The 144,179-nt window shown below is 41.2% G+C and overlaps 1 protein-coding gene across 2 annotated transcripts; it reads left to right on the top strand.

Annotated features, from left to right (window-relative positions):
* The first annotated feature begins 66,037 nt into the window (after positions 1-66,037).
* LOC148038281 (FAD/NAD(P)-binding oxidoreductase family protein) lies at positions 66,038-102,843 on the top strand. 2 transcript variants are annotated; one of them, XM_087670320.1, is made up of 9 exons: positions 66,038-66,220; positions 74,700-74,799; positions 75,253-75,430; positions 75,577-75,649; positions 77,504-77,683; positions 77,769-77,866; positions 101,575-101,672; positions 101,782-101,952; positions 102,071-102,843. In XM_087670320.1, the coding sequence occupies exons 1-9, from the start codon at positions 66,157-66,159 to the stop codon at positions 102,249-102,251; spliced, it is 1,143 nt and encodes a 380-aa protein (XP_087526446.1). In that variant the 5' UTR covers positions 66,038-66,156; the 3' UTR covers positions 102,252-102,843. The 2 variants fall into 2 exon arrangements, with proteins under 2 accessions (XP_087526446.1, XP_087526456.1); XM_087670330.1 differs by lacking the exon at positions 66,038-66,220 and adding an exon at positions 68,636-74,512.
* The last annotated feature ends 41,336 nt before the right edge of the window (positions 102,844-144,179 follow it).

Genomic DNA, 144,179 nt, shown 5'->3' with positions numbered 1-144,179 from the left:
AACCCTCTGAGCTCAAATATTCCACTTATGACAAAGAACTATTAGCAGTTGTACAAGCATTAAAACAATGGAAGCACTATTTAATGGGTTCAGAATTCATGATAAAGACTGACCAGCAAAGCATTAGACATCTACTTAGCCAACCTCAAATTTCTGACCGTCATATCAAATGGGCTTCCTTCATTCAAAGTTTTCATCCTATCATTCAATACCAACCTGGAAAAGAAAATGTAGTTGCTGATGCATTGAGTAGAAGACCTGCAATTCATAATATTTCTGTCATATCTTTTGATTCTTTGATTGCTATGAAAGAATATACATATCACCAGGATATTACTTTTCATTCTGATTGGCAAAATTTAATTCAAAATAATTTCATTCCTGTTGATTCATTGTCATATAATGATGGATTTATGTTTTTTGAAAAGAGACTGTGTGTTACTATTCCATTCCGATCTTTTGTTTTGAATGAAATTCATTGTCCCCCATATCAAGGTCATAGAGGTATCATATCTACATTACGCATGTTAACTGAAGATTTTTATTGGCCGCGTATGGATGCAGATGTATCTAATTTCGTTTCTGAATGTTTGATTTGTCAAAGAATAAAGAGACATCATGGTAAACAGTATGGATTATTAATGCCTTTGTCTATTCCATCTAAACCTTGGGAACATATTTCTATGGATTTCATTACTGGTTTACCAAATACTAAATCTAACCATGACATGATTTGGACAATTGTAGATAGATTTAGTAAGCAAGCATATTTTATTCCATGTAAGAAAACTTTAACAGCATCACAAGCAACACAGTTATTTTTAAAAACTGTTTTTACTAACCATGGATTGCCAAAAGTGATTATTTCAGATCGAGATTCTAGATTTTGTAACAATTTTTGGATTACACTGTTTGCAAATTTAGGCACAAAGATTGATTTCTCATCTGCATTTCATCCAGAAACAAATGGACAAACAGAAGCCACCAATAGTACCATTCTAGATCTTTTACGTGCATATACTATCTCTAAACCTCAGATATGGGACACTCATTTGCATTTATTACAGTTTGCATACAACAATACACCGCACACATCTACAAAGAAAGCACCTTTTGAAGTCATTTATGGATATAGATTATCTACACCTGTTGCATCTTTGTCTAATAGAATTCAGAGTGCTGATGATATTGCTACTATGCATAACAGTATTTTTGATGAGGTTAAGGATATGATTGCTAAAGCCCAACAATCATATACCAAACAAGCCAACAAGAAAAGACAAGCCATGAATTTCAAAGTTGATGATTATGTTTGGCTTAGAATAGAAAAACGTAGACTGCAAAGTGTAGATAGACATCCAGTTGTCAAATTAGCTCCTAGATTCTATGGACCATTTAGAATCATTCATAAGATTAATGATAATGCATTCAAGTTAGAATTACCATCTCATTGGAAAATTCACAATACATTTCATATTAGTTTATTGAGACCATTTAGAGGCCAATTACCTATCCACCCTGTTTATGAAAACCCACCTTTATTAGAGGAAGAGACTGAAATACTTGAACCAGAAGCCATCATAGACACTGACTACATGATCACTAGAACTGGCCGAAGGTATTCTAGATATCTAGTAAAATTTAAGAACCATCCTGTAGAGGAAGCACAATGGATGCAAGCTAGAGACTTAAATGCTTTCCCCACTCTGTTAGCTCCACATTGAGCTAATAGCAATTGAGGTCAATTGCTATCCCACCCCAGGGGTATGATGCCAGGAGGCATATTCCACGGTGGATTCCGTGCCACGGTGGATTCCGTGAGGTTTTACGGTGGATTCCGTAAACTTAGATGACCGGGGCTCATACACAAAGAGGATTCTTTGTGCGAGAAGTTGATGGGGACGCCTGTCCTTTTCGGGCGTTTCATTAATTTAGTGTGTACGTGGGTGATTCCATAGCGGGTGATTCTGCAAAATGCATATTAAATTAATAAACGTTTATGAGTTTAGAGTGTGCACTCGTAATAAATTAAGGTTAGGATTTATTTCTAACCAGTTGATTTATTTATGTAGCTGAAGACTGCTAGGTATTCACTTTTGTCGGTTTAATTGTATTATTTTACTAACGATTGTGAATGCTTCAGTTGATGTGTAGAGATAGCAGCAGTGGCGGAGGAAAGCATTGGAGTCTAGCGAGTATTCGACCTTTGGATTATATTTTGATAGGCGCCACGCCTATATTTTATTATGTCTATTGAGACATTGATTATTGATTATTATTTTGTATGTGCCTATGTGCACGGATATGTTATTTCTATTTTGGACATTGAGATTGGGCGTGCCAGACTCTATGGGCACCGTCCATTAGCTTTATTTCCTATTTTTGTAGAAAGCAAACTCAAAAGCTAAAAGCTTGTCATATTTTTGTAAATTGGGCTATTATTGAGCATGAAGATGGAAATATACATAAAATACATGCTTTGTGAAGCGCTCACACAAGGCATGGGGGAGATTGAACCCAATTGGTCTCTTGCTTCTTGTCGTTCATGCTTTTACATTGTTTTTTGTGCAAAAAGGTAGAGTTCATTGTTCTTGGGGACCTTCCGGGATTCACTACGTGAGCATTCTGCGACCGATCTGCGCACCAGGGGGAGAGGGAGAGAAAGAGAAAGAGAGGGAAAGTGCATTCTCTCTCTCCCTCTCCCTTTTGCTCTTTTAATGTTTAAATCACTTTCTTTTTTGCTTGTTTAGGAGAGGAAACGAGAGAGTAAGAGAGAAAGAGAGGGAGAGGGAGAGGGAGAGGGAGAGAAAGAGAAAGAGAAAGAGAAAGAGAGGGAGAGGGAGGGGGAGGAAATGAGAGAGGGAGAGAAAGAGAAAGAGAAGGAGAAGGAGGGAGAGTGCATTCTCTCTCTCCCTCTCCCTTTTGCTTGTTTAATGTTTAAATCACTTTATTTTTTGCTTATTTAGGAGAGGAAATGAGAGAGAAAGAGTGCGAGAGGGAGAGGGAGGGGAAGGAAATGAGAGAGGGATAGAAAGAGAAAGAGAGGCAGAGTGCATTGTCTCTCTCCCTCTCCCTTTTGCTTGGAGGATGTTTAAATCACTTTATTTTTTGCTTGTTTAGGAAATGAGAGAGAAAGAGAGATAGAGAGGGAGAGGGAGAGGGAGAAAAAGAGAAAGAGAGGGAGAGGGAGAGGAAGGGGAAGGAAATGAGAGAGGGAGAGAAAGAGAACGAGAGAGAGAGGGCGAAGGTGAGAGAGAGAGAGTGCATTCTCTCTCTCATGACGGGTTTGGTTGTTTGTTGTTTGAATCACTTTCTTTTTTGCTTGTTTAGGAGAGGAAATGAGAGAGAAAGAGAGAAAGAGAGGGAGAGAGAGAGAGAGGGAGAGAAAGAGAGGGAGAGGGAGGGGAAGGAAATTTAAGATAATAGACTTATTGATAATGGTATGCAATGTGCTTTGCCATGGGCCACGTACATTGGTGACTCTTAAAGATGGCTTAAAAAAGGTCAATTCCTCCATAATGTCCAAGTAGGGGATCTAATTGTGATATGCATAATTCATTGTTTTTTTATTAACTTTATAGGCATGCCAAATTAGAAATCATGCCAACTAGTCAACAGAAGGACTAAAAGAAAATGATACCCTAGCTAATGGTCATTACGGTACTTCATCAAAATGAACCCAAAAGTATTGTTATAGAAGAAGAAACCCTTAAATTGAGTATAGGATAATTTCTCTCAGGTCTTATGACTATGAGTAGAATTGATTGAAATAAATTTTATTACTATAGTTATTAAATTTCATAGATGGCGCGCATTAATTTTAAAATGGATTACTTATACTCAAAGCCGAGATATAACAAATAATTATCTACCGGGACAAACAAATCCTTGAGCATGATACAGGCCAAGATATAACATCGGAAAATCTCTCAACTACTATATACAATGCAAGATTTATGGTCAACTTGCAACTTGACGTACATCTCCATAAAGCTATCCATTCAAGCCTCGTTTGCTGTAATGTAGATAAGATGGCAAACGAAGAAGGTCTTATTGTTCAAGACCGCGAGACGTATCTTAATCGGCGTGTCCCATGTCCTTGCTCTCAATGCAAGTTGGCAATTAGACGAAAACGCCGATTGTCTATAGAACACATACGACGATTTGGCGAGTTTCAATCTGAGATCATTGATCAGGCGATTGCGGATTTTCAGCAAACGGTAATTTGAAATTAATATTAATCATGCATTGTACTCTCAAGCTAATTGAAAACCATACACAATAAGATTGGGTCTTGTTGGCAAATTTTCTATCCAGGGGGGTGATGTCTCGACCCAAGGGGGAGTGCACCCTTTGCGGCCAATTAGAACAGTTCGTGGACGTGCGATGGATGGATTGCAGAAGCCAATCGACCATTCGCAAGGCCCATCTATACCGTCAATGCCAGAGGAGACAGACGACCTTCCCGACCTGCCTACAATCTTGGAGCCTGAGATGGAGGCAATGATCGATGCATTGATTCCCATGGATGTTGAGACATCTAACCCGCCTAGAGAGGAAGCATCCATACCATTATATGATGGGTGCCGAGTATCTCGGTTGAAGACATTGCTTGCACTCTTAAGTGTGCAAGCAAAATACGGTTGGAGCGATACGAGTGTGACTGAGTTATTCAGGTACCTTGCACATAGGCTTCATTGGTTTTTTTTTAAACAGTATTATTGCAAACATTTGTGTTTTTTCAAGGTGTTTTATGATTTTTTTCAGGTTATTGAAATATCATATATTGTCACCTGCAAATACCATGCCTGAGTCTCGTGATGATGCACGACATGTTTTACGGAAGCTTGGCATGGACTACAATAACATCCATGCATGTATCAACGACTGCATATTGTTTCGAGATGAATATGAGACTATGGAGACATGTTCAAAGTGTGGTGCTCACAGGTATCGACAGGACCAAGGGCAAACCATCCCTCAAAAATTTCCCAAACACTTTCCGCTCATCCCCCGCATAAACCACATGTTTCGCACGTCTACCATGGCAAGCTTGACAACGTGGCATGTGCAGAATAGGTCCACGGATGGAGTTCAACGAATATCAGGGGATTCGCGCGCATGGAGCCACATTGACTCTACCTTCCCAGGCTTTGCGCGAGAGCCAAGGAATCTTCGGCTCGGTCTCGCCATGGATGGTGTGAACCCATTCAGTCTGCGCTCGACTTCTTACAGTGTGTGGCCTATAGTGCTTGTCAACTACAACATCCCTCCATGGCTAGTGGATAGTAGGTCAGGAGCCATCATCATGAATGATGAGGGGAGGAGGGTGATGGCTCGCATGAGGGAGTTGTGCCAACAAGTTTTTCGGCACAACGTCCTGGATCATTGGAGGAACATACCGAAGGGGAGCAAGGACTACATAGTAGCATCCTTGCACGAGGAGTTCCCGGTGCCAGCCGCAGTAGATAGATTCTCTACGGGCTGGATGATGGATTGCATGCGTGCATACATGTCACATAGACGATCCGACGCACGCAAGGCAATCAAGAGTGGGGCTCCAAAGCTTGAGTGGTTAGATGCAGACGACTGGCGCCGACTGAGGGAGGAGGCTACAGATTCGCCAGGACGTTGGAGTCAGCAGCGGGAGGCGGCGAGGGCACGAATCGAGGCCGGATCGGTGCATCATCTTGGGAGTAGCGGCCACAGGACATATTTGGAGGACTTTGTAAGTTTCTCTTTTGTTTTGCTTATTTATTTTTATGAGATATTCTTTGTACTGATAATCATGTTTCTAACAGTTAGCATTTTGTTTTCTTTGCAGCATTCCATTACAAATCACGATCCGCAAGGCCTTGAGACTCGATATGCAGAGAGGCACGGTCTCAGGGCATTGATCGACCGATTGTATAGACACGGCGGCCCTGTAAGTCACTCATCTTTCTTGTCCGTAGTTACCATGAGATATTTGAATGCATTATTGTATGGTGGATTGATATGTTGTTTTTTTTTCTGCAGAATCCGTTTGATGCTCCTTTGCGGCGGGACGAGCTTTCGGGGGACGAGGATTTGTAGCTCGCCCTTGGATCCTTAGAGCTCACACACCTTTAGTTTTTAGTCGCCTGATCTATGTAGACATTTTCTATGTATTAGTGATATCGTTTCATGATTGTACCAATCGCATTTTATGCGATCATGTATTTATTTCATGTATCAGTTTTATGATTTCAGTATACATTCTTTTTGTTTGCAAGCGCTTTGTATGCAGCAGTGCAGAAACTATTTTGTATGGCTCTCATACAGCACACAGTGCTATATGTGGCAGGGCAGCTTGCTGCCCTGTCACAAAAAAAAAATTATCTGTTACTGTCGCTATTTGCGTCGCAAATTTACTGCTCGCGTCGCTATTACCGTCGCTATGGGCGTCGCAAATTCTCTGTAACCGTCGCTATATGCGTCGCAAATGCGACGCATATAGTGACGATTCTATGGCGTCGTCAATAACGACGCTTTTTGCGACGACGGGGGCAAATTTTGTTGTTTGTATTTTCGTCGTTTTAAACGTCGCTATAAGGTCTATATCTTGTAGTGGGCCACATTGCAAAAGACACTACAAGGGAATGGGGCAATAGCGACGGCAGATATCGGCGTCGCTATTGGCGTCGCAATTGGCGTCGCTATATACGTCGCTATTTACGTCGCATTTACGACGCAAATAGCGACGCCAATAGCGACGCTGCAGGGAAAAAAAGCGCAGCCGAAACCAGAGCGCCGTTTTCATTTTCTTTTCTTCGCCTTTTGAGACCGAGAGCGAGGGAGAGAGCCAAGGCTTTGTGAGAGAAGAGGAGGAAGAGACTTGCTGCCGCCGCCGCCGCCACCACCGCTATTGTTCGCGAAGGAGAGGAGGAGCCCTCGTTGCAAAGAGAAGCCGCCCACGCTCGCCATATCTCATTGGTGAGTCTCCCTCTCTCTTTCTTTTACTTGTTGAAGGTTTAAATCATTCTCTTTTGTTTGTTTAGGAGAGGAAATGAAAGAGAAGGAGAGGGAGAGGGAGAGAGAGGGAGAGAAAGAGAGGGAGAGGGAGAGGGAGAGGGAGAGGGAGAGGGAGAGGGAGAGGGAGAGGGAGAGAAAGAGAGAGAGAGTGCATTCTCTCTCTCTCTCTCCCTTTTGCTTGTTTAATGTTTAAATTACTTTCTTTTTTGCTTGTTTAGGAGAGGAAACGAGAGAGTAAGAGAGAAAGAGAGGGAGAGGGAGAGGGAGAGGGAAAGAAAGAGAAAGAGAAATAGAGGGAGAGGGAGAGGGAGGGGGAGGAAATAGGAGAGGGAGAGAAAGAGAAAGAGAGGGAGAAGGAGGGAGAGTGCATTCTCTCTCTCCCTCCCTCTCCCTTTTGCTTGTTTAATGTTTGAATCACTTTATTTTTTGCTTGTTTAGGAGAGGAAATGAGAGAGAAAGAGAGTGAGAGGGAGAGGAAGGGGAAGGAAATGAGAGAGGGATAGAAAGAAAAAGAGAGGGAGAGTGCATTGTATCTCTCCCTCTCCCTTTTGCTTGGAGGATGTTTAAATCACTTTATTTTTTGCTTGTTTAGGAAATGAGAGAGAAAGAGAGATAGAGAGGGAGAGGGAGAAAAAGAGAAAGAGAGGGAGAGGGAGAGGGAGGGGGAGGGGGAGGGGAAGGAAATGAGAGAGGGAGAGAAAGAGGGAGGGGGAGGGAGAGGGAGCGAGGGAGAGGGAGAGGGAGAGGGAGAGGGAGAGGGAGAAAGAGGGAGGGAGAGGGAGGGGGAGGGGGAGGGAGGAAATGAGAGAGGGAGAGAAAGAGAACGAGAGGGAGAGGGAGAGGGTGAGAGAAAGAGAGGAAGAGAGGGAGAGGGAGAGAAAGAGGGAAGGGAAGGAAATTTAAGATAATATACGTATTGATAATGGTATGCAATGTGCTTTGCATACGGCCACGTACTTCATCAAAATGAACCCAAAATTATTGTTATAGAAGAAGAAACCCTTAAATTGAGTATAGGATAATTTCTCTCAGGTCTTATGACTATGAGTAGAATTGATTGAAATAAATTTTATTACTATAGTTATAAAATTTCATAGATGGTGCGCATTAATTTTAAAATGGATTACTTATACTCAAAGCCGAGATATAACAAAAAATTATCTACCGGGACAAACAAATCGTTGAGCATGATACAAGGCCGAGATATAACATCGGAAAATCTCTCGACTACTATATAGAATGCAAGGTTTATGGTCAACTTGCAACTTGACGTACATCTCCATAAAGCTATCCATTTAAGCCTCGTTTGCTGTAATGTAGATAAGATGGCAAACGAAGAAGGTCCTATTGTTCAAGACCACGAGTCGTATCTTAATCAGCATGTCCCATGTCCTTGCTCTCAATGCAAGTTGGCAATTAGACGAAAACGCCGATTGTCTATAGAACACGTACGACGATTTGGCGAGTTTCAATCTGAGATCATTGATCAGGCGATTGCAGATTTTCAGCAAACGGTAATTTAAAGTTAGCATTTTTCATGCATTGTACTCTCAAGCTAATTGAAAACCATACACAATAAGATTGGGTCTTGTTGGCAAATTTTCTATCCAGGGGGGTGATGTCTCGACCCAAGGGGGAGTGCACCCTTTGCGGCCAATTAGAAGAGTTCGTGGACGTGCGATGGATGGATTGCAGAAGCCAATCGACCACTCGCAAGGCCCATCTATACCGTCAATGCCAGAGGAGACAGACAACCTTCCCGACTTGCCTACAATCTTGGAGCCTGAGATGGAGGCAATGATCGATGCATTGATTCCCATGGATGTTGAGACATCTGACCCGCTTAGAGAGGAAGCATCCATACCATTATATGATGCATGCCAAGTATCTCGGTTGAAGACATTGCTTGCACTCTTAAGTGTGCAAGCAAAATACGGTTGGAGCGATACGAGTGTGACTGAGTTATTCAGGTACCTTGCACACAGACTTCATTGTTTTTTTTTTTAACAGTATTATTGCAAACATGGATGGATTTTTCAAGGTGTTTTATGATTTTTTCAGGTTATTAAAATATCATATATTGCCACCTGCAAACACTATACCTGAGTCTCGTGATGATGCACGACATGTTTTACGGAAGCTTAGTATGGACTACAATAACATCCATGCATGTATCAACGACTGCATATTGTTTCGAGATGAATATGAGACTATGGAGACATGTCCAAAGTGTGGTGCTCACAGGTATCGACAGGACTTGCAAGGGCAGACCATCCCTCAAAAAGTCCTCAGACACTTTCCGCTCATCCCCCGCATAAACCACATGTTTTGCACGTCTGCCATGGCAAGCTTGACAACATGGCATGTGCAGAATAGGTCCACAGATGGAGTGCAACGAATATCAGCAAATTCGCGCGCATTGAGCCACATTGACTCTACCTTCCCAGGCTTTGTGCGAGAGCCAAGGAATCTTCGGCTCGGTCTCGCCATGGATGGTGTGAACCCATTCGGTCTGTGCTCGACTTCTTACAGTGTGTGGCCTATAGTGCTTGTCAACTACAACATTCCTCCATGGCTTTCTACGAAGAAAGGACATCTCATCCTTAGCTTGCTCGTCCCGGGCCGCTACAAAGTAAAAAATATGGACGTGTATCTTCGTCCATTAGTCGATGAGCTTAAGATTTTGTGGGAGGAGGGGGTCACGGTGCAAGATATGAGCAGGCGCGATGGTCGGCGGTCAGCCAACATTCGAGCCATTCTCATGTGGACGATGCATGACTTTTCGGGATTGGGAGAGTGCTCAGGTGAGCAGACCTTTGTTCTCGCCGGTAATATCTATATTTTATTTCATTCAATCAAGTATTCACTAGGTCGTGGATCGCCTTGCAAGTCTCGTTACCTCAGGTTATCATGCATGTCCATTGTGTGGGCCACAGTTAGACTCCCGAAGGTCACGAACCATGAAGAAGATGGTATATCAAGGACACGCCGCTTTCTTGCCGGAGGATCATGAACTCAGGGAAGGTTTTCTTGGACGACCTCCAGCACGTATGAACGCTGCAAGCTGGTACGAGCTGAAAATGGTAAACTCGGAATCACATCCAAATGGAATGCGACGGTTCTCAGTTTTCTACGAGTTGCCATATTGGACCCACTTACAGGTCAACCACTTGTTGGATCCCATGCATATTTTCAAAAATGTGGGCAGCCTGCTATGGGACCACATCACAGGAAAGAGAGACACTATAGGGGCACGAATGGATTTAAAGGAGGTAGGTAAGATGGAGGCGCTTTGGCCGCAGTCAAGTGCTGAAGGGGGAGTGCAGCTTCCTCGCGCTCCCTGGGTTTTGTCTACCAAAGAAGAGCGCATTGTGAAGCAAGTAATCAAGTCTATCCGCACTCTCACGGGTATGATGCGTTCTCTCAGGTCCGCATTTTCTAAAGATGACCAAATGTCTGGGCTAAAATCCCATGATTGGCATAAGATATGTCAGGTTTGTGAAAAGAATGGATTTTAATTAGCGTGGACATTTTGAAATTTGAAAAGTGACCATTATTCTTAATGCTTTCTCATTTGTGGCAATTTGTTCTACCGATCGCAATCGCAGGATGCCTAACTCCAGAAATTCGCGGGGCCATTTACAAGCTGTCGACTTTGGTGCAATGGATCTCACAGAAAGAGATTAAGACGTCCTCTATTGAATCCGCAAGGCGGGGAGCAGTTGAGACGGTCTGTCTCTTTGAGAAATACCTGCCCACTAGCATGCTCACGATACAAGTTCACCTTCTTGTGCATCTTGTGGATGAAGTGGAGATTGCTGGACCTGTCCATACGCGATGGATGTTCTTCCTGGAGCGCTTCATGAAAACCCTGAAAGGTTTTGTGCGACAACGAGCTCGTCTGGAAGGTAGCATGGCGGAAGGTTGGTTGGTGTCAGAGGCGTTAGTGCATATCTCACAATGGCTACCAATGGTGGAACCAGACAATGAAATGCTATGGATGCTGAAGGACGATGACAGGCTGACTGGAGATGTGGTGGTTGGAAATGGGGTAGAAAAAAGAATGGATGCCTCAATGGAAGAGAAGGTGAATCGCTTTTGTATGTTGCACCATGCCTCCATGGAGACGTGGCTCGCCAAGTACCAGATTGCAAGGCTAATTGTAATACGACATGGTTTATGTCACAATGGTTTGAAGACGGTTTGTAAGTATTTGTGAACAGGTAATCTTCTATCCAAATCCCCGACAACCTCGATAGTGGTATGTTATACCTTCAACTCCTCGATGTGCGAGAGTATACGATCAAAGCGATGTTCCAGGCATAGATGAAGAAAATATGCAAATAGAGGGATCGAAATTACAAGGGGTGGAGGCCACCGCAAGCTTGGAGCCCGCATCGGCTAACAATGATGGAAATACAGAAGTCGTAGAATTTTTTGAGAACGAGGCAGACTCGTTCTTTTGTGGTGACATGTCTATCGACCTTCCAGTGTATGGAGAGTTGTGTCAGGAGATTAACATGGGACCATAGAATACTTCATTCTTGGAGAATTGTATTACTCAATTCGTTGTTTAGATCTTCCATAAAGGTAGATAAGATATGCATTTTAAGAGGGATTTTTCAAAAATGATTTATATTAATGTGCTTTGTATAGTTTAAATTGATTATTCTAACATTATTTTTATCTGTGCAGGTATCGACATTTTCAGGATGAGTCGAGGGATGAGCGATGAGGAGTTTCAGGAGATGATGGCACGTATGTCTCCAGATCAGCTCAGAGATTCAGAGAGATGGCAGATCAGGAGCTGTCTCGTTCTTCGTCAGGGCGCTCTGCTAGATCAGCTTCAGCGCGATCAGATGCTTCAGCTTCAAGCAGACGATCTCGACGCTCGCGACTTGGGCCAGAGGGAGGGACTGCGACTACAGGAGGATCAGGGGGGTGCTGCTGTGGAGACACGGACGCGGTGTCTACATCTCGTCGTTCAGCTGGAGCTCGGTCACCTCCAGGATTTGTCACACCTATGGGGACGTCCATTCCAGTTACTCCGGCTTTTGCACAGCCGTCGGCAGATGTCACGCCTTTTGGTGACACTCCTTTTGGTGGCACCCCTTTGAGTGGCACTCCGGGAGAGGGTACCCCCGTCGGTACACCGGATGTTCAGGGGTCTCCTGGATATGCCCAGGAGCGTGGACGGAGATGGGAGAGGGCCCATACAAGGCACACTCCTAGGGATTATGGATACCTAGTGGATGGCAGGTCAGGAGCCATCATCATGAATGATGAGGGGAGGAGGGTGATGGCTCGCATGAGGGAGTTGTGCCAACAAGTTTTTCGGCACAACGTCCTGGATCATTGGAGGAACATACCGGAGGGAGCAAGGACTACATAGTAGCATCCTTGCACGAGGAGTTCCCGGTGCCAGCCGCAGTGCATAGATTCTCTACGGGCTGGATGATGGATTGCATGCGTGCATATATGTCACATAGACGATCCGACGCACGTAAGGCAATCAAGAGTGGGGCTCCAAAGCCCGAGTGGTTAGATGCAGACGACTGGCGCCGACTGAGGGAGGAGGCTACAAATTCACCAAGACGTTGGAGTCAGCAGCGGGAGGCGGCGAGGGCACGAATCGAGGCCGGATCGGTACATCATCTTGGGAGTGGCGGCCACAGGACATATTTGGAGGACTTTGTAAGTTGCTCTTTTGTTTTGCTTATTTGTTTTTTTGAGATATTCTTTGTACTGACAATCATGTTTCTAACAGTTAGCATTTTGTTTTCTTTGCAGCACTCCATTACAAATCGCGATCCGCAAGGCCTTGACACTCGATATGCAGAGAGGCACGGTCTCAGATCATTGATCGACCGATTGTATAGACGCGGCGGCCCAGTAAGTCACTCATCTTTCTTGTCCGTAGTTACCATGAGATATTTGAATGCATTCTTGTATGGTGGATTGATATGTTGTTTCTTTTTCTGCAGAATCCGTTTGATGCTCCTTTACAGCGGGAAGAGCTTTCGGGGGACGACGATTTGTAGCTTGCCCTTGGATCCTTAGAGCTCACATACCTTTAGTTTTTAGTCGCCCGATCTATGTAGACATTTTCTATGTATTAGTGATATTGTTTTATGATTCTACCAATCGCATTTTATGAGACATCATGTATTTATTTCATCTATCAGTTTTATGATTTCAGTATACATTCTTTTTGTTTGCAAACGCTTTGTATGCAGCAGTGCAGAAACTATTTTGTATGGCTCTCATACAGCACACAGTAAAAAAAAAAATTATCTGTTACCGTCGCTATTTGCGTCGCAAATTTACTGCACGCATCGCTATTGTCGTCGCTATCAGCGTCGCAAATTCTCTGTAACCGTCATATAGCGACACATATAGCGACGCATATAGTGACGATTCTATGGCGTCGTCAATAACGACGCTTTTTGCGATGACGGGGGCAAATTTTGTTGTTTGTATTTTCGTCGCTTTAAACATCGCTATAAGGTCTATATCTTGTAGTGAGACTGTCTAAGTCTAGCCCCTATAAAGGCCAATGTCACTGATAGCCAACAGAAGGTACAAGAGCTTGCCTCCAATTTAGTAGAGCTGGAAGTTGCTACTGTCACGTGCATCAAGAAGAAGGAACCAGTTGTTCAGAACGAAAATAACTCTCCTGCCAAGACTGTGAAGTTCAACCTGCCAATAGAGGGATAGAGCAGTACAAAACAGTGCAGTACAGAGCACTACAGTGCCATAGAGAGTCATAGAGACAGTCCCAGAAACAGGACTAGAGGCCCAAGAGATAGAAGAGCCAGAAGCACTTCCAAAAATAGAAGAAGTGCCGATGCTGCAATTATTAGAAGAAAAATGAAAAATGAAAATGGATGTAGCCCCATTCCCCAGCCAGCTGGAGAAGCATGTAGATCCTATCAAAGATTATGACTTGGTCAAAGACCTAGATACTTTTAAACTAAACTTAACATTCCAACAGTTACTGATGTTGTCTCCTAGCTGCCGAAAGAGATTCAAAAGCATCTTGACAAGAAGACGTGGATTAAGGATCTCTCCTTTAACAACGACCAAGACTAATAAGGCCCCGGAGCCTGTAAAGGAAGTAGATGTGGCTAATGCTTTCCTAGATCTTGGAACCCCCGATATTAGTGTATGGATAGAAGGATGCTTCATTTCAGATGCATTGATTGATGGAGGCTCATCAGTAAACATAATGACAAATGTGACAATGAAGGACTTAGGGTTGCAAGGAATTCAACCTACACAGTGGCTTATCAGATTGGCAGACTAAAGCAGAGTCAAACCGTTGGGCATCCTCCCGTACGTAAAAATAACCCTTGTAGGAAGAGATTATTGGCTGACATATCTGGTGGTCAAACCAAATTCTTATGGGACCTCATACCCTGTGCTATTGGGAAGACCTTGGCTTTTTGAAGCAAGAGCCAAGACGGCGGACTGGTTCAAAGGAACCCTAACCCTAGGCAGAGGACCCAACAAAGTGGTGTTAAAGCTGTATGGATAGCAAAAAGGCAATGGATCCACATCCATTGAAGTCATAACTGACTCCTCCAATGAGGTAACAGATGGTACATCAAGAGAGGAAGAGGCTGTTAAGCATATCTTTCCTAAGAAAACAGATGCACAGTCTCTAACAGTGGGTATTGTAAGCCAATTGCCAAGGGAAGTAAAATCCTTGTCCATAGGAGAATACCTCCTGTCTCAACTAGAATTAACTTCTGAAATCGAGGTGACAATGAAATAGAAGCATGGATGTACTGTTCTCCCTGTTACATGACAGTCGCAGAGACAGTACAGAGGCAAAACAGTTACAGAGCAGAGACAGTACAGAGGCAGAACAGATACAGAGCGGATACAGAACAGAGACAGAGCCGATACAGAGACAGTCACAGAGACAGTAACAGACACAGAGCTAGAGGCTGAAGCAGATTCAAAAGCTATGACAGAAGCAGAAGTAGATGCAGAGGCAGAATATCTGTTCTTCTCCTATAGAGCCTCTACAGAAGCAGAGACAGAGCCTCCAGAGGAAGAGGATGAAAATGATGAGAAAGAAAGTGAAGCAGGTTATGAGAGTGCAGATGAAGAATTTTCTGTGATAGAGGATGATCTTGTTGATGTCCCTACAGAGACCTCAGAGGCCGAAGATCTCAAGGTGCTGGATGGAATGACCATGGTTCCATTTGGGTTTATTAATGGACCACAAAGTATACAGAATCTGTATAAGCAATGAATTAGAGGCATAAAAATTAAGTTTACCAGTGGCTCTTGTCGCCCTAACTATTCAGTCCAGAGAAAAGATGATGATGATGCCCCCTGCAAACAGAAGCTAAAGTCCTCAGAGCCACGGCCTCTAGAAGGTCCGTGCTATGTGACATTCGTGGACGCATCCTCTGAAGATGAATCCCTAAGTCCAGAAGAAATCACCACTCAAACAGAAGTAGACAAAGCTCTGATACCCTTCCAACAATCTCAACAGACGAATGAGTCATCTGTTCAGAAGGACGACACTGGTTCTAGCGGAATATCAAACGAGGCTACTACTCTCTTGAAAGAGTCAGACCTCTATCTGGAAGCAATCCGTGGGACATTTATCCACGAAGTGGAAGGTGAAAGATAAGTAACATTCCTGGATACTGACTGTACTGAACATCACCTGAAAGTGGGTCTCAATCTTCGAGAAGAAGAACTAGTGGTCCTGCAAGACTTATTAAAAGAGAACTTAGATGTGTTTGCTTGGTCATATAAAGACCTAAAGGGGATTGATCCCATTATATGCCAACATCACATTGACCTAGAGCCTGATGCCAAACCTGTAAGGCAAAGACAAAGGCGTATGAATCCTAATTACTCTGCTCTGGTGAAGACTGAATTATTGAAACTTCTTGAAGCAGAGTTCATTTATCCCGTAGCTAACAGTGAATGGGTTTCGCCCATTGTGGTAGTACCTAAGAAGAACGGGAAACTTCGAATATGTGTCTACTTTCGGAAGCTGAATTCGAAGATGAAGAAGGATCATTTCCCTATCCCTTTTACAGACCATGAGCTATATTCCCTCTTAGATACAATGGCCGGCCATGAGCTGTATTCCCTCTTGGATGGATTCAGCAAATATAACCAAGTCCAAATTGCAAAAGAGGACCAATCCAAAACAACCTTCACCACAGAATGGGGGACCTATGCCTATAGAGTGATGCCATTTGGGCTCTGTAATGCTCCTGTCCCCTTTCAACGAGTAATGATGGCTGCCTTCCAGAATCATCTGCATGATTTCATTGAGGTGTATCTTGATGACTTCTATGTCTATAGCTTAATCTGCGAGCACTGGGGACACCTAGAGCAATGTTTTGACAGATGACGCGAGTATGGGATTTCTCTCAACCCCGACAAATGTGTCTTTGGCGTCTCCTCAGGAGTTCTTTTGGGCCATATTGTCTCAGCACAAGGGATTGCAACAGACCCGGCGAAGATTGAGAAGATTGCCGCCTTGACAGCACCAACAAACCTCAAGCAATTGAGAGGATTTCTTGGCCATGTGGGCTACTACATAAGATTTATTGCACATTTTGCAACCAAGGCAGCCCCTCTACACAAGCTCCTAAGGAAAAATGTGGATTTCCTTTGGACTAATGACTGTGAAGAAGCCTTTAATACCCTAAAATAGTGCCTTATCAAAGCACCTATCTTACAGCCTCCTGATTGGACAAAGGAGTTCCATGTGCACATAGATGCATCAGTTGAAGGGCTAGGTGTTGTCCTATGTCAAAAGGGCCCCTCTAAATTAGATCAACCAATTTATTATGCAAGTCAAAAGGTCACTAATAGAGGACGGAACTACACAGTGGCAGAGCTTGAATGCTTAGCAATAGTGTTTGCACTGGAGAAGTTTTGACACTATCTACTGTCAATGCATTTCAAGTTCTATGTGGATCATGAAGCCTTGTCCTTCCTAATGAACAAAGCAGATGTCAAAGGACGACTGATGAGATGGTTGCTCCTCTTCTAAGAGTTCGATTTTCAAGTGGTCACTAAGCCTGGCCATTTCCATGTCCTAACTAATCATCTATCACGGATCTCTCAACCAGAAGAAGAGGAACAGGATGATCTAGACCTTCCTAATGCTTCCCTATTTCTAGTTGAAATAGTTACTCCCTAGTATGCAGACATAGCCAATCTCCTAGCAACTCAATAGTATCCCCCTGGCATCTCAAGCCGTGAGAAGAAGAAGCTTCTGTTAGAATCAGCCCCCTACACCTTGCTAGGCGATGCATTGTACAAGAGAGGCAAAGATGAAGTATTGTGAAGATGTGTTGCAAGGGATGAAATTGGTATAGTATTGAAAGCACGCCATGACGAACCCTGTGGTTGACACTTCGCAAGAGAAGCGACAGCCAGGAAGGCTCTATTAGTAGCAGGATACCGGTGGCCGACCCTCCACAAGGATGCATACGATTACTACAAGAGATGTGTTGCTTGTCAGCGACGAATGGAAAAGCCCACCAAAATAAGTGCCATGCCACTGCAACCCGTTCTTTCCCTAAAGCCATTCCAGAAGTGGGGGATTGATTTTGTGGGTCCCATTGATCCACCCACCAGACGAAAGTAGAACAGATACATCCTAGTATGTACGGATTATGTCACAAAGTGGTGTGAAGCTAAAGCTCTGAAACGGGACGATGGTAACAGCATAGCCCTGTTCATGTACGAGAATATTATCACCCGTTTTGGCAATCCCCTTGAGCTGGTGAGTGACAGAGTTACTCATTTCCTTAACAAAATTATGGAGGAGCTGACGGAACTGTATAAGATCCGCCATCGCAAGTCCACTCCTTATTACCCCAGAGCCAATGGCCAAGTTGAAGTCACCAATCTCATCCTTTGCTCGATCCTAACAAGAACGATTGCCGCACATCGTCGCGACTAGGATGATCGACTTACAGAGGCACTCTGGGCATACAGAACCTCCCATAAGGCAGCTACAGAACAGACCCCTTTCCAACTAGTGTATGGTACAGAAGCCATCTTCCTTGTTGAGCTGGAATTGCCCTCTTTGCGAGTGGCAGTTAAAGAACGCTTGGGAGATAATAAGTCACTACAACGTCGTCTCCTACACTTGCAATGCTTGGATGAGATACGGCGGATGACCCTACAGTGCATGGAAACCACTCAAGCGCGACACAAGGCCTATCATGACAGTTTCATCAAGCACAAGGAGTTCAAAGAAGGTGATCTTGTTCTTGCCTATGATTCGAGATTTGGCAAGTTTTCTGGCAAGCTTCAACAACAGTGGATGGGTCCATACAAGGTACTTGCTGTCAATCCTAATGGCTCTGTTCAGGTACAAACCGTTGATGCCTTTGATGATCCTTTCTTGATCAATGGTTATCGTCTGAAGATGTACTTTCCTCCCTGGGGATCTTGACAATCACAGTCGACCTACCCTTTCCCTTTTGGGCATCGTACTATCCTTCTTGTTGTGCTTCTGATAGCCCTTATGATTCTCCTCATGAGGCGGTCTCGTTCTGCTACCCCCTCGCAGAAACATCTCAACCCAACATTGTTCTCTTCTCATCTAATCCAACAACGATGGCGAGGTTGGTCCTAACATATGGTATTTCTACCATTTTCTTTCTTAAACGGAAAAAAAAAAGGGGGAAAAAACAACAACAAAAACAAAAAGGAAAAAATAAACGAAACTGTTATGGGAGAAAAGGAAGAAATTCCCTGTAATAACAGGCCTCGTTCCAAGAAAAGGTGGAAACACCCTTGGGCGGGAAGCTAGCTGTGGAAAAGGTGGTAACACCCCGCAGTTCAGGTTAGCTGACTCACCAGCAGAACCTCTTTAGAAAGAAATTTGAAGCCACCTCCCTTGGTGTACTGTCTCTACAATATCAGTCCGTCTGTCCTTCTTAACGGACGACTCTTCTTACAAGTCATGAAAGTATGAGATTTGTTGGCTGCCTCTCTGGGTATGCCTCGTCTTCAAGATCCTCATGACAACAACAGCCGACATGATCTTCATCACCAACCCCTTGAGTGATGTGAGATTTCATCCTAACAGGATGGGGACGTGAGCATGGGTTGCCCTCTGTATCTATCAAAGAGCATGAGACAGAGGGTGGGCTGTGTGACCAGTCTTTTCCTTCAAATCAAATGAGAGGTGAGATGTGTGAATGGAGTGTTGCACGCATAGGATGGGCCTCTCAATGCACAATGCATGATTTAATCATGTACACTGCACCATAACGCTCCCTGGCCTTCGTTCTTGCACTGTATGCCGGCACAGGGCAGGATGCACAGTTACACCATCAATGCGCACAAGGCATACAACCTCTGCACAAGTGACAATGAGGATTACATCAATGGGTTTCAGGAAAGGGTTGCCCTCTGTATCTATCAACCGAGCGTGAGACAGAGGGTGGGCTGAGTGTGACTAGTGTTTTTCAATCAATTATTGAGAGGTGAGGATTGAGGGACGTTATGACCCTTGGAGTCATGTGCATTTCTGTTTCCCTCTGCACCCACGGGATGGGTTTCTGCCATCAGCACAAAACACGTCATTCTATTCTGTACACTGTACTGCAAGGCTCCCTGGCCTTCCTCCTTACACCTATGCCAGACGGGTTGAACGCACTAATGTACCATTAATTGTGCAACCTGGCATACTCCCTCTGCACCACTCCCTTGTCGATTTCTAAACCGGATGTGAGCTCTGGATTTTCATCATTATTTCCTCGAGTGATGTTAGTAATGGGGCGAGTGACTGCTCTTTCATTCCATTTGAGTGATCGTGAGTTGAGTGCAATATCCCTCGCCATCGCCGAATTTCCTGCGATTCCTTCATGTTACCTCCTGCAGTCGACAACGATACAAGATGCAACCTCGATCGTCGACATTCCTCCTCGGCAATATGGGCCAAGTTTTTCTAAACCTACACCTTCTGTTTCTCAGTACCGGTCATGTCATAAGTGTGGGGACGTTCGTGGTTGGTTTGATGTTGGGTGCTAGGTTCTTGATGTTCGGTTTGCCCTTCCTACTAAGGTTCTAAGTGTGGGGACGCGTCCCTGCGCATCTATGTTGTATACCCCCATGCATATACCATGTTCTGATCATGCATCTATGCCATGACTTCATTTTACCCTGATGAGGTCCCTTCCCCACTCCTCCATTCTATTTCACCCTATCCTCAGAGCTATTCCTTGACCATTTGCCTTTATTCTTTGTTTTGTGATTTTTCCATACGAACGTACCCTACGTTCAATGCGACTCACATCCAACCTTAGAGCCATGTTCGTCCCTTTGAACTGCTTATTTTTCCTTTTAACCAATCCCTATTCTGACACACGGTTCTAAAGTTATTAATTTTTGAAGCAATTCTTGTAAAATGGATCATTTTCCATGTGAACGTGTCTTCATTGCTTCGAAACCCTGGTCTAATGTGCCAGCCTTGTCCTACCCCTTCCCTCTGACATTTTTCCTTTTTACTCCGTGTCATTCTGAAGCATGGTTCATCCGTTATGAATTTTTGCGGGTTTTCGAGTCCTTTTTGTGTCTATTTTTTACATTTTTCCATGTGAACCTGCCCTATTTTCACCGGAATTCCAGTTTGATTTGACAGCCGTGTCTTGCCAGCTTTTTCCCACTTTTTTCTTTTTTCTCCCCCCTCTTCCGACTATCAGATTTTTAGTTATTAATTTTTCCAAGTGTTTTCGGATACATTTTTTATATTTTTTTCACATGAACCCCTCCTAATTTCCCCCAAAATGAGTTTTGATGTGGCAGCCCTATGAATCCCTTTCTTTTGGATATTTTTCATTTTTAATGTCCTCTATTCCGGCGCACGGTTCTTCCCATATTAATTTTCGAGTTCATTTTCAAACCCATTTTTGGGGTTTTTTCCATGAGAACGCATCCTATCTCAATCAGAACTGTGTTTTGCCATGATAGGGTTGTTGGCAACCTTGTTGTGCACAATATTTCTTCTTCTCGCACTTTGTTTCGATATGCGGATTTTTCGTTATTAATACCTATATGTGTTTTCGAACTTATTTTTTGCTTTTTTCCCCATGTGAACACCCTGATTTTGCCCCGGAACCCGTGTTGCATGTTTCTATCAATTTTCCCTCGTCTCCCAGTACATTAGGGTTTTTCGATCCGACGTATAGTTTGGATTTTATTAATTTTTATTGCTTTTTTTACCGTATGACCACATTTCTCGTATTGCGCGTGAACGCACCTGTTTCTGGTTTTACGCGCCTCGGGACGCCCCCGTGGCATATGTGGCTCGCGCATTGCCGTCCCTGCCCCGTTTGATCCTGTCACTACAAATTTGTTTCCTCCCGCCCCGCACATGCGCACGGAACGGGGATGCATTTTTTTTGCCCACCCATCTTCCATTTTTTATTTTATTTTTATTTTTCCCAAAAAAATGAAAAAGCATAAAAAAAAGAAAAAAACAAACAATAAGAACACAAAAAGAAAAAAAACAAATAATACTAATAATAATAAATCAAACAAAAAAGAAAAAAAAGAAAAAAAAAGAAAAAAGAAAAAAAACAAACAAAGAACGGCATTTTAATTATTTATATCCTCCTTCTCCTCCTCCTTCTCTCCCCCCTTGGCCATTGTCTCTAGCTGCCTTATGGAGTCGTTGCCACCCTCCCGTCCATCACCGCCGTACTCACCGTCGCCGCCCGCCACAGTCGCTGCAATCGACATCGTCGCTGCCCGCCGCAGTCGCCGCCTCCACCTCTTCTTTCGCCATGCTCCTCCTCCTCCACCTCTTCTTTCGCCATCATCCTCCTCCTCCTCCTCCTCCTCCTCCTCCTCCTCCTCCTCCTCCTCCTCCTCCTCCTCCTCCTCCTCCTCCTCCTCCTCCTCCTCCTCCTCCTCCTCCTCCTCCTCCTCCTCCTCCTCCTTCGCCATCCTAGTGGCCCACCCCCCTCCAACCACCCTAACCACTCTGGTTAGTTTATCTAACCCTAATTCAATTAATTAACTTTAGTTAGTTTGACTAACCCACAGTTAGATTCACTTAATCACAGTTAGATTCACTTAATCACAGTTAGATTAACTTAATCAAAGTTCGACAACCTTAACCTTGGTTAGATTCACCTAACTCTAGTTACCCAACTAACCCTAGTTAGATGATTCTAACCCTAATTAGACTAACTAACCCCTAGTTAATCTAAACTAACCTCTAGTTCAACTAACTCACCCTTAGTTAGATTGACTAACCATAGTTAGATTGACTAACCATAGTTACCTAAACTCACCCCTAGTTAGCCTAACTCACCTCTAGTTAGCCTACCCTCACCCCCAGTTCACTTAACTTACCCCCAATTAGACTAACCTAACCATTGTTAGAACTAACCCTAGTTAGACTTACTTAATCCTTAGTTAACCTGACTAACCCTAGCTTAGTTAACTTATATTACTTCCACTAACCAGACTAACCTAATTTACCAGACTTAACCTAACTAACTAGCCTAACCTAGTTAACTAGATTAACCAAATTTACCAGACTTAACCTAATTAACCAGACTGACCTAACTAACCTAACTTAACAAACTAAACTCACCTAACTAACCTAATTGATTTACCTCACTAAACTAACTTAATCAACTTCTCAGACTAAGCTCACTTAATTCACTTAACCTACTCAATTAGCCCCCGTTCCTGCCGTTTCTCCTCCATTGTTTTCCCGCTGTGTACGGGTCTGCTAGTGAGCATTCACGCGCGAGGACACGCTTTCGACTTGTCCGTGCAGTGGAGTATTGCGGTCAGCCGTTCACATGCAGTCATCCTTCGTTGTTCACATACAACCCGAGTACCGCCTTTTATTTTCCAATCCGCAAAATACATAAAAATTAGTAAAATTCATTAAAAATTAGTAAAAATTCAAAAATAAATCCAAAAAATTTTCCAAAAAATTCCACAAACCCCCTTGCCCTTTTTGTTAATAATTTTCCAATTAAAAATATTTTCATGAATGGCAAAATATTATTTGAAGCCAAAAATCCTAATTTTAATACTTTACTTTATAAAAACTCATTTTAAATTCCAAAAAATCAATTGGAAAATCATGGATGAATTAACACACATTTTTGACACTTACTAGATAGCTAAAAATTCACTCTTACACTTCATAACATATTCATGTGTCATATATCCTAATTTAATTATTTTAAAAAATAATAGAAAAAAATAAAAAATAACAAAACAAATAAACCAAACCAAACAATATACACAAAACAAATACACCTAAAATGCAAATGAAAAAAAACCATAAACAAACAAAATACAAAAAAATAAAAATGAGATAAAAATCAACAAAAACACTAAGATGCTGTATTTTTTTCAGTCCAGTGGTGTTTGTTTTTGTTTGACTGGATTCATTGCATTTGGAGGACAACCCCGTGCGCCTTCAGTCCATTGCATACACACTCCTACCAGGTATTTATTTTGTGAGCTTTATTCATTTTCATTATCCCTTAACCATATTTGATTGCTAAAATGAACTATATTCTCCCACCTTTCCACGCACATTTGTGCTAAACACACCATTTTTTTTAATTTAAAAATCAACCAGCCATTCAGTTTGCACGCGCTACGTGCGCTTAAGAGGCATCTTAATTTTTAATAAAAATTAACCAACCGTCATAAACAAGCATGTGCTGGCAAAAAAAACGCTCCACGTCACTATTACTTTTTAATTAATGAATTTGCATTTAGAGACCCAGTCTAGAAATCGTAGTTCGGGTTTCGTTTAAGCACCGTTTCACCCTAATAAATTGTAATTAAGATTTTAAGAACTAACCGCCATTTTCTTATTAAGGTTTATAACCTAATAAAACGTCACCCATTATTAATAATTTCTTAAAATGAATCCTTCATTAAAACCATTTCTCCTCGCTGCACTTTTTTTTCCTTTTTTAATAAACACACTTCGTGGGATGGGCGCATAAAGTCCTTTAAGTTGAACTTGTTATCAAAGTTATGGTCAGGTCTTGATTTATATTTTTATGATATTATGGTTTGTCTATTTGCTACGATTACAGGTACGGTTTGCAGTTTTTCTTTTCTTGCCTGATATGGGGTTTTGGGTGCCTGTTTGTTGCATCGCATGAAGTTTTCGATCGCATATGTGTAGAGATCATGCCAAATTTTTTTGTAAGATGTGTATTGTTTGGGGTGGTAAATTGGTTAGCTACGTTTGTGTGTGTGTCTCCTTCTTTTTAATTGACTTCTTTTTTATAGCCCTTTGGTTGTTTTGTAGGCATTCTTTGTGATTGTCTCTGTTGTGCTATGTGTATTTTCTATCTAAATGGCACCTCACGCTCCTCCTCCTATCGATTATGTCCCGCTGATCAGTAGGGATTATTCTTCCCTAATGGCTTTTGAGCCTATAGCGAAAGCAGGACTTGTGACTTTTGTGGCTGCTTCATTCCCACTGATTCCAGATGATCCATCCCTGTGTGATGAGCTCCTTGCATTATACAGCAAGAAGTCGGGCCTGGTCCATGGTGCTTCCATGATATTGACACCCCGAGGGTTAGGGAAGGCTTTGTCTCTTCCCTACAAAGGAGAGCCCTTTGTTACAGCTAGACAATTATTCTCCAATGATGAGATTTTCAAGTTGTTACAGAAGCAGACCAAGGAAATTATGGATGTCAAGAAAGTGATCAACACTTCAGGAGTATCTTTTTCCATGATCAATGATCCTCTTTAGAAGTTAGTCTACCAATTTCTCCAAGACAGGTTTATGCCTGCAAAACACCATCCCATTACTTGTCTTAAGAGCTCTTTACAACTTTCAAGATGGTATTAAAAGGGGTGGCTATTGATTGGAGTACTTACCTGCTTACAAAGATGGACCAACATTTTGTCAAAGTAACCAGAGGAAATGTCATAAATGTCACCTATGGTTCCTACATGTATGCTTTCTTGACGTACTCAGGCCTAAAGAAGGGTGTACTACCACCTCCTCCATCTGATCTAGTACCTCTCCCTCCACCTTCAAAAGAGTCAAAACCTATTGATATAGAGGATCTTGATTCCCCTCCTCCATTGGTCATTCAGCGGAAGCGCTTGAATCATGTGGCAGATAAAACTCCTTCAGTTCTTCCTTCAATCACAATTCCTGCTACATCTAGCAATGACCTCCCTGCTTACCTCACATGTAACAATTTGTTCAGGGCACATAGAGAGGGTTCTTTGGAGATATCAGTCCCTTCCCTGAACTGTTTAGTGTCGGGAGATGCCATTCCATTCCTCTGTAAAGACATCCAGAGTTCGATTGAACTTTCAATGACAGCCTGTGCTCAATAGCTATATGCTTCTTTCTATGAAGAACTGATGCAATCCAAAGACCAGTTGCATAAGGCAACCTCAGAGTTAGCCTCTGTTAAAGACACACTTGCAGATCTATTTAAGCAGATGGAGCAACAAACCCAAATGATTGAGACTCAAAGAGAAGAGATATCTTCTTTGAAGATTCAGTTAACAGAAGCTCAATCAGAGGTCACTAAAGTCTTAAAGGAGAAGGAGAGAATATCCAAAGAAGCTCAAGAGTTTCAGACTCTTTTAGATGCAAAACTGTCAGCCTTACAGACTGCTCATAACACAATGGAATCACAAGCTTCCCAAATTAAGTAGTTGCAAGACCAACTGACGTAGTCACGGTCTGTTCCTCCAAGCCCCAATGTTCCTATGATTCCTTCTATCTCTAAGCATGACTTGGAAGTTCTCCAGAGACATGCCATATTGTATCCTTTGTTCCAAGATAAAGTGGAAAGATTGTAGTCTAAGATGAATTTGTTATGGTCTACATTTGAGCACTTCCAAGATTATGTTCCTCTGAACCATTCTTTCTTTGTCCACTATCAGTTGCAGAAGTTGGCCTTCTATATGAAACTTTCAATGATGGATCTTCCTCTTCCAAAGGATGGTTGGAGTGGGGCTTGGTCTTCTGAGTTGTTGGCAGAAGTGGTCCGTATGGTGTTTGAAGATTCTGTGACAATGGATACCATGTTGCTGTCTTACATGGATCTACGGGGAGATATGTTGATTCCAAATGAAGTAGACATGGCCTGGTATGTGGGGGATGTGGTTTTGCAAGCTGTCTTGTATGTCAACTATTTGGACTTGCGGATAGATGACATGTTCCAGTCTTACTCCTCAAAAGTGGCTACTTTCCCTGACAATTCATGGCACTCAATGATTGATTCAGTGGTCCTAAATCAACGTCAGAACACAGCTTCTACTTATGTGCAGAGCACTAACCAATTGAGGGTGGATCTCCTAGCTCATCTTTCCAAAAACCATCCATTTGATTCAACCTTTTTTTATGCCTATCAGAGAAGATCTGTCTTAGGTCCCTCTGTTCCTAGCCTATTGTACTATCAACAAATGGCTCATCGCTATGATACCTATCTTTCCCTTTATCAAACCAATTCAGCAATTATCTTACCTCTTCTTTTTCAACCTCAATGCTTTCCTCAAATTCCTATATTTACCTATTGCTCTTTTATCGAAGATAGAGTATTTTTCCCTTCTCCACCGTGCCCTTCTCCATCTATCCATATACCTTCTACTTTTCCTGTTTATCAATTGACACCTTTCCTAACTGATTCCCTTAAATTTTCAGCCACTCCTTCTTTAAATTATTCCTCCTTTTATGATTTTGCCTACCCATCTCTTCATCCTCTTTTTCTTATTCCACTTCCATCTCCTGCCACTTCTATTTATTAACCCCCTCAGTTGGTTAGTGAATACGAAGGGTTTGATCAGCAGATTCCCAGAAGAAGAGGATGGAGCTCAACTGATTCTCTTACAGGACCACAGATAAATTGGCCAATAATTCTAGGAGATTGGACTACTTCCAGTCAAGCATACCAGAACTACCTTCATTTTGCTCACCAATATTCACAATCTCTAGATCCCTCGGTGAGATTGACAACTCATTTTGATTGGTATCTAGCATACATGCATAGGCATTCCCATAATGATGAAAAGGCCATTCCAAAGCTTTGTATGAATGTCAATGTGAACATTGATTCCCAATAGCTAGATGTCGTGTATTTTCATGCCCTATGTCTACCTACCAGATACCTTGTTTTGCTAGAAAGGATGTGCTACCTGCAGTTCTTTCAAAATCCTCCAAATACATTTGTAGATGAATCATTCTCCATGGATCATTTTCGAAACCACCAAGCCTTCAAAAGGGATCACCTTCATTGATGCCTTTGCAATGTATTTTGGATGATTCTTAATGATATATATCTCTCTTTTTGGAGGTGACATTCAGATGGTTGTGTTCGTATTTGTGTGTGTTATAATAATTGTATGTGATGAGTTCGTGCTGATTGAGAATAATTTGTTTGAGAGTTCTTTTCGAATTATTGATGGTGGATGGAATGCCTATGGTGAAAAGCTGAAGAAAAACCTCTTATATTCTTTACAAATTTGTTATGGCTTTTAAATGATTAATCAGATGAGTTAATGAATAACGAAGTTTTCCTTTAGTAGTATGTTTCTATCAGATACAAGTGATAAGTTGGGGTCGTGGTTTGGCGAGACTATTGAAGATACTATGGAAGACAAATTTCAGCTCTTTAATGAACTTATATTCTTCTTTTCCTTAGGTCGTGAGGACACTTCCTTTCTAAGTGTGGGGATATTTTGAGAGTGGAAAAATACTGAATTTTTAACTGATTTTTGTTGATTTTGAGGATTGAATGATTGATTTTTTATGGATTTAGAGTGATGTATGGTTATTAATGGAAGAATTTGAGAGTGATTTGGATGATATTGATTATGTTTTGGAAGTTCATGATGATTCTCAGTAGAGATATGAAGCTCTGTAATGTTCTGATAGGTTCTGTTGAGGTTCTGATTGGTTTTGTATACCTTCTGTTTTGTTCTGATTTTCTTCTGTATGAAGCATAGAATGATGATTGATGAAGATTGAGATATTTTGGAAGCTTATTGAATAGTTTTTGATAGTTTGGAATGGTTTGAGTATGAGTTATGAGGTTCTGATGACCTTTTGTAAACCTTCTGTAGAGCCTCTATCTCTGCTCTGTTTCTGCTCTGTAACTATACTGTAGCTGCTCTAGTACTATACTGTACTGTTCTGTAGACCTTCTGTAAATGTTATGTAGAAAGTATGTGTGACTTTGGGAAAGTTTTCTACCTTTTGGAAAGGATGAATTTAAGTTCAAAAGAGCTAAAACAAATGGAAAAAGCAGCTGTTGAAGACTGAAGAGAAGACTAAGTGATTGTGACAGTAGTGAGCTGTGAAGGGACACTGTAGTGGCTCTGGTGACTCTTCATATCAAACATAGCTCTTGGGAGGTGCATCCACGACCTAAGAAGGATTATTGAGAGTTATTATGAGATTATTGTAGTGAGGAGATGATGTACTATTGATAGATAGAGAGAGAGAGAGAGCCAGAGATAGTCAATTCTATCAAAACAGTGTAACTGTATATGAGAGATTGAGAGAGAGAACTATGAAGACATTGAAGATGAATATTATGTGATTGATTACCATTCAAATATGGTGTATTCTTCTATGTTCTTTGTTATATTTATGGATTCTATGAAGATGTTGAAGATTATGGTTGATTCTATCAAATCTGTGGGAGAAATCTACTATGATGCTGACTGAAGAATTGCTGTTTTCTTTGTTTTGATGATCAAAAGAATGAAATAAAAGCTTGTTGATGTTATAAGATAGATTTTCTTACAGTAGGATACCCTTTTCCTGGTGTTTCTCTTGGGGCTCCATGCTCCTCTATTCTCTGAGACCTCCTTGGTCCATCTACTTTTCCTCAATAGTTTAAAGATAGGATTATTGCAATCGTAGAGCTACTTCACCTATAGTAACAATGGCTCTTCTGATGGTGTGATTACGTATTAGTGATCTTTCTCCTCATCATCCAAAGATAATGATTCCTTCTCCTTGAGGGTAGGGATAGCTCTTAGGATAGGTTCATAATGGACTACTTCTTTGCTAGATGATAAAGTGAAAGAAGTTGCGTTCTCCTCCTTCACTATATGTGGCTACTCCTTGAATACGACATCATCACTCTCTATGATCCTTTGGATAGAACTTGTAAGCCTTTTTCTCATCACTATAACCCAAGAAGATACATTTTGTACTTTTTAGTTTTAATTTATTCATTTATCCTTTGGAACATGTATATAGCATTTCATATCCAAAAGTTTTAAAATACAAGATAAATGGTTTCTTACCAATGTAGGCCTCATGAGGAGTTTTTTCCTTAAGAGCCTTTGTGTAACTCTAATTGTGAATATAGATTGCATATTAGTGTCTTCGACATAAAACTAATTAAGCAATCCCTTTCCCTTAAGTATGCACCTTGCAATTTCCATAATGATGTGATTTTAGTACTCCACAATGTCATTCTACTGAGGCATATGAGGTGTTATCAATTGATGCTTAATCCCTTTGCTCTTGCAAAAGGCTATAAACTCCTTTGAGTTGAACTCACCACCATCATCTATTCTAAATTTCTTCGTACTTTGCATGTTTCATTCTCAATCAGTTTTAGCTATTCTTTGAACTTACTAAAAGCTTGAGCCTTATCATAAAGGAAGCACATGCACATCTTCCTTCAACATGAAATAAGAATATCTCCCCAAGGCTTGTTTAGGTGTTTTACCGTATAAGTCAGCATCTACCAACTCTAGAGGAGCCTTTGCTCTCTTCTAGCTTTCTTGTGAAAATGCGGCCTTTCTCTATTGCTTGCCCATCATATAAGCTAGTTGTTTCATTTCAGTTACTACGAGAGGTGAATATACCTTGCTTATACATCTCCTTTATTATTGTAAATCCAATGTGACCAAATCTTTTGTACCAAAGTTTACTTGTGCCTATACCAATAATGGTTGTAAGAGCACTTAGCTCGTATAGGTTGTTCCTTCTTTCTCCTTTGCCAACAACTTAACCAGCATTGTCAAGAATTTATGCACTTGTCTTAGTGAACCTCAGCTCATGGCCAAGATCAATTATAGAAGCAACTGATAAGAAATTTCTCTTAATCTCTAAAACATATGATATATTTAAAAGCTTTCTGAGTTCACCATTTGTAGCAACAAAGGAAATAGTACTTACGCCCTCAACAAGGCATTTTGTATCATTTCCAACAACCACCATACTGATGGATTCTTATAGAGGCTACATAGAAATATATAAAACTTTCTTGTTACTCATGTGATGGGAGGTGCCACTATCCAATACCCATGAGTTAGTGGTCAATACTTCTTGCAACGTTGAGGAACACACTTTCTCAATGGTTGCCATAAATAACTCTAACTCTGCTTCAGCTATACTGGTTGTCTCATTCACTTTAGTTTTCAAGATGCCATTCTTTTTATCTACCATAAATAACTCCAAATCTGCTTCAGCTGTAGTGGTTGTCTCATTCCCTTTAGTTTTCAAGATGCTATTCTTTTTATCTACCTTCTTGACACAAAAATCTATAATTGCACGTCCTTTCTCCTTATAGTAGAAGCACTCTCCTTGAAACTTTTTCTTACCACCCTTCTTTTTTTTGTCACCATTAAGTAGAGGAACCACCTTTGCCTTTCATATTGGCAGAAAGTGCAACATCTTCACTGCTACTATCTTCTCTTGCTTTAAGCCGTAACTCCTTCTCCATTAGTAGTACATAAAATTCCTCAAATGTAAAAGATTGGGTTCTTACCTAAGTGTTTAGGATTGTTACTAGTCCATCAAACTTTGATGGAAAAATCTAAAGACATCTCTAAGTTAGCTCCTCGCTAAATTTTTATATTATAGCGCCAACCATTTGGTCACATAGATTCTTGATCCGAGTGATGAATGCTTTAATTGTGTCTACTTTACCAGACTTCTCCTTATTGATTCTCCAAGTTTTAAATCCTTTTTTGGTTTCATGTTTCAAATTGACTCATTAGTATATTTCCAAGCCTCCGATGCCTTGGTTGTATGCTGAATCAAGGTCAAAATACTCTCAAAATAGCTTGTAACTAAGGCACACAATGCATTTGCATTCCTTCATTTCCAAGCCCATAGAAGATCTGCATTTGGAGAAATTATAACAATCAAATTTGATAAGTCAAGGGCGGCTTGTGATTTTGGGTCAATCCCCAACACAGTCTCTAGAAGCTCATTAGAATCAAGGATAGTTGTATTTTTAAACTTCCACAAAGTATAGTTTGTACCATCTAACTTACCTTCATTGAAGGTTAGTGGATGAATCCTCAGTGTTTGAATTGCCAGTATAGTAGCACCATTGACTAATATGCCAAATAACTTTGATTCTCTTTGCTATTGAAGCCCTTACCTCTCACGTACTCTTCATTACTTAGAGCTCTCTAGGCTCTAATACCATGTAGAAAATTATACAACATACTAAACGAAATTTGAGCAAGGAGTAGAGAATGCATGGCAAATATGAGAAGAATAAAAATTTCTTTAATTCCAAATAAAATAATATAAAGAGAGATATTTCCACTTGTCTGTTTCCATAGTGAAGCTTAGATTGTGATCGAGACACATTATAGGCAAAGAGATTAAGGCTAGCTAGAAAGACTCTGATTAAGTTAAAGATAGATTGATGATGCCTTAGGAGCGGTCGTCCTTATATAGCTCAGAAAAATAGTCCAATGGTAAAATAATATTCTCTTTATCGTCAAGCCGAGGGCACTGCCCTTGGACCCTCACTAGGGGTGCCAATGGCCCCCTTGAGGCTCCCTAACTAGGGGCCATGGAAGTGGCCCCTAGACCCCCAAAATAGGGGTCCTTAATAACTCCCACACCCCACAACTCAATACATTGTTTCTTGAGTCACTACCAATATAAGTATTCCATCCAATCCAAAGGCTACATCCATAAAAGGCCACCTTTCTACCATCTAATCACATAGATCTCATTTGACATACAAGTCAAGACCTAATAAATGGGTTCACACATGGCTTCTTCTTATAATGGGGGACTTAGAGCACCATGGATCATTGATGGCACCTTATGAGGGTGGATCATTGAGCATGTCTAACAAGTGAGACATGAATGAGCCATGACAAGTAAAGGAAGGACTAGTGTGTGAAGGGAGGATGTGGAAAGGGAGTATATATTACAAGTGTTTGTTTTTTAGGATAGTGTGGTAGGGTTTTCCCTACTAGCTAGAAAATATACTGCCTCGCACCAAGATAATATATAAATTAGCAATTTAGATTTGACTTAGACTCAAAGTCAAAAGTTTAATGACTAATAACTCAACCTTAGAGATATATGTATGATCACTAAGTTGGATTTCATAGCATAAAGATATAATTCACTTGCACATAAAATCTTGTGGTCATTTGTGAGATGAAACAAGGATGTTTAATGCTCAACTATCATTGAGTTAGGCTTAGTGTGTCATATTGGATGGCAATGCTTTGCTTTTGGAAAATGAGCTAAGACAATCATGTAAATGAGATTTTGATCTCGTGCCCATAAAGAGCATGTGAATCAAAGTGTATGCATACAATGTATTTGGAATACACTCTTATCATTTTAGGAGCTTTGATCACTTAGTTAGCGACTACCTCTCACATAGCCTCACAGAAACATGAGATCTGCTAGTAGTGAATGCCCAAAGGATACCCCCAATTATGAAGGGTACTCATAGCATACTTCACTATCCAAGACGTACCTCCTAGATCCTCAAACCCTCTATGGCCTTCATTATGCTAGAGGAGAGCATGTTAAGGCATGAGAGAGTACAAGAAAAGATAAAGGCCTCTCTCTCTCTCTCTCTCTCTCTCTCTCTCTCTCTCTCTCTCTCTCTCTCTCTCTCTCTCTCTCTCTCTCTCTCTCTCTCTCTCTCTCTCTCTCTCTCTCTCTCTCTCTCTCTCTCTCTCTCTCTCTCTCTCTCTCTCTCTCTCTCTCTCTCTCTCTCTCTCTCTCTCTCTCTCTCTCTCTCTCTCTCTCTCAAAATGCAAAAGAAGGAGAGCAAGAACCAAAAGTTAGCACACACATGAATAGCCTTTTCCATTCTTTTTTAACCCTTTTTATATATAAAAGTAGGGTTAGTGTTTCCCTAATACCCTTGGGTATCTTGCCCATCTTTTGGACCATAGATTGGTCTTCTCCCCTTGCATGCACTTGAGTCCATATTCCTATGCTGAGTCCTACCAATTTATCCATATTCCTATGTTGGTGGGTGCTACCAATTTTGATTACAATTTGCATAGGAGGGAGTTCGCTCTCATTTACAATAAATTATTTATTTTCTTAAAGCATAAAAATTCCCAAAAATTTTAAGGCTTCCATGTTCTTCTTCTTCTTTATGCCTTTGTGTCTTCAAACTAGTGAACATTTTGCCCCCTCCTAGTGGAGTGCTAGTCCCATGGCACTTATATTTAAGGAGCATGATGTGGTAGGTAAGAAGTGCTAGGTTAGTTGATGAAGAGATCCTGGAGGGCCAAGTTCTTGTCATAGTATAAGGGAAAGATACAATGTGTGGTGAAGAGGAAAAAGGCAATTATTGGAGGTGGAGGAAGTCCTAGGAAGTTGGAAGTATGGGCCATTGATGTTCACGGTTCTTCATGTGCTCTATGTACTTATCACGGTGCTCTCCCTAAAGGTGCGTCTACCTACCTTGCCGACATGAGGTGCTCGTGTAGTGTAACTAGGAGATGGATTGAGTTTCAAGGAATGTTGTCCCACACTTGAGGACCCAACTTGTGAAAGGTTAGTGTGTTGTGCCATCCCTAGGGTGACATGTCTACCAAGTAAGCTCAAGGCATCCTATCCTTGATGGGTCCTAAGGTTGTGATATGGGGGAATGGGCTAGGGTGGCCCCTAGGTGCTATGGGAGTATCATGTGCTTCTATCTTTTCCTTTTCATTTGCATTTTCTTTCTTTTTTTTTGAGTAGTTTTTACATGCATTTCAACTACTTGAGGATTGGCCTGAGGGCATGCTCGAGGCATCCTTTATTGAGTAAATACTCTTTTAGTGAGCTAGATAGTTATAAGTATAATTTAAGATAGAGCGGATATGTGTATAAAGCAAATATATTTTCTACCATATGTGTCCTCAAGAGAGCTCAGTACAATAGGTAGATAGTACTATGGCCCATAAGTAGAGCCCTATCATAGCCACTCACTTGATTCTAGCATTTACATTAAAGAAGAGTGGTGGTAGCCTTTCCCCATAGGGTGTGTTAGGCTATCAAAGTAAGATGATGAGAAGGTGGAGATAATTGCATGTCACGATAAAGGAAGGGTCAAGGTGGTCGTGAATTCTTCACAAAATATATGAAAGAGGGAATGAGGTCAAAGGGCTGAGATAGGTAGATCTTTTTCTTTTCAACTACCCTTGTGTTTAGAATTTTTAAAAAGTTGTACCTCTCATGCTCCTTTTGCCATATTCACAACCATGCTAGCAAGGATAGGGACTTAGAAGTGGATTTTCTTTTTTGATCTCATTGGAGTAGATAAATGCATTCCATGTTGCTTTGCCTACTCCAAGAGTGGATACTTCCATTCTGGATGTTTAGGCTAGGCTTCCCAAGGATTCATAGTGAGATATCTATTTGTGCCCCCCTTAATTTGATAGGATTCTCTAACCGCATCATTGTCCACTTGGTGGACCCAGTTCTTTGCTATGCTTTTGGCTACTCGGATAAGTACTCTAACTATTTGCAAGGATGAGGGCTCCTTGAACTTATCAACCTCATCGATCTTAAAATAAAAAATTGTTGCCTCACTTGACTCGAAGTTCTTAAACTCTTCATGTGTCTCTTCTACCTTCTTCTACAACTCTTACTTCTCTTTAAGCTCCTCAATTTTGCCTCTTTTAAGATCCTCACACATCTTCTTCAAGGCCTCTAGTCCATCCACTTTGTTGTGCTACTCTAGATGTTAGTGAGTGCTCTTGTGATGGGCTCAACTTGTTGCTGCTTTTCTTTTTCTGTGTCATTGATAGTCTCTTGTGAAGATTGGCACTTTGCAAGCTCAGAAACCTGAGCCTATAGCTGCTCCATTTGCTATATCTAAGCCTACATTTATAGCATATGCTTCTGTATGTCAAGGAGGAGAATTGGAGTAGCAGGCTCTTCCCTTGCTTTTTCCTTACCTTTCCTAGAGTTGCTCTCCCCTCTTTCATCCAAGATTGCACCTATTTGTTGATGCATCAAGGATTCAATAGACTCCATAATAGCCCTCACATAATCTTCTTTCTCTTGTCTTAAAAGTTGTTCTTTTTTAGCTTTCCACTTGTTAAATTCCAACTTATGGTGGGTGAGGTTCTATATTGGCTCGTGCTAACACCAAGATCAATTGTAGTGAGATAAGACAAGGCACTAGTAACTACCATAATTTATGATGGTATTCTTTACCTTCATGTGATTTAGTTTGGAGGTTTATCTTGCTCATAGACCTTGTGGATGTTGGATATGCTCAATGCCCCACCCTCATAAGGTGCCACCAATGATGCATGGTTCTCAAGGTTCTAAGGCCCCCATTATGAGAATAAGCCATGTGTGAGCACGGACATTGGGTAGGTCCTAACTTGTATGTCAGATGAAAGTCTACATGATCGGATGGCAAAAAGGTGATCTTTGTGGATCTAACCTTTGGGTTAGATAGAGTAGTTATGTTGATAGCAACTCAAGGCATAATGCATCAAGTTGTGAGATATGGGAGTTATCAGGGGCCCCTATTTTGGGATCTAGGGGATGCAAAAGCAACCCCCCAAGGGTTCGGGGGGAGTGCCCCTAGCCCAACAATAAAGGGAATATTTTGTGGAATATTTTGACTAAGGAAGGTTCATAATATGGTCGAACTTATAGACTAGACTACCTTTCCAAGCTATAAAAAGAATACCCCTCTAAAGCCATCATCAATCTATCTTTCACCCAATTAGAGTTCTTCTAGCTACCCTAAGATATTCACCTATCATCTATCTAGATTGCCATCTAAGCCTTATAGTGGAAGCACACAGGTGGATAGAGCCATCTTTATATCAGTTCGTTTGAAGTTAAAGCAGTCTCTATTCTTCTCATATTTGCTGTGTGTTCTCTACTCCTTACTCAAATTTTGTCCATTGTGCTATGTAATTTCTACAGCGGACTTTGGTGAGAGACTTAGTGATGCATTCCAATCATAATGTATTTAAGCCCTGATTTACTATATTCTCTGCCATGATATCTTCCACGAACCACTTGGGCATCCTGAGCTACTATTGTTATATGAGAAGAGGTGATGGAGGACATATGCTATGACTTTCACCTCCTCATCTCATACGTCAAGTAGGAGCATCCCATTTTGGATTACAACTTTGTCCTTCCATTGCTTGGGTACTACTATCAGCTTCTATGCCTTTACATATTTCCCTATTTTTCTCTTTATGCCCAAAGTTTTTTCTACTACTTCTTGGGTAAGTTCAATGATAGTTTCCCAAATCTTCCAACAGTCTTGGTTCATTATATTAGATTTCATCTTGAAGGCTTCCTTTTCTGGGCATAGTAGTAGATCATGGCTTCACAAGTGGTGAAATGAATGGGTTTGGATGATATAGGTGTTAATTCACATTTTACTATCATTTCTTGAAATAATTGGTGATGCATTATTAAATGGTCTAGAATACTCGTATTCTAGAATGGAATGCATCCCACTTTGTACATGTTCACTTTAATATATTCTTGTCTTATTAAGAGGGTCTTTGACAAGGATGGGCTTATTCCCAATTCTTGGCTATTTTAATTTCTACAAAGCCACAAAAAATATTCATGAGTTACTTTTTTCTCCTAAATTTTCAAAGAATGCTTCCATATTCATATGCCAAATAATTTTATATAAATACTCTATACATGTGTATTATTGCACAATTAAAAGTCACAACTTATCCACCTCTTACCATCTTATTACAATAATTGTTACTTGCTTGATGGCCTAAGTTGGTTGGTTTTGGTAAAATGCTTGTTGGTCATTGTCAACATGGTCATTGGCATCGATCATAAGTCTCCCTCCATCCTGCAAAAGTTAGTTAAGCTTCCTAGCTTGTGAGAGGCGGTCAACTATGTGCGGCAAGATTTTTTAAGTTTTTGATTATTGTAGTGTTATTATGATATAAAAAAGAATGGATGGTTTTATTTATGTACAGTATAAGAAGGATCCAAAAAACATTAGTTGTACTCTAGTTCAGCAAGAGAGTTTAGGTCGATAAGCCAGCAGACAAGTAGCTTGCTAAGGTATGATGTGAGGTCATCCAGGAGTGATGGTCCATTAAAATGGCTTGCGACATGGAGTTCTTCCTCGTTTATTAGCTTGTCAATGAGTAGGTGGTGAAGTAGCTCTTTTGGCATTAATCACCTAACCATTACATGCTCTTCCTTGCTAATCTACTCCTCCATCTCTCAACTTCAAAAGCATGAAAGATCGAACAATGACAAGTACACTAAACTCACCAACTCACCTTTTTGTTCTAGTCAATGCAAAGATGCATTGATGTGCACAATTTGAATGGGGATCTTCAAGCATGCTTTCCTTCCATCTCTTTGATCCAATCTATCCAATCTTCATGTATCAAAAGGAATGGAGAAGAAGAAGAAGAAGAAGATGATGATGATGATGATGATGATGAAGAAAAGAACTTAGAAGAGGAGAAGAGTTTCTCCAACTTCTCTCTCTTTTTTTCGTAAAAGGTAATTGTATTAATTACGAAAAAAATACAAGATTACTGGATTACAAGATACATGATGACACAAAGCCATCATGTGAAGAGGTTTTCTCTTTCTCTCTCTCTCTCTCTTTTTTCTGATTACAAGATACACGAGGGCCCTAGGCCAACGTGTGGGGAAGCCCCGTAGTAATGCACTGAAAAGGTTACACCAATCATGGCAACGACCCAAAGGCAATTGCCATATGCCACGGATGCAAATCCTCCCGAGGGAGCAAGTCGGAGTGTCGGATGATATCTAGCTGCCAATGCAAGAGCCCTTTAAGCCTGGCAATATGTCGGGGTACATTAGAGGCCGAATCAAAGAGAAAAGCATTGCGCGTGGTCCAAATGTGCCAGCATCCCCAATATCTGAAAAAGTGAAATAAGATCTTCACATGCAACTGTGGCGGTGCGGGATACTTCGAGCGCACAAAAACCCAGTCGAAAGGAGTTAGCGAGGATCCCACCACCGCGCCCCAAATGTGCGACAAGAGTGACCAGATATTCTTGGCGAGTGGGCAAGAGAGAAAATGATGTCGGGCCGATTCCGCCGGTGTGGTACAAAAGAAACAATTGCCATTCGAGATACGACGCTTGGCAAGGGCCGAGGCCAGAGGAAGACCACCAATCATCACCCGCCAAAGAAAAACCTTGCATTTGAAAGGTGTCTTATTTAGCCAGCCCTCCATCAGCGTTTTGTGCCACCATGACAGTGATTTCCGCAGTCCCCAAACAGTGTTAGCTTTCTCTCCCAGCCATTGGTGATCTTGAACAAGAAGATGATACACCTGATTAGTAGAGGCCTTTTCCAGACTCAGGTGGCCTGCAAGGTCCCAGTCCTGCCAAGGGCGATCCACAGTCAAGGCAAGAAAGGGTTGCCAACCCTGAAGCTTCGACGAAAGCTGCTCCCATAAATCACGGTATCCACGGGGGATCTTAAAGAGTCGCCGAGCAGTCCGAAATGATACGAGGACATTGCGAGTGGCAAGGGTAGCATCCGCAACCGACGTCACACCTAAACGGGCCATGCGATTAAATCTTGGTCTGAGTTGATGTTTATCTTCCCATGAAAGGAGTCTCGATACTGCCAACAATTCCAGCTGAAAGGAGTTAGTCTGCAAGCGGTCCCCTACTGGGTGCCAACGAGCCTTTTGGAGCACCACTTTCCAAGAGCCGTCCAAGTGCAGTAACAAAGAGGAAGAGGGACTGGAAACATGAGAGTCAGCATTAAGGACATGCCACCAGGAGGCCCGAAGCCGTGTGTTGCCATGGCGGAGCCCGCTGTCCTCAAGAAAATAACGGGCTATGATGGTCCATGGGTGATGATCCACACACATGGCACGAAAAAGGGACCAACGGAGAGCTAACATATGAGTGTGTGCATCCAAAATAGCTCCTCCACCCATGCGCTTAGGGGTACATGCGTGTGACCATGAAATCGAGGAAATGCCGGCCTGTAGTGAATCCTTCTTCCATAGCATGAAACGGATGGGATGAGTGAGGGCCTTCAAAGTAGTAGGCGTCCATGGCAACAAAGGCAGGAAATACGTTAGCATTGGAAGCATGATTGTCTGGGCCACTTTGAGGCGGACATGGAATGGCCACGCTTGCGACTTCCAATACATAAACTTCGCCGCCAATTTTTGTGAAATCCACTCCAGCAGGGCTTTTGGCCGTACATCCACCCCCAATGGGTATCCAAGATGCCTGACAATGGAGCCACGGGAAACCACCTGGCCTTGCCAGCCTAAGGACTGCAAATCAGGCTCCGTACAACTGAGAATGGCTGACTTAAGGGCATTGATGCGAAGCCCAGAGGCCTGACCAAAGAGTGTCCAAACATCTAATGCCCTTCGAATGTTGTCCCTGTCCGCCTGCAAAATCATAAAGGTATCATCAGCCAAAGATTGGCTAACGAAGTGCTGACCCAACGGAAGAGACAGCCCGGCCAGCTGAGCAGAGGCTGCCATGGAGGATAACATTGAAAGGACTGGGTGAGTCGCCAGGGCAAAGAAGAGAGGGCTCAAAGGACAACCCTGTCTGACCGAGCGTGCAAGGACAAATGGCTCTGTAACTCCACCATTAAGCATAACTCTGGAGGAAGCCTCAACACTAATGGTGTAGATCAATCGGGACATTCGGGTACCAAAGCCCATTGCCGACATGAGGTCTACAATGAAAGACCAGTCCACATAATCAAACGCCTTTTCCAAGTCCAATTGGATCAATACCACTTTCTGATCGGAGTGCCGCGCATAGTCAATAGCCATTTGCACATTTAAGATATTATGCAGAATGTTGCGGCCCTTAATGAAACCATATTGGAGAGGATGCACAATAGCTGGAAGGTGCTTGTGGAGCCAACTTCTCTCTCTCTCTCTCTCTCTCTCTCTCTCTCTCTCTCTCTCTCTCTCTCTCTCTCTCTCTCTCTCTCTCTCTCTCTCTCTCTCTCTCTCTCTCTCTCTCTCCCCCCATACAAGCAAGCAAGAAGCAAGAAGCAAAGGATGAAACTCTCTCAAGTTTGCATACACTAGAATGAGCTTAACCTTTCACTTTTTGACTTTTATGCATAGGGTTTTCCAAATGAGGGGTCCTTCCCAAATTTGGGCACTGCTCCTCTTTCTTGCTCAAGTCCTGACCTTTTTGCTTTTATGTGTATATCCTAGATTAACTAGACCATGTCGTTCTATAATGAACTGATATGCAATACTAAAATCCAACCATTCCTAGATCTTGTTTGGACTAAAATCTACAAATTTCATGAGATTGAGCTAAACTCTCATTGCTACATCAAAATAAAATTTTCAAAAGTTATAAGAGTTTGAAAAAAAATTTGTTGATATATTTTCACACTTATTATGCTCGTATCCACTTCCACTTGTTTATGCATTTGAGATTTTTTTCCTTCTTCTACCTGTAAGATTTGCATGGGACTAATACAATGGTTAACAATGTGCAAGTTCATCCATATAATAGGCACAAAATAGTATTCACCACCACTGAGTGGGAAGTGTCTAGCTACGTAGTCATGGCCTTCAGCTTGACTAATATTCCTACTACCTTTCAGCAACTCATGTATGTAATCTTCAAGGAAATGATTATAAAGTGGTTGGAGGTGCTCCTAGATGACCTCTCCATACACATAAACTAGGAACAACACCTCAAAAAACTTTTGGTAAATTTTGAAAATTGTAGGTAATATAATCACTTATTAAACCCCTTTAAGTGCCAATATTAGGTGAAACATGGTTATATCCTAGGGCAAATAGTTTCCAAGAATAGCATCCCCATCGACTTCTCAAAATTCAAGGTGATTTGTTGACATGCCACTATCAAAAAATTACAAGGGAGTTCAATGCTTGTATTATGACATGGTATGATCATGTCACCATCAACAAATTATGATTCATATTAAACTATGCCATGATTGCTTGATCATTATACAAGTTGATGATTATCTTTGAGTGGATCAAGGAATGCTAATGTGCTTACCAAATGCTCTAAAAATTTATTACAAAATCTCTTATTTTACGAGCCTAAAATTGGAAGATAACCTTCCATATGCACTTTGATGTATCGAAGTTGTTATGGAAGCAATATTGTGCCAGCATGGCAAGCATAACTTAGATTATTCTCTGAGCTTTGCTAGTCATCAACTCAAGGTTATGGAAATGAGCTACTCAACTATGGAGAGCAGGGTCTAGAAATGATATTTGATGTGAAAAAGTTTTACCACTATTTGTTATCAATGCCATTTAGATTTTTTGTTGATTGTCGTGCTTTTCTTGATCTAGTGAATTAATAAGGTCGACCATATATCACAAATACCTAATTAAGAGTTAATAGAAAATGGAACTATGCATCATATTCTTGATTCACATTTGTTTAAAATTTCTTGATAGAAGGATCTATATAAAGCAAACCTTACTCCATATTAGGCCAACTCTATCGTAGAAGTGATTACAAATATTTAATCAACCAATCAAGAAGGCACAACTTTAACGCTCCATCCTTAAAGTGCAACCCTATTAGTTGATCACTGGACAATTGTATTGGCTAGCTCAAGACAACTTGTTGGGAAGGTGCGGTTGCAAGCATGAGATGCACAACTCCTAATAGAAACACGTATAGAGTAGCAAGAGGACACTTTGATAAAGAGTTAACTACAAATAGAATCATTTAGTCTCAATAATGGTGGCCTACCATGTTCCATAATGAATGCCAAAAATTTTGTGAAGTATTGTAATGAATGCTAATGCATGAAGGCACCTATACATAATGGTAAAATGGAGGTCACACCGTATAGCCCGCCAATCCTTTGAGATGTGGGATATCAATTTTGTTGGACATATAAATCTTGAAACCTAGTACTCACAAGTAAAACATATCATTGTTGAACTGATATTTCACAAAGTGGGCATAGGTAAGGGCTATTCAGAAGAACAATGCTAGGATAATAGCCAAGTTCTTATGGGAGTAGGTAATCTTTAGATTCAACTATCCCCTTGAGATTGTGAGTGACCAAGGCACATACTTCATCAATGCAATGATATTCACCATAAATCATCTCCTTATTACCCTTAGGAAAATGGTCAAGATGAAGCCATAAACAAGTCCTTGATCAACATGCTAACCAAGATAGTCTTGACCTCTTGCAACAACTAGGACAACAAGCTAATGGCAGCCTTGTGGGCATAACAAACAACTTATAAGACAGTATTTGGACAAAATCCATTGAAACTAACATATGGAATTGATTACATTTTGCAAGTTGAATTCTTCATCCCGAGCTTGAGAATTGTGGTACAGGAACCATGAGATGGTAGAGAAGCTCTCCTAATGGAGCTTGAATGCTTATAAAAAAATGAGACTCTTAGCTACACGTGCTCTAATATGTGAGAAGGCTAGATAGAAAGTATGGTTTGACAAACACCTTAAAAAGAGAGACTTTGAGTAGGTTGGCCTAGTGTTGCTCTACTCCATTAAAGGCCAAAAGTAGAAGATGAAGTTCAAAGGCCTTGGCCCTTTCCATTATGCTAGATTAGTAGAATGAGCAATGTGGAGCTCAAGACTCTCAACAAAAAAGGCATTGGCTTTTTCAAGAAAAGCCACCTTGAAAAATACTATTTGCTTGCACACCTACTACACAAACCTCCCATGAATCATGATGCTAGCACTAATCAGTGTATGCATTGTAAAGGTCTCAAAGATTAACCCCAAAGATGATGAATCAATACCACCAGCCTATCTTAGGGTCAAGATTGTCACTAGGAGCATCCCATCGATAATCTAATAGATGAGGTAGCCAATTACAAGGTCATGAAACACAAAGGCCAAGACCAAAATTGGACAACCTCAATGGACACCAATCACTGCAAAAATCAATCCATATGGGGGCACACCTTACAACCTCCTAGGAATTTGCAAGGCTATGATTACCATCAAATCCTTCTATTCATATTCTATATAGTGCCTAATGTAGAAGGAGTTGTGAAAGAAACATTGCTAGGTCAAGCATTCAAATGACAAACCAAATGCACTGTTGATTATGATAGACAATGCACATACCTAGTAACTGCTGTTAAAAGAATATAAATTGTTTTTGGATGTGCTTGGAAAGGGGTCAGGTGGTACAAGAGTGTTCTATTGACACACTCTAAATCCCACTCTTAGTGCATATAGTGCAACATGGAATTTTTTGCCATCAAGATTAATTATGGGGCTTTGAGGTAGCAATGATTATCTCAATTTATGCTCTAAACCAGTTGTTATCAAGAGTCCAAGTGTGGGATAATTTATTTTAGATGGATTTTTGGTACTTTTGCAATCTTTGTCGATGATTGGAATATGATTCTAGCTTTAGTGACTAAAAGCTATGACGAGATCCTAGCTTGGGACAAGTTTTATTTAATGCACAACTTGATCGATGTTGTAGAGCTAGACCCTAAGGGAGACTTAATAAAACTTTCATGGAGGAACAAGTATTTTGATTGTTCCTAGAGGGCTACAAGGCTAGATAGAGTTTATGTGTCTAGTGATGCTTTGTGAATCCATCTTCCCTCTTAGTTTGGTATGCACATTACTATTAATCTTTCATATAATTTTCTATTTTGGGCATCTTTGGGTTTCCTATAAGATTCAATTGAAAGTGGTGGATAAAGTGGTGGATCTCCAACTTTCAAATTGCATTCCTTGTTTCTAAAAAACCTAAGGTTTCAAAAAGAAATTGAAGAGGTGTGGTCTAGCAACTCAGAACATTTAGACATGGTGGTTCACTTGGATACAACGATTAAAAGCACTATGGCAACTACCAAAGGAATCGGTAAAAAGAATGTAGATTATCATAGATCAACAAACGCTCATGTTGTGTAGCTAGGGATTCTATGTTTGTCACTCTTGAGGAGTATCCTAATGGTAAATTCTTAAGATTATTTTGGTTGAGATTGAGATTGAAGTGTTCCTACAAAGTCATGAAGAGGAGAATATTGAAACCTTTGTATTCAAGCTAGAAATTGGTGGGTATATGTTTTGGGAATGACAATGCAAATATTGTTGAAGAGAAAGGAGAGAGAAAGAAAGTATCCAAATGTTGTTTCTAGTGTATGATCAATTTAGTAGTGTATTTGGATTTAAAGTAACTAGGGAAAAGACAAATATCTCAGACTCTCCAACTTTGAAGACCTTGCAATTCTTCGAAGTCTCGGGTTGCTAGATATTGGGCTTAGCGCAATCATATGCTATCTTAATTGCCCTATTAGTTTGGGTGTTTCACTCAAACAAAGGCTTACATGGCTAAATCAAAAGATTATACAGAAGTTGGAGTATAAGGCAAAGCTCCCTCTCTTGTTTGTGAGTAAACTAGTGATTCTAAAACAAGTCTTTCAGTCTCAATTTGTCTTTATTGCTATGGTGCTACCCCCTTGCCAAGACAACTCAAGAGTAGCTTGAGAAGTAGTTTAGATAATTCATGTGGCATAATAACCCTTAACACTCTTGGCATATTGGCTTATGGGCTCAAGTGCAAACCAAGAATACCTTAGGAGGCTTGGGTTTAATGTTCTGCTTCGACAGGATTGTGAAATTCACCATGTAGTGGTGTAAAAGCTATCGACTTCTAGTTAACCTTGGGCCATGTTGCAAAAAATTAGATTGTTAATGCACAAATCAAAAAGGAAGTTTAGAGTGGTATTGAGTAGTTTCACATATTGCTATAGATTTTGATGTGGCACACCTATTTATCAATGCATGGTATTAAATTCTTCCTCATGTGCCTTGGAGCTCTCCTGCTCGGAAAGAGGAGATATTTCCCTTGGCCTATCAGTTTGGTTTACCCAATCCATTACTATTGATGGGAGAGCTCTTTATCAGTCAAGTCCAAAAAAATGCCTTAATATTTTTTGCAAATGTGTTTCTTCCTAGAATGATCTCAAGGATGTGCAACACCTTGATTGGTTGCCCATCAATGAAGTTCAAGCAAATTTTGCAATTATTCTAAAGAACTACAGTGGCTTACAAGCCTCTTTTCTAAATATTAAAGAGGATCAGCCCTTGTCTCCTATGTATCAATTCATTGCGCGAGATGTTTCAAAACTTAGAAGTGCAAAAAGATTTGTGGGGTAGTCAAAAGCCCTTGCCTTTGGTCTAAATAATGTTGGGGGTAAAGGCGCCTCCGCCGTGCCGCCCCGTGTATTACTACACTGACAGTACCCGCCACTGCACATTGCAGGTGGCGGGCGCCCGTCACGTCACTTTATTCTTTATTCTTTTAGTGACAGTTTGAATAAAGGAAGGCCCGGTCACACATTGTGACTGTTGGAGTTCCCATTTCTTGTCTCTCTCTTTCTTGCTCTTGCTCTCCCGCCATAGCTCGCGTGCAAGCTTCGATCCTTCTCACCTTTCAACTGGTATCAGAGCTTGGCATTCTCTTGCTCGAGCTCGACTCGGTGCTTCCCGACCTTCGCATCGACTCGCTTCACGCATTGGGTCTCCATCCCGGCAGCCATAGCCGACCTCTTGAGCTCCCGACTCTCCCCGGCTTCCCGAGCTCCATCCTGGCCTTCTTGAGCTTCATCAGGGCCTTGCCCTTGAGGTATTGCTTCAGCATTTGCAGGCATTTGAGTGTATTCTCACATTGAAACAGGGCAGGAACAAAGGGCAGCCACTCTTCTTGAGCTCCATAGCTCATATCTTCCCTCCCCTTTGCATTGGGCCTTCATGGCTTGGTATGTGCCTACCTTGGGCCATCATTGAGCCCCCCATTACCCCCTTTTCAGCCCATGTGGAGCAACAGCAAGTTCAGCACCAACAGGGCAGATTGCATCATTTTTTCCAGGCTGTGAGCACTCATCTACTTCAGCTCCACACTTGGCCATTGCTTCTTGCTCTCTACCTTGATCAAGAGGGCTATAGACTTCATGTTTGATGTCATTCAAGCTTTGGGTATTGGTCTTGATCTTTCGGGGCTGATTTCTTCAGATTTGGGACTGTCATAAACTGTCATAACAGGCTGAAAACAGGGCAGCACCATTGGCATTAGCATTTGTTGCTTATACTCCATTCCGGTTGTGCTATTTGATGCCCGTATGCGGTCTACATGATGCCTAGTGCCTTGGGAATGTATGCACATGATTATGCCATGATTTTGGCTTGAAATATTGGCTGATTTGGGACTGTTATTTACTGTTATACAGTGCTGGAAACAGGGCAGCCACACTTGGCATTGGCATTTAATGCTTATACTCTACTCCGGTTACCTTGTTTGATGCCCGTATGCGGTCTACTTCCTACCCGGATGTATTGGGGATGTATGCATTTGGTTTGACCATGATTTTGGCTTGAATTTGGGGCTGAAATCTACTGTTTAGAACAGTAAATACATGCTGGAATAACAGTGGGCTGAAGGTACTTTACATGCTTTGGCACTTACCTACCGATACCGGATGTATGCTTTGAGCTTTGGCATGATATCTCTGACATTTGGGGACGACTTGGAGCATATGTATGAGATTATGGGATGCTTTTGAGCTTCGCATTAGCTCCGTCTTCACTGGCATTTGGACCGACTCGGCATGCTCGTGGACCGCCTATGCCTCATGTCTCTGCTTGACAGTTAGGCTTTTGCATTACATGCTTTGGTTCGTGACATATGCTATTTGGTTCGTGTATGCCATACCGACATTTGGAGCTTGGATTTGGATGTATTTGAGCATTCCCGGCTTACTTGATCACTGATCTTGGTTGCTATTTGGATGTCATTGAGTTGACCGAGAGCTTATTTGGGCTTATGTATTGCTTCATGGTTAATACGACCGGTGCTTCATGTATGTCATGCTCTCTCGGATGCGCTTGATGCATTGACAGGGTCACTTATCACTGGTGCTTTCTCTTGGGTTGTTTGAGCTTCTGAGCTCGCTTTGTACGCCTTTTGTGCCAGTGGGAGCATTTTACATGCTTTCTTGACCTTTGACAGTTGCATGCTATTGGAGCACTTACATGTATTTGGAGCAGTTTATGTCTTAAGCAGCTACATACACATTGAGACTTTGGGATCATACTCCGATCTTTATGGATATGCATTGATGTACTCTTGGTTCACAGGATGCTTATGAGCTGAGTCTCATATTTGGATCTTTCTCTTTGAGCAGATACCTATTTGTGTCAGGTTTTGGCAGTTACAGGAACACTTTGCCTAGAGTGTCTAGGGGTGTGCCTTTCACTGGCAGATGTTATTTTGACATGCTTGGTGTTGAGCTCATGTTCTTTTCACTGTCATTGGCCTTGCTTATGTCCGTTTCATGCCGGCTTTGGACCTAGCATTGTTTGCTTGACATTGGATCCTATTTTGGGACAGTTTGCTCTCTAGACTGCATACCTGCAATTTATTACAGCAAGCAGTTATTGGTGGACTGAGGTGTACTTTTCATGCTGAAATATCCTGATTTGGTGTATCGCACCTAGTACTAAGTGGGCAGCAACTTTTGGCACACTTTGCTCACCCTTTGGACCCCGTTTTGGTCATTTTTGGGCAGTTTCTGCAGTAAAACAGCAAGCAGTTTTGGGCTGTTTGGGCATTTCCAGCCTGCATAATGGCGTCATCTTCGCATGATAGTGCCATCTTTAACATTACAAAGTTGGATGGTACCAACTACTCTTACTGGAAGAGTCAAATATGGCAGGTTTTGGTGCAGAAATCTCAGATTAAGCCACTTCGGTTGAGTGGGGAGCAGCTTGAAACTATGGACATTGACGACTGGCTTGAACTTGATGAGCTATGCAAGTCCACGATTGTATTGTCTCTCACTGAACAGGTACATTATAATGTATTTGAGGAAGCACAGAGTGCATGGGATCTATGGAATAAGATCAAGAATCTTTATGATAAGAAAAGTCCGGCGAGTCAGATGTACTGGTTGAAGCAGCTTATGGATCTGCGCATGAAGGATAATGCGACTATGTCTGCTCACTTGAGCCAGTTCCATGCTATACTGAAGAACCTGACTTCGCAGGATATCACCTTTGGAGAGGAAGTAACTCCTCTTTTCTTGCTTGGAACTCTGAATGAGTCATGGGATGTATTCTGCACTACCCTTTGTGCCTCTAGTGCTACTCTAAAATTGGCAGATGTTGAGAGTGCTCTTCTTCAGGAAGAGGTGAATCACAAAAACTTGGATGCCTCTCGTGGTAGTCATGCTTTGACAGTTAGAGGCAGGAATGACAGGTATGACCGTGGTAATGGCCGAGGCCGTGACTCGCAGAAGGGTCGGTCTAAATCTCGTGGTGGCAAGTCGCGTAGTAAGTCGCGTGGACGCAATGCAAATGTCACTTGTCATCATTGTGGGAAAAAGGGCCATATTAGACCACAGTGTCATGAGTTGCGCAATGAGAAGCGCAAGGATAAGGGGAAAGATAAAGTGCAGGAGAAGTCCTCTGATCGCAGCATAGTACCTGCGAAGTCCAACGTCAAGATTGAGGAAATTAATGTCACGCAGACTGAAGAGTCCGATGGTGGTGATGAGTTTATACTTGCAGCTAGTTCTTCTGATGCTTCACACTTGACTGAGACACCTAGTATGTATGCACAGTGCTGGTTATTGGATTCAGGTGCGTCCTTCCATGTGACGCCTTACCGTGAGTGGTTTCACTCTTACCGTACTGTGTCTGGATCAGTCAGACTTGGAGATGACAGGTCTCTTGATATTGTGGGCTGTGGAGATATTCAGTTGCAGTTTTCCACTGGCAGTTCCTTTTTGCTTAGGGATGTACGTCATGTACCTGCGCTTACGCGTAGTCTTATGTCTGCAGGACAGTTGGATGATGCAGGATTTCATGTCTGTTTTGGGGATTCTGCTTGGAAGATTACCAAAGGCAGACTTGTGCTTGCTAGAGGCGCCAAGGCTGGCAGCCTCTATCCTCTTGTTGTATCTGGGTCTTCTGTAGACCATGTTTTGGCAGTGGGCTCTATCCCACATGTATCACTTTGGCATGCCCGTTTGGGGCATATGTCTTTGAAAGGAATGAAAATGTTATCTGGTTTGCAGTATCTTCCGCCTTTGGATTATGCATGTTTTGACTCGTGTGATCATTGTCTTTATGGTAAGCAGAATAGGTCTACGCATAAGAAATCGGGTAGGCCATGCATGAGTGAGCCCTTGGCATTGGTGCATTCCGATGTTTGTGGGCCTATGCCTTGCATGTCTATGGGTGGCGCGAAGTACTTCGTTACCTTCATTGATGATTTTTCTAGGAAAGTGTGGGCTTATCCCATAAAGCAGAAGTCCGATGTCTTGGCAGTTTTTCAGAGATGGCTTGCTCTTGTTGAGAACCAGACTGGGTATAGGCTGAAATGCCTTAGGACAGATAATGGGGGAGAATATGTCTCGCATGCTTTTGAGCAGTTTTGTGATGACAGGGGTATTAAGCGTCAGTTGACCGCCCCTTACACCCCACCCCAGAATGGTTTGGCTGAGCGCATGAATAGGACTATTCAGGAGCGTGTGCGCTCTATGCTTAGCCATGCAGGCCTACCCCCGAGTTTTTGGGCTGAGGCAGTTAGTACGTCAGTGCATGTCATAAACCGATCGCCTTCCAGTGGATTGGATTTCCAGGTTGCAGAGGAAGTTTGGGCTGGTAAGCCACCCTCTTATGCGCATCTCCGTGTCTTTGGATGTGAGGCATTCTGCCATGTGCCCAAGGACAAGAGGAGTAAATTGGATCCAAAGAGCATTAAACGCATATTCCTTGGCTATGGTGAGTCAGGAGAGATGGGCTATCGCCTATGGGATCCGCAGGCGCGGAAAATAGTACGCAGCCATGATGTCGTCTTCCATGAAGACAAGATGCACAGGCAGCCTGAGAAGGTGGTTGAGATCCGCAGAGTGATCTTTTAGGAGGAGCCTAAAGCTCCAGCACAGCCAGTAGTACAGCCTGCAGCAGTTCCTCCACAGGGCCAGGATGTTGGACAGGTAGTTAGACAGGCAGCAGAGCCTGCGGTGAGACGGTCTGCTAGAGATAGACGTCCACCTGACAGATTTCAGCCCTCTATGCATTATGTTTTGGTTACAGATGCAGGAGAGCCTTTCACTTATGATGAGGCTATGCGCAGGGGTGACAGTCACTCCTGGGAGAGGGCTATGCAGTCTGAGATAGACTCTCTGCATAAGAATGAGACTTGGGATTTGGTTGCCTTGCCTAAGGGCAAGAAGGCTTTGCCATGCAAGTGGGTGTACAAGCTGAAAAGTACCCCTGGACACCCCAAGCCGGCATACAAGGCTAGATTGGTAGCAAAGGGTTTTAAGCAGGAACATGGTGTGGACTTTGATGAGGTCTTCTCTCCTGTGGTTAAGATGACCACCCTGCGCTTAGTCTTGGCTTTGGTTGCACAGCTTGACTTAGATCTATATCAGATGGATGTCAAGACGGCTTTTCTACATGGGGACTTGCATGATGAGATCTATATGGATCAGCCTAAGGGCTTTGCAGAACCTGGCAGGGAGCACCTAGTGTGCAAGTTGAAGAAGAGCTTGTATGGCTTGAAGCAGGCACCTAGGGAATGGTATCATAAGTTTGATGCCTTTATGCAGTCACAGGGCTACAGCAGGAGTGCTATGGATCCGTGTCTTTACACGAAGAAAGCCCGTGATGGCAGTTTGCTTATCTTGGTACTCTATGTTGATGATATGCTGATAGTAGGGAAAGCTCATGATGAGCTAGATGCTCTTAAATCTCAGCTAAAGAAGAGCTTTGAGATGAAGGATTTGGGACAGGCCTCACATATACTTGGGATGCGCATTAAGCGCGATAGGCATCAGGGACTTTTGTATCTCTCACAGCGGGAGTACATTCATAAAGTCCTTGAGCGCTTCCGCATGCAGGACGTAAAGCCTATTGGCTGTCCATTACCTTCTTATGTGAAGGTATCACAGGCCGATTGTCCGCAGACAGATGAGCAGAGGGCCGAGATGGCTAAGATCCCTTATGCATCAGCCGTGGGCAGTTTGATGTATGCCATGATAGCCACTCGTCCAGATATTGCACATGCAGTTGGTGTTGTGGCACGCTATATGGCTACACCTGGCAGCAGACATTGGGATGCCGTGAAGGGTATCATGAGGTACCTGAAGGGCACAGCAGATATGTGTATTTGCTATGGCAGCCAGGATACAGGGGTCGTGGGGTACACTGACTCCGATTATGCAGGACATGCAGATAGTAGGAAGTCCACTTCTGGCTATGTATTCACCTATGCTGGAGGGGCTATCTCTTGGATGTCCAGGGTTCAGAAGTGTACGGCTTTGTCTACCACTGAGGCCGAGTATGTTGCAGCCACTGAGGCTTGCAAGGAGGTCATATGGTTAGGCCGTCTAGTTGCTGACCTTGGGATTGATGCTACACCTACACTGCATTCGGATTCTATGAGTGCCATTCAGTTGGCTAAGAATCCGGTCTTCCATGCGAAGACGAAACACATTGAGGTGAGGTATCACTTCATACGTGGTGTCGTGGAGGACAGGTCTGTTGACCTTGTCAAGATCTCCACTGACGAGAATCCTGCAGATTTGCTCACGAAGAGCCTCACTACTGAGCGCTTTGCCTTCCTCAGGAGGTTGATGGGCGTTGGATGAGATGTCACCTTTCCTCACCTATGTACATTTGTACTGTCTTTTCTTTTTCTTTTCTCTCTCACTAGGGCAGATTCGCCTTTAAGTGGGAGGTTGTTGGGGGTAAAGGCGCCTCCGCCGTGCCGCCCCGTGTATTACTACACTAACAGTACCCGCCACTGCACACTGCAGGTGGCGGGCGTCCGTCACGTCACTTTATTCTTTATTCTTTTAGTGACAGTTTGAATAAAGGAAGGCCCGGTCACACATTGTGACTGTTGGAGTTCCCATTTCTTGTCTCTCTCTTTCTTGCTCTTGCTCTCCCGCCATAGCTCGCGTGCAAGCTTCGATCCTTCTCACCTTTCAAATAATCCCCACCCACACCCCCACCCCTACCCACTGTGATGCGCCTGCACTCGTTACGCACTCAACATGGCACAGAAAGGTAACACGATATGTGAGCTCCAGGTATACTCTTGTATTATTCAATCAAAGAAGCGGGAATACATAGACACATCCCAAGACACTGCACATAAGAGGGTTCACCACTGGGTATAGGGAATCACACGTAGAGTGGAAACAAGGCAGGGCTTTGAGTCACTAGGTGTTTTCGGTGATAATGACATAGTATAGCTACAAAGCCCTTACACTCACCCCCGCTTATTGGATTGCTGTCCTCAGCAATCTAAGGGTAGCGCTTTATTTGACTCATCCAGGGTCTTAACATAGCTTTTTCTATCAAGCTGGTCAGTGTCTACCGGTCTATGTGATCACGGGGTCTTAACAAAGTCTATACTATCAGACTGGTCAATGTCTGCTGCACTAGGACTTGGGGGTCTTAACACAACTTTTTCTAGCAAGTTGGTTAGTGTCTACCCATCTAGACTTGTTGAGGGCTCTGTTGGAGTTAGTGATGTTGGGATTACCATGCGAATTCACCCTTGACTCAATTACATTTGAGGAGTGGAGGCATTTTGGGTCTATGATTGAGAACCGCTTATTTGTTGGAGAGGCTCAAGGGGCATTGGAAGGAGTAGTGGGGTTCTCCTTGAGCCAAAGGGCGAAGGTGTCTTTGCCGCGCTCACGAGCCTTTACTTCTGAGATCCAAATGGCTTCCTTGAGTGGATGCCTGTGCCACTTGGTGAGGTACTCGAGGTATCCTCTTTGTTCCCGGCGTCGGAGGAATGCTTCTACTTCGAAGGGACTGTTTGAATGGAGCATTGGTACGTGCTATCCCCATTGGTTGTCGGGATAGAACCTGCACAGAAGATGAGCATGAAAAGCATTATTGGACACATACACTGTCTGGCAGGTCGAGTTTGTAGGTGACTTTATTCAGCACTTGAGTGATTCAGTAGGGTCCATAGTAGTGGTAGTTGAATTTGGGAGTCACGTTCTTGGGGAGTGACATATTCTTAGAGCTGACTAGGACCATGTCTCATTTGGTGAATAGTACGGCCTTCCTCTTTTTGTTGGCTTGCTTAGTCATAGTGATTTTGCTTTGTTCTAGGCTCTGTTTGGCTGTTGCATTTCGATCTCTCCATTTCTTCAGGAACTCCTCCGCATCTTGATCTTCCACTTTGGCCACTTCGGATACTAAGGCCAATGGGGTAATGACTTCTTTTCTTGTGGCCAATTCAAAGGGGGTGTAACCGTTGCCGACTGGATGGAGTTGTTGTAGTGGAATTCCAAGACATCAAGGTACATGGCCCAATCTTTCTAGTCCACTCAAGCATAGCTTATGAAATAATCTTCAATGCCTTGGTTGACTCATTCTGTTTGTCCATCTGTTTCAGGATGGAAGGATGAGGAGAATCTCAACTGTGTTTCCAGGGACTTGAAGAGTTCCTTCCACATGTTGCTCATGAATCTTCCATCTCTATCTAATACTATAGCCAAGGGTAAGCCATGGAGTTTGAATACATGTGTGAAGAAGAGGTGGGCTATCTCCTTAGCGTTCAATGGGGGTTTGGCTAGGATGAAGTGGCCTTGCTTGGAGAAATAGTCCACCAATACAAAGATGATTGTGTACCCATGGGACTCGGGAAGTTCCACAATGAAATCCATGCTGATAACATCCCATGGGCAGTTTGGTATGGGCAATGGCTGTAGTAATCCTGTTGGCTTTGAGCATGGTGCTTTTACTAGTTGGCAAGTGGGGCAGGTTTTGATGTAGTCGATGACTTTCTCCTTCACAGTGGGCCAAAAGAATTGCTTCCTAAGGGCCTCCAAGGTTTTGCTTTGCCCTTTGTGTCCTCCAAGTTTGCCATCATGTATCTCATGGAGGATGAGTTTCTTCAACTCCAAATTGTTGGGGATATACAATCTCTTGCCTACAAATAGGATACCCTCCTCAAGGCTGTACATTCCATGTGGAGTCTTGTCAGCTTCCACATCTTGGATTATTTTGTGCATCTCCTGGCCATGTTCCTAGGCCTCCTTGACTAACTCCATAAAGTTGCTGCTGACCACATTGACGACTTTCAAGTCAGCTTTTTGGCTCAAGGCATCTGCTATCTTGTTGGTGGAGCCGGGTTTATGTTTAATCTCCAAGTCAAATTTTGCTAGGAAGTCTAGCCAGCAAGCTTTCTTTGCCGATAACTTGGGTTGTGATTGGAAGTATTTGAGAGAGATATTGTCAGTGAAGACTATTGTGTGCTTGTCTTGAACATAGTGCTTCCATTTCGTGATGCAGTGGATGACTGCCAGCATTTCTTTCTCATGTGTACTCCACCTTGTTTCAACATCTGTAAATTTCTTGGACTCATAAGCTATGGGGTAGCCTTCTTGCACTAGTACACCTCCTATGCCATAATTGGATGCATTTGTGGATATCTTGAAGGGTTTCATGAAATTCGGTACCTTCAAGATGGGAGTTTGACTCGTGCATTTCTTCATATGCTCAAAAGCTTCCTATTGCGCGCTCCCCCATGTAAAAGAGTGATCTTCTTTGGTGAGGTGGGAGAGGGGGGCAGTGATGAGGCTGTAGTCATTGATGAACCTTCAACAAAATACTATGAAGCCGAGGAACTCCTGCACTTCTCTTACAGTTTTCGATACATGTCATCTTTGGACAGCTTCCACTTTCTTAGGATCCACTTTGATACCACTTGCTCCTACAATAAAGCCTAAGAATTCCAACTCTTTCACTGCAAACTCACATTTTTCAGGTTTGGCATATAACTGATGTTGGCGCAGTTTCTCAAAGACCAAGCGTAAGTGTTGCTTGTGTTCCTCTAAGGTTTTGCTATAAACTAGGAGATCATCAATATAGATAATGACAAAGACATCTATCTCGGGTCTGAAGACTCCATCCATGAGGCCATAAAATGTACCTGGCCCATTACTTAGGCCGAATCCTAAGACTAAACACTCAAAATTACCATAGAGAGTGTGAAAGGCTGTTTTAGGGATATCCTCTTCTGCTATGCAGATATGATGGTAACCTAATCTAAGGTCTATGCGGCTAAAGTACTTGGCTCCGTGTAATCTATCTAAGAGGTCCTCCACTAGGGGCATCGGGTATTTGTTTTTTATGGCGATTTTGTTAAGAGCCCTATAATCTACACAGAGTCTAAGTCCCCCATCCTTCTTCTTGACAAATAACACGGGGGCACCAAAGGAGGATTTATTGGGGCGGATGAAACCTTGTTCCTCTAATTCATGCAGCTACTTCTTCAGTTCCATGAGTTCAGTGTGGTTCATGCAGTAGGGTGCTCAGGCCGATGGGACGGATCCTAGAATCATTTCAATCTTATGATCCACATCCCATTTGGGTGGTAGGCCCTTGGGTAGCTCCGCTAGCATTACATCTTTGAATTCACTACAAGATATAGACCTTATACTGACTTTAAAGCGATGAAAATACAAACAACAAAATTTGCCCCCGTCGTCGCAAAAAGTGTCGTTATTAACGACGCCATAGAAACGTCGGTATTGGTGTCGCTATTAGCGTCGCTATTGGCGTTGCATTTGCGATGCCAATAGCGACGCTAATACCGACGTTTTGCAATGCACATAGCGACGGCAATAGCGATGCGAGCAGTAAAATTTACGACGCTAATAGCGACGGTAACATGGATTAAAAAAAATTTATTGCAGGGCAGTGTGCTTTATGAGAGCCATACAAAATAGTTTCTGCACTACTGTGTACAAAGCGCTTGCAAACAAAAAGAATGTATACTGAAATCATAAAACTGATACATGAAATAAATGCATGATCGCATAAAAAGCGATTGGTACAATCATGACAGGATATCACTAATATATAGAAAATGTCTACATAGATCAGGCGACTCAAAAATAAAGGTGTGTGAGCTCCAGGGATCCAAGGGCGAGCTACAAATCCTCGTCCCCCGAAAGCTCGTCCCGCAGCAAAGGAGCATCGAACGGACTCTGCAGAAAAAGAAACAACACATCAATCCACCATACAATAATGCATTCAAATATCTCATGGTAACTACGGACAAGAAAAATGAGTGACTTATAGGGCCGTTGCGTCTATACAATCGATTGATCAATGCATTGAGACCGTGCCTCTCTGCATATCGAGTCTCAAGGCCGATCGGATCGCGATTTGTAATGGAGTGCTGCAAAGAAAACAAAATGCTAACTGTTAGAAACATGATTGTTAGTACAAAGAATATTTCAAAAAAACAAACAAGCAAAACAAAAGAAAAACTTACAAAGTCCTCCAAATATGTTCTGTGGCCGCCACTCCCAAGATGATGGACCACTCCGGCCTCGAGTCGTGCCCTCGCCACCTCGCGCTGCTGACTCCAACGTCCTGGAGAATCTATAGCCTCCTCCCTCAGTTGGCGCTAGTCGTCTGCAACCACTCGGGCTTTGCAGCCCCACTCTTGATTGCCTTGCATGCGTCGAATCGTCTATGTGACATGTATGCACGCATGCAATCCATCATCTAGCCCGTAGAGAATCTATGTACTGCGGCTGGCACCGGAAACTCCTCGTGCAAGGATGCTACTATGTAGTCCTTGCTCCCCTCCGGTATGTTCTTCCAATGATCCAAGACGTTGTGCCGAAAAACTTGTTGACACAACTCTCTCATGCGAGCCATCACCCTCCTCCCCTCATCATTCATCATGATGGCTCCTGACCTACTATCAACCAGATATCCATAACCCCTAGGAGTTTGCCTAAGATGGGTCCTCTCCCATCTGTGTCCACGCTCTTGGGCATATCTAGGAGACCCCTCTACATCCGGTGTACCGACGGGGGTAATCTCTCTCGGAGTGGCACCCAAAGGGGTACCACCTGCTGACGGCTGCGCAAAAGCCGAAGTAACTGGAGTAGACGTCCCCACAGGTGTGACAAATCTTGGAGTTGATGCAGCTCCAGCTGAATGACGAGACGAAGACACCACATCCGTGTCTCCACAACAGCATCCCCCTGATCCCGATGCACTCCCTCCCTCTGGCTCAAGTCGTGAGCATCGAGATCGTCTGCTCGAAGCCAAAGCATCCGATTGCGCTGAAGCAGATCTAGCAGAGCGCCGTGACGAAGAACGAGACAGCTCCTGGTCTGCCATCCCTCTGAATCTCACGAGCTGGTCTGGAGACATGCATGCAAAGATGTCTTACAACTCCTCATCGCTCATCCCTCGACTCATCCTGAAAATGTCACCTGCACAGATAAAAAATGATGTTAGAATAATCAATTTAAATCATATAAAGCACAGTAATATAAATCATTTTTTAAAAATCTATCTTAAAATGCATATCTTATGTACCTTTATAAGAGATTGGTCAATGAATTGAGTAAGTGGATGCTCCAAGTATGAAGTATCATATGGTCCCATGTTAATCTCCTGACACAACTCCGCATACACTGGAAGGTTGATAGACATGTCACCACAAAAGAATGAGTCCGGCTCGTTCTCAAAAAATTCTTGGACTCCTGTATTTCCATCATTGTTAGCCGATACTAGCTCCAAGCTTTCGACGGCCTCCACCCCTTGCAATATCGACCCCTCTATTTGCATATTATCTTCATCTATGCTCGGAACATCGCTTTGATCATATACTCTCGCACTTTGGGGAGTTTAAGGTATAACATACCACCATCGAGGTTGTCGGGGGTTTGGATAGAAGATTACCTGTTCACAAACACGTACAAGAGAGTTTAAACCATTGTGACATAAACTATGTCGTAATACAATTAGCAAGCAAATGACTCCATGCACCTATTCACAATGGGCCGGTAACACAAAGGTGTCGCACAAATCCATCCATTTTTTTTCAGAATCTATTTCGAGAAATCCAGATTGACCTCGTCGAACTGTTGCTCCAGCTCCTCCAAGTACCACTTTGAACCACTGCACATCGAATAGTATCATGGAGAAGCTACGGTAATCCACCGTAATAATACTTTGCAAGTTCCCAAAATACTCAATCTCATCCACAACCGTGTTTGGATCCGTTGCTTGTCGCCGGCTCTCTTGCTATAACCTTGCCATGACACCACAGTCCATTGTGGAGCGCATTTTGTCAATACGCTCCACGCGAAAATGCCGTCCGCACGACCATGCTGCACTATATATTTTGTACTGTACATTGAAACACTCAAATTAGATGTCGCATATAAAATTTAGATACGACAGATTCTAAACCCCTCATGACCTTTGGACTACATCCCCTCGAGAATTCCCACTCCTCCATTGAGACCTCTGTCCCTTCGCGAGATGCTGCAGTCAAGGCTCCATGCAACCATCACGTTGACATAAACCGTGGCATCTCCTCCATGCCTTTGGGATATCAAATCGGTCGATGACGCATACTACGTCAGAATTCAGCTCGCGCTTCCTCTCGATCTTGCCTTGCAATCTGGTATTTAGCGAGCCACGTCTCCATGGAGGCATGGTGCAACATACAAAAGCGATTCGTCTTCTCTTCCATTGAGGCATCCATTCTTTTTTCTACCCCACATTGCACCAAAGTCAACAACTTGTAAATGGCCCCACGAATTTTTGGAGTAAGGCATCCTGCGATCGCGATTGGTAGTACAAACTGCCACAAATGAGAAAGCATTATGAATAATGGTCACATTTCAAATAGCAAAATGCCCACGCTAATTACAATCCATTCGTAGCACAAACCTGACATATCTTATGCCAATCATGGGATTTTAGCCCCGACAATTGGTCATCTTTAGAAAATGCGGACATGAGAGAATGTATCATACCCATCAGAGTGCGGATAGACTTGATTACTTGCTTCAAAATGCGCTCTTCTTTAGTGGACAAAACCCAAGGAGCGCGAGGAAGCTGCACGCGACCATCAGCACTCGACTGCGGCCAAAGCACCTCTATCTTACCTACCTCCTTCAAATCCATTCGTGCCCCTATAGTGTCTCTCTTTCCTGTGATGCGGTCCCATAGCAAGCTGTCCACATTCTTGAAAATATGCATGGGATCCAATAAGTGGTTGACCTGTAAGTGGGTCCAATATGGCAACTCCTAGAAAATTGAGAATCGTCGCATTCCATTTGGATGTGATTCCGCGTGGACCATTTTCAGCTCGTACCAGCTTACGACATTCATACGTGTTGGAGGTCGTCCAAGGAAACCTTCCCTGAGTTCATGATCCTCCGGCAAGAAAGCAGCGTGTCCTTGATATACCATCTTCTTCATGGTTCGTGACCTTCGGGAGTCTAACTGTGGCCCGCATAATGGACATGCATGATAGCCTGAGGTAACCGGACCTATTCCAACACCACGACCTAGTGAATACTTGATTGAATGAGATAAAATATAGATATTACCAGCGAGAACAGAGGCCTGCTCACCTGAGCACTCTCCCAATCCCGGAAAGTCATGCATTGTCCACATGAGAATGGCTCGAATATTGGCTGACCGCCGACCATCGTGCCTGCTCATATCTTGCACAGTGATCCCCTCCTCCCACAAAATCTTAAGCTCATCGACTAATGGACGAAGATACACGTCCATATTTTTTACTTTGTAGCGGCCTGGGACGAGCAAGCTAAGGATGAGATGTCCTTTCTTCGTAGAAAGCCATGAAGGGATGTTGTAGTTGACAGACTATATGCCACACAATGTAAGAAGTTGAGCACAGACCGAATGGGTTCACGCCATCCATTGCAAGACCGAGCCGAAGATTCCTTAGCTCTCGCGCAAAGCCTGGGAAGGTAGAGTCAATGTGGTTCCATGCGCGCAAATCCGCTGATATTCGTTGAACTCCATCCGTGGACCTATTCTGCGCATGCCACATTGTCAAGCTCGCCACGCCGGACGTACGAAACATGTGGTTTATGCGGGGGATGAGCGGAAAGTGTTTGAGAACTTTTTGAGGGATGGTTTGCCCTTGCAAGTCCTGTCGATACCTGTGAGCACCACACTTTGGACATGTCTCCATAGTCTCGTATTCTCCTCGAAACAGTATGCAATCGTTGATACATGCATGGATGTTATTGTAGTCCATGCCAAGCTTCCGTAAAACATGTCGTGCATCATCACGAGACTCAGGCATGGTATTTGCAGGTGGTAATATATGATATTTCAATAACCTGAAAAAAATCATAAAACACCTTGAAAAAGCACAAATGTTTGTAATAATAGTATCAAAAAAAATAAATCAATGAAGCCTATGTGCAAGGTACCTGAATAACTCGGTCACACTCGTATCGCTCCACCCATATTTTGCTTGCACACTTAAGAGTGCAAGCAGTGTCTTCAACCGAGATACTCGACACCCATCATATAATGATATGGATGCTTCCTCTCTAAGCGGATCAGAAGTCTCAACATCCATGGGAATCAATGCATCGATCATTGCCTCCATCTCAGGCTCCAAGATTGTAGGTAGGTCTGGAAGGTTGTCTGTCTCCTCTGGCATTGACGGTATAGATTGGCCTTGCGAGTGGTGGATTGGCTCCTGCACTCCATCCATCGCACGCCCACGAACTCTTCTAATTGGCTGCAAAGGGTGCACTCCCCCTTGGGACGAGACATCACCTCCTTGAATAGAAAATTTGCCGACAAGACCCAATCTTATTGTATATGGTGAGTACAATGCATAATTGATATTAACTTCAAATTATCGTTTGCTGAAAATCCGCAATCGCCTGATCAATGATCTCAGATTGAAACTCGCCAAATCGTCGTACATGTTCTATAGACAATCGGCGTTTTCATCTAATTGCCAACTTGCATTGAGAGCAAGGACATGGGACACGCTAATTAAGATATGCCTCGCGATCTTGAACAACAAGACCTTCTTCGTTTTCCATCTTGTCTACGTTACAACAAACAATTTATGACTTGTAATACAATTTGGGAAAACGAGGCTCAAATGGATAGCTTTATGGAGATGTATGTCAAGTTGTAAGTTGACCACAAGCTCTTGCTTGAGAGGTTTTAGCCTCTACAAGAGGTTGAGAAGCAAAATTTTTTTAAAAAATATTTTGATAATTATTGTAGAAAAAAAAAGCATTGGTTCATAAGGTTCATGAGTTGAAGAGTAAATGTTTGGACTTGACTAAAAGATTGGATAATGCCTTAGATGCTAAAAGGAAAAGTGATGAATATGTTACTTCATCATTGCAACAAAAAGATTGGTGACAAGGATGCTATGATTAATGAAGTTCTTCACGAGGTGAATATAGAGTTGAAGGGAATGGAACACGATTCTTCTTTGGGATTTAGTGGTGATCAGTCAATTATTGAGGTGTCTTCTTGTATGGCCATTATACCTTATATACCTAGCTACGATCTCTAGGTTATGTACTTTGAGTATCTTAGAGGGGTTCTATTAGGATTACTTATACAACTGCACTAGAGGGCTTTGAGTATAAGTAATCCTAGTCAACAAAATTTATGAGCATCATTGAGGATCTCTTAGTCTAATAATAAATCAGTCTCAACAAAAAGCATCTTAGTAATGTGGTTTTTTTGTCCTAGGTCCATGTATAAAAATTAATGTCATCTATGAAATTTATCAACTTTTATTGTAATGATTGGAAGACATCAAATGCAACAATGTAATACAAGGTTACCATATCAAAGACAATATCAAATAGTAAAAATGTTTGTGCCTGTGTGGGGGTGTGTGTGTGTACCATAATTATAAAATTTGTTCCAATCAATTATACTCATAGTCATAACATTTGAAGAAAATATCCTATGCTCAATTTAAGGGATTTTTCTTCTATGGCAATACTTTTGGGTTCATTTTGATGAAGTACCATAATGACCATTAGCTAGGGTATAATTCTCTTTTAGTCATTTCATTGACTAGTTGGCATGATTACTAATTTGTTATGCCTATAAAGTTAATACAAAAACAAGGAATTATGCATATCACAATTAGATCCCCTACTTGGACATTATGAAGGATATGACCAATTTTAAGCCATCTTAAAGAGTCACCAATGTACGTGGCCCATGGTAAAGCACATTGCATACTATTATCAATAAGTCTATTATCGTGCATCTTAAATCTCCTAATTAGACTTTATAAAGTGTATGACCAATTTTTAGCCCTCTTAAGGAGTCGATGTAATGGTACCCATAAAAAAAGCAAAGTGCATACCATTACCATAATCATGGATATGTTATCGTTCCAATATATACACACACAGGTGGACTACATCTTGAGTAGACAAAAGCTATCCATTTGAGTAGACATACATCTCCATAAAGCTATCCATTTGAGTATACGTCTCTTTCTCTTTCTCTCCCTCTCTCATTCCCTCCCCCTCTCTCTCTCTCTCCCTCTCTTTCTCTCTCATTTCCTCTCCCTCTCTCACAATATATCCGAACACTCTCCAAAAGCAAAAGGGAGAGGGAGAGAGAGAATATATCCATGTTCCTGTCCCTGTCCCTCTCTTTCTCTTTCTCTCCCTCTCTCATTTGCTCCCCCTCCCTCTCCCTCTCCCTCTCTTTCTCTTTCTCTTTCTCTTTCTCCCTCTCTCTCTCTCTCTTTCTCTCCCTCCCTCTCCCTCTCCCTCTCTTTCTCTCTCATTTCCTCTCCCTCTCACAATATATCCTAACACTCTCCAAAAGCAAAAGGGAGAGGGAGAGAGAGAATGCACTCTCCGTCCCTCTCCCTCTCCCTCTCTTTCTCTTTCTCTTTCTCTTTCTCTCCCTCTCTTTCTCTCTCATTTCCTCTCCTAAACAAGTAAAAGAGAAAGTGATTTAAACCTTAAATAAGCAAAAGAAGGAGAGAGGGAGACTCACCGATGAGATATGGCGACTGTGGGGTAGCTTCTCTTTGCGATGAAGGCTTCTCCTCTCCTTTGCGAACAACAGCGGCGGCGGCGGCAAGTCTTCTTCCTCTCCTTTCATGACGGTCGCTCTCTCCCTCACTCTCGCTCTCAAAACACAAAACACAAAAACGCGAAATAAAGCCGTGCTCAGTTTTGGCCTGTTTTTTTCCCTATGGAGCGTCGCTATTTGCGTCGCTGCAAATAGCGACGCCGCTACCCGTCGTCGCTACTCGCCATCGCTATAAGCTTAAATCCTTGTAGTGATTCTTCAAGTATCTTTGCCATTTCTGTGTTGTTGCCTTGATGATTGGGATTCTTGCCATCTTCTTACCCAATGGGTCGGATCATACATAAGTAGACCATATCTCCTTGCTTGACTGATTTCTCTACCTGCTTGGCACTACACGTCATGATGTGTGGCCTGATAACGGTCCCTTGGACCGGTGTTGCTTGGGTTGGGCCTCTTGGTTGATTTGCACTTGGCTTCATTGTTTGGCATGAGACTCTTGGTTTATTCTCTTTCATTTGCACTTTGATTGGGGTCTTGCCAGGTAATTGCATTCTTTTGCAAGGTACTCTGACGCCTTCTCCTTGCATAACTAGCATCATCTCATTTACTCCTTTCCCAAACATTGCAATGACATATTTGTCATAGAATTCCAAGCTTAGAATCACTTCAAAATCATCCATGGGGATTACTAAGAAGTTGAGTTTTGCTTTTCATTTTCCAGCTTCTACTTGCACTGCAAAGGCTTGTTTCACTTCCTTGGTCTCTCCTTGTGCAAATGTTACTGTTAATCCTTATGGGGCCTTAGATAGTTTCAATCCATGTTTTGCTACGCACTCTAGGGTAATGAAGTTGTGTGTGACCTCTGTGTCCACCATGATGGCTTGATTTCCTTCGCTCACTTTGCCTTTGATGTATAGGTGGTGGACTGCTGCTACCCAAGCCGCCATGCATTGGGGTCAGGCATCGACTGTCCCCACCCTTGGGTGGTCCATGCTTCCATCACTTTCGCTTGGGATTTCTTGGATACGTGGTGGTTGTGGTTCTTCTCCTCCATATGCGCTAGTGGTGTTCACCCTCGACCCGCTTGATGAGGCTGTATCTTCTACGAGACATCTATTTTGGTAGTGTGGACCCCCACATCTAAAGCATCTGATCCAGATGGAAGGGCTTGGGGGTCTTATCATGTTGTATTTGATCATGCAGGTCCATATGATGCACTGGGAGTTGGCTTGTAATGGTTGTTTCCCCATCTTCTTGTTGCTCCTCTTGGTACCAATGCAGATTGCGACGCGGCCGTTGTGGTGTTGGGGGTTTGGCTCTGTGTATCCATGAATGGCCCTCTAGGGGCGTTGGGCCTCGGGTTTCATGAGTTGTTGTTGAGGTTGGTGTTGAACCTATTTTGGTTCCCCTGGGCCATTCTCCTGCCTTCCATGTCCACTAGTCTTTCGGCCATTCTCATGGCTTCTGCTAAGCTTGTTGGCTCCTATCTCTCCACATATCTTCTAGCCCATTCTTGCATCCCAAACAAAAATCCATGCAATTTGGTGTCCATATCCATGTTTGGTAGCTGCAGCATAATCTGCCTATATTTGCTCACGTATTCCTTCATCTTCCCTTGTGTTTGTTTGAGTTTCCTCCATTCGTCTCTCACTTTGAATTTCTCCATCTTTGGAATGAAGTAGTCTTTGAGTTCTTTCCATGAAAAGATAGTGTGGCCAGCCTGCTCTTGCTCCAGTAGGTACCAACTGACAGTGTCCTCCTTCAAGTAAATGGCTGCCACTTTCGTCTTCCTATCTTCGATTATTCGGGCATACTTCAAATATCTGTCCACCTCTGTGATCCACTGCTTCACAACCAACTTGTCTCTCTCTCCTTTGTACTTGGCGGGTTGGGGCATCTTGAATTTTCCATAGTCGTCTTCTGAGCTATCATTATCTTCCTCTTCCCTTCAATTGTGCCTCTTATCCTTCTTCTTGTTTCCTGTTTCTACTACCTTCTCCTTTTATTTCCTTGTATCATGTGCCCTCCTAGTAGACGTCTCCTCTCTACCCATTCTATTCATCTTCTCTTGCATTTTGTGTCTTTTCTCATCTTCTTGTTGTTGTAACACCTATTCTCTATAGCCCTGCTCTACCTCTAGTTTCCTCTTTCTCTTCCTTCATCTACATATTCCTTCAAATTGATTCCAGCATGCCTGACATGCCCTTCAACTACCTTTCCAATCCGGCTACCTTCTCTTCTTGGGCTACTCTCCATTCTTTCCCTCTACTCTTCTTCCTCTTCTCCATTGTTGGGAGGGTGACATTCTCCCTCTCGTTCTTCATGTGGTCGGTAGTGTTGTCGGCACGGGGAAGCCGCATTGTGGTCAATGGTGTTGTCAGCGCGGGGAAGTTGCGTCTCGCCTGTGGTGGTAGTGGTCGTGCCGCGGGGAAGCCGTGTCACGTCTTCAGACGGTGGGTGGTGTCGGGGCTGGGACATCACGCAGGGGCCATTGTGACAGGGGCGTTACGACGGGGGTCGATACGACGTGGGGCCTCGCGACACGAGACATCATGACGTGGGTCGTTACGACTTCGTTCTCTTCAAGGCATTGGATCTTCTCTCCTGCTTCCGTGAGCACTCCTTCACTCCGAGCAAGAGTTGCTTTGATACAAAGTGTGATGCACTTGCACTCGTTATGCACTTAACATGGCACAAAAAAGTAACACGATATGTGAGCTCAAGGTATACTCTTGTATTATTCAATCAAAAAAACGAAATGACATAGACACATCCCAAAACTACACCCTCGTGACGTCGCACATAAGAGGGTTTACCACTGGGTATAGGAAATCATACGTAGAGTAAAAACAAGGTAGGGCTTTGAGTCGCCCCCCCCACCCCTTTTCTCTCTCTTAAACTTGAGGGGGGTGGGAAGGCGGGCCGGGAAAATGGCCTGGCCTTATATTTGGCCTAGCTTAGGGGCGATAGTGTATATGCCGAAGAGCCATTTCTCCATCGTTTCACGACCACCACCTTCGAATTGTAGTTAATCTAACAATCACACAGTATCGACCAGTAATGGCTACCTCCACTGCCGCTCCACCCGTAGGAGACAAGCTCGTGGCTGTGGTCGGAGCTGGAGGTAAATCTTCTCAAACTTTTTTCCCGATTCGTCTGCAGAGGAATTTAGAGAAAATACAGGATCACAATCCGAATGCCATGCCACTAGTGGCAAAGATGGCGTCCGATGCAGTGGTTGAGAATGCTATTCGGTATATTTTCTTTTCTGGCAAGGGTTCTTTTTTACTTTGCCGTTCCCTGCTAGTATCTAGAGGTTATCAGCCAGGTGTTTCTTTGGGGTTAACAGTTTGCGGCTATCAGTTGGTTTTTAGAGATGGCTGTGGCGTCCCTGTGACTGTGTATTTCGTGCCTTGGACTCAGCATTACGACCCAGTATGAGCGCCTGTGCAATGCTTGAATGACTTTGCAATTCCTCCCTGGTTATTTATCACGTGCAGTAGTTGCATGACTGTGGAAAGTTTGTCTCGCTCTGTTTTGTACTGAATTGTGCAATGCTTCTTTCAAGTAAGTGCACTCGCTCATTACTCATGAATACCGTTGAGAAGACAGAAGAACAGCACGAGAAGAAGAAGAGGAATGTGCCAATCTGCACCCACAGACATAAGATATGTGTGCTTTGAACATGACTGTTGCTGTGTTGCAGTACTACCGGTGTTATGGACACAGTTTCACGTTATGCTGCAGTTTTCTCCTTTCCCAACACATCTTGTTGAGGTGCAGAAAAGGCTCATGCTGTTACCACTCTTAAGAGTTCTGCTTTTACATCTAAGAATGTTTGGGAATGGGTTTCATTGGAAAAAGAGCTCTTGATTTTGATGTGGAGATACATGCTGTAAAATGTAAAGAGTCTACTGCTGGAGTTATGGATTTGGAGATGCCTAAGGGGATGGTGAAATCCAGTGGTTCTACCTTCTTACGGGCACAGTAAATGTAGAAGCCTTTTGTTGCTCTAAGTTTGCTGGAAGAATAACCAGAAAAGAATTTGAGGTCCTGTAATGTCCCCCATTGAGATATTGCTTGGTGTAGACTATCCCTTGCAAAGCAGTTCAATTTTGAGTAGAGATAGGCTGAGTGTATTGTTGTGCCGGCTGTTTGGATACCAGAAATGGATGATGCCTTTCTGATCTTTGATGAACCCTCTTGTATTTCCTCCTTTCATCTTTATCAGGTAATTGTTTGTGGTTTATAACCCCTCCAGGATATCTGGGGAGAAATTTGAACAGCACGATTATTGATTTTTCTTCTAATGGCTTCTCACATCAAGTGGTTGCAATAATACTGATAAACATTGGTTTTAGTAGAAGATGTGTATGTGTGGGAGTGTATGATGGTATGTTCTAGAGTGCTTAGGTCACACATGTTGACCGCTTGTAAACTACAGGCCCTGCCATCATCATGACCCCTACAGGCAGATTGTGGGTTATTTGATAATTTTCCAGGTTCGTCTTGATGTGATACCCTTAACACTTCCTAGAGGGGCCTATGAAACCTATGGTGCACTTGTATCCGAAAGGGGCTCCCTTGCATTAGGCGAAAGAGGCTCCCCCTCTAGCAGCCCAATGTCCCTCTGTTGGGAACTTGGTGGATTTGGGCTCACGTTAAATATCGGCCTGCTATGGGCTATCGCCCGTAGACAGGCCATGTGTCGGTGACCCTGTACTTTTTAGGGGTCACATCTCTTTTTTAAATATATATACTTAATAAATTTACAATCTGTCAGCTAACGCGCATGGGTGAGATGGTAGGGTGCATGACTACCAGCCTGGGGACGAGGGTTCGATTCCTCACAGCGACACAATAAGATTTTGGCCCAAAAGGAGGGCTCTTCATTATCACCGGCTGCGACCGGGTGCCACATGACCAGGCAGGCCGATATTTAACGTGAGCCGTGGATTTGTCAGTGGAAGGTACTTAGCCAGAGGATGTGTCTGTTTGGATCTGTGCATGCCTGCTAGCTGCCGTTTATAATTGTCCCATATATAAACATATAAGCAATGCATCAGTTGTATAAGAATATGCTACTTAGTCAATAAACTAGTATGTTGCTTTGTCTCTGAAAAAATTAGATGTCTATTCTTTCTGATTTCCTTCTATTCTTAAGATGGATCATGTGGAGTAAGTTTAATCACACTGAACTTTATGTTAGGTATAGATGTCGGGCATTTGGGTGTTTGGATGAGATGTTAATACTTGATACATTTGGTGACCATGACCCCATCAAATCCATACCCTTCCAATCATGCTTGTATGTGATGATGGATTCAATGTCTTGCTCATCTCCACCACCTGCCCTTCATCCTCCACTCACATGTGTTGGCACCGTTTGATCTGTTTGTCATCTTTTTCAATGTCATTTTTTGTAATAACAATAACTTTTGGATCCTTTGTACAAGCATAAATCTTGGGCTAATATTTGTCCGTTATGCATGCTCATTGCTTGCCTCTATTGTTGTGGATACCAAGAAATCTAATACTTTCTAGAAACTTCTAGAGGATTTATAAAAGTTCTAAGAGGGTTCTAGAAGATTTCTTAAAAGAGTCTACAGTATCAATACTTATGTCAGCAATGCTTATGTTATCAATGATGTAATCATATTGCTTATGTCAACAATGCTTATGTTATCGATGATGTCTACATTTAGAAGATCCTTCGATATCTTATAGTTACTCTTCTAGGTGTAGGGAGGAGTTAGTCTATTGAAAAAGTTCGATGGAACTAGATTAAAGCTTAGGGGTTTTTTGCAGCAAGTGCGGTTACTCATTTGCATGCAACCTAAACACTATTGTGATGATGCTTCTTAAGTGGGACTTATTAGTATACTTCTCTCATGTATAATCCTCTCTTGGTTTATACCCTTGAGAAGGAATCTCCTCTGCTTCATGATTTCAAAGCTTTTGTATGAGAATTCCCAGCTATCTTTGGAGACATTGATAGAACTAGAGTTGCCGGTACCATTATAAGAAGTTTATGCCAATGACAATGCCAAAGGTTCACATATTATGTAATTTTATTTATCAAGTAATAGAATGTGACAATGGGCTACTTGAGAGATGCTAAGAAAAGTGCCATGGGATTTCATTAAGTCTAGATGTTTTGATAAGAACGAGTCGTGACCTCCCAAGAGAAACAAGAAACCAATGTCGAGCCTATGTGAATTGAATTGGCCCAATTTAAGTCATTGTCAACCCAAGAGAAGTAGTGGTGATGCTCTCATGGATTATGTTTGTATTATAGAGGACTTGGGTATATTGTTTAATGTTGTTCTAACAAGAAGTTGTAAGTATGGAGCTTTGTAGTTTCTTATCTTTGGAAAAGATGGATGCCTGGCTGTAGTGGGGGCCATATGGCTAGAGAGAACTGAATAGTTCTTAGAAGGCTTCTCCTTGTCTGTTGAATCATAGTGACTTGGCAACCGATAAGGAAAACTAGATGCATTATCTCGATGCTCATATCTTGCATTTAAGAAAGCAGATATATTTAGTGATTAATAAGATTATCATCTCTTAAAGGGAGAATAACTCCAACTTCACGCAATAGGAAGTAAAGCTCTAGAAGATCCAACATTTCTTCTACAAATCAAGAGAGAACTTTACAAGGATCTCTTTGCTCGAAATATCAAGTAAAAAAATCAAGAAGAGAGTAGACGTATTGAAGACTTCTAGGTAGGTGAATATCTGCTCTATCATCTAGAGCTACAATATATTCCACTTAGAGCACTTCGATTACACTTATTTTAAACAAGTCATGACCTTCCAATCGTAGGACATTTTAGGGTTAACAAGACAATAGAGCTCATCTCTTGAGACTTTTTGGTGGCCTCTAATGTGAAAATTAGTCAAAGGATTTATACGCGGATATGATACAGGTAATAGAGCCAAAGTCCCTCGCCATCGACCTTACGAGTTACTCCATCTCTTACCTATTTCTAATTACCATGGGCATCTGTGTTAGTGGACTTCACCATTGATCTACCTTCATCAAAGGGTTTTGGATCCATTCTGGTGGTGGTTGACAAATTTACAATGATGGTACACTTTCTCCCCATCTATAAGACAATTACTGGTGAAGATATGACCTAACTTTTCCTTGAATATATCTATTGTTATCATGGATTATCAGATGATGTCGTTTAAAATTAAGGACCACAAATTGCGTTAAGTTTGTAGAGAAGTTTTTAAAAGCTACTAGGTATCCAAACCAATCTCTCTCTAGTCAATCACCCCCAAAGTAATGGACAAATAGAAAGATTCAATCAAGTCTTGGAACAATATCTCCAATGTACAATCAACTATTAGGTGGATTTACTTTTCTTGGCCAAATTTGCCTATAATAATGTGAGTCATATCTCTTACTAGGCAAACTTCATTCTTTGCTAATGATGGAATGTAAAGAAATACTTGTCTACAAATAATAAACACAATTGTACGACAAAGTATAGACTAAAAAAAGAACTCAGTAAGGTTTAGGGTAACTCAGGAACAATGAACACTAAAGGTGAAAGAATGAATAATGAATAGATTTTGTTTGGTTTATAGAGGAAATGAAGTGCGATGTTGCTTCCAAGTTGACAAGTTGGGGAGACATCCTTGGACAGGTTTAGGCATGGAAGGCCTTCAACCATCTCACGATGTGACAACTCATAGAGTGAGTCACACCCAAGGTGTCCCGAGTGAGAGTGCCAAAGGTGCTCATTGGTTATAGTCTCCCTTGTGGCAGCTAAAGCCTTCACTAAATCGGTTTGAGAGTATGTGACCTTGACTATGGTTGTTGTAAAGAAAATTGCTTGCCCTAATTAGCAAAGTTGCTTAGCGGACAATAAGTTCACCTCAAACTAAGGGATATAGTATACATTGTCTAGCGAAGCAAGATTCGGCTCTCATCAATATCAAACTTGACGCAACCTAGACCATTGATCTTGATCAAGAAGTTATTTCCACGATGGACATTCCTTGTTGTAGGCACTTAAGGTAAAACAAAGTCTTGAATGATGGTTATGTGATGGGTGGCTCCATGGTCAACTCAATCAGGTAGAGTAGGTCTCTACGGTCAGCTCGTCAGGTGAATGTGGATCAAACTTGAGACCTTTGATGTCTCCATGAAGATGAGGTAAGCCTCATGTCTAGTAGTCTGGTTAGACATGCCCTTTGGAGTTGAGAACAATATTGATTGTGATGGCTAACCGGTGGTAGTGTGCGTCTGGCCTTGCCATAGTCCTTGATTTTGATTGCTACCACCTTGGCTTCTTTGTTGAGGGTTATCGACCGAGGGGCAGAGATTTGAGTCTTTTTGGGTTGGGTGCCTCTAGCCTTTGATCGACACTCGTTCTCAAAACGGTTGCCTTTTGACAATGTTGGCAATACCGGTTTTTCGTGAGTACATTCTGCCACCTAAGTTTCAAGGACGATTGAGAGTTTCCTTGGGTCTCATTAGCTTTGTTTTTGTTTTGATTTTGATTTTGATTTTCCTTGCTGTGCCCTTACTACCAACTTTGAACGAAAACAACAAGAGCCCCTCTGTAGAGCAAGCTTTATGAAACTGATCGAATAATCAAGCATAACACAGTAGTTGACACTGAAATTCATAGAATCTAGGCATGGTGGACTTTGAGATCACCTGTAGCACAAAATGGAAATATTTTCTAGGAAATAATGTGACTTGGTCATGAGGGGACTTATAAGCCCCTATAGTGGAGAATTTGGTGAGAAGATGACCTTAAGGTCATCTTGGTTAGTGATTTCAAAATTTTGGAGCTCATAGTCGAGATTTATAGGATGAGTCCTATTCGGAGCCACATAGCAGTCGGTCAAGTGTTCCCACTGCTCCAATGCGAGGTCAAAGTGCTGTAGTTGTGAGTGGAATTCAGATAAGAGACCTTGCATCAACTCGATGATAGCAGAGGTATTTTTGGCCTTCCATGATTAGACAACGTTAGGAGAAATAAGTTGCGACTCTGGTTGGGATTCTAGCCCCAGGACAAGATCCCACAAATATAGTGAGTCAAGAATATGCCTCGTTAAATTTGATCAAGTGTTGTAGTTAGACCTATTAAAACTAGTCTTGTTAGTGAAAGCATGCTTGGTAGATGAGGTTAAAGGACTGTGAGGCGTTGAAGTGTAATGGGGACGAGGATAGGGAGGGTAAAAAGAAAAAAGTTGGACAGGGATCCATAGGTACCTATGGTGTAGGCAAGCATAGGGATTCTCAAACTTTGAGCAACTGTCAGTTGAGCTAAGGCACAATAGCATAACTAGAAGGCCCACTAGGAATTGCCATGGAGGCAAGCTATGGTATCAATTGGTTGACACTTGGGCAAATAGGGGTAGAGATCCCATGCTGGGTGTAACCCAAAGGTGCGTAGGATGGAGGTTGAGCCTCCTTTGAAGGTGCATGAGCACCACTTGGAACAAAAGGTGTATAGGTTCTAAAGATTGTGCTTATGTTTGAAGAACCTCCTGGTGTGGTGTGCGCAATATTGTGTGGTATTTGATATGCAAAGGTGAATGGTGTGAAAGGTAATGGCGATGCAATGGAAGAAGTTTTTTTAAATTAATGGATGGAAATTGAAATGAAGATGAAGACACGGAATGCAATGAAGAAGAAATGCCATATTCATTATGACTTTAAGAAGCAAAATTGAGAGAAGGAAAGGAAGAAGAAGAGTTACCAATCTTTTTTTAAATAATTACCCCTTCTTGTATTATCATACATGAGTGGATCTTCAATGGGAGAGTTTCCATGATCAACATATGGCACTCTAGTTTTATCTTAATCTTTACCATAATGCTACAAAGGCGGTGAAGCAAAAGAAATAGGAGACACAAAAGTAGGAACTTCTATACCTTAGTTGTCAGGTACGAAAGGTACAATACGGTACGGTACGATAAAATATAGTACTAAATGGTACCTTAAGATTTTATAAGGTGCGGTACAATATTGGTATGAAAAAAAAACTTGATTATTTTGGACTAAAGATAATAGAATAGATCTAAACAACAATGCTATTAGAGTATATAAGATGAGCACTTGAGGGTAACATGCCAAAACCTAATGTTGCATTCGCAACATGTGCTATTGCTACCTACAACTTATAACTACATAGATGGGAGTGGATATATCATCCATGCATGATCATACAAATAAGAGAAGTGTGGGCTTGTAGAGAGAGAAGGTTGAGACTCCAGAGAAATTGTTTGAATCTGAAATAACCTAATCTCATGGGAGAATCATATTAATATAAGGAGCATTTAGCTCGTCCTTGTCAAAAGATGACGTACCAGTGAGACAGTAGGGTTTGCAGGAACACGGAGTGAACTCGGCAAACATGGAGAAGAGAAGAGAAGAGAGAAGAAACTCTGATGAATGGAATCATGAAGACGTGAATCATGGAGAGAAGAGGTGACGGACTGAATGAATCAGCCGTGAGGAATGAATGAGAGAGTGGCCTATAAATAGGCACAGTTAGTCTAGGATGGCGCCCCTTTTTGGGGCTGCAAACCTTAAATGCAAAACGTAGAAACGCAAAAAACGCAATCTGCGGGTGAAGGGTTTCTCAATAGTCCCAAAGTGCAGTTTGAATGGGAAAGATATATCATCAGCATTCCTGTGTTTTGCTGTTTTGCATTATCTTCTATGTGTGTATCGTTGATCTGGCCATCATAGGCTGTGTTTGCTGCTGCCAAACACATTTGGAGAGTGTCTACTGCATCTTGGGATTTGTTAGAGTATGATACACTCTTCAACTCATACTCTTTGCCCTGTTCCTTGAGATGTAGGAGTTCATGGGTCAATTTTCACCTTGCATAGTGTGTTTCCTACATTGAGCATTGTACTTATTCATTTGTTATTCGAGTTTCATTATCTTTTATGTTCATTGTCTTTGTGCTAACGCTATCCCTAATTGTGTTTCTTTATCAGTCTGTGCGTTTGTCATATGATTATGTTTGTATTTTTTAGATAAGCATTTTTTTTACTAGGACAAATGCCCAAAAAGCCCATTAAAAAATGCGTTCTAGGTTTCTTTCCATCCCTCATTAAAATCTTCATCTCCCTCACATCCAATGGACACCCTCCTATTGCCATTGTCTCCATCTTACCCAATGCCACTTGGAGCCATTGCCATCATCTCCTTGCTGTCACCGTGTCGAGTGCTGCCTGTTCGGGCTGCTGGCAACACCTTACTGCCATGGAGGATCTGTACTTTGCTGCCGCCTGCCCTGATCAGCATCAGGATCATCATTGCTATCACTTGGAGCTGGACAGCTGTGTTTTTTTATCGTCCTGCCCGGAGAGCTGTCACCATCAGCGGCATCATCACTGCCGTGTGTTGAACAATGATTGCCAGCATCACTCATAGTAAGACATGTTAACATGGCTGTTGTTTAGTTTGTTTTTCACATCAATGTAATGAGACGAATCCTTTGTTTGCCAAAAAAAAAGACCATTCAAGAAGAAGTCATAAGATGAAGTAACACAGATTATCTTCCAGCATGTATTGCATTTTTGTTTTAGGGATGCACCAATTTTCTTTCATCTTTTGCAGTTGCAGGACTTGTTTGTGCCTCCAAATTAGCTGAACAAGGTTTTCCAGTTACAATATTTGACCAGGGCCGAGGCCCAGGTGGTCGAATGTCACAACGAAGGTGATGGTGCTTTCTTTGCTCTGCAGGAGCTAGTTAGTTAATTCCATAAATCATTCTTTGTTGTCAATCAAGAGAGAGCCTGGAATGTGTCACAATATGCCTTTCTACAAATAGTTGCACAATTTATACTCTCCATTATAGTGTCCAAAAAGCATCAAAAGTGTTGTCCAGAAAAGTGGCGAACTTCATTTTCTTTACTGGCTGGCAACATTTTTCATGCAGCAGAGACTTTTTCCCAGTTTCTATTGGGCTTCTCAATTGCTATCTACTAAATATGTGATCTGTGATATTTTTATGAATGAGTCCTTATGGCGGATTATAGAAACTACCTATGGTTTCAAAATGTGTATGGCATCATATGTCAAAACTAGCTATGGTTCAAAATGTGCAGTGTTACAGTTCAAGTTAGTCATATCTGTTTGAAGCCATGTTAGTGAGTTTTGAATGTGGCAGAGAGAAGCGTGCAGATGGGAAATGCTACTATTTTGACCATGGTGCTCAGTACTTTTCCATTAAAGACTCCCTGATGCAAAGTTTGGCAGACAAATGGCATGCAACTGGATGTGTTGCAGAATGGAAAGGCCATTTTGGATCCTATGATGCTACTACAAGGCACTTTTCTGCAGATCCTGTGTGTATTTTATTCATCTAAATGTACTCCTGCATACAGGGATTTGACCTTTCATGGTATCAATGTAAAGAGCAATTTGTATTTGCAGCAATGACAATCTATTTTCTTCAAGCTTGCTGATAGTTGTATGATTGTATTTGTTTTAGGATACCTTGAAAAAACGATACGTTGGTGTTCCTGGAATGAACTCCATTTGTCAGGCTTTGTTGCAGCAGCCAGGTATGACTGCAATCTTCTGTTTAGCTACACTGCTATTTATCAAGAATGTACCAATAAGATTTACTAATCAAGCATGCCCATGAGCGAAATGAATGAGGTATGAATTTTCTTCTTCTTGTGGGTAACAGCATTGTGTCGGACACAAGGGCATGGGTGTAGAACAGAGGCAGAAAGTTCAGTGTATGGACTTATGACAGAATCTAGTAGCATGGTGGGGTTGCTGACAGACACATCTGGCTAGTAGGTAGACAGCAATGAAACTTAGGCCAAGTAGTGCATTGGGCCTAGTCAAATGATGGCGAGCACTCCTTTCTAGGCTAAAGCATGAGCCTACCACCACTTTATGCTGAGATGCAGCCTAGCACTATTGGGGCTTAAACTTAAAATCCGGACTTAAACTCAATTCCATCTGTCTACTGCCTCTTTCAAGGTTAAAATTTAGATTTTGGTTGTCCACTGTAGAGGTTTGACCGTAGGCCTTCCACCACATTGGCCTGAGGCAATTATTTGCTAACACAGGGGGACTAGGAACAAAATATGGAAAGAAAGAAGAATCAAAATATTTTGCATCAAAATTCCAAGCATGAGCTAGGGTTAGAATTTAGAAAACAGCCCTTTGACAAACTCCAATTGGAACACATTGGAGATTAGGAGGGGGTGGCAGAAAAGGGGGGAAAACAGAAGGAAAGGAATAAAGTGGGGAAGAGGATGGAAATGGGGGCAAACGAGGAAGTAGACTGTTGAAGATAGGGAGGTGGTTGGCAAAATGCCAGGGGGAGTGAAAGCCTTAGGAAGGCTTGCATGAAGTAGAGGGGCCGTGGTTCAGGGAGGAGGTGAAAGTAGCTGCATCATGGGAGGTAGGCATGAGGAAGAAGCTGGTCAGAGGAGTTGACCAGGGAGGAATCAGTAAGAGGAGAAGATGGGCTTTTTGTGTATTTTTTGCCTCCGGGGGGTGTTGTGGGGGGCGCTAGGGGTAGCACTAGAACAGTTAGGTCCTGCTTGCCATTGGGAAGGATGAGGTGAAATCAGGAGCAGCAGGGTGAAGAAGCAGTGTACAGGGAGAGTGGAGTTCCTTTTTTTTTTGTGTGGTTACTTTTGTTTTTGAGGGAGGGGGCAGCACGAGAGCAGTGAGATTCATAGTCTTTCCACACCCATATGGTTCATTTACCATACTTTTCCAAATTTATGGGAAAAAGGGTATGATGTGCATTTCAAACATGGTCCTGTGAAAAACAGTTTTTAAATTTTGAATACATACCAAATCATTGTTTGTCAAGTCTATTGTTATAGTCTTCTAAATATTTAATGCTTATGCAATGTGGTTTTGTAATATATTCATGGTCTTAACTAGAGATTCTACTATGTATATTGTCAATATGCGAAAATTTTCTTATAGTACGGGAAATTATAGCATCATGTGTGAATAACTAGGGACAGTAAGCCACAGTTATTCCATACTTCCATAGCTGTCAAGTGTTTAATGCTTGGGAAAGAGTGTGGTGAGATTGGTGATGTAGAAATCTATGCTCAGGCAGCGTTTACTATCAGTGCATGTGATGAAAGGTTACTGACCCTTCACGCTTACAATTGAAGTGTGGGTGCTAACTTCTAAGACCTTGTTTTTTTGTAGAGAAAATTGTGCTCCTTTACGGAATTTATACTGAATTTGCAGGCATCCCAAGTCTGGATTTATTGCAGTCAATTTTAACCTTGGTGTTACTTAGATTAGTGAAGTGTGCGGCTATTAATGACAAAGGGGCTTCAGCGTACAATGTCCAAAATTTTTGTAATGATCTTAGAGGAATTCGACTTCTTTTATTATATGCTAATAGTGTAGATTTGAAAATTGAACAGGACTTCAGGCCAAATTTAATGTCACGATCTCAAAAATAGATTGGGAGGAGGAAGAACAGTCCTGGACTTTGGTTGACAAGCAGGGTTATATTTTCAAGAATTTTTGGGCTGTTGTGGCTACAGATAAAAACATGGCATCCCCTCGTTTTTCGGTTCAACATGGCCTTCCTCCTGCTTTGGGTAATGATCATATCTGCATTGTTTTCGAAAGGAAATTTAAGATAACTGCATGTTTTACTTTTCCATTTTGTGACTGGCAATGCAGATGGAGCTGGGATTCCTGGTCTCATGGTGAAAGTTGCTGGTGTAATCTCATCTCCATGCTTCGCAGTCATGTTGACTTTTTCAGAGAATCTCACTTCGGTTAGAATCTTAGCTTCTAATGTCTGATAGGGAGGGTTTGGGTTTTCTTCAAATCTTAGTTTGTCTTTTTTCCAATTGTGCATGCTTGTGCACCTCATTATAGTCTTTATGATGAGCCAATTGGAGCGGTGACACTTAAGAAGTCATAAATACTCTGAATATGCTTCTAGCGGGCTTTCTGCAGTATAATGTGACAATGAAACATTGAATCAATACTCAATTTCAGCCATAAAATCTCAAGTGCTAGAGATTGCAACCCTAGATGCTGATTTGCTGGATGTATGAGGCCTAAGTATGAACGTAATTGTTCACAATGAATTTTAAAAATGCATAAATTTCAAATAAGATCAAATGAAATAAAAATTGAATAGAGATGATAAAGACCATAGGATAAGATTGGGGCTGAATCAGGCCCTTTTCCAACAGCTCATTCACTTGACTCAATTGCTTCTCATTGTTCGGTACTAACTTGATATGGTGGCTCATTTGCTGGTGCACTACTAAGTTCTATGTGAATGACATGATTCTTGGACCTCTGTGGACGTTCCCTTGGAAAAGTCCTTGAAAGGCAATCTTGAAGACTCACTGGCAAAATCTATCCACTCTTTATCCAGCTTGGATAAATTAGCCTTACGACTACAATTATTGAAATCTTTTGCAAAAATCAAGCATGCAGAAAGATGGTTTTTCTTCATGGATCAAAAAGCGGAAGTTGAAGCAATACGGATCCATTCTCCCTTAAGTTTTATATCCAAACAATGTTGCATTCCTTCATGCGAGAGACATCTTCTGGTTGTCGACACATTGCACAAACCCTATGAGTCTATGACACTATGGAATGCCCAACATTACATCATACCCATCAAGAGGCATAATGCGAAAATCCTTGCTGTCCACGGAACTCTGCAAATCAATTTGGAGCTTCCCAATGATGGGAATGACAAGCTGGGAGTGACCAGGACATGCCAAACAAGCCTCATTCATAGGAGCCATCTCAATAACCAGCCTAGCCATAAAAATCAATCATCTCAATAAACAGCCTGTCCATGGAACTCTGCAATTCAATTTGGAGCTTCCCAATGATTGGAGTGACAAGCTGGGAGTGACCAGGACATGCCAAACAAGCCTCATCCATAGGAGCCATCTCAATAAACAGCCTAACCATAAAAATCAATTGTCAAATATACTCAAAAGCATGCTGTCAGAAGTGTGCACACACTAAGTCATATGCCCACACTGTCATGTAGATGTCTCGGAAAGTTAAGATAGATTTTATAGAATCACCAGCTTGTGGTTTCACCCACATAAACATTAACAAACCTTGATGATTGGAAAGGACAAGCGCTCTTGTAAACTCTCTGCTTAAGGGAGAACCATTTAAGGAACTCTTCTTGAGAACATGCTGCCACTGAAGGAGAACCATTTAAGGCATTCATCCCTTCAACGACACACACAAGGAAGAACAATTTTAAGGTGCTCATCCTCTTCTGTATGTGTCTCCTAGCAACACATCCATCTTCACAGATTTTCCACTTGGCTGCCAATGTAGGAGGAAGAAATTTGTCTCAATAACCTAGATCAAAGAACATGTAGCATCCCCCCTTTGGCTGCTCACCAACTATGCCAAGTAATAATCCAACTGAAGGCTTAGTCTTCTTGTCTTTTGCTCCCGTTTTTCATTAGATTATCCTTGGACTAGCGTTGTTGACACTTATGGGCCATGTGCCCTTCTTCTTCATGCATGAAACACTCACTTGGATCTAACAAGGTCTTTTTAGGAGGGGTTTGCCAATAAAAAATTGACTTTTGTGGCATTTCCTTATATTGAATACCAACTTCAAAAGGTTTCTGTGCATTATCTGCTTTTTTTGTTAAAGCTGTCCTTGAAGGCAGGTGTGGTAACTTTCAGCAATACATCAACTATAGTAGCATTTTCAATCAATTGTGCAATGCTGACCACACTAGTCTTCGTGCAATTGTCATGAATTTCCCTGACCAGCCCACAACAATACTTCTCTATTTGCTATGGTAGTGGCACGACACAATATGTGCTAATGGGCATCAAAGCCTCCTAAAACTTTGTGTGTACTCACAAGATTCTTACACTATGATGCATCTAACTTATGCCATGCTGTCACTACATCCACTTCAAAAGTGTTTGTAAGGCTTAAGCCATACAAAAGAGAAAACCTACTTGGATTCTGCCCAAGTAGATGGTTTCCTGCCTTGCAACAATGGTTCCATTACAATAGAGACCCTCAAAACTTGTGGCTGCCTTTCACACCTTTGAATGCTAAGAGAAAATTTTGTGAGGACACACTTTTTAGTAGGCATGATTGTCATACTTTGTCATCTCTTGCTTGTGAGCCTCAGTTTGTCAGACAAGGACTTTCGGAGCTTTAACATCTTTGTCACTTGTTTTGACAGAGGAGGTAGCTTTATTTTAGCATTTTTTTGTGTGCATTTCCTTCAGTAGTGGGGTTTTTGTGTGCATTCCTAGGGTAGTTTCTGCATTTCGTAGTCTGCCTCCACTTACTGGACATTGTCCATATTTTTAAGGATTTTCTCATGTCCATTTGGCATTTTTCCTTGCATTTATTGTAGTCAGACCAGCATTAAATGCTGGTCAGCCACATTTTTGGGCCCCAGAGTGCAGTTGGCCAGTTTTCATGATTTGTGTAGACATATTCTTTTGTCTTCCAATTGGTAGATGCACACTCCGACGTTGGGTTTCTCCTATGTCTCCATTGTTGTTGTCATCATCAGCCTAATCTAGTGTCCTCATTGATGCTATGGGCTGTGTGCAGGGATTGATTAATTTTGTTTTTGTATTCAACATTTTTCCCTTGTTCAATGCAGATTTCTTTTCTTCTTTTCTTGTAGAGTTGCTGTGTGTGTGTGTGTGTGTGTGTGTTTATTCCTTCTTCTGTTGTGCACTCTCACATGGTATCATCACCTAATGAGAGGATATAGTGGAGATTGTTGCAAATTTAACTGTCCCAGGCTGAAATACAACTGTCAGCATTTGCATTTGTTGCAAACGCAACATCCTTTGTATCAAGCGATTCCTTCTGTCTGTTGGCGACAACTCTTCTTCTCCAGCCGAATAGGTTTCTGGGCAGATGATGGCCTCTCTTGGCAAGGCGGGGTGGCTACACAATGCTTGTAGTTATTTTCTCCTATCTATTGTAGATTTCGGGGTTGGTGGTTGTCTTGCAAGATATTGAAGATGTCTTATAATCAGTTTCGAGGCTTTAATGATACTGATGAGGAGCATACCCATCACTTCTTCGAATGGTGGCAAGATTATTGAGAAGACTATCATGATATAAAAATTACATGGCATAGCGAATAAAATTTGAGCAAGAGATAGAGAAAGAGAGCGCACAACAGATAAGAGGAAAACAAAAAATTTCTTTAACTCCAAACAAGTTGATATAAAGATGGCTATTCCACCTGTGCGCTTCCAATGTGAAGCTTAGATGGCGATCTAGATAGAAGATAGATGAAGAGCTTAAGGCTAGTTGGAATGACTCTGATTAGGTGAAAGGATGGATCATGAAAGCTGTTAAGGGGTCTACCTTTTATAGCTTGTGAAGGGGGTCATGATGGATGACCTTTTATATGCACCTGTGTCTATTGACCTTCCATGTGTATATGTGTGTATTGATCTTCCACAAGGGCTACTTTCATGGCCCTTGGACCCAAAATAGGGGTCCTTGATAACTTTCTTATTCCACAACTCGATGCGGTGTGCCTCGAGTTACTACCAACTTTAACTACTTTGTCTAACTTAAAGGCTAGACTTGCAACGATCACCTTTTGGCCATCCAGTCACATAGACCTCATTTGACATACAAGTCAGGATCCACCAATGCCCAGGCTCACACATGGCTTCTCCTCATAGTGGGGCCCTTTACCACTTTGAGCACCATGGATCATTGGTGATACCTTACGAGGGTAGGGCATTGAGCATATTGAACACCCCCCCTCAATGTCCACGTGCAAGTGAACTAACTCCTTGGCCCAATGTTGAGTCTCTAAAGATGATCTTGAAGCAGATCTTTCGAGAGTGCTTTGGTGAAGATATTTGCTCCATTCTCTTATGTTGGATAGTAGACCAACTCCACTATCCCATCCTTGATCAAATCATGCACATAGTGATACTGGATCTCTATATGTTTTGTGCATGCATGAAACATTGGATTCTTGGCAATGGCTATGCAACTTTGATTGTCACACCTTAGTATAGTTAGGTCTTCATTCCGCACTCTCATATGCCATAAGATCCTCCTTAACCATACTGTTTCGTATGCAGCAAAACAAGTTGCCTTGTACTTTGCTTCGGTAGAAGACAATACTACTGTTGGTTGCTTCTTACTGATCCAAGAGAAAATTCCTGAATCGAAAGAGAAATAATAATCAGAAACTAACTTTCTGGAAGCATAGTCTCTTGCCCAATCTAAGTCATAGTATCCCACAAGAGAAGTACTGGAATTGTATGTGATACCATAGTCAAGAGTTCCCTTTAAGTATCTGATCACTTGCATCCCAGACTTCCAATGACTCTCACGGGGTTTGTTTGAGAACTTGCTCAAAGCTGCAACAACAAAACTAATATCAGGCCTAGTGTTGCATAAGTAGATCAAGCTGCCAACCAACCTTCTGTACTTTCTAATGTCTACTAGTGCTGATGTATCCTCAATGGATAACTTTGCATTGACCTCCATAGGTGTAGCTATCTCCTTGCACTTAGCCATACCAAATGCTTTCAAGATCTCCCATGTATACTTCTTTTGAGAGATGAAGATCTTTCTTGGCTCTTGTCAGACTTTAATCCCTAAACAATAGTGCAACAAGTCCAAGTTTATCATTTCAAACTCGGAGCTCAAAGCCTTTCCATGTTGGTTGATTATATCTTCAGTCACCTGTATTGAGAAGGTCGTCCATATATAGGATAATAACTGCAGACTCTTTACCATCCTTGTAGACATACAAGTTAGCATTTGAGGCATATCTTTTGAAGTTTAAGCTTAAAAAGAACTTATCTATCCGTTGGTACCATGCTCTAGGGGCTTGTTTCAGCCCATATAATGCCTTCTTTAGCTTACACACTTTGTTCTCAGAATGGGGGCCTCAAACCTTGGTGGCTAAACCATGTACACCTCCTCCTTGAGGTCACTATTCAAGAATACTGATTTAAAATCCATTTGGTAAATTGGTCACGTATTGTGGGCGGGCCACTGCAAGTGCTGTGCGAATAGTGGTCATTTTGACAGTTGGAGCAAATGAATCTTGAAAATCAAACCCTTAAACATGTGAAAATCCTTGTGCAACCAGTTTGGCTTTGTACTTTCTAAGGTTCCATCACCCTTGTACTTGACCTTCCAGACCCACTTGGTGCCAATAAACTTTCTCTTTGGTGGCGGATCCACTAGCCCCCAAGTGTCATTCTTCAATATGCTGTCATACTCAGCTTGCATAGCTGCCTTCCATGCTAGATCTGCAAGTGCTTTTTCCAAGTCAGTTGGCTCCTTTACTTCTCTCATAATCTCAGCTATCAAGGCCATATTGACAATGTGAGTAGAAGTCCTCCTCTATTCTCTGAGATCTCCTTGGTCCATCTGCCTTTTTCTCAACAGATGTGGACATAGAATTATTTTGGTCATAGAGTTGCTTCACCCATTGCGGCAATGGCTTTTCCGGTGGTGTGATGTTAGGTTGGTGAAGTTTCTCTTCATCATCCGAAGATGATTCTTCCTCCTCCTCAAGGATAGGGGTAGCTCTTGGGACAGGTTCATATTGGACTACTACTTCACTTGATGATAAAGTGGAAGAACTTACTTTCTTCTCCTCCATTGTATGTGGCTGCTCCTTGAACACCACATTATGGCTTGCTATGATCTTCTTTGCCTCTTGGTCATACAATTTGTAAGCCTTTTGCTCATCACTATAGCCTAAGAAGATACATTTTCTGCTTTTTGGTTTTTAACTTGTTTATTTTCTTATCAAAAACATGTGAATAGCATTCATATCCAAAAGTTTTGAAACGTGAGACAGATGGTTTCTTACCACTGTAAGTTTCATGAGGTGTTTTTTTTCTTGAGAATCTTTGTGTAGCTTTGATTGAGAATGTAGACTGCAATGATTACAACTTCGGCCCAAAAATGGTTTGGTAATCCCTTGCCTTTTAGCATGCACCTTGCCATCTCCACAATGGTGCGATTCTTGCGTTCCACAACGAACTTACCACTACTATCTGTTCTAAATTTTTTCACACTTTTTCCTGTTTCATTCTCAACAAGTCTTAGCCATTCTTTAAACTTACCAAAAGCTTGAGCCTTATCACGAATGAAGTACATCCATATCTTCCTTCTGTAGTCGTCGACGATCAACATGAAATGATAAGATCCTTCCAAGGCTTGTGTAAGCATCTTACTGCACAAGTCAGCATGTACCAACTCTAGAAGAGCATTTGCTGTATTCTTACTGTCTTGTGAAAATGCCTTTCTTTGTTGCTTGCTCATCATACAAGCTTCACATGGATCCTTGTTTGATTTTGTGTTTTGTATTGACTTCTCAGTATAGTCCACGTTTCAGATACCTTGGTCGTATGCTGAATCAAAGTCAAAACACTATCAAAACAGCTTGTAACTAAGGCACACTGTGCATTTGCGTTTTTTTGTTTCCAATCTCGGAGAAGATTTGCATTTGGAAGAATCATTACATTCGAATTTGATGGGTCGGGGGTCGGTTGTGGTTTTGGGTTAGTCCCTAGCATCATCTCCAGGAGCTCATAAGAATCAAGGATTGTAGTGATTTTAAACTTCCACAAAGTATAGTTTGTATCATCTAACTTGCCTTCACTGAAGGTTGGTGGATGAATCCTAAGTGTTTGAATAGTTGGTATAACAGCACTACCTCCAAAATTGCTTCATGATGCGCTAGAATCACTTACAAAAGTCGACATCACTTCTCCTTGCTATTGAAGCCTTTGCCTCTTGCGTACTCTTTGATCCCTAGAGCTCTTTGGGCTTTGATACCATGTAAAAATTACACGGCGCAACGAATAGAATTTGAGCAAGAGATAGAGAAAGAGTACACAACAAATAAGAGGTGAACATAAAATTTCTTTAACTCCAAACAAGTTGATATAAAGATGGCTCTGTCCATCCGTGTGCTTCTAATGTGAGGCTTAGATGGCGATCTAGATAGAAGGTAGGTGAAGAGCTTAAGACCAGTTAGAATAACTCTGATGGGGTGAAAGGATGGATCATGAAAGTTGTGAAGTAGTTTACCTTTTATAACCTGTGAAGGGGGTCATGATGGATGACCTTACATATACACTTGTGTTTGTTGATCTTCCATGTGCATGTCTCTGTTGACCTTCCATACACACGTGTTTGTCGACCTATGTGCTCATGTGTCTGTTGACCTTCCATGTATACCTCCACTAGTTGGCTTGGGAATATTTTTTACCCCTAGTTAAGGGCTACTTTTATGGCCCTCAAACCCAAAATAGGGGTCCTTGATAACTTCCTTACCTCGCAACTCGATGCAGTGTGCCTTGAGTTGCTACAAACTTTAACTACTCTGTCTAACCCAAAGGCTAGTCTTGCAACGGTCACCTTTTGTCCATCTGGTCACATAGACCTCATTTGATATATAAGTCAGGACCCACGAATGTCTAGGCTCACACAAGGCTTCTCCTCATAATGGGGGCCTTACAACTTTGAGCACCGTGGATCAATGGTGGCACCTTATGAGGGTAGGGCATTGAGTATATCTAATAGAGGTTGCCAAGCTTGATTATATGGGATCCTTCTCCTCCTTGTTTTCTTCATGTTTCACAAAAGGCCTATTCTGTTGGCCTCAAAATGGTACCTATGGCACCCTCGATACAGGTGCCCATCCTCTCTTCCTTGCCCAAAGAAGACCGGCTTGATGGTTCAAACTATTCGCTTTGGTCATGTAAGGTGGAGTGTATCCTTGAGATCTTCAATCTTTGGGAGTTCTTTACCCACCTTATTCCTTGCCAGTGAAGGATCTCACAATGGGATCTTCGATAGATGGTGCGGCTCTATGGGATCGGTTCAGCTCTAGAGCTCGATCTTTTCTCTTTATGAGCTTTGAGGATTTTGTCTTAGTGCATTGTGCAGGTTATGGAAAGCAACAGAGATGTTGATAAAGCTTGCTTCTTTGTATTATTAGAAGACATTTGCCCACCGGATTACTCTCAAGAAGAAATTACAGATGCTCGTTGTTGATGACTCTTCCTCATTGAAGGCCAACATCAATAGATTGAAGGATATGAGGGATGAGCTTGCATCCCTTGACAGAATGATATCTTTAGAGGATATGGCCATGATTTTTTTGACTTAGTTGCCATCTCTCCGCTTTGATGTCTTCTGCACCACCCTTCTTACATCGAGGTCTTGTGAGAAGCTTCTATGGGAGGAGCTTGCCATGCTTGTTTTGGAGCATGACGAGCGAGTCAAAGAGGTAGCCAGTGGGGCCAACTCTGCCAAAGCGTTTATTGCAGGTTCGGGAGGGGGGAAGAAGAAGAAAGGGAAGTCAAAGGCTAAACAATAGTAGAGTTCCTCCGGCTCTGACTCCGATTTGGAGAAGCCTAAATGCCCATATTGTGGGAAGGAAAGGGGACACATCTAGAGGAGAAATGTTGAAAGAAGTACCCTTACCTTCGTTTGGGAGCCAAGGATAGAGCTAAATCATCCAAGTCTTCTTGTACCTCTACACTAGCTATTACCCATGTGTCCATGTTCCTCCATATCCATGTGTTGGAGGAGCCTTCTTCAGTGCTTGACTTGTCTTCAAAGAGCCCTTGGCTCCTTGAGTGTGGTGCACCGTGCTCCGAGTCATATGACTCCATGAGGAGATATACCACAAGATTTTTGTCCATCTAAGGGTTTAGTCATTGTTGGTGACATTTGTTCGGGGCCCTATTAGTGGTGTTGGCACTTTGCCATTATTGCCAGACCATACCTTGTGCTCCCTTTCGGAAGTTCTACATATTCTAGACTTGGGCTCCACTCCTCTCTATTTTTGGCATGGCTAGACTTGGCACACGGGTTGTCTTCACTGAGCAGGCCTTGTTTATTAAGGTTTTTGCTATAGGGGCTGTTATAGCGATATGTTAGCAAGAGAGTGGACTTTACATGCTCTATTCCCCTTCTCTTATGCAGGGTCCACCACGATAGTTGTCTATTGTTCCACCTGTTCCCGTTTGTGCACTATCTATTCCATAGGTTGCTTCCCATCCCCCACCCTCTCCTTTAGTGGTTTCCTCGTACCCCCCATCCCTTTCAGAGGGGGACGATCTTGGTGATGTGGTTGTGGATTTCTTGGCCCCTAGTGTTTTTGACGGGGCTTCCCAAGATTGCGAGGAGTTTTATCATTGGTGGTATTCATCGGTGAACTTTATCGACATTGGCATTCCTTTTGTCACCCTTTTGTCACCCCAGGATGTGTTTCTTCTTTGGCCTTTTGCCACATCCAAGATTTGAGAGGGGATGTTAGTAGTCATGATTGTCATGCTTTGTCATCTCCTGCCTATGAGCCTTAGTTTGAGTCAGACAAGGACTTGAGGAGATTTGACATGTTTGTCATGTGTTTTGATGGAGAAGGCAAATCCATTTGAGCATGCCTTTTTGTGCATTTCCTTTAGTTGTTGGCTTTTTGTGTGCATTTTTAGGTCAGTCTCTCCTTTTTCCAATTTGCTTCCACTTGCTAGACATCGTCCATATTTGTTAGGATTGTTCAGTGCCCATTTGGCATTTTTCCCTGCATTTATTGTAGTGGGACCAACATTAAATTATGGTCTGCCACACTTTTGGGCCCGAGAGTGTAGTGGGCCAGTTTTCATGATTTGTGCTTGTATATATGGCATTTCTCCCACTTGGTGGACACATTCTTTTGTCTTCCACTTGGCAGGTGCTGTGAGAGTGCGCAGCGAAAGAAGAACACGAACACAGAGGAGAGGAGAGAGGAAATAAGAGCAGGCTAACAGGTGCACACTCCAACTTTGGTTTTCTCTTTTGTCTCTAGTGCTGCCGTCATCATCAGCTTGATCTAGTGCCCTCATTGATATTGTGGGCTGTGTTCAGGGATTGATCAGTCCTCTTCTTGTATTCCTTGTTTAGTGTAGATGTCTTTTCTTCTTTTCTTGCAGAGTTGCTTTCTCTCTCTCTCTCTCTCTCCTCAGTTGCTCACTCTCACAAGACTAGGGTTTCCAATGAAAATATGAGTGTACGAACAAAACTAATAAATAGACAAAACTCAAATGAAGAAGAAGATGATGAATGAAGAATGAATAAGGAAGAGATACAACAAATCACCAATGTTAATGCTGAAACCTGATGTAGACCACTCTTACCTCTAGCGAGCAGCATGGGCAAAGAGGACTGTCCATGCAGCACGTCTAGAGAGGACAGATTATGATATGATCGCTGAAGGCAGCAAGGCAGTGGGCACGAGTGATGAACACAGCATTGTAGATGTTTGGAAAGTCAAAACACTAGTGTTTACAGCTTGGTAATGGTCTCAAGTGATGAAGGATGGTGTGCCTGCTGATGTGGCACTTCAGGGTGCAGGAAATGTGGACAGCAGTTCTAACGAAGGCAGATAAGCTGGTGATGCGACAGAGATGTTGGGCGACAATGCTATCCTACCAGTGATGATGCAGAAAGCTGTAAATGCAAGGAGGGGCAGAAAGATTGAAAATGCAGGTATGAGTGCAAATGTAGATTGGGTGGCAGCAATGTAGGAAAAAAAGAGTGGTCATGCTGCTGGCATGATGGTGCTGTTGTTCAGGATGCTGGTGCTGATGTTGGAGATGAGGAAATGCAGGGCAGCATGCTAGAAAGGTAGTAGCAAGGTATAGTGATGAGGATGATGGAGGAGAGCTAGGTTTGAATGGGGAGAGTGAGGGATGAAGGGATGAAAATGCCAGTGCATGATGCCCCAACCACTCCAGGCCAAACAGCAGACAAAAGATTCCAAATTTTTCTCATCATTGGACAAAAAAGAAAGAGATGACAAGAGATTTCTGTGGTTGTCATACAAAGGAGCAAAAACCATTTGAAATATGACATTTTGAGAGTGCTGAGGCAAGGGGAAGATCTCCAACCAGAATTCTCTAGGTAGGCATTTTGTATTTAGAAGGAGTTTTATTGAGCCAGTCTATCATCACGATAGATTTTCACCAAGCCTTACCGTTATGGAGATCCAAGCATGATTGCCCTTTAGAGTCAGCCAATCCTTGTCTTCTATAAGCAAGTGATATATTTGATTCATTGACAAACTGTCCAAGTGTAATTGACCTTTGGGCATCCAATCTTTCCAAGGGGTATCTGGATTCAAGGGTGGAAAAGGCCGCAAGACGTGTAGAGAAGTTGAAATGGTTTCCCACAAGTGACGATCGCCTTGGGAACACAAAAGATTCTTCAAATTGACTTGAAAGACATGACAATGGGTCATGTGGGAAGAAGGGTATCTGTGACCCTAATCAGCCCTAGCCATGCCATTCTATTCAACATGGACCTGTCTTGTTGTTTGCCCTCCCATGAGACAAGCCTCGAATTGGCTAACAATTCAGCTTGCAAAGAATTAGCTTGTTCGTGATCTACAGGGGATGCCAATAAGACTTCACAAGTACCATTCTCCTAGAATGGACCAAATGAGTCAAGAGTACACAAGATTTGAGATGAACAAGCTGTTCAACATTGAAAGTAAGCTTCTATCTTCTACTTCTCCCTACTTCATTGCTTGTGTGAGAGGTTGAGAGCTTGTGTAAGAGAGAGTGATAAAGTTTTAGTGGAAGCAAGTCATCTCTAGATTTGATTGCCCCATTGAGATAATGAGTGACCAAGGGATACACTTCATTAATGAAGTTATCAAACAACTTCTTTCTACATTCATGGTCGTATATAGAAAGTCATGTTCCTACTACTACAAGGCGAATTACCAAGCAAAAGACCAAACAAAGTTCTTTCAAATGTCTTCACCAAAACAATTTCAATATCTAGAAGTGATTGGGCTAGCATGCTCATGAGAGCCTTGTTAGTCTATCATGCAAGCTACGAGATAGTAACATGTGAAACTCCATTTAGATTGACTTGTGGCATTGATGCTACACTCCTGTTGAGTTTTGATACCTAGTTTACGAGTAATAGTGTAGGGGGTAAAAAGCCTAGTTCAATTAATATGTAAAACAAGGGGACTTCAACATTGGCAAACTTGTATTGCTTTATTCAATTAGAGGATATAAACAAAAATGAAGTTTAGAGGTATTGAATCATTCTATGTTTGCTCCATTAGTAGATTCGAGCATTGTCCAACTAGAGACATTGGAAGGAGAGGAATTAGGCATCATCGGGAATATTGACATTGTTGTCAGAATTGTAATAATCATTGCAGAGAATGGATTCGGATGAATAATTGACTATATCTCACATGACAAAGTAAAAAGAGATCTCCATTGATGCTCTCATAGATGAAGGCTGTGAACTTGTATCAACAAATGCTAGGTGCCCCATATGGGGAAAGAGCTCACACCTTGCTAGGAAAATACAAAATAATATTAATTGTGGGAATGTTGTTTTATGTCTTACCTTACCATAACCTGGACATTGGAAAATAAACTTTGCTTGGTAGGACCTTTAAGTACCAGATGAATTGCAACATTATTTACATTGAAAAGAGGAACCATTTGGACTTGCCCTATGGGAAGATGATCTTAGCTTTCAGCTAGGGGAATCTCTTGAAGGCAAAAGGGCAAGAGAAGATATCACCTTGACCCTTTCAACCTATGACTTCAACTAGCACGGGGAGTAGTGATGTGGTTGACGACCTGCTCAAGGAAGCTCAAACTAGTTAGTGTAACCGGCCTGTTCACTGGAAAGGGCGGTAGTGTACAACCAAAATATATAAATGCTTTCACCCAATTTACAGTCGTCCACTTTACCTGAACTTAAAGACACAGAATCAAGAAGAAATACAGGAAGCTATAATGCTCCTGTTGCAACACAGACACCCTGTTGGCCCCTAAGTTAGGCGCCCCTTGCGGTATTTCTTTATTTTTAAGAAGAGAGAAAGTACAATGGGCTGTCTTTCACCAGTTCTGGGTGAAATTTGGCAGCATAACAATACAATTACTGACCCAAAACAAGTTGACCAGGAGGGGAAACTCTGCCCAAGTCTGAAACTTCTGGTTGCAGTGCAGAATTAACCATTTCAGCCTGCTGTAATTACTGGTTCAGACCTGTTTTGACACCTGTTTTCAGCTCATATTGTTCCCTGCACTGTCCCGCATCTTCTGTGCCAAGTGCCCCTTGATTCTGAGATCAATTGGGCTCTGAAATAACCTCTGAACAGTCCAGAATCAGTACTGATTTAGTGCTGTTTCAGACACTTGCTTGGTGAGGTTACCACCCTCACCTGTTCCTGCTGGTAGGCAGCAAACAACTGCTCCTGTTCCTGGAAAAGGAGGCTCTTGCCTCATGCAAAAACAGCATATTCCCACACAACTGTACATGAATCAGCAGAAAAGCCCTCAACTGAGGCATATCCATAACTGTCAGGGAGAGAAAGAGAGAGAGTAGGGAGCAAGCTCAACCCTTTGTGCACCATAGACAAGGTAGGCAAGCTCTCCATAGCTCTCCATCTGCAGCTATTCATCTTCTCCTTCACAAATGAGCCCTTTCAGTCCAAAAACTGCACACCAGCCCCTCTTTAAAGAGGAAAGTGCACAAATTTATGCCAAATGGCAGCACTGGAAGGTATTTTCCGTTCTAGCCTTCCGGTCTAAAATTCTCCATCCTTTGTTCAAAATTTGACCTTGGCACAGACCAGAGGATTAATCCTCGTGCAAAAACGAATATAATGACGCGAACAAATTCTGGGGTCCAAAAATAGTAACTCCCTAAATTTTAGGAGTTGCTTCCATTGCATCCCCACTAGTCTTCTAACCATCTTTGCAGATTATGGCTACATCCAAATTTGCAATGTAGCTCAAGTGAAAGTGAATTTCCACTAATGACCCCACATGGACTAATCTCTTGAAGATTTGTCCATCTTCACTTTGAACTAGTCTCTTCCAGGCTAGTTCTTCAAGACACTTGTCCATATACACTTTCACAAGTCTCTTCCAAGCTTGTCAATCTACAGTGCCATCAGTCTCTTCCAGACTTGTATTGGACCTTAACTGTCCAGTCTTGACTCACTAGACATTCCTGTCCATTTCACATACTGGCCATGCAACTCAGGCGTTTAGATTTCAAGAGGGATCCTTCCAAAAAGAAAAACCAAATAAAGTAGTAATAAAGAAATCAACAAAAGGATAATAGTTGTCACAGTCTTGTGACATACCTCCCTCTCGAAATCGCAAACGTCCTCGTTTGCATGTATGTCATACATGCTTCCATCTAACCCAGTGAACTTACACTTGGCAGCACATGTACAACACATACATGCTATCGGTCAACATTGTGTATTGAATACTCTATTAACACATGTATGTTCTAACTGTGAAACATGGTAGACTATCATCATGTGACTCCACATCACTGTTTCCAGATATAGTGGCAGGTACACCACAATGATATCCCCATAGTGGCAGATTCGCATTTGATGGCTCCACATCACTCTAACTAGAGATCTAGTGGCCGGTACATCAAAATGATATCCCCACTGAGTCAATTCACAAAATACATGCCTGATCGAATAACCATTGTTACAACATGTATTCAATTCAATAGAAGTAAAAACTGTATTCTTGCAAGCAATACTTACTTCTTTAGCACCGAGAAAACCATATGGACACAATAAGTGTTAACGTGTACAAAATCTGTTTCTGTACATAATTTGTTTCTTGAGCAGTTGTCACTTTGACAATCTATTTCAGCTTAGAGATACAAGGGGTCAAGGTAGGTTGCAAGCGAAATGCTTCAAGATAAAGTTCCAACACATTAGGTGACTCTTCAAGTTCACCTTCGTCCATTCACTTAGCATCTATAGCTAGATAGTTCTTGAACTTAACCTAATACCTTCTAGCAACCTTGCCTTTCACTTTCCTTTCCTTGTGTGCCAATACCTGTTCTGGAACAAGAATTTCATTAAGTTCCTCAACTTCGGGCTGTTCCTCAGCTGGCATATCTTCTGGCACATCACCCACATAGGGTCTAAGAAGACTTACATGGAAAGCATTATGAATCTTCCAATTGTCAGGCAATTTCAGCCTATAGCTGACATCACTAATCTTCTCTGTTACTTGAAAAGGCCCATAGTATCGCAAACTAAGCTTAGTGAAAAGACTTTCCTTGCCTTTCCGCTTCTTTAAGCGTGCCTTTTCAAACCGCAACAATACCCAATGACCAAGTGAAAATATCAATTCACGATGGTGATGATCAACAGCTTTCTTTTGCTTTGCATGAGTCCTTTCAAGGGCATGCTTAACTTTCTGATACATTTCATCCATACTCTGCACATACTGATCTGCTTGAAAGATCTTATCCTTTGTATGCAAAATGGGAGGAACCTTTTTACCACCTTCAACAATTTCAAAAGGGGCTTTGCTTGTTGACAAATGCACAGTATTATTGTATGCATACTCGACCAAAGGCAAATACTGCTCCCACTTTGACTTGTGCTCTGACACATAGCACTTAAGCAAATCCAAGATAGTAGAATTTGCCTCTTTTGACTGTCCATCAGTCTGTGGATGAAATGACGATGAGAACTTAAGCGTTCTGCCCATGTTCTCAAATATACCTCTCCAGAATAGGCTTGTCATCCGTGGATCACGGTCACTGACAATAGACTGTGGCATACCATGGTACTTGAAGACATTGCACATAAACAAACGTGCCATCTGATCTGGTTTTATCTTCTTCTTGACAGGAATAAAATGAGCGTGTTTGCTAAACCTGCAAATAATAGTCCATATCCCATCATTTCCTGTTTGTGTCCTTGGAAGATCAAAGATAAAATCCATAGCTATGCTTTCCCATGGTTTATCTGGAATAGGCAATGGCTGTAAAAGCCTTGGTGCTTTTTGCCTATCAAACTTGACCTTATGGCAAATCAAGCACTGCCGCACAAAAGCATCCACGTCTCTTCTCAAAGTAGGCCAATAAAAGAATGTCTCTACTGCTTTGACTATTGCATCAATACCACGATGCCCTGCATACGGTGGAGAATGACTCTCTGTCATAACTTTTCATCTCAATGGCATAGTCACACATAGTCTACCATGCATCAACATGAAACCATCCTTGAGAAGATAATGCTCATGATGTTGTCCATTGACAAGCTGATCAAAGATCCTTGCAAAATCTTCATCATCAGCATACTGTTCCTTCATATCATCAAGCTCATGATGATAAGGAATTGACACAGCTGAAATTTGTGGCTTCCTTGACAAAGCATCAGCCACAACATTCTTTTTGCCTTCCACATGCACAATTTGAAAATGGAACATTGACAAAAAGTTTGCCCAACGCATATGCTTTTCTGACAGCTTAGTCTGAGTTAAGAAATAATGCAATGCCTGATGATCTGTCTGGACAACAAAATCTGCCCCAAGTAGGTAGTGTTTCCAACAAGAAAGCGCATGAATCACAGCGAGCAATTCTTTCTCATAGACTTGCATAGTCTTTTTTGGCCCTCGCAAGATTTTGCTTTCATAAGCCACTACCCGGCCAACTTGCATTAACACTGCACCAATGCTATTGCCACAGGCATCACACAGGACAACAAATGACTTCCTAAGATCTGGCAGAACGATCACTGGACTAGAAGTCATCTTTTCTTTAAGAAGATTAAAAGCTGAAATCTCTTTCTGTGTCCACTGGAAAGAGACTCCTTTCTTCTGTAAAGCATGTAAAGGTGAAGCAATCTCTGCAAAATTGCGAATGAACCTCCTGTAGTAAGAACACAAACCCAAGAAGCTTCTAACATCATGGACAGTCTTCAAATCTGGCCATATTCTAATTGCTTCAACCTTAGTAGGATCCATTCGGACACCATCCTTTGACACTATGTGCCCCAGGAATTGGCTTTCTTCCTGGAAGACCTCACTCTTCTTGCCATTGATAAGCAACCTATTACTACGAAGCTCATCAAAGACTGCTCTCAAGTGTTCTCTATGCTCCTATTTATTCTTTGAAAAGACAATCATATCATCAAAGAATGTACCAACAAACTGCCTGTATGGACGAAAAATCCTGTCCATCATTCGATTAAATGTAGCAGGAGCATTAGTAAGTCCAAATGGCATTACCAAGAACTCATAGAGACCAAACGTGGTCCTAAATGCAGTCTTATGCACATCCTCTTGCTTAATCCTGATCTGATGGTATCCACTCTTCAAATCTATCTTGCTGAAAATTGACGCTCCTTCCAAACGGTCAAGGATGTCGTCAATCCTTGGAATGGGGAACCTGTTCTTGATGGTACTCTTGTTCAACGCTCGATAATCTATGCATATGCGTCAAGAGCCATCCTTCTTTTGCACTAAAAGCACTGGTGAGCAAAAGGGAGATGAACTTGGCTGAATCAGCCCTTTTTCTGACAGCTCATTCACTTGGCTCAATATCTCTTTCTGTTGGGCTGCACTAACCCTATACGGAGGTCTATTTGGTGGGCTACTGCCTGGCACCAAATCTATCGCATGATCCTCAGACCTCTCCGGTGGCAACTGTGATGGTAATGAGTTAGAAAAACAATCACTGAACTGAGACAAGAAAGCATACCTGTCTCTATCTAACATAGAAAAATTTGACTCATCATTATCCTTGACATCACGTGCAAAAATCAAGTACACAGAAAGATGATTCTTTATTACATATGTAATGGCAGAAGCCGATACAACAGGTACAGACTCTCCTTTAAGCTTCACATCAAGCACATGAGTCTTTCCCCTATGTTCCAAAGTCAGTGTCTTGTTAAATGCATCCATCACACCATGCTTTCTGAACATCCGTGGCATTCCCAACAAGACATCACAGCCTTCAAGTGGCATGATATAAAATTCTTCTGCATCAACATAAGACTGTATATGAAGACACAGCTTTCCAAGAATGGGTGTCACAGACTCTGAGTGGCCAAGACATGCCAACCCTGCCTCTGCTGTGTAGCCCATCTCATTTGCTCTGATGCCCAAAGTAGAAGCCAACTCTGGTGAGATAAAGTTTGCCTTAGCTCCAGGATCAAAGAAAATGAGTACATGTTGATCCCTAACTTTACCCCAAGCTTTGCAAAGCTCATTAGCATCCGAATGTGGCTTGTCTCCCAGCATATCTGGCACTAAACCTGCTGAAGGTTTGGGCTTCTTTCCTTTCCTATCCTCTTTATCATCATCAGCTGGTCTCTTTTTCTTGTCCGGACAGTTAGACGCAATATGACCAGTCTGCTCACAGATAAAGCACTTCCTCTCAGCCATTAAAGCCTTTCTCTCTTCTAGAGACTTGCGCACAAAAGGTTTCTTCTGGTCCTTTGACTGCTGTCCAAAGAACTTGGCTGGCTTCTTCTTGAACTGCCAAGGTTTACCAGTGCTTTGAGAAATCTGATAAACCTGTTTACCAAAGGGCTTCTTTGCTGAAAATTTCTCAGATTTGTCCTGTTTAATGCTGCCCCCAAAACCACTTGACTGTCCCAACAATAATGCATTTCCTGTGCTGGCATTCTCAATTAACTGAGTCAAAATGGTGACCTTTGTCTTTGTACAATAATTCCAGAGTTCCTTGGGCAGCCCACATCAATATTTCTCTATCTGCTCAGTCAATGGCACAACCTTGTAAGAAGTGACTGGAAGTAAAGCCTTCCAAAACTTCTTGTTATAGTCTTCCAAATCCTTGCATTTAGTTGCATCCAAATTGTGCCAAGCTGACATAACATCGATCTCAAATTCATTGGTCAACCAAGCAGAAGCAAATACTTGCTTAAAGTAAGTCAAAGTGGCAGGAGCCTGTCCTTGCATCAACAATGTACTCCACCATTGACTAGCATTGTCCTTAAGAAAAGTGGCAGCTTTTCGGACCTTGGAAGGCTCTGTAAAGTTCCCTCCTGCAAATGCGGCATCAAACTACTGTAAGAAAGAGAGAGCCTTAGTCCTATCTTCAAATCCTCGAAAGATGTCAAACTGTACGGCTGCACCACCTTCCTTGTATGGCTTTGGCTTCTCATGAGCCATCAAAGGGTTCGTAGGATATGCCTGTAACATAGGAACACTAACAGGTGGCATGGAAGTTGCCGGACCACTGACTACAGGGCTTGTAGACAGAATACTTGCTTGCTGATTTTGATAACCAGCCATACCAAAAGTGCCTTGTGGCATGCCAAAACTGCCCTGAACTCCCTGAAATCCAGCCTGCATGCCTATATTGCCATACATGGGGTTTGGCATAAAACCCTGTGTACTCCCAAACACTGTTCCTGGTACATAAATCTGGTTTCCAAGCGCATAACCAGCCATACTCTGAAATATAGATCCACCTCCAAAGTACCCAGGATGTACAGAGGTTGGTGGGAAAACCTGTGGTAAAGCTTGAAAACTGTTTCCTTGTCCATTTAAGCCAACATTTGGCTGCTGTAAAGTGGCGAGCTGAACTGGCAATGCCTGTGTAACTAGCGTTTCCCCCACCTGTTCTTGGACAGTCGGAACCAATCTTGGAGTCTCCATTGACTCCGCAAGGTGCCTTGGTGTTTCCACTGAATCTGCAGCATGCTTACTCTTATCCTGGACCTCTACTGGATCCGAAATCTTTGCACATTGCCCAACTTGTTGTAAAGGAAGGGAGGGTTGCAAAAATGCCAAAAACCTTGGATTCTGCATCACTTGAGTAAACATACTCACAGCAGCAACTAACTGAGTCTTGAAAATGTCTTCATCCATAGAAGAAGCCGTAAGAACTTGTGGCTCAACCATAACAGGAGGAGTAACAAACTGTGGAGGTCTAGAAGACTCTCCCACCTCATGAACAACAGGGATCTCCTGTGATGAAGACGCTTCCTCTCTAGTGTCTTCCTTTCTATCAGCCATAATGCACAATTCTGTGTCTTACACCCAAACAAACTCTGGCTCACTCTTTAGCGAAAAAGTGATTTGGTCTCGGCAACGGAACCATGTAATCGGCCTGTTCACTAGAAAGGGCGGTAGTGTACAACCAAAATATATAAATGCTTTCACCCAATTTACAGTCGTCCACTTTACCTGAACTTAAAGACACAGAATCAAGAAGAAATACAGGAAGCTATAATGCTCCTGTTGCAACACAGACACCCTGTTGGCCCCTAAGTTAGGCGCCCCTTGCGGTATTTCTTTATTTTTAAGAAGAGAGAAAGTACAATGGGCTGTCTTTCACCAGTTCTGGGTGAAATTTGGCAGCATAACAATACAATTATTGACCCAAAACAAGTTGACCAGGAGGGGAAACTCTGCCCAAGTCTGAAACTTCTGGTTGCAGTGCAGAATTAACCATTTCAGCCTGCTGTAATTACTGGTTCAGACCTGTTTTGACACCTGTTTTCAGCTCATATTGTTCCCTGCACTGTCCCGCATCTTCTGTGCCAAGTGCCCCTTGATTCTGAGATCAATTGGGCTCTGAAATAACCTCTGAACAGTCCAGAATCAGTACTGATTTAGTGCTGTTTCAGACACTTGCTTGGTGAGGTTACCACCCTCACCTGTTCCTGCTGGTAGGCAGCAAACAACTGCTCCTGTTCCTGGAGAAAGAAGGCTCTTGCCTCATGCAAAAACAGCATATTCCCACACAACTGTACATGAATCAGCAGAAAAGCCCTCAACTGAGGCATATCCATAACTGTCAGGGAGAGAAAGAGAGAGAGTAGGGAGCAAGCTCAACCCTCTGTGCACAATAGACAAGGTAGGCAAGCTCTCCATAGCTCTCCATCTGCAGCTATTCATCTTCTCCTTCACAAATGAGCCCCTTCAGCCCAAAAACTGCACGCCAGCCCCTCTTTAAAGAGGAAAGTGCACAAATTTGTGCCAAATGGCAGCACTGGAAGGTATTTCCCGTTCTAGCCTTCCGGTCTAAAATTCTCCATCCTTTGTTCAAAATTTGACCTTGGCACAGACGAGAGGATTAATCCTCGTGCAAAACGAAGATAATGATGCAAACAGATTCTGCGGTCCAAAAATAGTAACTCCCTAAATTTTAGGAGTTGCTTCCATTGCATCCCCACTAGTCTTCTAACCATCTTTGCAACCTATGGCCACATCCAAATTTGCAATGTAGCTCAACTGAAAGTGAATTTCCACTGATGACCCCACATGGACTAATCTCTTGAAGATTTGTCCATCTTCACTTTGAACTAGTCTCTTCCAGGCTAGTTCTTCAAGACACTTGTCCATATACACTTTCACAAGTCTCTTCCAAGCTTGTCAATCTACAGTGCCATCAGTCTCTTCCAGACTTGTATTGGACCTTAACTGTCTAGTCTTGACTCACTAGACATTCCTGTCCGTTTCACATACTGGCCATGCAACTCAGGCGTTTAGATTTCAAAGGGATCCTTCCAAAAAGAAAAACCAAATAAAGTAGTAATAAAGAAATCAACAAAAAGATAATAGTTGTCACAGTCTTGTGACAGTTAGCCATGTCAAACTGCTACCAAACCAGAAATCAAAAAATGGGTCTTGAAGAAGGTTGCAACCAAAGCAACCTCAACAATGAAGATACACCCCCCCAAGGTGGGTGCCCAAAAAGAAAATCCGTCAAAAGAAAAAGAATCCACAAGAGGTGATGTACCGCATTGAGGTGGGTACCCAATGTCCTATTGCATGTGCAAAGGTACTAGTGAGGGAATCATATGCCCCAGCTACCTAAGCCAGTGTGAAAGCAGCCTCTTTTGACCCCCCCAACAACGATCCCAAATGATACAAAGACCAAATTCAAACCTGAACAACGATGACAACCATACTTGGAAAGCAGACCATGCAACTGAAGCAAAAGGACATCACCCCAACAAAACTAGTGATTGTGTACAAGTAGAAATCATTGCCGATTGAGGAGCCATGACAATAGCAGCCGCTGATTGTTGCTAGTGCTGCCCCTAAAAAGAAGAAAAATATGCCAATCTGGAAGGTGGATCCAGAACAACTACCTTTGAGGTGAAGAAGCCAATGAAAAAGTGAAAGAGGGCAAATCAAAACCATCAACTTGTGAGCGTATAAAGGTGAATGATAAACAAATAAACCAAGTAAGCTTCATTAGTGGGTTAGGGCTAGAGTGTGTGGATCAAGGCAGTAGGCAGTGCTAACTGGAGGACCCTTAGGTGCAGCAAAGGTACATACTTCTAATTATATGGACCTTTTGCTCTCTTTTTAAAAAATCCTTTTGGATGTTGTTTTTGCATGGCAAAGAGAGTGGGGCAAGCCTCGTTCATAAGATGTTCCTTAACTGATAGCCTCCTTGCCAAAGGAGTTTGGGGGATAAATTTTGCACGGTAGGAGTGGACAAAGTGACTGAGAGAGGCAAGCCTCGTTCATAAGATATTCCTTGACTGATAGCCTCATTGCCAATGGAGTTGTGGAAGAAAAGGGGGAGAGTATAGTGTGAAGCAGTGTTTGCCTGGATCATACAAGGATGAATCTGTGGTAAGGAACAAGTTAGGAAAGTGATGAGACTGCACTAGTGCAAGAAACTCCGAATCCTAGGTTTGTTCCACTAGTACCAGTGTTGGTTCTAAGTCAAAGGGTTAGATGGTCTCCTCATACCACAGATCAAGAGTGTGATCAAGTGCATCTGTTTCTAGAGTTGGAGGCTATGTAGGAATTGGTTCATGGTCTCAAGGTTGTTTCCCAGTTTCATTCTGAGAAAGTTCTTGAGGACAAAGATAATCCAGGAGGGAATTTATATCTCCATACTTTAGGGTTAGGTTTGCCTACCAGGGTCAGGCAACAGGTTGAAGTTAGCAGTGTAGGGGCCACAAGGAGGTTAAGGAAGCCTATTCAAAGGATCCTCTGGATCATTCAATGGTGAGAATCCTTACTCCTGGACTCTAGGGTCTGGAATTGGCTCAGCATGCCACAGAGCAGTGGGGTGCAGGTTGGTGATAATGGAACACTGACTTTTGAGGCTTGGAAGCTAAGGTCTGGTCTTTCTACTAGCAACCTGCTCAGAGATGTGCTGGTATGGCTTTGTGGTTGGGAGGTCAGTGAGATGCCAATCCTTCTATGTTCAGTGCCTTGTGCAGCCTGCTGTCATGCTAGTGTTTTACTGGTTGATGTTGTCATGGGAATACTTACCAGTACTGTTACATGGCAGATATGGTGCACAACATGCAAGAGGTTCCTGGAAGGGGTGCATCCTTCTCCTTGTGACATGGATTTCTCAAATCATTCATACTTTTTGAGGTGAATGGAGGTGTGGAGCTTGCCTTATAATCCCAGCACAAAAGACACTAACAGATGCTTATTCTGGCAAGGTTGCCAGCAATTTTCTTCCAGCTTAGGGAGGAAGCTCTAAGTGGCATTTTGTCCTGCCCCACTTGTGGCTGATTTTGCCTATTTTTTTGAGAGTCTTTTTGAAGAGAAAGAAGTGCACTTTGCAATCAGTTTTTGTTTGTAACCATTCCATTGTCTCTTGCAATGTCCTGGACGCTGGAATTAATAACTGGAGTTAAGAGTGCCCGTGCCCTTTGTGGCTTAGTTCACAGTTTTCTGTTTTCAGATTCCTTTTGATGGCTTCAATGTGTTTGGATCTAAAGTGTTGTCATGGGCTGCACGAGACAGCAGCAAACCAGGCAGAACCAGGCTGTCTGCAGACGGGTAGGCTTTCAAACGATTTCCCATGTTTGAATACTTCTATTGACTTCAATGTATGGAAAAGTACCATGTTTGTAAGTGGTTAACCTTTGGAGCTTATTTTGTCTTTTAGGGAGTGTTGGGTGCTTCATTCAACACCTGAATATGCTCAAGCAATTATTGATGAGGCTGGCCTGGCAAAACCATCTGAAGAGCTTCTTTCAACTGTCACAGAAGCCCTAGTGAACGACTTCAGAAGCATCGGAGATATTCCTGCTCCTATCTTTTCCAAAGCTCACAGATGGTATCTGCATGTGTTACCTATGTTCAGTCATTCATATTGCTTGAGCACAAGCTGATATGGGATCATTTCAAGGTATTCAAGCTATTTTAGCTGAATTGTTTGGTTCTGTTTGGTGCAGGGGAAGTGCTTTTCCAAAAAGCAGCATTGCAACAGAAGATAGATGCCTCTTCGATGAGCATAAACGGATAGCAATTTGTGGAGATTTTTGTTTAGGGCCAAGGGTTGAAAGTGCTATTCTCAGTGGTCTGGCTGCTGCAGAGAAGATTCAAGGACTAACAAAATCAGATGCCAAACTGTAAATGTACAACACTTCATCAATTGATCCTTTAATGCTTTACAGATTGCATTACAGAAACATATTTATTTAGACCTGTTCCTTGTTGGAGAGTTAGTGACTAGAGAAAACTTATTACCTAGCAGATAGTGTCTCCACAGCTTGAAGCATGAAGTACAGCTAATAGCTCGAGATCATGAGTAGCATAGTTTTTCTCATGAGTCTTTCACTTGAAGAATAAGCTACATGATGACCTTCTTGTATAAGCATGCAACCCAGTGCAAGGGAACTCGCATGTATTACAACCTCATATTCTTTACATAGGTCGGGTAGCTTTAGAATAGGTGATGTTACTAGGCTTTGTTTGAGCTTCTCAAAGTTGGCTTGCTCTATGGAAGTCTAGACATAACAATCTACTTCTTGAGCAAATTAGTGAGGGGAGTGGTAATCAAGGCATACTTGATAAAAATCTTATACCATTCAATTAGCTCTAAAAAAATTCACCCCTCTTTAATTGATGTTGGAGGTGGTCATTTTTGCATATCCTTGACTTTGATCGGATCCATTGAGATTTTCTCTGCGGATACTATGAATTCAATATACTCAATTTGTGTCTTGAAGAAGGCACATTTTTTCTTTGCAATTTGCGTCTTGAAGAATACATATTTTTTCTTTGCATAGAGCTTATGTATCCTCATGGTTTTAAGGACAATGCGAAGTTGTGGCTCAGGGTTCTCATCATTCTTGGAGTATGCTAGAATGTCATAAAAGAAGACAAGGATAAAATCATTAAGATAAGGTGAGAAAATATCTCACATTAACCTATTAATTGTGGCAGCAGCATTGATCAATCCAAAGGACATCACAATCAACTAAAAATGGCCATATCTTATGTTGAAAGCAGTCTTTATCCTCCTTGATCCTTATTTGGTAGTAATATGATTTGAGATTGATTTTGGAAAAAATCCTTGTTCCTTGAAGCGTGTTTAGTAGTTCATCTATCCTTGGAATTGGATACTTATCCTTGATTGTCACTTAGTTTAGCTTGCGATAATCAATGCAAAGACCGAGAGTTCAGTCTTTTTCTTTTGAAATAGCGTTGGGGCTTTCCATGGTAAATTACTTGGCCAAATGAACTTTGATCCAATAACTATTTGAGTTTTTCCTTCATCTCAATAGCTTTTGGGATAGACATTTAGTAGGGGCTCTTAGCAATTGGAGTGGATCTTGGTACAATCTTTATTTCATGATCAACTTCTTTCTCGGGTGGAAGTTCAATTAGCTTTTCTAGGAATACGTCTATATATTTCTTGAGCTAGGATGGTTCTTTCTTAATTTTACTACCTTGTTCGTCTTTATCAAGTTTGATTAAATAGATAAGTAGTTCTTTTTTGTATCCTTTCACTCTGTGAGAAGCTTTTGCCAATTTAACTTTTGGCTTCCCAGTTCTCCCTTGAGGAGTTATGTGGTCACCTTTTTTATCTTGGAATGTGATTTGGCCCTTCCCACAATGGATATGAGCATCATTGGGGATCAACTAGTCCATTCCTAGCAAGCACTCATAGGCTCATAAGTTCATTACTTTGAATCCCATATTGGAAATATTATCTCCTAGGTTAAATTTCACTTTGCTAGTTTGTTGAATAGAAAGAATTTCTTTTCTGCTTGTTGATTTCACAAGCACTTTAATGCATGTAATGAATCAAAATCTGAAAGGGTCTACCTTGATAGGTTGGTGACGTTTGAATTATCAAAAATTGGTGATTCGGCTCTTTCTTATGGAGTATGATATGTATTGTTGCTCCCTCTATATCTGCCTCCATGGTTCAGTCTTCACCATGATTCACTTTTTAAGGGTCACACTAGTAACTCTCCCCTTGGCCAAGTTGTTTGATTATGGCCATGATATTGTGCTTGGCAAAAGTTTTGTCCAAGCTTCAAATAGTGTCTCTTGAAGTGGCTAGGTTCGTTGCAATGAAAATACGTAGAAGCTTCCTTGTTGCCCCTAATAGATATGAAGTTTTTGATTGCATTAGTTTTGGCATTCTTTCTCTGGCTAGTTTGGTGTTGACCTTGAGCTCTTTTGGCATAGCTTCAAAGTCTACTTTTATTTTGGTAATTTTGGCCCTAGAACTTGCCACTCTTTGGCTTTGACTACAATTGTTGGGTAATGGGTCTTGCTCAAATCCGGGCATCTTGGAGATAAGACGAATGTATCAACTTAAGGTCTGTATCCAAATGAGTGTTCAAACCATAGTAAAATTTAGATACTTGTTAATATGAAATATCCATGGGAGGGGCATGTTTTAGAGGCAATACAAATTTCAAACAGTATGCTTTCAAGCTCATCTCTACTTCTTTAAGGTGAAAAATTTGTTCATTTTAGGGTGGTACGCCATTGTGAGGTATCTTCCTTGCACAACTTTCTTTATCTTTTCCCAAGTGATTATTGTTTCTGAGACACCTTGGTCTTTACATCATTGCTTCCACCACAAATGGACTCCCATTAGTTTCAACTTGGTGATCATTGCTTGATTTGAGAAAGTAATTCCAGCAACAATGAAATAATCTTTCATGGACTCTCCATATCTTTGCCTTAGCCCCAATATCATTTGTTGTCAAACTCCAGTGGTTTAACTTGGTTAAGAAGGAATTTCTTCTCTTGAGCCTCGACAAGACTTGAGACCTCCTTGATGCCCCTACTACTCCTACCTAGTTGGTTCCCTACGGAGTGACTTCTCGCAATGAGGCTGGAGATTTGAGCTTCTCGAAGTGGTGAATTTTGATCCCCATGGAATAGGGTCCTTGCAACTAGCATCGGGGGAGGCCTAGTGCATCATTCCTTCAATTTAACTTGATTCCAATTAGATTCAGTTAGAATCCTACCTTACAATAACAAGCAACTAATTCTTGATGCATTGGCAGATCACTGGATATACAATTAAGAATCACATTTAGTTTCTATTCAAAAGTTGATTTATCTTAGAAGATAATCTTTGAGCAGATTTGGGTTTTTCTTTCCCCTTGGGTTAATCCCATGCTTCAACCTATGAACTAGGTCTAATATGTTTTACTACTTTGGGTGCAAGTTATCAATCCCCTTTAAGGTTATTATTGTGATTTGATCTTGAATTAAGATTGATCCTCTTAGGATAAATGACCCCTTCTAACATAGTTCCTTTAGTGATTTAGGTTCAATCTAAGTTCATTTCTCAGTGCGATACTTAATAAGTTTTTGACTTGTTCAATTAGACCATCTAAAACTTGAGAGTTCTCTTTGCGTATGGTAGCTTAGAGAGTATCAATGATTGGCATCTCCCTATTGTGAAGATGATTGTTTTATATTTCCAATGATACCATTCATTACGAGGAGGGGGTCATCAAACCCTTCCTTTAGTCCTAGTTATATGATCAACCATTGATTGGGTTATATCCAGCCCTAGGTAGTTCTGACCCATTTGTCTAATTGTAAGTGAGGATAATCTAATTTGTTTAAATTGGCTTGAGTTCAAGATATTAACCGAATCAAAGGAAATAATTCTTTTAGCCTACACCACGTGTTAAAAGATGCAATCTAAACCATCATACAATACTGGGCAAAACAAGAATTGGACTTTTTTACATTTTCCCTAGAATGACGTGATTTACTAGGTCTACTTTATCAAGAAATTTCCATTTATCTTTGATCAATTTTCCTAAGTTTACTAACCAACCTAAAATTAAGTTGGTCCTTGAGCTTTCCAAAATAGAAATCCTATGCAAGTCCTTTATTTACCATGAATTGCAAGATAGCTAGAATGGATCTTTTCTCTATTTAATTTGTTTGCTAAATTGCATGTAACCTAAATGTATTTCTTGAATTAACTTAGTTTCTATGATTAATTCTTAGTTACAAATCTTTTATGCAACCTTCTTTATGACCCTTTCATATACTTTAGTATATAATTGACTAACAGAGATGGTGGAACTTAGGTTGGTACGATCAAGGATGGGGTGTTACTTATATTCTGCTCATAATTTCGAAAGTCCCCACAACTCGAGAAACTTATGTGGCTCTCATTATTGGGGGGTAACATGTTTAGCTACGATCTACTGGGGATCAATAAGTCAAGATGGGAAAGAAGTGACCAAAGTGACATCGAGAAACTCTTTGTATTATGTAAGAATTGTGTACAATGAGGAGAAAACAAGTACATGGGTAATTTGTTTTACAATGAGTTCTCTCTCTAGGCAAGAGGTAACTTTACCTTGGTAATCCTCACGTTCAATTAGGCTCTCTTTGAACTTGCTCTGAAGTATTTGGCCTAGGGTTTGGACTCATGGATCCAACCCATATTCATAGTTTCTTCTCATTAATGGATTGCTTTACCCTATTTCTCTTGATGTGAGAGCTTTACTATGAAAGTAGAAAGCATTATATTCATTGCTTTTCTTGTTCCATTGTATACTTTAGATGTAAATATTTAATTCAATTTATTCCACCCCTTCGAATCCTGCTAACTCTGTTGTAATTGCTTTGATAGCAGGCACGTGATGATCAAAAGCTTTAAGCTAATGAGCTTTTCGCTTACCAAAGAAGCTTAAAAAGTATATGTTTTTTAGTAGCATCATGCATCATTCAGTCAAGATTAGTCCTTCCATTGCGTTTGAGGCCACATTTTTTATTGAAGTTAGCTCATGAGCGCACAATAATCTCGCTATTGATGTCATCATTTTTTAGTAGCTCCAAAGCTTCATTTTAGAAGCTTCTAATTTCTTACATTCCCCTAATCATTGCTTAATGATAAGCTAAACCATTTTGTGCTTTCAAACTAGAACTTGATAAAGTGAAACTAGTTTACTTTTTAAGGTTTTTCCACTCTCTTTACACTTTGGTGGGTATGTACTCATTGGTTATGATGAAAAGTACAATTTGGATGGAACACAACTCAACCACATTGTGAGGGACAGAAAATTCATAAACCGTGGATTCATATGCAAATATACACGAAATAAAACACTTGAAAGATGCTGATAAACACACATTGGATTCTTGTTGTTTGGCATTCCTCTTGGGTACTTCGCAAGTGGACGCCCAACACCACAACCTTGGGACTCTCAAGCTTCTTCGTTTGGGAGCCATAGTGTGGATGCACGGCTTTGATGGCTTTGGTGGTCTTGATGAATTTTCACTTGGATGGTAGAAAAATTCTTCTTCTCTTTCTCTCTCTTCTCTCTCTATCTCCCTCTTTCTCTTATCTTGTCTTCCTTTCACTCTCTTTTCTTATCTTCTCTCTCTCTCTCTCTCTCTCTCTCTCTCTCTTATATTCTCTCTTATCTTATTTATCTCTTTCTTGGCCTATCTATCTTTTTCTTCACTTCTCTCTCTCTATTCTCCTATGGCTAGCATTAGGGTTAGGATCCTCCTTGAAATAGCGTATTAGTGCTATTATATTTGCCTTCCTTTGTCCAAAACATAGCCTTTTATAGGCTAAGGGGGAGGGGGTACCCCCTCTCTTTCTCTCTCCATGTCTACTCCTAAGTTGCTAGATGCTACATAGCAGTCTTCATGGTTGCCAAGTGCACCATAGAGGGAGCAAATGAAGCTTTGATAGGTCATCATTATCATGACGATGATGATGATGTGGCTAATGTGGAGGGAAGAGGGCTGGCGGCAACTCACTGCAAAAGGTAAGTTAATTAAAATGTTTTAAACATTTGAACTTTTCCTTTTTCTTTTTTTCCTCTAAACTTTAAACCTTTAAGCCTTGAAGCCTGTTATGGCAAAAATGGAATATTATCCATCTATTTGTGTGAAACCCTCAATCGAAAGATAGAGTGGCTTGGAAAGGCCGCATCCAATCTTCAATCATTGTTCACTTTACTCAAACATAAAATAGTTAAAAGTAAACGAAAACTTTTGTTCTTGTTGAAGGTCGATTTAGATTAGCAAAAAGATTGGTCTACGGATTTATGTCAACAAATAGGGAATAAAGCTAATTTACTGTAATCAAAAGAGCTGAGTGATGATTATTCACTATAAAAAGAAATTTCTCCAAATCTACAGAGGAGGATGGTTTGGTTAAGGAGCATATGCTAGCCACTGATGTCTTACCTAAAGGAGTTGTTGAGCTTGTTGAGGTAGAATTAAGAGAAGAACAGGAAGAGTGGAAAAAGGACCAAGAAGAGCAAGGGCAGACCACTTTGAATATGGATGATACTTTGATTGAGGTTGTCCATATGTAGGATGTAGAAGAGTTGGATGATACAAAGTTTATGAATGTAGATGCTACAAAGTTTGCAGATGTAGACAATATGCTAGTAGAGGGTTTACAAGATACTTACGCCTTATTTGATGCTTTACTAGTACAAGTAGAGATTATAGTGAACCATGATGAAAACGAAGAGGATGTAGATGATAGAGAAGAGTATAAAGAAGACATTGAGTAGACATCTCCACTAATGCTTATGCCAGAGACTTTTGAGGGTGTTTTCTCCGAATCACATACAAAGATATATGTTATGGATTTCAGTGCAAATTGTAAAGCTAAAGGGATTGATATTACTTTGCTTGTGTTACAGATTTGGATATTGGACCGAGGGAAAGCATGCTTTTATGTATGTGTTGAGGGATTATATGGGTTACAAGCATTTGAGCATATTGCCAAACTGATGCTTGAAACCTTGTAGTAATCCTATAAGACTTCTACTTGCCTACTATTGATAAATGATTTGGGCTATGAAAGGGATAGTGTGTGGTAATCCAAGAGTGTATTTGTAGTGTACAAAGTGATTTACCAAATAATTTATAGGTTTTTTTGGTACTCTTGATTCTATCTCTTGTCTTGTTTATTTCCTTGAACCTTATGGTTTGTGTCTCAACACATATCCTCCTTAACAAGAGATATCATCAGTCTATATCCTACATGAGACTAACCTTCCTTAACCTTGTTTATTCTTTATGTTTTTCATCTCATACTTATAACACACAAATAATAATCTTATATATAATTAGAACACATTAATCCTTTAACTTTTTTTTTTTTTGGTGCATCACCTCTACTTGGAATTGCTATATTTTCAGCTATCCAAGGTGACAAAGCTACCATAAATTTTTTTGGCTATTCATCATAGAGGATCTAAATATACATCATGGCATCTTGTAGTTTATCTAAAAAATAAACTAGATCACTTTAATACAAATTATAGAACATGGATCGTTTAGATTCAAATGCTATTAGTATGAGAAAAGCCTACCCTTTATATTATGTGGTATGAAGATATATCTTGACAAATGATGGGATGTATCATGAAAGGGTGGCAAACATGATTCATGTCAGGAAGTAGCCCTCATCTCTAACTTCTAGCAAAGACATCCTTGCTTCCATATACATGTGAGAGAACAACACCCACCAACCTCCAATCCAAAAGTCACTCTCTTTCTCTTATCATGCTCTTTGCCACAACCTTTGGATACAAACTCATCATAGAACACACCACTGCATCAAATCAATCCTATTTGGAAATTGCTTAGTTCCATTGATTCAAGTTGCCTATTTTTAGCCGTTCAAGAAATTTTTTACAGGAGCTTCCCTTACTCTTTCTCTCCAGTTGTCCCTCAATGGTTTTTCCTTGTGGCTTACTTTCAAATCACCAGAATTGTGTCCCTCTTAGATTGTGACTTGTCCCCATGAATTGAAGTAGCTCTAAAGGCCTATTCCAAGCTCAATGATAGTCAAAATCCCTACCCTCCTCAATTTCCATCCTCTAAGCTAAAAGGCCTATTCACGAGCTCTCAAGTGTGCATAAGTCTCTAATACTCTAAATTATATTTAGTATTCTTTTTTGATTTAAGAAAAAATCATATAATAGGCCCAAAAAACAAGGGTGCACTATCATGCACTACTACATTATACTTAAAAAAAAAGGGAATTAAAAAAGAGCTCATGACAAGTTAATTTTGCTTGCTTGCTTTATTTCCTTGTTTGTAGAAGCTTGCTCTTTATATCAAGTACTTTTTGGTTCATATCTTGTTTGTAGAAGCTTGTTCTTTATATCAAGTAGCTTTTGGTGATATTAAATGAGTAATGCACTATGACTTGACCAATTAATGGAATTATTGATGGTGTTGTTGTTTATGTGCTATCAACAATTGTCCATATATGATCAAGCAAAAATTATATTGTATTGTTGGTTAGTTTTTGTTTAGTATTGTAACATTTGATTGTTTCATTTGATGTGTTAAGGTCTCTATGATTTTGCTGGTTAGTTGTAGCATGTTGATGTTGAAGTCTCCAAGAATGAATGTGGGTTTATTTGATGTGTACATTCTTGTTTTTTTCTCTTATGTGGAAGAGGAAGTCAATTGGGTGTGTGTTAGGTCTTCAGTATATGTAGATATTATATGCATTGTTTTGCTATTTGGTTGGATATGTTTACTTGTGATTATTTCATAATCTTGTGTTATTATTATTTGTTTGTGCAAAATTTTGTTACTTTGATTATATAGAAGTATAATCTTGTGTTTTGTTTTTGTTTGTATAGGTTCAAAGTTTGTTTACAGTAGGTGTCATGGATATGCCATGATCAAGTGTACGGATTAATTCTTGCTCGTGTCATATGAATCCACACCCCATGTGAATGCACCCTTAATAGGAAATCCTCGAGCCAACCATGCGAACCTATCCTTGCCATATCATCATAGCACCTTTTAGAAGATATGCCATGCACCATCAATGATGTCATCATGGAACATTCTAGAATATCTTTAGCCACCCTCCAACACCTATAAAAGGAGGGGCTTGCCATAGGGCTCCTCAATCTTGCCAATGCCAATCTTGGGAGCTTAAGGAGTCAAGACCTCCAAGTAAGTAACTTTAAGTTCCAGTTCTAGTTCTTGTCTAGTCATGATATCTAGTCTTGTTGTCTTCCATTATACTCATGTTGTCTTGTCACCTTGTAATCTCGTTAGTATGAGATCTCGTGTAGTACTGTCTTGTATCTTGTTCATCCCCATCGAGGGAGATCTTGTAATTCTGATACCTTGTATCCATACGTATGGTCTTGGGTTGTGGAATCCTTAATATCCTATCGAGTCTTGTTATCTATACCTAAGGGTCTCACGTTGTGGGATTTCCGTATCTTGTTAAGTTATCATTGTACCTTGTGCCTCTATGTGGGATTATCTTGTAATTAGAATTCTTGTAACAAATCTAGCATCTATCTAGTCTCTCAAGCATAGTCTAGTGCTCCCATAATAGTAGGTATGGTTCAATGTCATTAATGTGTGTTTTAGTAATGATTATGAAGTGTGTGTATTCTAGATTTGATTTTAGATTTGGTTGTTGAATATGTTTATATTTTTTTTCAATGTCCTTGTGTTGAATGCCATTACTGTAGCCATATTAATGTGTGCTTCAGTTATGATTATGCAGTGTGTATTTTAAATGTGGTTGTTGAAGTTTTTTTTTTTCAATGTCCTTGTGTTGAATGCCATTATTGTAACCATATTTTGTTTTTTTTGTGGTATTTTTGAAGTAGCTAGTTGTCATTTTGTTATTGTTTGTAATCTTTGCATTTCTTTTTGGACATTATGATCCAAGTGTATATTGTTTTTATGTAAAGGTGATAGTATATATACGGTTTGCATGGTGCAAACTCTTGATAGAGTTATGTATGTTTGTCCTTATTGACTCCTTAAGGACAAAAAGTAAGTTTATCCATTGCTAGTTGTTGTGATCGATGTATTGTTCGTGTAGAAGTTGGTTGTATAGGGAATTGGATTCTTGTAATTTTGTATAGTATACTTTTTTCTTTTTATATTTCTTTTGTTATACGTAGTATTGGGATTCATGATTTGATAATTTGAGTTTCATGTAAATGTTTACATCTTTCGCATATTGTGGTTCTTACTTGTTTCTTTAAAAATCAATCCATATAGTGTGATTGTTGTAGGTAGTTGTTGACTTGAACATACCATCTTCTCCATTTACAAGCCTATCACTAATATCATAGTTGTCTACACAAAGTTCAACAATCATTTTTGGCTTTATTTTGATATTTTGATATTGTCATTGTAGTATCATTTGGATTTTTAGATAGTATAACTAATTGTGTCCAAGTATCTGATCCTATGCCAAGAGTAATAATGAGAATAAATTTTCAATTGTATTATTGAATACAAAATTATTATGTTCTGTGGTTTTTCTTTTGCAAAAAGATGTTGGATATTTTTGCCGCATTATTTGTTGAAGATGGTAATAAGCTATATGTCTTATCCAAAAACTTGGAATTATTGGATGATTTTCAAAGAATACACATTCACAAATATGTAGTATTTCATATAAGTCTCCCAAAAACAGGATATACACACCTCCAAATGGTAAGTGATATGCATGCTTTATTGCTTACATTATTTTTATTGATAATGGAGAACATGTGTGCTTCTATGAGTGAAACTTCATCAACCACTAAAGCTTCAACTTCTATGTATGCTTTTTTTAGTGTACTAAGCTTGTCATTGGATAGGTCAACATACTACTGTTGATTTATTGGTATTGCAAAAACTATCTATGTTTTAAGGTGCTTTTCTTGTGTATGCAAATTTTAAGACTTTAGGTTTCAATAGATCAAAGTTGAATGCTGAAAGAATCGGTAAGAGCAAATCAACAAGAATTTAAAGCAATGTTGTTTTTCCTATCCTGTTACTCCAGTAACATATATGTGTGTGTGTGTGTGTGTGTGTTAGATTCTATATGCTATATCATCTAATAAAGCTCTTTATTTTGTATTTAAAGAATGAATTGCAATATAGTATTGGTTATTTGTTATTTGAATGATGCTTGATGGTATTGTGTTAGAGATGTTTTTAGTTGTGTTATTTTGTGTACATGGCTTATGTGTTTTATCTTCTAGCCTAATTGTATTTTGTTCAATTCTTGTTGTATTTGTGATTGATTTTGATACATGTTTAATATTTTCTTGTTGTTGTCTACTTGTTATATCTAAAGCAATATCTTCAAATTCTGACCAATTTGTTTTTTTTTTGTGTTTTATTATAAGTGTAATATTTTTTCTTTTTGTTCAATGATATTGATATTTGCATTATATGCATCTTGCCAACTTTTGTGCATTCTTAGTAATATATTGTAGGTATCGTGAAAAGGTATATAGAGTAAAATTTATTATTTATAGTAGTTACTTGATTGTTTGTGCTTGTTGGAGTTTATGTAATATATTATTTATTATTTTTTCCATTCCTTAAATGTATTGTTGTAATTGTAAGATGTTGTTATATTTGCTAATGAGACATTGCCTAGTTTTGGAAGTCATTTAGTGTAGTGGTCTATAAGTAATGGTTTAGCTATTGCGATTGATGTGTCATCAAGTTTTTAAAAGTCTTCTTGTTTTTTAAATATGAAAGTGTATTCATCAAGACTGCTTATGGAAATAAAGTGGTATGCTCTACTTGATTGAGTGAAAGGAAGTCCAAAAATCATGTATACAACTTGTTGGATCAACATTTGTTGCATAATTAAAAATGTATTTCCTAATTTTCTTATTCTTTTTGTTGCATTATTTTATTTTCTTTTACAATTCTCGAGTATTAATTTTAATACTCTTGTTAGAGTTATATCTATTTTATTATATATGATATACAATATGCAGTAGCAGTATATGAACCTAAAATGTGTTACATGGTCATAATTGTTTCCCATAGATTTATGAAGTTTTTTGGAAAAGGATTCGTACTTGTGTTGGATAATGTTCTTTGTAATAAGATCGTGGGTTGTCTTAATGTTGATTGTATTACTATTTTGTATTCATGTTTTGATATTTGAAGCTCATCAATGTTGGGGGTAAAGGCACCAATGCCTAGCCACCCGTGTATTAGTTGCATTGACAATACTTGTATTAGTGACATTTGAATAAAGGAAAGGCCAATCACGAATAGTGACTGGAGTTCCCACATCTTCTCTCTCTCTCTCTCTCTCTCCTTCCACCATAGTTCTTGCTTCTACTCCGTACTTCCACTTCATGGCTCACTCCATTCAACTGGTATTAGAGCCATCTTCGCCAAGAGCTGGAGCCCCACTTGACATTGCTTTGGCTTGTGGAGAATACCTTCAGCTCATAGTTTCAATGGAAACCATGGATTCTTCACCCCGAGGTATGCATTGAGCTCTACCTTCTTCCAGACTTCTTCTTGTCACTTGAGGCTTGTTCTAGGGCTTTCCTGGGATCTACTGGAGCTTTGGACTATGAAGCACATCAAATACACATTGACCCTACTTGACCTCAAGATAAACACCACTTTCTACAATGGAAACCCTGCCAATGCTCAAGGGAAGGGCAAGCAATCTATCTCTGAGCTAGAAAGAAACCCTCTACATGCATGCATGATGCAAGCTTAGATGAAGAGTAGGTGCAATATAATGGCCATCACATAAGGAAATAAGCAATGATGGAGAATGGCTTTGCCTTGGAAATGGATTGTGACATAGTTGTGATATGTTGCTATAGTTGCAAAGGATTCCTTCAGGAATGTGGTAGAGATTAACAAGTTGGTTTGCTAAGAGTAATATAAGCATTGATTGGTTGATGCCATGGTAGTAGGGAAGAAATGCTATCAAGCTATTTTTTCTCTATCTTTGAAATGCATTAAGCAACATTTTTGGAGTTTTTCGAGGTGCTAGCATCTACTTGTATTTTATGGAAAAACCTCATGAGGAGCTTGACCTTGAAAGATGGTTTGTAGCAATCTTCCATGAAAAAGCAATACTATAATAATTTGGATTTGTTAGAAAAGTATTTTACATAGGTTTTCTTAGCTTAGCAAACTAAGTGGGATTAGTGGGTGTGTAATGCATTATATTGGCAATTTGGTGTTTGCTTTGCCATGGAGTATGATCTTCATATCCAACACTCTACTTCAGCATGAATGCCTAGTATGGATCATCTTTCATGATCTCCCTACTTAGATGTTTAAGTTGGAGCTTTAGTAAGTTCACTTGGAAAAGTATTACACATACCAACCCCAGCATCAATGATTGGTGTAGTGTCCATCAAAGCATAGAAGAACACTAAATTCTAGATCCTAAACCCTAAACCCTAAATCAAAATGTAGGATCTCACACTCAAACGCCATTACCCATGAACCGCTTATTGCTTTAAGCATTTCAAGCCAAGTGCAATGGCTACGTCTCACATAGCCATGCACATTCTCACACTACAAGTGTAGTGAGATTACCTTCATGCTTGATCAAGTTGCCTCCTCCCTCAAGCACTCTAGTAGCTCTATGATCCAAGGTACAAGATCAAGCAAGCTCGATCTTCAAGCTCCAAGCTCCAAGCTCCACTGCCACACGTGCGAGAAGAAGAAGAAGAAGAAGAAGAAGAAGAAGAAGAAGAAGAAGAGAGGAGAAGATGGAGAGCTTCTCCACCACGGTCCCTCACCCTCATGCACTCACTCTCTCACTCCCTTACACTCTCTCTTTTAGACACAAGTACAATCAAGTAAGAAGAAGAAGAAGAAGAAGAAGAAGAAGAAGAAGAAGAAGAAGAAGTGCTAGTTTTGGTCACATACAAAATGAGCTTCTTCATTCACTTTTTGCCTTTTATACAAGCCCTAATCCCCTTTAGGCACCCATCCCTTTTTTACATGACTAGCCATTTTAGCCCCATTTTAGCCTAGGTCCTCTTTTCCTATTTTCTTTCTATTTTTATTGTGCATTCACCCATGCCTGTCTACATTTACAAATTGCATAGGAGGGAGCCTGACGCTCTCTTACAAAAATTTAGGGTGCATCTTTACATTAAAAATGTGCATTTTCTCTTTTGCACTTGCCCTGAACTTTTAAGGTTGTCCTTGTGCTTTTGACATTTTTTCCTTCTATTTCTTCAATTATGTTGCTTTTTTTCACTTTGCCCTGTGTTTTTTTAATTTTCTTCCCTGCTCATGCATAAAGAGGGCAAGAGAGCGGCCCTTAACATTAGCAGGTCATTGCACAATTGTCTATCCCTGTATTGATATCAAAATAGAGGGGTGTCAGACACTCTTCTTGGGCTACAGATTCTTCTTTTAGTAGGATTTTCAAGAGATGGAGGTAATTACAAGTGGTAAGAAAAGCAGGGTTGGGTATGCCATGAACTCGTCCAAGAAGTGAGTAATGGAGGTTTGGAGGTCTTGTGCCCCAAAGGTTAGACATTCTTCAGGGTTGGTGGCATCCATTGACGTTGTAGATCAAAGGAAAATCATACTTGCCATGCTTTTCCCAATCAAAATCTAGATTGTGACACCTTAGGTAAGACATGTAGGTGGGGTCATCCCTTTCGTATGGTAGCATGTTACAAAAATCCATCCATGCCTCAAAATTGTTATCCCACATCTTTTCGTGCCATTTAGGTTGGGATTCATAGCGTTTGACTTTTCTTGGTAACCTTATCCTCCCAGTATTTGTAGGCTCTCTTCTCCATAATGTGGGATTTTAACCCTCTCATCTAGGCACCACTTTCCTAGCCTCTTCGAGAGCTGGATAGCTCCTTCAACCATTTGTGGAGGCAGCACTCAATTTAGGGCAAAAGGGTAGAAGAATTCAAATTCAAATGGCCTATACCTTTTCTCCCACTACTCCCAATGGTTCAATTTCCATGCCCAATTGATAGGTAGTTGTTCCCTAATTTGCAGCATCTGGACATCGAGCACTTCTTGTGGTTTGGCATTAAACTTCCTCCTCATGAGTCCAACCAACTCCTTGTGTTTCCTTTTGGCCTCAATCATTCTTTCTGTAGTAGTAGGATCTTCTTCTTCTTGGCCTTCTACTTCTTTTGATGGAGGTGGGGGTGGGCTCTGTTCATTAGGTTGTCCCTTGGTATCATCAAGTTGCTCAAAATCGGGCCCTTCTTCCCTTGGTGGTTCTACTTAGGCCGCTATGGTTGGCTGCCCTCTTGCTACTCTTGCTCTTCAATCCCAAGATGCTCTAACTCTTCCCTCGAGAGGCCTACTTGCATTAGAAGTTACCTTTCTTGCATCAAGCTTGGGCTAGTGCTAGTTTTAGGGGGTGTGCTCTTGGAGCCCATACTTTATGGATTTCCTTGAGATCTTTAGCTTCCTCTTTAGCTCTTCCATGGAGTCCTCATCTCTAGCTTGAGTTACATGAAACACTGTGTTTGGGAAGGCACGTTGTTGGAATTTTAGCCCCGCCTCTACTACATCGGCCCTTGCTTTTGCCATGATTCTCTTACTCTCTACTAGGGAAAGGCATTTGGCTAGGTCTCTAACCCTTCCAAGATTCCTCCCTTCCCAGGCCCTGGCCTTCTCCTCCATCTTTCCTTGACTCTGGCTCAACTCTTGTGATAACATTGCCACCACTTCCTCTTGTTCTCTCCAGGTTGCCAACATCTTCTCCTTGTCTTTTTTGTGATGGTTCAACTCATCTTTTAGTCATTACTACTCTTGGAGGGTCCCAAGGAATTAGTTTTTTTCCTCTAGTAGTCTTTTAGTTAACACCTTGTCTTTCTGTGCCCTAGCCTCTTGTAGTTCCTTCAACAATCGTTCCTTTTACTGTCTCTCCTTATGGAACTCTACATGGGCTTGTGTCTTTACCATTTTTAGCTCCTCGAGAAGCTCATCTTTAAGTTTCTTAGTTTTTAAAGGTGCTTTTCCATGTCCTTTTGCCCCTGCATGAGGCTTGAAAAGCCCATCCCCAGCACCATTTTTCCCTCTACCTTCTCCACTTGGAGTTCCTTTGCACTCTCTTCTTCCTTCTCCACCTCCACTTCCTTCCTGGCTTCTAACTCCTTCTTTAGATCATTCACTTACCTTTGATAGATGGTCATCTCCTTTGTCTTCTCTAGCTGGTAGGTAGCGGATGCATCCTTCTTAATCTCTAACTTTGCTATAGTGGCCTTCCTATCTTCCTTCATCTCTTTTCGAGTTGGCCTAGGAGCTCCTGCACATATTCATCATAGTTGGTTGCTGCTAGTATGGCTAATGGCATGGACATTTTTGATGCTTTGACCTTGGACTTCTTTGGGTCTTTACTGTATTTTGCATCCACAAAAATAGGTCTCTTTGTCCCTATCACTGGGGCTTTAATACTTGGCACTGGGCCAAGCTAATTCATTGAGTTTAGTAGGTATTGCACCCATGCCATGACATGTTGCTTTGGTCCACTCCCACTTTTGACGTCTCCTAGGTGGTGGTAGGCGTAGCAATCAGGGTTGATGGTGGTAGGTACATGGGGGCCTTTCCTTTACCTGGCACAATGAGACCTTGAGCTCTTTCCTTTGCTGCAACATTGGAGCCTGGTTCATCACTTGGGCTTCTCATTGTCAACTCTTCGGGGCGGGAGGCTTGCTCTACTGAGAGAACCCCAAGGCTAGGGTCATTTTCTCATCATCTTTTCTTTTCAGCCTTTCCTCGTCCTCTATTTACTTACTTTTTTGTTCCTCTTCCTCCCTTCTTGACTCCTCTTCCACCTTTCTTAGTTGCTCCTTTTCTTCTTCGTGCTTCGTTTCTTGTTCATCTTCTAGCTATTTCAATTCCTTCTATGCGACTTCTAATTCTTTGTCTCCTTTTGTAGTGGTTTTCTTCTTCTTCCCTGGGATGTTCAACTTGATTTTTCCTTTTTCTCATTGGCTCGATATGGAAGTGAGCCCTTCTTTCCTTCCCCATCAATAGTTCTCTCACTTGAAGCCTCTTGTTGACTGGGCTTGGAGTAGAGCTTCCTTCTTTTTTGTGGCTCGCTTCACTTCTTCATTTTGCACTCTCCCAGCCTCTTTAGCCCCCAAGTTTCTAGTGGAGAAAAAGATTGGGGTGTGCTCATCTTTATGGGTGACTGCATAGTTGATTTGTGGGCCAGTGATCGAGGGTTTCTTCCACCACTTCTTGTCTTTCTAAGTCTCCAATGGCCTGCTGGATGATGGTGATGAGCACACCTCCAAACCTTATGTTGGAGGCCTTGGCTGTTGTCTTCTTTCTTGTTGTCTCCTCTATGGAAGTCGGAGACTCCCCACCTACTGCTCTAGCTCCTATGGCTAGTGATTTTGCTAAAGATTGAATAGTCTTATTCATATAGCCACTCCAATTGATTTCATTAAGAGACTTAGCCGTGAGGCTCTCGAGTAGTGGCACTTCAATCCTGCTCATCAAGGCATTGTACCTTTGATTGGAGAATAGAGCATGGATTGTCTTTGCTTGCAACTTGATGTTGGGGTCAGTGATGTCGGTTAAGTTGACTTTATCATTCATGTATACTTGGAACTTGTCCATCTGTAGTGTGCTGTAAACATCTCTCTTGGGCTGCCTCTTGGGCTTGTTAACCAGCCCTAGAGCTCTTTCCGCCATTTCAGGACTCAATTCAAATTTTGCTCTGTGGGTCTCTTCTCCTTGCCTCATTGTCATGGTGCCATAGTTCCTATTAGCATTGAAAGCTCGTAGGAGCTTCGTGTACTTGTTGTAGTCAATGGCTTGGCTGACCTTCTCCATATATTTACAAAGCTTACATAGGTTGACAATCTGTTTTACTACTTGCTCTTCCATGGCCATGTCTTCTAAGTTCTGGATGCTTCTGGACTTACGCTAGCCATTAGGCCGTATTTGGTTTGCTCTTCTTCTGTGAATGGAAGTTTGTTTCCTTCATCGTGCCATGCCACCTTGGGTTCCTCACATGATGCAACAACTCGCTATTAGTTTACTTGAAATGAATTTTTGCAAAAAGATAAGGGGATCATGAATATATGCTATGGAAAGGTGAAATGCTCAAGTACAGAATGAAATTTTTTTCTTCAGTCAATCCACACAATCCAAACAAGAATTTCATGAAAATTTTTATTAAGTACAAATTGACTTTTATTTTCCCTTTTCACTTTTAAAATTCTGTTTAAGGTTCAAGTTGTGTTTTCTTTTGCACCTTACCCCCTTCCCCCCCCCCCAAGAGTGATGAAAATCTTTCCTAGGATTGGAGGATGAAGGGTTAAGGGATTTAAGTGCATGATTGTTGTGCTTTACTTCGTCATGAGCCAATCTCGTAGAAGTTTGGGTTATACTCCAAGTTGGCGTGACAGTCCATGTCATGAGGTCTAATGTCTATGTGTGTAATGTAGGTGAAGACATTAGTTAGGAAGTCACCATAGTTCATCTTGCTAGCGATGTGCAATTCTTCCTCGATTAGGGTTCGATCAAAATAAGGGTGGGCCATAACATGTTCCTCTAATGGTCATTTGCATGATTGATGGCCAATACTTTGAACGAGGTAGGAGCCACATAGGTTGGATCGTAGTTAGAAGTTTTGATTTCCCATCTTTACTTGGCATTGGTTTTAATTTGGCAGCCCTCTTATTCCCATTGGAGATGAAGTGCGTACCATTTATGTAGGAAAGAAGAGTCAGAGTTGGCCAGCTTTTTCAGCTCTATTAGCTCCTGGCATGTTGTAGAGACTTTGCTCTTGCTATAGGATGTGCTTAGCCATTGTTTGCGAGCTGACGGCTACCATGGAAATCTTGACAAACATGAATTTAGATTCTTCTTAGATGCATGGCAAGGAGCGTACATCTATCTGCTAATAGCTCGCCTAGGAGGCGTAAGTCCCAGCCATTCATAGCTCCTAGCTAGCATGGTGAAGGTGGCATCCAATCATATAACGCAGGTGGTTAAGTCATCCCCCATATTTGTGGCTAGGTCCAAGGCCAAGTAAGGATAGATCTATACTCATAGAAGGGTCTGAGGCTTGTGGGACGTTGGGGTTTGGCTAGACTAGATAACTTGGAAACTAATGCCTGCTTCATGGATTGGTTAGTAGGGCATTTAGCAGCCACTTGTGCAATGGGTTGGTCTTGGGGCTTTGATGATGCATTGCTTACTGCTTATGGAGCAGTTGGGACACTGGGAGTGTCATATTGAGTTGGTCTAGGGGCAGTTGGTGTTGTCGTCTTGGTCGATAGACTCGTTGAGATTCTATGGGTTTGGTACTTTTTGAGTCAATTTTTTTCTCATTCCTGGCGAGCTTATTGTTTTGTGGAGATGGGCTAGAGGGCTTGGATTGAGGGGCATGCGTGTCGCTCATAGTCCTGGGTAACCAAATCCAATTGTCACCTTCGTAGTAGCCTTGAGTGCACAATAGGTCTTTGGGAATCCATCACGGCTGGCTAGACCGTTTGTTTGCTTTTGTAGTGCCAACTTTGTCTCCTAGGCCTAGGACGCGGAATTCGTGCGCTTTGGATTCTAGGCAGCTATAGTTGCCATTTGGGCGACCATTTGAGTTGTTGCTCAATGGTCTTGGGCATCCCCTTTGGGTTGCATTCAATTTGTCTTGGCAGGATGGGACAAGACAAAACCTCCCTCCTTAGACCTAGCATTAGGTTCCTCTATCGGTGCTAAAAAACTAGAGCTCTAAGGGATCCTAAAATACTCGATAAGAGAGCTAGCAGGTAACCCAGCTGCCAATCTTAAACCCCTCAATAATCTCATGGATGAGCCAAAATGGCAGTGGACCAAAGTGTACGACTTGAACCTAACATACAATTGGACAGTGATCACGGATGAGAAGAGAGCTGAGAATAGAAACCTAGAAGACAATGAGCAATCAAAAGTTAATGATTCGGATTACCAGTATAAAGATTACTACTCTACAAATGACGAAGGTGATGAAGAGGTCAAGACAATAGAGTATGACATGAATGGCCAATTGATTGAACAAATATGAGTAGATTCCAAGCCACAAAAAATCAATGTCTTTAGGATCAAAAGAGGACTCTTCAGAATGGAATGCAACCATACTTGGTTGGATCACCTAAGAGTGATAAACTATGAGCAAGCTGGATTAGTTCAACAGAGTACCGCACCACTTCTTAGAATAGAATCGGCCTCAAAGTTGTAACCACCAAGAAAAACTTCTTCTTCTAGTGAAGGTTGTGAGTTTAACTTTGAGTTGGAAGTGAGCTCTGAGAGCGACCTAGAAATACCTCGACCACCTAAGACCAAATGCATCAAAGGGGACCTAGTCCACCTAAGTCGCAGGCAATTGAAGGAGGAAAAGAGAAAGCTGCCAAAGGGGTCAAAATCCGAAGAACAATGAAAATCCCAAGACTTAGCAATCTTGTTAGGAGCTAAGAGGTAAGGAAAAGCAAATGAACCAATAGAAGGGCCTGGTAAGGTCAAGGAATTCAACTTGGCAGGGGAAGGGGAAAAGCCTCAACCCATGTTCATAGTTGATGACCTGATTGAGCAAGAGGAGGGTGATCTCGTCGGTCTCCTATGAGAATACATAGATATATTCACTTGGTTCTTAAATGGACTCAAAGGAGTCAATCCGAGTGTCATGATCCATAACATCCTGATTACTCCTGATGCAACACTAGTTAAACAACAGCCATACTCGATGAATCCAAATCATGCACATGCCATCAAGAAGGAGATAGATAAGCTGTTGAAAGCTAGATTCATCTACGAAATCAATCACATGGACTGGGTATCATCCATAGTGATTTTCCTGAAGAAGAATAAAAAAATTTGAGTGTGTGTAAACTATAAAAAAGTCAATGCTATGACAAAGAGAGATAACTATCCACTATCCTACACGGAGCAGCTGCTCGAAAGAGTAGTGGAAAAAGAGGCCTACATTTTCTTGGATGGCTTCTCATGTTATAACCAGGTGTACATATACTTCGATGATAGGCATAAGACAGAATTCTGACAAAATGGGGCATGTTTACCTACATAATCATGCCATTTGGGCTGAGGAATGCACTAGCTACCTTTTAGTGCCTCATGTGTGCCATCTTCAAAGACATGCTTAGGTGAGAATTGGAGGTGTTTGTTGACAATCTATGTGTTTACTCCAGTTAGAGGGAACATCTTAATAAACTTTGTGCAGTCTTTGAGTGGTGTAGGCTATATAATCTCTCCTTGAATCCCTCGAAGTGCTAGTTCTAGGTAAAACAGAGATGTATCCTAGGGCACATAGTGTCTAAGAATGACATTGCCACCAACTTCTCCAAAGTCGCAGTCATTATTGATTTACTACCACCCACGAACTATAAGGGACTTCTGTGCTTCTAGGGATACATAGGGTACTATCATCGGCGATTTGTTTTGAACTACGTATTGATCACTAGACCCCTTTACTAATTACTGATCGTATTCAAGTGGACCAAGGAATGTCAACGCGTCTAGGATGAACTAAAAAAGGCTCTCATGGTTGCACTGATCCTACGAGCCCTAGATTGGAACATAACATGTCTGCACATTGATGCCTCGAAGTTCACCATGGGAGCTATTTTATGCCAACCTGGTGAACATGTAGAAAGGGATAGATCATCCTTGGGGCAAAAGATATACTTTGTTAGTGGCAAGTAAGAATTCCTCACAAGTGAGTATCCTTTCAAGATAGCAAAGATGGCATCTAGGTTGACTGGCATGACCTTCTAGGTATCCATCTCAACTCTTATAGCCTCAAATTTGTTGCATAAGAATATGAGACCATTGTCCCAATCTTATATCACTTGTGTGTTTTGCATCCAGGGTTGGCCTAGCAGGATGTTGTAGTCCACTTCCTTCATGACTATGAGGTTCATTGAGAATTGGACTCCCACTATCTTCAAGTGCTAATCTTTCAGTGCCCCAAATGTCGTAACTTTCATTCTGTTGGCTAGTGTGACATTAGACCCTGTGGCTCCATAGGTGGGTTACCCCAAGCCTGCATGACTGCATTGTTGAGTACACTGAATCTTGCTCTTGTGTCTATGATCCCCTTTCTTGTGGCATCCCCTAATGCTATGACAAGTAGGACTGCATGCATTTCTATGCCTTCCCAAAAAGCATTCACATGTAATGACTTAAGCACTGAGTTTAGGGTCAAGCTAGGTATCTGCATGGCTACATCATGGTTGGGCAAGTTGGTTGTTCCAAGCTCATTTGGTCTTTCTACCCACTACTTCAGCACTTACCATAATGTTGGATTCTACCTAAGCAGTTCTCCCAAAGGCAGAGTCACAAGGGTTGATATCGATGTCATGAGAAAGTTGCCAACCGCTTGCTTTTTGCCAGGCTCTACATTCTTTTGCCAACGATCTTGGGCTGTCTACCTACTTGTGGCATCTAGGCTTTGTCTATGCAATGCTATGTAGGGTGGGATGGATCTCTTGATCTTAATTGAGTAGGCGAGACTGGTGTGCTCATGCTAAAGAGCTAATCGATCTTGTCTTTGATAATGGGTTCTACATTCTTTAGGTACACTTGGGCTTATCTCACCCACTCCTTGACCTTATCAACCACTTCTAATTGGTGCCTCAAATAAGGATATTCTCCAATCTTGGCACTTCCATTTTTTGTTGTCTTAGGACCAGATGTATCTACTTTTGCATTCGTGACTTGCTTTCCCTTTGGTAATGGTGCACAGATCGGATGCTGTATGCTCGCGTAGTGAACGCTGGAAGGTCCCCAAGAACAAAAGAACTCTACTTTTTGCACAAAACTCAAGGTAGAAAGCATGCACGACATGAACAAGAGACCAATTGGGTGCAATCTCCCCCCATGCCTTGCGTGAGCACTCCACAAAGCATGTATTTTTTGTATTAATCATCTTCAAGCTCAAATAATAGCCCAAATTACAAAATAGCACACTTTTGGCTTTTGAGTTTGCTTTAGCACAAAATAGAAATAAAGCTAATGGGCAGGCACCCAAAGAGTCAAGCATACCCAATACAATGTCCAAATACAAATATCATGATCGTGCACCCATGCACATACAAATAAATAAATAAATATCCAACGCCTTAATAAATAGACGCGACAAAATATAGGCGCCATGCCTAAGGTATGCGCCCATCAAAATATAAGTGATAACTCGAATATACGCTATCCTCCAATGCTTTCCTCCGCCACTGCTGCTATCTCTACACATCAACTGAAGCATTCACAATCGTTAGTAAAATAATACAATTAAACTGACAAAAGTGAATACCTAGCAGTCTTTAGCTACATAAATAAATCAACTGGTTAGAAATCAATCCTAACCTTAATTTATCATGAGTGCGCACTCTAAAATCATAAACATTTATTAATTTAATATGTATTTTGCGGAATCACCCGCTATGGAATCACCCATGTACACACTAAATTAATGAAACGCCCGAAAAGGATAGGCATCCCCATCAACTTCTCGTACAAAGAATCCACTTTGCGTATGCGCCCCGGTCAACAAAGTTTACGGAATCCACCGTAAAATCTCACGGAATCCACCGTGGCACGGAGTCCACCGTGAAATATGCCTCCTAGCATCATACCCCCAGGGTGGGATAGCGATTGTCCTCAATTGCTATTAGCTCAATGTGGAGCTAATAGAGTGGGGAAAGCATTTAAGTCTCTAGCGTGCATCCATTGTGCCTCTTCAACAGGATGGTTTTTAAACTTGACCAAATATCTAGAATATCTATGGCCAGTTCTAGTAGTCATAAAGTCAGTATCTATGATAGCTTCAGGCTCAAGTATTTCAGTCTCTTCATCTAACAAAGGTGGGTTTTCATAAACAGGGTGTATAGGTAATTGGCCTCTAAAGGGTCGTAATAAACTAATGTGAAATGTGTTGTGAATTTTCTAGTGAGGTGGTAGTTCTAACTTGAATGCATTGTCATTGATTTTGTGAATTATCTTAAATGGTCCATAGAATCTAGGTGCTAATTTCGCAACTGGGTGTTTATCTACACTTTGTAATCTACGTTTTTCTATTCTCAACCAAACATAGTCATCAACTTTGAAATTCATAGCCTGTCTTTTCTTATTGGCTTGTTTTGTATATGATTGCTGGGCTTTGGCAATCATGTCTTTAACCTCATCAAAAATAGTAGCGTGCATGTTAGCAATATCATCAGCACTCTGAATTCTATTTGATAAAGATGCAATAGGTGTAGACAATCTATAACCATAAATCACTTCAAACGGTGCTTTCTTTGTAGCTGTGTGTGGTGTATTATTATATGCAAACTGTAGTAAATGCAAATGTGTGTCCCATGTCTGTGGTTTAGAAATAGTATAAGCATGTAAAAGATCTAAAATAGTGCTATTAGTGGCTTCTGTTTGTCCATTAGTTTCAAATGAAATGCAGATGAGAAATCGATCTTTGTTCCTAGGTTAGCAAACAAAGTAATCCAAAAATTATTACAAAATCTAGAATCACGGTCAGAAATAATAACTTTTGGTAATCCATGATTAGTGAAAACATTTTTTAAAAACAATTGTGCTGCCTGAGATGCTATTAAAGTTTTCTTACATGGAATGAAATATGCTTGTTTACTAAACCTGTCTACTATAGTCCAAATCATATCATGGTTAGCTTTAAAATCCATAGAAATCTGTTCTCATGGTCTTGATGAAATAGATAAAGGCATAAGTAAACCATTCTGTTTACCATGATGTCTCTTAACTCTTTGACAAACCAAACATTCAGAAACAAAGTTAGATACATCAGTGTCCATATGTGGCCAATAAAAATCTTCAGTCAATGTACGTAAAGTAGATATGATACCTCTATGACCTTGATATGGAGGACAATGAATCTCATTCAAAACAACCGATCTAAATGGAACTGTAACACATAATCTCTTTTCATAAAACATGAATCCATCATTGTAAGATAGTGAATCAATAGGAATCTAGTTATTCCAACTAATTTATTCCAATCAGCATGAAAAGTAATGTCCTGATGATAAGTATCTTTCATAGGGGTTAGAGAATCAAATGATATAACAGAGATATTATGAATGGTTGGTCTTCTACTTAATGCATCGGCTACTACATTTTCTTTACCTGGTTGATATTGAATAAGAGGATGAAACTTTGAATAAAAGCTGCCCATTTGATATGTTGGTCAGATATTTGGGGTTGACTAAGGAGACGTCTAATACTTTGTTGGTCAGTCTTAATCATAGACTCAGAACCCATTAAGTAATGTTTCCATTGTCTTAAAGCTTGTACAACAGCTAACAATTCTTTATCATATGTGGAATATTTAAGTTCAGAGGGTTTCAATTTACAGCTAGAATAGGCTATAGGATGATTATCTTGCATAAGTACGGCTCCTATTCCAGATCCGCTAGCATCAGTAACTACTAAAAAGAATGGTCTATTGAAATCAGGTAGTTATAATACAAGAGCATGGGTTAATGCATGTTTCAATAAATCAAAAGATTTCTGTTGATTATCAGACCAATGATAAACAATACCTTTCTTTAAAAGTTTAGTCAAAGGCAAAGCAAGTAATGAAAAATTTCGCACAAATTTCCTGTAAAAACTAGCAAGACCTAGAAAAGAACGTAACTCATGCACATTTTTGGGTATAGGGCAGTTCAATATTGCTTCTATCTTCTTAGGGTCAACCTTAATACCTTCTGATGACACAATATGACCTAGATATTCAATTTCTGGTTGAAAGAACTCACTCTTTTCCGGATTAGCATACAATTGATTATCTTTCAACAACTTGAAAACCAAAGACAGATGTTCATAATGTTCTTTCTCATTTTTACTGAATACCAAGATATCATCAAAGAATACTATAACACAATACTAATATTTCAAAAATATGCGGTTCATCATTCTACTAAATGTAGTAGGTGCGTTAGTCAATCCAAAAGGCATCACTAGAAATTCATAATGACCAAATTGTGTTCTAAATGTAGTCTTGAATATGTTAGATTTATCTAATCTCACCTGATGATAACCAGATTTAAGATCTATTTTACTGAATATGGCAGAACCTTGTAGTTTATCCATAAGATCATCTACCCTAGGAATTGGATATCTATTCTTTACAGTAATATTATTTAGGGCACGATAATCAATGCACATATGATAAGTATTATTATTCTTCTTTACCAACAAAACAGGTGTGCCAAATGGAGAATTACTAGGTCTAATTAATCCTTTGTTTAATAATTCCTCAACTTGATTTTGAATTTCTTTTTGCTCTATCTAGTTATGCCTATATGGTGCTTTATAAGGTGGTTATGTACCAGGAATTAAATCTATTTTGTGGTCTTCAGGATGTGAAGGAGGTAGTCCAGGTGGTAGATCTTCAGCAAAACAATCTTTAAATTGTGCAAGGAATTCTTTATGCCTAGGGTGCATATGTTTTTCTTTAGCTTGAAGTTCATTCACCCAAATTAGATAAGATTGATTACTTTTGCGTAATGCACGTTTAGCTTGAGTATGAGTAAGCAATGGAAAAGCATTAGATGCGTGCATACCATACAATGTAATGTTTTTTCCTTGAAAATGAATGTTAATTGAATGCGTGGAATAATCTATGTCAGGATTATGCTGATGATGCCAAGGCATACCTAGGATAATATCACTGGACTGTAATGGTACAACTAGAAAATTCCTTCTTTCAGTATATTCACCAATTTGAATTTCTAGATCATGCACCTCTTGTGTTCCATTATACCTTGTGCCTAAGAATGCTGCTTTAATGCGATAATGCGTAGGAACAGTTTGTAATTTCAATTCTTTCACTAACTTTGCAGAAATAAAATCATGTGTACTACCATCATCATGCAAAATAATCTTTTCTTTTCCATGCACTAAACATTTCATTGTCAACAAAGAATGTGAAGTTGGCATACCTGGTAAAGTATCCGAAGGTGTAGTAATGTCGTCCTCATCTTCTGTAAAGTCAGGCATTTCCTCATGTTCTTCATCTTCCATTACTCCAAGATAGTTGATATGGACAGGTGGCTTCTTCGATTGGCAATTGGCTGCTAGATGTCCAGGTTGATGGCATTTGTAACACACTATAGGTTTGGCTTTAGATACATTGTTTGCAATGGCAGGAAGTCTAGGAATATTAGGATTTGGCTATGTGGATGGCTTAGGGTTTTGATTGGTATGTGATGGCAAAGCAAGTGGTTTTGTCCAAGACTTACAGAAAGATGATGAAGGAAATCGACTTTGATTGAATCTTCTAAAATTTGAATTGAATTGCTTAGAACCATAGTTACCATTTGCTTGAAATTGTTGTGGACGCTTGTCTCTTCCTCGAAGCTTGTCTTCAGTGTCATGAGCTAAAGAAATTGCATCTTCAAGAGTTGCAGGCTTGAACATATTGACTTCAACGTAATAATGCCCGAGTAATCCAGACATATACTTGCGCTTGTGAGTCACTTTAGGTACGTCTTCAAGCATGCGTAGTTGGAGTAAGGCATTCCAAAAGCATTTGGTGTACTGGGAAATAGGCTCACGATCTCTTTGCTGAAGAAGGTCCCATTGCTTTATGGCTTTTTCATGGAATTGTGGAGGAAGGAAATTCTGTATAAACTTCTTCTTGAAACTCTCCCAGGTAGTGGGACAATCTATGCTCTTACGAACCATGGTCCACCAAAGAGATGCTCTATCCACTAAATGATTAGTGACACTTGAATTTATCTTTTTCAGCGTATGTCTTCTCATGAAAGTAATCATCAAACTAACTGATGAATGCAAGAACAATTTTTCCATCTCGAGTGCCATTGAAAGTACGGAATTTGAAATTTCTTTTACTTATCTTTGTTTCTTTGCGAATGGATTGAGCTTCGAGAGTCACATCGATGGTTCGTCGGATAAGATCTTCGGGTTGTGGTCCATCTTTGTCGGTAGTCGATCTTTGTAAATTAGCCAATTGAACTTGCAATGCTTGCCGGGCTCTTCGTTCTTCGTCCAACTGCATCATAATTAAATCCAACTTTTGTTCAACCGTAGGTTCAGGAAGATCGCCTTGAGCCCCATTAAATCATCCATATTTTGTTCCGTCATCCTGTAAAAATTCAAAAGACCTCACACTCTCAAAATCCAATTAGCAGGATGAGCATAGCTCAAAATCGGGTGTACAAGGCTTATAGATTTTTGTTTGGCTTTCACGGTCTTCGATTTTCGCAGTTGTGGGATTTGAAATCATTGTAAAATTTGCGTATGTCCTTTTGCATGTGCTGAAACTGGTTCAGCAAGTCTGCATATGCGAACAAAGTCTTCCAGGGAACAACTTTGCAGTTTGGTGCTTCTGCGCAGGAACAGTCCTTATGGGAGTTTTTGGCATAAGTCAGTTCTAACTTCTAGTGACTTGCTGGACTTGCAGAGTAACAAAACTTATGGAACTTGATAGACTTTGGAGCTTTGTGTGATTTGAGACTTGGGTAACTTAGCTTATAGCTAATTTGAATGAAAACGGCGAATTTTAGGGGGGGGTGTTTTTTCAGCTGACGATCCAGGCGAGGACATGCTGCGATCCCAGACGACGAAATTTGGGGCTTTAAGCTTTTAAATAAGCTTATTAAGCTTTTGACTTAAGCTTTTAAGCTTTTGAAAGTTATGGAAGCTTATCTGTTGACTGTGGGAAAATGACTTGGTGTAGGAGATGTTGACGTGGTCCTCCGCCGTTTCAAGCCGGTCCTTCGTGATCAAAGACTGTAAACAGAGGTTCTTGACCGCCAGGAATCCACCCGTATCGACCGTTCGCGATGAAACTGATCGTAGAGCTCGATCGTTCCAGGAGCTCTGCCTTCGCGCAAGATGGGTAGCGATTGGAAGCTCTCGATCTCGGCTTCGCTCTGATACCACTGGTGCACAGATCGGATACTGTATGCTTGCGTAACGTCGGAAGGTCCCCAAGAACAAAAGAACTCTACTTTTTGCACAAAACTTAAGGTAGAAAGCAATGCATGACATGAACAAGAGACCAATTGGGTGCAATCTCCCCCCATGCCTTGTGTGAGCGCTCCACAAAGCATGTATTTTTTGTATTAATCATCTTCAAGCTCAAATAATAGCCCAAATTACAAAATAACACGCTTTTGGCTTTTAAGTTTGCTTTAGCACAAAATAGAAATAAAGCTAATAGGCAGGCGCCCAAAGAGTCAGGCATACCCAATACAATGTCCAAATACAAATATCATAATCATGCGCCCATGCGCATACAAATAAATAAATAAATATCCAACGCCTTAATAAATAGGCGCGACAAAATATAGGCGCCATGCCTAAGGTATGCGTCCGTCAAAATATAAGTGATAACTCGAATACACGCTATCCTCCAATGCTTTCCTCCGCCACTGCTGCTATCTCTACACATCAACTGAAGCATTCACAATCATTAGTAAAATAATACAATTAAACTGACAAAAGTGAATACCTAGGAGTCTTCAGCTACATAAATAAATCAATTGGTTAGAAATCAATCCTAACCTTAATTTATCACGAGTGCACACTCTAAACTCATAAATGTTTATTAATTTAATATGTATTTTGCGGAATCACCCGATATGGAATCACCCATGTATACACTAAATTAATGAAACACCCAAAAAGGATAGGCATCCCCATCAACTTCTCACACAAAGAATCCACTTTGCGTATGAGCCCCGATCAACAAAGTTTACGGAATCCACCGTAAAACCTCACGGGATCCACCGTGAAATATGCCTCCTGGCATCAGGTAACATGGTGGCACTATTTATCTTAAGCGTAATCTTCATCTCAGCCCTTTTTCTCCTTCTTTTACGACATTTCTATCCTATTGAAGATGGATCGAGGTTGCTAGGTCCGAGTAATGAAATACTAGTTTGGTTTGCATGTGCTGAGGTCATGACATTCAATGGAATTGGTGTGGCTTTGCCATCAACTGTCTCAACTCCAAATAGTCCCAATGGTATGGATGTCATGATAGCTAAACTAGTGGAAGGTTTCTACCTAGGGCACCTTGGTGTATAAGTGTGTGATCCCATACTTAGGGCATCTTAGGTCAGTAGTCTTGTCTTGATTGGCTTGCTCCCTTTCAGGGCATCGAGATGATATGTGCCCCGTGTGACCGCATGTCTAGCATGCGATAGGTTCTTGGTTTTGTTCTCCTAGACCTCTACCTCTTTTCCTACCGAATGCCATCACCAACACTGGTTTGAAATCCATCAAGATGGGATTACCCTCTTCATTGTACGAGACATAAGGGTTTACGTGTGCTTCATCCTCATTCAACTTCTCTACATAATGTATTGGAGAGTTGCTCAGTGGATGGGTCATGATGGATCCAAGTGGTCTAGGTATCCTTGTGGGGTTGATATCCATCCTAAGGATAGCTGGCTTTGAATCATTGGGTGCTGGGAAAGCTAGTGGAGCTCCCCTTTTGAAATGTGATGGCCTATTCCCTAGGTAATAAGGTTGATTGTATGGCTATGACTATGGCAATCTCCTTGGTAATCCGCAATGCATTGCATCATGGCCAAAACCTATCACAATTAGCGTAGGTCTAGATCTAGGATCCATGCACTTGGTCGAAAGGTGGTTTCCTTCACAATACATGCATTGCGTGTGAGGTTATGCGGGCCTTATCCTCATCTCTTGAAGCCTAGCCAACTCTAGCTTCATGTTTGCCAATTCTTGGCTCTGGTTGACACTCTTTCCCTTGACTTGGGTGCTCTAGCTAGATCTTTCACTAACAGTCGTAACTCTTTTTGAGGTTCTAGAGGTAGCACTGTCTTCGGTTTGTGGGTCTTGAGATTCTCTCCTTGAGCTGATTATACACTCGTATAGCTTCTTCAAAGACCCTAGCTAGCATGTCCCTTTGTAGGTTTGAGTTGCTCATCAAGATCTTGTAAAGCTCTTCACTTCGGATTCCACTTATGAACACGGTGGAGACCACTCGTTCGCTAGGTCATTTTGCAACAAGGATTCTCTTAAAGAGACTCTTGCATGTGGATGATGTAGTCTCGTATATCCTCCTCATCCTTTTGATTGACATTCATCAGTCTGACGATGAGGTTGTCATAGTATCCTACCTCAGAAAATCTATTGATGAAGAGACACTTGAGATTATTGAAGTTATTGCATTTGGCATTGTCTAGACTAGTGTACCACATCCGTCCTTTATCTCCTAGGCAAAGTCTGAAAGCTTGTGCGGTTGAGCAAGGTCCATGAAGCCGTTTGCCTTGCATACTTGCTCAAATTGCTCCATAAAGCTATACGGGTCATTTTCGGGCTGATACTTGTCAAGTTGCTTAGCAACCACAGGATCTTGATTTGGCTCTTAGAATTCATGGTGAGATTCCTAGTCTTGCTAGCAACAAAGTTGCTAGGGCTACTCTGCTATGCTATGCAGTCATGTTGTCTAAGAGTCCTTCGTGAGAACCTTGCTCATCCGTGTAAGATTGGGCTCTAGTGCTCTCTCCCTCTCAGCACATTTGGTCTTGTCCTATTTCAATTGGTGAGCACTAAGACCCATTGGACTTCATGCATTTCTATGTCTTGCCTTAGCTTTTGAGCTCGTTGCTCTTAGTTGTAGGCATCTATGCTCTGCAACACTTTTCTTGCCAACTTTTGCTCTTTCTCGAGATCGGCTATGATGTCCTTGACTGGTCTACCATGATGCTTCATTTTGGTTTGTAGGTCATACTGGGTTATCATTTGTTGGATGTCAACTTGGAATTCTCCCAAGTCAAGCCCGTCATTTTCAAGGTTGATGCTGGCTCTTGACATGTTGCCAATTTCTTGAGCAAGTAGGGTGTCAATTAGATTGATCAAGTCGGGTAGAGCTGCATTCTTAATCATGCCTGTCGCTATTACTCCCTAAGCAGCTCGACGATTCAAGACTTGATATTTGGTGATTGATGTCCTTGGCCACTATTCGACGTTTGGAGGTCTCCTCTTACTAGTGGGTTTGTTTAGCTTATCTTATCTTGAGTGAACTCCTTGTTATTAAAAAAAATCCTCAATGTTATGTACACTCAGATGCTAGTGGGGTGCTCCTCAACGTGCACTGTGCAAAATTAGGCTTTCATCTTTTCTAGTGCATGTCAAATGTTTAATTGATACAGTGTGCAAATTCAATGAAAATAATATAGTGCATCACACACTTTTCTTGATCCTTTTGTGTAGTTGATAGCCACTCTAGCTAGTTTGTTCTGGTCTCTACGACATTCCAAACATGTGGTTTGAGGGATAGTAGGTTTGATCAATTAGTCCAGGTCTCTATCAGGAGACACGCGGCTAAGGGTCAGTGGCCCTATGAGCCATTCTATGCATTTAGTGGCCTACGAGGGTATTGTCTAGCTTGGGCTTAGGCTCTGCCTACCTTGGGGTGGGTCCAATTTGCTGGAATCTAGATTCTATATAGTTTGTTTGAGTGTTTGACTAAGACTGTTTGAGTGAATGGGCACTTGATTGTCCAAGGCCAAATGTTTCGGAGTCTGAATTTGGCCATTTGAGGCTGAGGTTAGCCATCCAAGGCCGAATGTCATTGTCTGAGTTCGAGTCTAGGATTCAGACTGGTATGGTTCGTTCGAGTGAACTAAAGACTCGGATTGTCCGAGTTCTAGGGGGACTAGGATGACTGTGAATCTATTTGAGTGCAACTCGGATAGCCCAGAATGACAAAAATAATGATGAATCTCACATGCGCCTTGATCAAGCTCTCAACTATGATCATGGTAGCAATTATCTAACATGAAGGCACACTCAAAGCTTATCTACAGGGCTCGAAGGTACAGTGGTGAAGATCGCCAGGCAGAAATGGTTTCCACCATTGTAGCTTTGTCTATATATATATATATATATATATATATATATCTCAACCTCTCTCACTCAACTCAGAAATGACAAATGAGCTCCCCTCTTGCCCTTTTGGCTTCTTAAACCCCTGTTTGCTTAGTCTTCTTTTACCTTCCCCTTCTCTCTCTTTGCTGTCTTAAAGCTCTCTTTTTTCTCTTTTTTCCCTGTTTTTGGCATGCTATTACAGCAAAAACCTTACAGTATGTTTTATTTTTTCCTTGTTTTTTCCTTACCTAAATGCATCCAAATCACAAGCAACCACTTAGACTAATCGACCCTACTTACCTAAATCCAAAAAACCAAAAAACTTACTTGCAAGGGAGATCGAATACCTCTTCAACTCCCTCGCTTCCTACTTATCTCAAGGATTGGCTTGGGGCAAACCCTACTTCAATGCTCAATTCGGAGTGTGAAAGCACTCAAAGCTTGAATCCATTTGTCCTAACAACAGAACCAAAATGTGGGAGCTCATGGTTATCCGCAAAGACCCATGGATTGCTTATTGTTTTAGGAATTTCAAGCCAAGTAAAATGGCTACCTCTCACATAGCCGTGTGCACTCTCACTGAGTTGCCTCCTCCCTCAAGCACTCTGATAGTTCCATGATCCAAGGTGCAAGCTCAATTCTCAAGCTCCAAGCTCCATGATTCAAGATGCAAGCTTGATCCTCAGGCTCCAAGTTCTATGCTCCATTGCTGTGTGTGAGATAAGAGAAGAGAAGAAGAAGAGAGGAGAAGATGGAGAGCTTCTCCACTACGATCCCTCACCCTCACACATTCACTCCCTCACACTTCCTCTCTCACCCATAAGCAAGCAAGAAGAAGAAGAAGAGGAGGAAGAAGAAGAGGAGAGCTAGTTTTGGCCACACATAAGAATGAACTTCTTCATTCACTTTTTGCCTTCTATACAAGCCCTAATCCCCTTTGGGCACCCATCCCTTTTTTATGTGATCAGCCATTTTAGCCTAGTTCCTCTTTTCCTATTCCCTTCCTATTTACATTGTGCTTTCACCCATGTCCATCTACATTTATAAATTGCACAGGAGAAAGAGTGGTGCTCTCTCACAAAAAATCATGGTGTGCAATTTTTCTCTTATGCACTTTCCTTGAACTTTTAAGATTCTCCTTGCATTTTTGATATTTTTTTCCTCATATTTCTTTAGTCGGGTCACCTTTTTTCACTTTTCCCTATTTCTTTTTAATTTTCTTTTTACTTTCTTTGCACTGGGGTTAACACAAAACCAATCCCTGAATCCCAAAGAAGCCTACATCCTAATCCCTAAACATCAAACCCTAAATAGTAAAACATAAACACTAAACCCTGAAAACTAAACTATGAACCAAGCCCAAAAACCCTAAACCCTAAATCTTCTTCTCTAGATATGCAATAGGTGAATTATAAGTGTATAGAGAGTGCCCAACCTGCATTGAGGTCCTTGCCATGATTGTACTTAGAAGCCTAGGATCTAGTACCACAAATGTACCACATTCCCATGACTGAGTGAATTAAAGTTATGTAGCTTATATTTATAAATATATTAATGTAAACTTACTTATAAATAGGCTTTTGAACTTTTCTTAAAGCTCTCTATTAAACTAGTTAATAAACATGATTATAAACACCCCTACGAATATAACACTACATTGGGAAATTTGAAAATTTCCATGTACTTTGGGAACCCCCAATACCTTTATTATTTGGTCACATGGTCAAGTGGTTAAATCTTGTTGTCTTACTTACTTAAAGGTGGAGTCTATTCTAAATACTCTAAAAGCTACCTTTCCAAATTTCACTTTCAAATATGGATCAAGATTTAGTCACATACTTATCACTTATTTAAAATTGGGACTTGGAAAATTTCCAAATTCTCCAATATGATGTTATATGCAAAAAAATACACACACACACACACACACACACACACACACACACACACACACATATATATATATATATACATGTATACAAACTCTTTTCTATACAAATTTAAGTATGCTATGTGGTGGATGTAGTTATCCATGCGTTTAATTGGGATATGTAGGTTCTAGGTAGCCCACACATATAAATTGGATTTTTTATAGATACATTGATATGCTCATAATGTACATCATGTGCACCATCTCAACTTTAATTCTACTGTAGTGATTTATTTGTAAGGAGAATTCATTCATTTTCAGGAGAGTATATTGAAGAAGGAAGTCATTTATGTAGAGGAGGAGATAATGGGCCTATTTAGGAGATGGTAGGTGCTATTTTGCTTGGGTTGAGGAGTTGTTCTGGACTGGCAAGAGGGAGGAGAAAAATATGGTGTAAAGGATGAGACAAGATACTACTGGGCCTCTTGTATAAGCATATGAGCCGAATCAACATCAAGTACATGAAGCCAATTTGAGAGAAGAAGTAGAATTTGTGGTGTTGTTGTTCAAGGCACTAAGCTGAATCTCTCAACTATTTGATGTACATGCATTGCAGAATTGGTAATATTTTGCTAAGCCATAGCTTTTAGCTTTCTCCCTTTCCTTACGAGCCGAAGATGGCTCCTATTCATTGAAACCCAAGGATGTCCAAGACATTGTGTAGCAAGGGAGTGGCAATTTGGGTAGACCTCAATGATCCCAATTATAGCTTTCTGCCAACTAGCAGCCAAATGCCAAGGGTAGCTCAAGGGAATGTGGTATTGTAAGAGGGAAAACCAATTGTTCCTCATGGGATCATATGGTGTTGTTGTGGGGGAATTTAGATCCATGTGTGATCCGAATGATGTGGGAAAATGTGAATCTCTTCTTGTGATAGCTAAAAGCTATGAGCTAGAAGCTCCTATAGGTAGAAGCTCGGTAAAGCGACCTTTAGCCCGCTGCCACGTCCGAGAGAGAGAGAGAGAGAGAGAGAGAGAAAGAGAGAGAGGTAGGATTCAGGAAGAAAACTCGCCACTCTCTTTGCAGGACCACAGGTGTGTTGTCTCGATCCTCGGTCCTCGTCAAATGTCGTCATCAATGTTGACATCACATTTAAAGAGTTGTGTTTAACCCGGTCGTTCGCTCTGTTGCACCACAGAGATATGTCATCGCTCGCTATGTACGGAGTCATGTTCGTAATCGACCAACGCCGTGGGCCAGTCAAGGCAGATGCAAAGTTTGCGTAAGGAAAGTTATTTGGACCCAGCCGTGAGCACGGGATTTAATCCCAGCCACGAGCTGCATGGCGGGCCAGTCAAGGCAGAGGCAAAGTTTGCGTAAGGAAAGTTATTTGGACCCAGCCGTGAGCTCGGGATTTATCCTCAGCCACGAGCTGCATGGATCGCTGTTGCCGGTGTTGAGACTATGTACGACGCGGAAGATATTTTTGAGATACAAAGTCGAACGCCCATTGAAGGCCGGACGTTGAGACAGGGTCGCCGACCAAGGCACATGCGGGACTGATCGAGTAAAGCAAGCTATCGATCTATCACAAGGGTGTGTATCCTATAAGAAGCCCGAGAGCGTCAGTTGTTGATATCCACACCAATCTTACACAGCCAGTGCATTTGCAGCAACGATCGGTTGCAAAGACACGAAGGAATTAAGCGCCGGAATATGATGGAGATGGGCAGCGGCTTCTTCTTCCTTGGTGCTTCCTTCTCCGTGTCCTCCTTCCTGGTGTTGCTCTTGCTTACCTACTTCGACGTGCTTGATGATAGCATTACTATTGACGATCACAACATGTGGGCTCGTGGCAGGCCGGGCGCTCAGTACAGCTCTAGAAGTGCCGCTGCCTGCACACAAGCAGCTGCCGCAATACCACAATATGACAAGTAGTCTCTTGGTGCGGTTTCTCCAAACAAGCGCTTACTCTGTTGTAACCCACAATATGACAAGTAGTCTCTTGGTGCGGTTTCTCCAAACAAGCTTGCGCTTACTCCGTTGTAACCCACAAGTTCATCATGTAATGAATATGGTCCAATCTGTCTCATGTGATTTTTAAAAATTTTCTTAAATTTAATTGTAACATTAATTAAAAATCACTTTGTGATTTTTTTAATTTTAAAAAATAATAGTAACATTAATTGTAAATCACATTAAGATATAAAATAGAAACACAAATCTAAATACTATGATTATATATTTAGAATATACATGTCAAGTACATGAGTAAACAAAGGATGTTTTGGTATTTTCAGTGGTATTAAGATAGTTTTGTTAATATTTTATCAACCTCTTGTTTATTTGAGTAGTTGAATCCAGGTTTTATACTCCTACGTATAGAGGAAAGAAGATGGTTTTGAACTCTTCAAAAATCCTTTCTTTTCAAAATTTCTATTTTGCTATTGCTATAATAGTATAAACTTTTGAGAGTCTCAATCGTGAAAGTTGTAAATATGATACGATCTATGAGCTTCCATTGAGTTGCTAAATAGATGAATAGTAGATTATTTGTGCACCAAGCATCCCACATACTTTGTTGTAGATTATTGACTATGATTCATGAAGTTTCTTGACTATATTTCATATGATGTGATTTGATAGTTCTTTAATGCATGCCAAAACTTTCATTGTTGATGTCTGTGATTGACTTTGTCTCTTAAAGATCGTATATTCTTTGAATACATGTATCAAAATAGCATTGTATATATTTTTTGAAATATTTGATGTTTTGTGGCTTTTTAATTTAACTTTTAAACTTTCTTTGTGATCATTATTTGATATTTGTAATTTTTAAGATAAAAATACTATTTATATGAATGTGTATTTATTATCTCATTTACTTTTATGTATTTTTAATCTTTTGATGATATATAGTGTGTTTTTTTAAATAAGATTTTATGAAATGATTATATAAAAATATTTTTATATATTAGATTTTGTCAGAGAGAGAACTAGGGAGAGAGAGAGAGAGAGAGGAGAGAGAAGACTGCAGAAGAGAGAGAAAGACTGTAGGAAGAGAGAGAAGAAGAGTGACGAGGAGAGAGAAAGACAGGAAAGAAGGGGAAGCCATAGAAGCTGTGAGCAAGAAGGGAGAGAAAGTCTGTAATTGTGTTAATGTGTCAAAAAGATGTGAAAATTTATATCTTCTCTCCTTTTATACCAATGTCAGTGTGACATGGCATAATATCAATATTATTAACACTTATTTGTTATTCCCAGCTTCTTACAATCCATCCCTTCCCAAAAGTTTTTGTCCTAAAAAACAAACCTAGAAACAACTAGAAAGAAGATGGATAGAACAGAGTACTACTCTGTTTTACAGCTTTACAAATGGGAAATGAATGAAAAATGACCACTACAAGAGCTGAATTTGAAGAACGGAAGTAAGCCCCAACTATATACATGATTTGAAATACTTCAGAAGCAAATGGAGCCATAAAGTCTTCAACAAATAGTCCCAGAACAAAGTAGACAACTTGAGCCTGAATAAACAGTCCCTGCTGGACCAAATTTGCCATAACTTTTGATAGAAGTGTCCAAATGAGATGTACCATATATCAAAACGAATTAGCTCTTGAAGAGTACTTTAAGCGCATATAGATAGCTTAATTCTGAAAATTAGGTACGATAAAAACTATTCTAAAACAGCGTGCTGTCCTGAACCAGTCTGCATCATTACTAGCTCCATAAGCAATAGGCTTCAGCCACCAATGTCTCCCTCAAGTATGGATACTCATCCAATATAGAATTAGGTCTCCAAGAAGCCTTTTCAAATGGTAAACCTCTCCATTTGATCAAATATTCCACAATAGAACGTGATCGAAGCTTCTTTTCACGCTGACCTATAACAGCCTCTGGGATGTACTGAACAAGACCATCTTCATCAATAGGTGGCAGCTCATCAACTATATCCACTGGATCACCATAATAGGGCTTGAGCTGACTAACATGGAAGAAGTTATGAATCTTTGTAGAAGAGGGAAGCTCTAGTTTGTATGCCAAATCTCCAATTCGCTTAAGGATCCTGTAAGGGCCATAAAACTTGTGGGCAAGCTTATTACTGGATCCATCTTTTAACGTAGAGTACTTGGATTTGGGCACCTTCAACAAAACCAGCTCTCCTTCTTGGAACTCTAAAGGCCTCCTCTTCTCATCAGCATACATCTTCATTTGATCTTGAGCCTTCCTTAGATTCACCTTGCATTGCTGAAGAAGGGTCTGCATTCTTTCCAACTCCTCCTTCCCATGAGGATTGATCTTTTCATTAAAGATGATTGTGGGTAAGGGCACCTTGTAACCATACAAAGCCTCAAAGAGTGAAACTCCTATGCTCGCATGAGTGAAATTGTTGTAAGCAAACTCAGCCAGGTGTAACCAAGAATCCCATAAGGTTTGGACATCATAGCAAAAATGACGAAGATAAGTCTCCAACCATTTATTAACTCTCTCTGTCTGTCCATCAGTTTGGGGATGATAAGCCGTAGATGGAGCCAATTTAGTGCCCATAGATGTAAATACCGCCTGCCAAAAGTTACTCATAAGCTTTGAGTCCCTATCATGGACAATCATCTGCGGCAATCCATGTAGTCTAAAAATATGCTCCATAAACTGGTTGGCACTTGAGAAGCAATAAACTGAATTTTTGTTGGGATAAAATGAGCTGCTTTGGTGAGTCTATCAACCACCACATAAATACTATTCCACCCCTTCTTAGTAGTAGGTAAGCCAGTAATGAAGTCCATAGTAATATGAGACCATTTACCCGTAGGAATAGGCAATGGCTGTAACAAACCTCGTGGCTTATGGGTGCTATCCTTATTTTGCTGAGAAGGCATACACTTCATAACGAAGTCCTTGACATCTTTCCACAGTCCTTTCCAATAAAAGCTTTTGCTGATCCTGTCATAAGTCTTGAAAACTCCCAAGTGTCCAGCTAAAGGCGAAGAATGTAACTCCTCCATAATTTTCCGCTTAAAAGAAGAAGTAGAGGGAATAACAATCTTGCCTTTCCACCAAATAAGACCATTTTTAAGTTGGTAATGCGAGTTTTCTTCCATAAGACCTTGCTGTAATTTCTGAAAGATTTGGCTGAATTCCTCATCTAAAAGATAGGCTTCCTGTAGTTCTTCAATCCAATCATTATGTAATTCTGTCATGGCTGACACTTTGCAGGCCCACATACGAGAAAGAGAATCAGCCACTATGTTATCTTTGCCCCTTGTATGAGTGATGTCAAAGTCATAATTCTGTAATGTAGCTACCCAGCGATGTTGCTTTGGAGTGAGATTTGACTGAGTAAGGAAATACTTGAGTACGCAGTGATCACTATGTACTCTGAATCGGCTGCCATATAAGTGATGGTGCCACTTCTTGATTGCATGCAGAATAGCCAACATCTCCTGGTCATAAACATTCATGGCCATCTCCTTATCTGTAAGCTTACGGCTCTCAAATGCAATTACTCCATGCTCCTGAAGCAAAACAACCCCAATGCCACGGCCACTAGCATCACACTGTATAGTAAACTCTTTGGAGAAATCCGGGCATACTAAGATAGGAGCAGAAGTAAGGAGTTCCTTTAACTGGTTGAAGCTGCTATTTGCAAGAGCATCCCAAAAGAAAGTCTCCTTCTTCAACTTGTCAGTCAAAGGAGCTGCGATTGCCGCATAATGCTTTATAAATCGACGATAGAATGAAGATAGACTAAGGAATCCTCTAAGAGAGGTAGTAGTAGTAGGTGTTGGCCAATCTCTTATGCATTGCACCTTCTTGGGATCAGCCTGTATTCCTTTTTCACTGACTATATGTCCCAAGTATTCCACTTAAGTCTGCATGAAAGAGCACTTCTTCTTCTTAACAAAAAGCCTATGATGTCTCAACACATCAAAAACCCTCCTCATATGTGCCAAGTGATCCTGTAAAGTCTTGCTATAGATCAAAATGTCATCAAAGAACACCAAGACAAACTGAAAGAGAAAAGGTTGCAAGATCTTATTCATCAGGCTTTGAAAGGTAGTTGGAGCGTTTGTAAGCCCAAATGGCATCACCAAGAAATGATAGAGCCCACGATCAGTCCTAAAAGCAGTCTTGACTTCATCACCCTCACGCATGCGAATCTGATGATACCCTGATCTCAAATCAATCTTCGTGAAGAATCAAGCCCCCTTAAGCTCATCAAGCAAATCATCAATCCTGGGTATAGGATACCTGTTCTTCACTGTTATCTTATTGAGATCCCTGTAGTCAATGCACATTCTGAAAGATCCATCTTTCTTTTTGACTAACAGGACTGGAGATGCATAAGGTGAAGAACTTGGTTCAATGAATCCCATTTCAAGAAGCTCTTTGATTTGCTTGGCTACTTCCTCTCGTTCACATTTTGATAATCTGTAAGGTGGCTTATTGATTGTCTTTGAGTTGGGCTCCAAATCAATGGGGTGATCCACCGCTCTCTTAGGAGGCAATGAAGTAGGTACTTCAAAAAAATCTCTATACTCCTTAAGAAGAGCTGTCAAGGCTGGATGGTTTGCTGAATTATTGGGCTGATCCTGTGTTTCTTTGTTCAAATGAAAAATAAATATTTGTGAGCACTTCTTGTACTCTCTTTTGAGTTGTTGAATGGTGATAAGCTGAAAATCAGATCATCTAGGAATTCCCTGTAAATGGATGAGCTCTCCATTGGAGATAAACTCCATATATAACTGTGAGAAATCCATAGTGATCCTGCCTAATGTCATCAACCAATCACAACCAAGTATAATATCTATGGGCCCCATTTCCAGAGTGATCAGATTTACTTTGACTTCAAAATTTTTAGCCAACTGCAAAGAAACCTGTGGGCAAATCTGTGTGCTGATTTCTTCTTCACCATTAGCCACTTGTACTCTAATGGGCTGCTATAAGTCTGTGGGAACACAATTTAACTTGTCTATGATGGACTTATTGACAAAACTGTGAGTACTACCACTGTCTATCAGGATGAACAATGGCTTTCCACATATGCTTCCCTTCATACGAAGTGTATTAGGGCTCTTAGATCCCGTCCAAGCATCCATAGAAATAGAACAATTTGTGGCAGCAAGCGACTCATCACAAGATCCACCAGGGTCAAATGGAACATTTCCACCTGGATCAAAAGGAAAAGAGTCGGCTGGATCATAAAAGTACTCCTGTCCAACTTCCTCCTCAAGATCTTCATTTTCAGCATTGATTGCAACTGCATTAGCTTCATCTATGTCATCTTCAAAGTCCTCAAAAACTAGCATACTCTGAAGCTTTGGCTTGACATTTTTGTATACACACTTTGAAGCATGATCAGGTGTATACTTTTCTCCACACTTGAAGCATAAGCCCTTGTCCTTCCTTTCCTTGTAAAGATCCATGGGAATAGATTTGGGATTTGTATTAGCTGAAATGGACTTAGGCTTACTGTCCCGTTGTTTGAATTCAACCTTTGGACTGTTTGCTGTCCTAAAATTACTTTGAGGTCTAGAAGCATTAAATGGAGGATA

The sequence above is a fragment of the Lygodium microphyllum genome, chromosome 3 (genome assembly GCF_053477565.2).
Source record: "Lygodium microphyllum isolate KBCC chromosome 3, Lygodium_microphyllum_v1.1.10, whole genome shotgun sequence".
Taxonomy (NCBI): Eukaryota; Viridiplantae; Streptophyta; class Polypodiopsida; order Schizaeales; family Lygodiaceae; genus Lygodium; species Lygodium microphyllum.
The sequence above is the reverse complement of the archived record's forward strand: the minus strand, read 5'-3'. Positions and strand labels throughout refer to the sequence as shown.

Excerpts from the sequence above, each read along its gene's own strand:
- LOC148038281 (XM_087670320.1), top strand. The coding sequence starts at position 66,157 with ATGGCTACCTCCACTGCCGCTCCACCCGTAGGAGACAAGCTCGTGGCT. Across the intron at positions 75,431-75,576 it reads GGCACTTTTCTGCAGATCCT|GATACCTTGAAAAAACGATA; the intron begins GTGTGTATTTTA and ends TATTTGTTTTAG. Across the intron at positions 77,867-101,574 it reads TTTCAGAGAATCTCACTTCG|ATTCCTTTTGATGGCTTCAA; the intron begins GTTAGAATCTTA and ends TTCTGTTTTCAG.